At 40.5% G+C, this 121,896-nt stretch overlaps 1 protein-coding gene across 2 annotated transcripts; it reads right to left on the bottom strand.

The window, feature by feature from the left end:
• Nucleotides 1-17,641: 17,641 nt before the first annotated feature.
• Nucleotides 17,642-89,337, bottom strand: znf469 (zinc finger protein 469). 2 transcript variants are annotated; one of them, XM_077569277.1, is made up of 2 exons: nt 89,197-89,337; nt 17,642-30,105 (listed from the first exon to the last, which is right to left on the bottom strand). In XM_077569277.1, exon 2 carries the CDS (start codon nt 29,913-29,915, stop codon nt 18,774-18,776), a length of 11,142 nt encoding a protein of 3,713 aa, XP_077425403.1. In that variant the 5' UTR covers nt 29,916-30,105; nt 89,197-89,337; the 3' UTR covers nt 17,642-18,773. The 2 variants fall into 2 exon arrangements, with proteins under 2 accessions (XP_077425403.1, XP_077425402.1); XM_077569276.1 differs by lacking the exon at nt 89,197-89,337 and adding an exon at nt 63,313-63,548.
• Between the last annotated feature and the right edge of the window lie 32,559 nt (nt 89,338-121,896).

Raw genomic sequence — 121,896 nt, 5'->3', positions numbered from 1 at the left:
TGCTTTAAACGCATCAAGTGTTTTAAGAGGCGTGAAGCAATTTGTTACATGGCAAAGTGTACATTCAAACATTAACAGCATGCTTTTCCACAAACATGAGTACATCTGTACTATCAAATGAAATGGAACTAGAATGGCAATATTAAACTCTAATAAACTCTTCGTACTCATCCGGGCATGAGTATGTTTGATGTAGAAAAAGCTTTATTATTACATTTTTAAATGGTGTCTTTATGAATTGTTTCAATGAAACTGAACTGACAATAATATAACTTAGTTTTCACCTTAATAAAAAAAGTGCATAATTGCTTGAAATTAATTTTACAGCTGCACAATGAATGAGTGGTTCTTTTCTCCCACCCGTGTTTCCTTCCTTCTGATTAGTGTGTTGTATTCATTTTCGTTTAATCATTGACGAAATTGTCAGTCAATTTTAGTTATTGTTGTTGTCTCAATGATTGGCTTCTATTTTCGTTTAACTTTCGTCTGAAAATAATTTTCGTGACAAAAAATTTGACGAAAAATTTTCATCTACGAAATGATCGCTGGTTACCGGTAGTCCAAACTCAATTTTTGTGACAAATATACCTTCAAAGTCACAACCCATGTCGTGCAAGACGTCATTATGTACTTGTGCAATTCGTCTTTGCCTCATGCCTTTGTCATTTAAGTGATATATTACCCAAAAAAAATGCCTGCGCATGTATGAAATGTTTTGTGATGGGGACAGTTTCACCCTGACTAGCTTGCTAACATTGTCAATTACACGTGAGCAGGAATACAATTCTAAAAGCAAAATTGCTAAAACAGCTTTTGCATTTGATCCCATTAAATGACGCTGATGTCGTTGCCCAATGAGCGTCCATTTATCCAATATAAAATTATTCATAGAACATACATTACTCAATATATGATGAAGAAAATGGGACTCTCAGACTCCGACATTTGTCTCCAATGCTTACAAAACACTACAGACACTTATGTTCATGCTTTATGGTTATGTACTCCGGTTATGTATTTCTGGACTAAAGTCTTAGAAAAACTTTCCGCTATTTTGGACTGTAGGATACCTTTATCTCCAAACTTGTGTTTGCTAGGTGACCTAACAACAACTGACTTACCACATAAACAATTTCAATCTACACTTGTAGCCCTTACTATCGCTAAAAAAACAATTCTTGTTAATTGGAAAAATAAACAAACTCTGAATATCGACCAATGGTCTAACCTCCTCATAAATCACATTTTAATGGAAAAAATATCTGCCTCAAATAAAAAACAAATATCAAAATTTATAGAAACATGGTCTACGTATATAGAATTTTTTAACCTAATTCCGGTTACTTACAGTAATTCTGTCTGTTAGCGAGAGCCACTACATCGTGATAACTTACATTGATGATTCTGCATTTGGCAATTTATTATTATATTATATTATTAGTATGGGATTTTTTTTTAATGGGCTTTAGGTGAACTGATAAATACACACACGCTTGCACGCACGCACGCACACACACACACACACGCACATACACATACTCACCCACATACAAATATATATATATATATATATATATATATGTGTGTATGTGTATATATATATGTATATATATTTAAAAAAAAAAAAAAAAAAAAAAAAAAAGGAAAAAAACAAACAAACAAAAAAAAACAATGAGCGTCCATATTGTTCCTTCACGAAGCAATTTCTTCATACTGATGGTGAAAAGAAATGGTGGACGCAACGGTGGCTTATCGAAGACGGTCATGTTGGGCATCCCCAGACGAGTGATTCATAGCGAGCTCATTGCTGGCAACAGACAGGACATCCACACCTTTATTGCTTCCATCCATCACCATCACTTCATCAATCTAAGCTGCTGTGAGCCGCCTTCCCAAACAGTCCCCGAACACCCATCCGGAGATTTACACCCATCCTTTAGCGCACTCGCTTTAATACACGCACACACACACACACACACACCCACACACATTGAGTTACAGTGAAGGCCAGAGAGTTTGGAAAGGCCATTCGGCAACCAAACATAGTTTGATTCCCCCCCCGCCCATAGCCAACCCCTCATCCCCCCACCCCCACCCCGTTGTCTGACAGGCTATGCTGCAATCTGAAAGCCACTTACACTTTCCGTCACATCAGACCACCTGATACCACCTTCTGCAGCCGCCATATTATGATGGATACAGTAACCAGAGGGAGAAATCATTAAAAATGTTACATTGCTTGCGCCAGTGTAAAAGCCAAGCAGTCTGAAAGTCTGAAAATGATGTTTTATACGCTCACTACCAGCACCAAAGTAAAGAATATAATTACTAATAATCCCTCTGATGTCATTTCAAGAGAAGTATGAGAGAAATGTGAAGCTGATGCACAACTAAACATATCACCAAAGTCAAAAATATATAGTAACTATAATCACTATCTAATGCTGCTGAGCGTCAATTATTAATAGCCAGCATGGAAGACAATAGGACATTCAAGGGGCTGTATTATGGAACATTGATAATATATACTGTATACACATATATAGTTCTGCATCACAGTTAAGCAAAATGATTTACAGTTTAGGCCGGGGTGTCCAAGTGCAGTCCTCGAGAGCCCCTATTTAGCCTATTTTCCATGTTTCTGTCCACCAACACACCTGATTCATGATCAGGATCGTTATCAGGCTCCCGCAAAGCTTGCTGATGAGCTGATCATTTTTGATTCAGGTGTGTTGGACAAGGGAAACATGGAACACACGGCTGGACAGGGACTCTCAAGGACCGGACTTGGCCACCTCTGGTTTAGGCTATTTAAAACTTTTAAAAGGGGAAATTGTAATCCAAAAAACACCACTTAAGTGTCCGCATGGCTTTTCAGTGTTACATGATGAAAAAGATTTGTGAACCAAACCAGGCCTCTCTAGCACCATCTGGTTGTTTTTTTCTGGGGTGCGGTGGTAATGGGTTATTCCTTTTGTTCATTTGAATCATGTCTTTTTTTTTTTTTTGAAAATTGCAAACTTTTTAAATTTCATGTTGATGAATCCACTATTGATTATCATTAATTACAAACATGATATAAGCAATGAATTAAGTGGTTATAAGAATCTCTTTGCTCCCTTTCTGCTCCTTTTTATTTATTTGGTTGTTGGGGGGAATTCCTAAGGTAATTTGTGGACAGGGGAAAGCAGCAGAACAGAAAAGCGAACGACGAAGGGGAGCATGGATTGTTGCGATCAACAGATCAAAAGCGCGGCCGTATGAACCTCTACGTGTTTGTTCGGATCGTTTCAGAAAGATGATAAAGACAGGACTTCCATTAAAATGAATGTGTGTGTTATTGGAAAGTGGATCGAGTGATCAGTGCTGTGCTGTAGAATGAAGCCATTTACGTAATCTGAGAACCTCATATTGATAATTGGGAGCAAATTAGGAAGTCAATATGTTACTTTATGTGCCAGTATAATAATTTGTCAGTAAAATTGTATTTAAAAAAAATGATCATTCTTGTGTTGTCATCTAATTAGTGAGGGAATGTGAATTGATTCTTAACCTGCTGGAATTTGAAAACATGTAAAGAATGCAAAAAAAAATTATTTGGTTGACTTCTCTTTGAAAAAGGTTAATGGATTCAATATTGACAAGAAAACCATATTTTGTGCACATTAATGTATTTTGTTTTGATGATGACATGAGAGGACAAATAAGGGAAATATTGACTCAGATTATTTCAGCAGTCGGACCAATTACCATGCATAATGTGTTTTTTAATGGAAGACAAACATGTTTCGCCTTCCCAAGGCTCATCAGTGCAGCTTGGGTTTCCCAATAAATAATAGAGAAAAACCGCAGACACGTTTTGTGTGTGTGTGTTTTCTTTTTTTAAGTCAAAAACAACAAATGTCGACAAAAACTAATCAGTCACTTGGGGGACAAGACATGACTGATATTCAGATTTTGTTTTGTTTTGTATTTCCTCAGAAGTTCCTCTGCAAGCAGTCAGGACAAAACCAGTCTGCCTCAGGTTCAGCTTTCAGGTTCGCACATGACAAGTGAAACCACTCAAACGAATCATCTGGTTATCCAGTTGTTTCTTGAGTGTCTTTGTAGATGTAAAGTCAATGCTATGTAGAGGAACAAAGGAAACCCTTGTCTCTGAGGCAGGTAACGTCCAATATGCGGGTTTCTGAGTTGATGTGACCTCCACATCAAACAAAATAGAAGCTACACGGGAACAGCATTCTCCCAGTCCTGTCTTGCAGTCACAATGGGATCACATTCGCCTTCATTATCTGTAATAATCCAGGGTGTCAAATTTGGATCAGACATCTTTTGGGAATGCATTACTCTTCCCTTGATAAGTGTCCACTTGGTTTATGCCGGTAAACACAAACGTCACACCCATCCACAAACAAACCGGTCATAGTTTTCTAGAATCTTGTAGTTCTGAAAATCCTTCAAAGTGTAAAATGGGCTGTGTTGAAAAAACAGATAATTTACCAAGACCGGGTTTGAAATTGCTGGGAAGACTGACTTACCACATAAACAATTTCAATCTACACTTGTAGCCCTTACTATCGCTAAAAAAACAATTCTTGTTAACTGGAAAAATAAACAAACTCTGAATATCCACCAATGGTCTAACCTCCTCATAAATCACATTTTAATGGAAAAAATATCTGCCTCAAATAAAAACCAAATATCAAAATTTATAGAAACATGGTCTACGTATATAGAATTTTTTAACCTAATTCTGGTTACTTAATTCTGTCTGTTAGCGAGAGCCACTACATCGTGATAACTTACATTGATGTTTCTGCATTTGGCAATTTATTATTATATTATATTATTAGTATGGGATTTTTTTTAATGGGCTTTAGGTGAACTGATGAATACACACACGCTCGCACGCACGCACGCACGCACGCACGCACACACACACACACACACACGCACATACACGTACTCACCCACATACAAAAAAATATATATATAAAATATAAAATAAATAAAATATATATATATATGTGTGTATATGTATATATATATATATATATATATATGTATATATATATATAAATTAAAAAAAAATAAATAAATAAAATAAAAATAAAAAATAAAAACATTTATTAAATTTTTTTAATTTATTTGTTTTTTTTAAAAAAAGGAGAGCAATGATGATGTCAAATCGAATGAACAATACTGAGCTCTCCTGGAAAAAAAAAAAGAAAAAAAAGAAAAAGAAATTGCTGGGAAGGCATCGTGGTCATTACTCCCGTCGTATACTTGACGACGCTCAAACTGTCGATCTGATACGGATCTTGACCCCGATCACAGTGATTTTCTCCTTGTATCGTAAAAAAGCCTCCTTGTCGAGTGAGTTGGAATATTTCTGCATCGTACTAAATTCGATAACGTTATATTTTCCCTGACTATGCGTGGACGCGTACCTCTCGGTAAACACGGCTCTCAAAACCGCACGGGATTGTGGGATATGTTGTGTAACAATAATGGTGTACGTCCAAATAAAGTTTCTCCAAAATGTATTAAACTGGAAATGATTTTTGAAAAATGAATCTCATAGTTATGTTAGTAACAACCAAATAAATAATATAGAGCAAACTGTACAGGCTCATCCTTGCGGTTTTGTTATTTAAGATAAATAAAATGCTGAACCCTAAGCAGTCTGGAAGCATTCATTTTTGTTGCTGGGGCTCAGATGGCTTGGGATTACCTCATTCTTAAAAACGCAGTAATGCACTCTTCTTATCTCCCCTGTCTGTACCCTCTGAGGGGCCAAGCCAGCCCATCGCAGTGCCAGTCCCAAGCCCGGATAAATTGGGAGCGTCTGACTCAGAAAGGGCATCCGTCCGTAAAAGCAATACCAACACTTAAATGGAAAAGAGCCTAAAACAAACGGCGGGCGAAAGCAGTCGGTGCCCTTAGCAGGAATATTTGAAGAAGCTCATCCTAAATGGTGACCCTGAAGAAGAAAAAGATGCAAAGAAGATGATCATCCCTGTTGTAGTGTGTGACTTACCAGCTGCAGGCTTTCCTTTGAAATCAAACGAATATTCTAATGCCGTGGTTCTCAACCGTGGTCCTCGAGTAGCCCTATCCAACCTGTTTTGCATGTCTCCCACAAACAACACAGGTGTTTCAAACGATCAGCTAATCAGCAAGCTCTGCATGAAGCCTGATAACGATCCTCAGCTGTGTTGTCTGGGGAGACATAAATAACAAGCTGGATAGGGGTACTCGAGGACCGGGGCTGAGAACCAGTGTTTCAATGAATGCTCCTTTTTTTTTTTTTTTGGGTTCCTGCTGTTATAAAGAATGTCTGATAGCCACACAACACCCCTCGCTATTCAACACATCCGTGACGCATATGCTGTCATTTTGTGTCAATACAGAGAAAGAATAGAATGCATTTTTGTGAACTAAATCAATAAGAGGTGGAGGGGAACCTTTAACTCTAAGGGCCTTGTCAAAGTCTTGACTGAGGCATCACACTGTGCTCCAAATACTGAATACACTGAGGTATTTTTTTGTGTGTCCGATACCAAGCCATTTTTAACCAGTAGCAGCTGAGTGCCAGTGTTTGTCACCGATGTTTACCGTCTAGGCTTCACACATGCACAGTAAGTGTTGACTAGGGAGAGAGATGCGAGAAGCGGCTTAATGGTGAGCAAGAGCAAGGGGAAGCCACTTTAAGTGTCGGACAGCATGGGGATGCTCGGGTAATGGTGGTTTCTGTGGCGACAAAGCGAACAGCAAATATACTGAGAGAGACAGAGACACAGTATGTGCTTTTGGGGGCACAAGTTGGGAATCTGCTTTCACAAATAGCGCATTGAAAACTATATTAAGACACTCACAGTGTTTGCTTCACAATCTGTTCTCGTGTGAGCATGTTTGTGGTTTTATATGCCACAGGATTTGTGAATTTATATTCACACCCTCACATGCAGATAAAAAGAGGCGAGCCGGAATAATAATGTACCTTGCTGGCAGCTATTCAAATGTACACTCTGTCACAGTCATACCAGCTTAATGTAGAGCACTGGCAGCAAATATTTTTGCTCTTGTGTAAATTCATATTATGAATAGAGATCAGATTAAAGATAATAATAATAATAATAAAAAAAAATCTATTTATCGTTAAACCTACAACTTGCTCAGTTGTAATTCTGATTAATGTATGTCTAAGGGCACATAGAATGTACACTTAACACCTTCAGTCTTTTAACCTACTTCAGGAAAGATGACATGGGATTGCGTTCATGACCGCATAATTTGAGTTATTCACCATATATTCATGATCATTTTTAGAACACTCTTCTTTTGCACTATTGTAAATGATAGAACCGTAACCCAATAGAGCATGCAAAGTGATATTTTCGTCCTATTTGTATTTGTAAAAAAAAAAAAAAAAAGTTTAAAATATCACATACATTTCGTTCCACTTCATGATTGTGTCTCACTTAGCGTCGAGTCTTCACAAAAAAATCCAATTCATTATTGTCATTTTTAAAAAAAAAAAAAATTAAGAGACAAAGTGTAGGATTTAGTGGCATCTAATGGTGAACTAATTCATTTTAAAAACCCACTATTATTTCAATAATATGCAAAATATATATATATATATATATATATATATTTATCGCTAATTATATTAAATAGTTCGCGCCGCGCCTTACACGAGGCTGACATGTTTCGCCACCATTCTGTCTTTCTGCTACAGACACCGAAGGAGAAGAACTTCACAAACGTAGTTAGCCTCTGGTGATGCTTGCAGCTAGAGTTGGACCCAATGAGACGACCGCCTCTTACATTCCATTTGCTCTCGCTGGCGTTTCCTGCTAGCCGCTCCAGCTAGTTCTTCCTACTAGCTCCTGTTAGCTGCTCCAAAAGTTCTTGCTAGGTACTGCTATCCGGGCTGCTGCTCACTCGCTCACTCCAAATAATATTGGTAGGAATTGGTGGTAGGCTTGTGAAGTGCACGTGCTTCCTATTGTGGCATTCTAATAGTTCCCCACTAGATGGCACTATATCCTACCCGACATCCCTTTAACAAAACAAAACAAAAAACACATTTTACGAGTGGGATTCAATTAAATTGGTTCAGTCAGTCACTTAGAAAGGTTAGCAAAAGTAGTGGTTGGGTTTGTTTCCAGGAATTCAATGTAAAGTCAATGTACTGTACTTGACATGAAGGAAAAGAACTGTGTGTGTGCGGCGCACGTGTGTGTGTGTGTGTGTGTGTATGTCAGCATTATCTCTGCCTCATTCAAGTCATGCGACAGGTCAGACACCTCATTGTCACTTGAGGCTTTCATGGGCTGACTTGAGATGGGCTGTCATCCAGTCCAATTATACAGAGAAGAATAGCCATTGTTGCGCACTGGGAATTGATTCAAGACCCAACAGAAAAGCCACGAGGACAGTACAGAATTCGACAGCCTCTGGCTCCGACTCACACACATTTGGAATCACACGGCCGAGCAACTCCAATATATCGGTGATAACTAAAAGCCAGGATGTAGTGGAGCGCTTCCAGTCTGGCTGACTTACTGAGTGATAGATGAGAGTTTGCGGGAGATAACTGGGAGATGGTGAAACAGCCGAACTGCACTGGGTGGGTGACACCAGCTGACATGAACATCCTCATTTGGAAGCCTTCTGCATTCTCCTATAGCTGCCGCCTGAGCTCTTCCAGTGTCAAAAGGTCCTTTTCTCGTAGAACGGATGTCAAGAAGCACCACTTACCTCGAAGCACTCATGGGGAACTGCTTTGATTTATTTAATACTAGCCTGCCACTGCGTTCGCATTGTGTCTTCTGTCATGTTAGTCTCTGTTAGGCTTATACAAACCACAGGAAGGAGCAAGACAAGATATGCAGACAGGCCGGATGAATCAACGCAAGTTCTCTATTTCGGTCTCAGGTGTTAATGAATTACATTATCTAGATGGCGAATGATTAAGAAGACGCAGCAGAAGGCCCCCCTCATCCGTCATTTCATTAAGTTTGTCACCCGTCTCCTTGTTTATCGTCAAGAGTTGTGACAGCTCAAGATGGCGGAAATTTTAGTTGAGATAATCCGATCTCAGACAGGCCTCCAGTGTCCTCGCTGCTCATTCCCACTCACTGATGTGGAACGCGCCTGTCTTAGGTAAGGAGACGGGGTTTGCTCCATGTGTGCTGTTACCGACTGGGGGCGCACGCACACACACACACACACGCGCACACACACACACACACCATCAATCTCCTAATCTCCATCAAGCACGTTGTTTTGAAAGTGACAAGATCAGCCTTTAATCCAACCCTAATTATTAATTATTTAGTATACACTGCATGTTAAGTGTAAGAAGAACACATTGGCGCTTGCGATAATTGCCTTTGCCTTCAAGGTCAGTTTAAATGTTCATTAACACCTGAGAATACTCTTCGTAATTAGTTGTATCCATCCATCCCAGTTGATTTTAGAGCAAAAGGCCAACAAGCTGCAGCCAGTTAAAGAGTCATTTGTGAATGGAGCAGTTGCAGTCAAGTCAGCTATGTGAAGGACTAGCAATGGTGCCCAAAGCAATATAAACATAATTCAATTATAGTGGTAGCTGGCCAATATTTTGCATTTTATGTAAAATCTGTGATCGGCTTTAATGTCTTATATTGCCTGATCAATCAATTACTTCATTGAACGGCTCAGAGAGATTAGACATTACATGTTATAGTCAATGTTTATCAGTGAATTAAAAACAATTTTTTTTTAGGGTTTAATTCCTCCCCTCTCGCCATGCATTTCAATTAGCGTTAATTATGCATGGATTTTCCCTATTCATGGACTGGGTCAGTCCCTATTCCCCGTGAATGGCGGCAGTCAACTGTAGAGTACATATAAAAGTTGTTAAATAGATATATTGCTCCATCTTCTGATTGAATCGGGGATCATTTGTTGTTTTATTTCAAAGTCACTGATCGTTGATCAGACAAAAAATCCTGATCGTGTAAAGCCCATTTAAAAGATTGTTTAAATTATGTTGAATTGATTGGGAAACAAAAGGAAACAACATTGCAATATTCTTATTCATAAAATGATATTATTTATTTATGTACATATACATTATTAGTTAGAAATAAGATCTTTTTTTGTGGTCCCAAGGTTCAAATAAATTTAATTTCATTGTGGAGCTGTATTCTAAATCAATTACTTCATTTGCGCAGCAACGTTCTAATTTTGTGGAGCTTTTTTTTTTTTTTTTTGCAAGGACCTGAAGCAAGGGTTTTATCAAACAATAAAAATATGACAATAAAATGAATGACTTTTTTTTTTTTAATAGAACCAAGTTTTTATTTCTTAAATTCACATTGGGAATAGCAGCAAGCTAAATTTATTTAAAAAAATATCTGCTGTACCGCAATTTTGAGAACATTCATTTTGCAGCCCTCCAAAGTCAAAATCCAAACTTTATTGTGAAAAGAAAAAAAATAAGATTACTGATATAAAAAATATTTACTGTATTAATTAATATACTTTTAACCTTATAGGCCACGCATCCTGGCTGACGTACAGCGTAGCAGGTGCTAATTCATTTCCGTTTCCATTTAGCAAGTATGATTTTCTCTCCAGACACTAATTAATTTGCCTGCTACATGTATTTTGGTGTTTGCCATGCAGACGTATGTGAAAACTGGACTCCAGCACTTCATTCCTGTGTTAAATGCGCTAAACGTGTCAATCTTGGGTTCACTTAGCCACTAGAATGGCTTCTCTACCTTTTCTCATCATCTGTTCATGAGAATGATACTTGTAAGTGTAGTAGCTTATTCACTGTCACAGAAACGATTGCCAGAGGACGAGTCAATGAATTTTGTGTGTTCGTCATTCAGCAATTGTCAACAATCGGGATACCCTTCTGTCATCGACAATCCGTCAATATTTCAAGCTGTACTTCAGTCCCAGGGAAGAAGAAGTACTCTGCAGGTGCGTCCGCGAAACGGGCGTCCGTCATTGACGGGTTGATGGACCATCCGTTATTATCGACGGAATGCTTACCTCTGATGTTTACTGACTTAAAAGCGACCGCAATGTATTCAGGCGCACTAGGGGCCAGCCGACGCTCGTTCAAACACTGCTTAGCCTCTGTAATGCACACGCAATCTCTTTACACACATGAGATAGGAAGAAGAGGGTGGTGGGGGACGGGTGGGGGTGAGTGTCACTATGGGAACAAGGAGGCAAGATTCTAAAAGCGAACTCTTGAGAAGCGAGTTAGGACAACAACACAGCAGTATATTCTGCTTCTTCCCAGAATGTGCATGTTCCCATTTCGATGCATATTACTTTCTGCCGCGTTTTAGTTCGTCTTGATGTGCTGTGTGTGTCACGCAGTGGACATCTGTATCTATGTGTGTGTTTGTGGGTAATATGAATCCCTTGAATAGAGCTAATCTATTTTAATCTCACCTGCCATTGTTACCTTACAATGATTAATGTAATCCTAAATGAGTCAAGACACAGAGAAATGCCTGTGGAGACAGCGGGCGGCAGCGTGTGTGTGTGTGTGTGTGTGTTTGCGTTCACATTTAAGCGTGTGTGCACGTGTTTATCCACGCACGCTTGTGCTGCGGCGTTAACAGGTTTCCCCCTCCTTTTTCTGGAAGGTCACCGATGTCCTTGGTGATGTCTCCTTGTGTGGTAATCAGCACCATGGACAGCAGCGGCCACGAGCACCTCAACAGACCTTCATCTCCATCCAATCACGGGAAGCTCCCGCTGTTTTTCTCCACTTTCATTGCGCTGATCTAAAAGAATCGCAAAGGCTGCCTATTACATTCCCTCATCTTCAACACTGACGGAAAGAAGACACGCGAGCTCGATGCGAGAGAGCTGCAGGCAGCCACGTCTATGAACGAGAAGCCCTCACAGATATAGATTCGCTTGATGATGACAGGTTCACTCAGCCCACTGAGGGCTAAAACACAACAGCGGGAAGCCCTGGAAATTCCCGATTTCAAACTTGTTACTGAGTTGAGCTTCCCCCGTGAGGTTTTAGAGAGCAGTTAGAAGCAAATGGAAGAGAGGACATGAGGGGGGGGAAAAAAGCCGGGCAGAGATGCGAGATAAGAGACTGTTAGAGAGAGAGAGAGAGAGAGAGAGAGCGAGACAGAGAGAGAGAGACAGAGAGTGCAGATAGGGAAAGCCTCCTCTGTGAAAGGATGATGTCAGTCTGCAGCTGAGCCCCGGTCTCCAATTCGATGGGGGTGAGCACAGTCTCCCAAGCAGGCGTGAGGGTGCCAGACGAACCAAGAAGAAAGATGAGGGAGGGTCTGCTGAATTATTGAAGAGCTGCAGGTACCATGTCACCTTATTGTGCTTCTGTGAGTTCATTCATTAGCGCCTTTTATTGTGTGTGCTGCTTGCCACTATCTGCTACTTTTGTTTCTTTTTGGACTGTATGCGTAATGTAGTGTTGATCATTATTTATTTTTTTTTGTGCGTAATGGACACGACAGCAATGCCCTCTGGGATACAGTCAGGTGACCAACCAGTCACAATTTTATTATACTTGCACAATATAATAAAATCCGATTATTAACATTCACTTTTGATTGACAAGTGTTCATGTAAAAATATTTTCATTATTGCCTCATGGCGGCTTGCAGTGGTGTAAAACCGCATCATGCTGGGAGCTAATATTGTCTTAACTCTCATGTAACTATTTGAGGTAACCAAAATATTAGACACAGTACGATGCAGTACAATTCTACACTACTCCTGTTTACTCTATAGATGGTGAGTCATCCTGTACCAGCGTTGAGAATATACAGCAGGTCGTCGTATCTGTCCTGATCTCAAACGGGGAATGTGATGTTCAAAGTCACACAAAGCAAGATAGGAGGGGAGAACCGATTGATGGCAGCGTGTTTGAGGTCACATTCAACAGGCGGAGACATTGACAAAAATGGGAAGTGAGTGATATTGGACTCACTGTGTGTCGTCTTTCCCCTTTGTGTGTCATGGACTTCCGCGCTGCGAACCGCGGACGAGAGCGGGTCACAGACGGGCACCTTGCAGTGGCGATTGTGGGCATGATCAGTTAGTCACTGCGTGGATTCCACCAAATGACAAATTAAATGCAATCTTTTGTCCATCACATTGCAGGCATTTGCATTTGAGTTCTCTGTGATGGGTGCGAGTGAGGGAGAGGCAAAACTGCAGGCCAACAGGTGTCAGGCATGCACAATTTCACTGTGGGAGAATTGATTGCTCTTTGTGATTTCATTGGAGAAAGATGATGTTCAAGTACTGAAATCAGATGGCTACTACCTTACATTTGTCATTATGAAAAGCCAAGCAAGGAAAATAAAGACATCTTAAATAGGATTATGATAAGTCATCAAATGTTTTTATTTTCATGATTGGTGCATGTACACATAGATGCTAGTGAGGTATGTAGAAATGGTCTATTTGCATGGCGACATCGTGGGATGCTCTCATCGATTTTTTTGCAGCACAAACAGAGGCTGTACTGAATTCTTTTGTAGGCATTTTCCCCAAATCTCTGAACAAATAGTTTAAATATGGTAACACTAGTGAGCAGTAAAGAATTGGTGAGCCAGAATAGAAATACTTCTTGAGAGTTTAGATTTAATATGTTTAATAATGTGACGTTCCGAACAGATTTATAGTCAACAATTACGCCAAGGAATCTAATCTTCTCTACTGTCTCTGTATTTACACCTTCAATTAGTACTCTTACTTGATTCTTTGCTTTAACATTTCCAAATACCATTTGTTTTGTCTTATTTAAATTTATTGGTAACTTGTTTTTGACAAACCCTATTTTTATTTTTTTGAATTCTGAGGTAATGATTTCCAAGCTATGCTGCATTTTCAACAACTCTGCATTTTCTCACCAGAAACAAAAACATTTGTATCATCTGCAAACAATTTTCAAGAAGTGGGAAACTTTGCATATATCATTCAAATATAATATAAACTATTTTGGTCCTAGCATTGACCCCTGTGGGACACCACACACAATATCCAAACATTTTAATTGAAACTCCCGTAATTCCTTATTATTATTATTATTATTATTATTATTAGATTAATGTGGTTTGAAGGAACAGCATTGTATCGGGTAGCTTAGGTTATTAGCGATGACCTTTCTTCCCCACTCGGATCTATTTCTCAGTGTCCTTGACAACACCTTGAACATTTGACCACATTCCACCTTATACTTCACAGGCATCTCTTTGTATTTGTGGCTCTATTGTGGCGCTCCCCTCCAAATTGAGCAATTTGCAGTAACACCACTGTGAGGTGCTGGGCCACACTCGCCGGCAGCATTTTCTTTCTTTGCCTGGCCTTGCTGCTGCAGCGCCATTAATTGCAGGAATAATCAAACAGGTAGAGCTTTTGTTCTCTCTGTCTCACTCTTGCACGCAGACTCAAGTGAAGTAACAAATGGTTGAGTCAATGAAAAGTCTTTGAGCTGTGACTTCCTGCTGAGAAGCTCCTAATTAAAGTGTGCTTGACTTTACTTTCATGTTTCTTCTTTCATTTTACACACACGGTATTTTTAGCCTCACATTTGTTCAGCGATTCCTTTTCATGCTCCTTATACCCGACTTTCATAAACTCTCATGTCAGGTGCAATAGTCTGAGATGTCTTTTTATGTTGAAGCGGAGGCAAGGTTGTGATTGTTGTCAGGCTACATTGGTTTGATGTCTTGATTTCTGTCTCATCTTCATTCTCACCAGGGAAATGTGTTTATTTTGAATTATTCATACACAATTCTCACTGTAGAACACAACTTCACATCACATCACCCCAATGGAATTTCATTACAATCCAGCCTACGTGTTCACTCATCCCTTTCCTTCTTTCCATCCATCTCCAGCTCGCCTCACATTCCCAACAGAGGCGACCTGCACGACCCTCGGCCCGAGTGTCATTACCGCTGACCGGCGGCCCGTCTCTTGCGGCCCTCATCCCGCCGCCTCCCCGAGAGGCGGCCAAGAGGTGAGATGAAAATGGAAAGGCAAAAAGAGGGATGGGATTGTCAGAAATGAGGGTAACAGATGGATGAGGAGGGGAAGAGCAGACCAAAGGCAGTTGCTGAGTTGGTAGTAGGAGAAGAAATAGAGGCTGTCAGCAGACGGAGGGGAGAGAGCAGAAGATGAGAAGCGACAGGGAAGGAGCTTCGCAAATGGAGAGAAGAGATGCTATTTCAAGAGCATACTTCCTGATAATGTCGCTCCACTTCAAAGTGCAAAGCGTTCCTGTCATGCTCCTGCACGGCTCGGCCTCTGGAGAATTTCCTCATAGATCACATGATAAAATGAGGCTTGCTAGTCGGGAGTGGGATTCTCTAAGTGTGTGTGTGTCTCCTACTTACTTTATGTGACACAGTGGCTGGAACTTGAACAAAATATACTCCGCTATCACTTTCTTCTAGCACACTGCTGACCGGCGGATGTGGAAGGAGGAGATTCACCATCACTTCAAATTGACAGGTAACACTAATGTAAACTGAATGCATAGCTCAGCACAACACAAGAAGCAGTAACGGAATAAACCCAATTTGCATCTTTGGTTCAGAACCTTCCTGCATGCGTTTTACAGTTGCCGTCTTATGTTGGGCATACTATTAATATTACCTGCATGTAATGCATAATTAATCATCAGTGCTTCAACTATCAGAAACGTTTGTCAATTATTGTACTGTATTTAAAGGGACAGTGAGTATTATTTAGTGCCATCTAATGGTAAACTAATAGAATGCAAGCACACGCACAACGGTGCCTCAGACAGACCACACACTTCGCAAGGCTACCACCAATTACTATTTGGAGTGAGCGAGCGAGCAGCAGGAGTGCCGATCAAAAGTGACTGGCAAGAAAACACTGGAGTGGCTAACAGTAGCGGCTAGCAACAACGATCTGGAGCGGCTAACAAGAGCTAGCGGGGAAGCTAGAAAAAGCTAGCGAGAGCAAAGCAGAGGGAGACAAGCGGCGGGAGCCCAAATCACGGGACTCAGCAACGACCACCTGCAGGCCCCAGCTGTGGAAGATGAGCAGCGGGCGGGGACGCGAGCTGTTAGCTAAGGCTAACTACGTTTGCAAGGTTCTTCTCATTTGGCTTTCCACAGCAGAAAGATGGCGGTGAAACATGTCAACCTCTTGTGAGGCGTGATGTGACCTATGTAATTAGACGTTACTTGACCTACGATTATTTCCTATATACAGTGTTCAGCATATATGAGTACACCCCCTTCGAACAATTGAAATATTTTAATCAATATCTTAATGAGCATAAGAAACATTTTTACTAAATGTTTTTTGTAGAATATGTACTTAACTCACAACATGAAAATAAGGTTGATAATAGTATGCACAGATTACAAAATCATCAGTTTATTCAAATTAACTAATGCAAAAAATGTATACATCCCACACCAAAAACGACTACATCTAGTATTTTCCATCACCTCCATGACTTTGATGGATAGCAACACACGTCTGCTAGGCCTGGAATGAACGAGTTGACTTAAAATACATATGAAATATATATATTTTTTAAATAGTACACACTGTCCCTTTAACATTCAGTTCTTTTGTTTTGCATAATTTTTTTTTTAAACGTTTTTGACAGTTGTATGGTGAAAAGCAGAACAACCTTAACTGTAAAAATAATATTTTAATTAAAATGAAATGAAATAAAATACAACCCCCACTATATCGCGTTGTTATATCACAGATTATTTGTATGTGTTATTACAGTTGTTAGTCTACAATTTTTTTTTAAAAAACACTGTTATTTTTAGAGTTTTGCTTTATCCTTTGCTCTTGCTCTCAATTTATGTGGTTAAATGGGTTTGTGTTATTTTAAAACTGTGCTTAAAGACCTTTAAAAAAAGTTTGTGTGCCATAACTACTTTAAAAACATGCCCAGGGTGTATTTTCTATATTGTGGATTTCATTTATTGCGGGGGCGATCTGGAACGTAACCCTGTAAAGGAGTGGGGGTTACTGTATTGATAATTAATGAGGGATTTTGCCTGGATGGACTGATTGATATTTTGCAATTTGCACATAATGAGACAGATTAATCAGGTATAAAATAGAATTAAACCTCACAGATCAATAAATGAGTTAAGAGCAGCATTTCTCATGTAGGCTTTTTAACAAAATATTCTGTTACTAAACAAACAACATAATGGCAGAGTTTGTCTCCCCCACCCTTTTTTCTTAAAGGTTTCGTCATTTTTCAGCGATCGTCTGACTTCTGTGTCTCCACAAGCAAGCCAGTGTGTAGTATGGCTTTTTATTCCTATGTGATGATGGCAAATACTCATGTAGGAATAGAAGCCACTTTACACGTGGTGTGAGGACAACATGACGCGCGCCTGCCGCAAAACAACACTCGGCTTGATGAACTAAAGACACGCTTGCCAGTCGACCATCCTTCGGAGTTGTGCGCTGTAATATGAAGTGTTTCACTGATGTGTGTGCATCTGTTTTTGCCTCCTGGCACCAGTGCTGCTTTGAGTTTGACGCACGGCGTGACAGCAGATCTGCAGGGACGACAAAGTGATGTGCAACGGAAGAAAAAGAGCCAGAAGGGATCGATACAGATCTTTAATAACAACTATAAAACAGGCACTTGGTGATCCACTTTACAGCTTGCACAAGGCACCGGCTGCACTTATGCACTTCCCTTTCTTGTCGTTCTTTCTGCACATTATTAAAATAAAACTTTGACTGGAAGCATTACACAGACAATGACCTACCTACAATACTATACAAAACAAGATACATACAGTATAAACAAAATAAAGCACCTTTTGTTGTCCAAGTAAATACTCTTTAGTATTAAACAGTTTGGAGTTGCTGACACAGATGATGGCAATTGTGGTGTGTGTATGCGTGTTGGTGAGAGTTTGGTACTATTATCAGTGCATGGGAAGAACTCCGAATACAGGTGGAAGGACGGCGAAGCCCTTGTACGCACCTGAGTTTATACAATGGAATCTTTCCTAATGTAGTGTTGGAGCAGCCTACAGATGGAGCCCTTGGAGAGTTTACACAGTATCTCCAATCAACCACTAAACACACAATGTGATCAATGTGCTGTATAACTGCTACAGGTCTCATGTTCCCTTCTGAGGACATTGGCATTCACATTACAATAAAACACAACGTAGCACCATGGAACGTTTATACAAAAGGCTAATAGAATGCAGTGCAGTAATGTTACAATAATACACAATAATATATTGGAAGCATGTACAAAGACAATAGCCCAGGTCAACAATTACATCATTTGGTCCATTTCCAAGAAAGACGAACACGGGTTCTTAGACCATGTGATGAATGCAAAATGAACATGCATCTCTTAAAAGGATGTATTTGACTGTCTTTTCAAGTATTCTTTTTCTTTTCTTTTTTTAATAAACATCTGAAATATAATCTCTGGAACAGATTATATGTACATTTATATATATATATAATTATAAAAGCAAAAGCAGAAAAGATTTTTCATTTTTAGAAAAAAAAAAAATTCATGTTTGGCATTTGTCCTCACATTTGTGTGTGATACAAGCGCATGTACAAAGAAGACATAAAGTGACTACGTATTAAAGATAGCATTTCACAGAAAAGAGCTGTGCAATCTCATTCACCATAATGAATTAAGTATCAAATCTTACGAACTGTGAAATGGAAAAGTTTTCATTCACAGGTCCCTCAGTGTCCGCTCAGTTAATCGATTCGGACGCGTCCTTCCTTAAAGGAATCTTAAAGCTTGTGAGTTTCTGGCCAAAGAGCTGGCTTAGGAGGTGGTTTTGGGACTCTGCCGTCCTGTAGGAGTGGCTCTCGACTGACCTCACCCCCTGCTTTGGTCTGGACTTGTTCAAGGAATTGTTCATGGGGACAGAAGACACTTTGGAGATGGAAGTGTGCAGGGGCCGCCCCACAGTTCCCTTTTTGCTTTTGTAGTCGCCGTTAAGAGGGACGGCAATGTCAGCTTTCTTTGGTGCGCAGCTATCAAGCAGACTTCGTTTCAACTGCAACCCCAAGGTTGACGTCTTGCACTTGGATATGATTTTGTTGCTCACGACATCGTCTCGCACTGAAGCCAGAACGGGGTAGTCGTTGGGGCCGTCAAATTTTCTTTGCGTGGAGGGATTCAAACACTTGCTGGGGTGGTACTTCTTTTTGGCCTTGGGGTCCACGCCGAAGTTCTCCTGAGTTGCAGGGAAGGAAACTCTCGACAGGCTGTTTGTGGACTTGACTTCCTTCCTCTTCTTCGGAGCTCTCTGGGGTTCTTTCTCCTCATGTGATGCCGACAACGTAGTGGAAGCCTTGGATTGGAGCACTTGCGTTGATTCTGTCGCCTTCATGCTGGGTTTAGCGTTCTCACTTGTTCTGACTTTGTCCTTCTGTTCCGCCCCATTCAATGAACCTTGTTGCTTGCTGGCAGCTTTTTGTGTAGAGTTTTCAGCCATCGCATCAGCTGCTTGTCGTGTCTCGGGTGTCTTTGCGGTGACTTGCGGTTCTCTCAGGCTGACGAAAGAGTCTTTACTCGGTGGAAGGGAATCACTTGATTCCGTGTCGCCGTAAGATGAGATGTCATTCACTTTAGTTGTCTCCTCCCTCTCACTATCTCTCTCTTGCGATGCTGACCACTCAGGGGTCTCCACTCTAATGCACACAGACTCATTCTCCTCTTTCACGTCACACGGTTCGCTTGTCGATTCTCCGTTACCTTCCTGGTCAAGATTAGCTGCGAGTGTTGCATCATTTTGCTCTTCCTTGGGGGCAGCAGTGGAGGAGCCCATAGAAATGCATTTCTCCAGCTCTACCAGGAGATCCGAGTAATCCTGAGCAATGTCCTCAGTCTTCACATTTGTGCTGTTTGTATCATCTGTGGTGGTCTGTGTGGAGTCATCCAACATGGGGACATTCGCTTTCGGAGTCTGCGTTTCGGGGCCTTGATTTAGGTGCAGCGAGCTGACACTGGCAATGCCACTGTCCGTGCTGTTCTCCTGCAGGCTGTCGGAGAGAATCCTTCTCTTTTTGCTCGCAGGGGAATCACATTCATCATCTTTGCACGGAGATGCTTTGACCGGCCTGTGAACGCCTCGGAATTTGAAGATTTTGTTCCCGCCTGACAGGTGCTTTTCCATGTGGCGATCAAACTGCTCCTTCTTGGAGAAGGTGTAGTTGCAGGTGCTGCAGATGAAAGACTTTTTGATCACATGCATGACATCAGCACACAGCTCACATGTGTAGAGGGTGGTGTGTTTGGAGTCTGGCTCGTCCGCTTCCTTGTGCGCCATCTTCAGGTGCTCTTTGAGGTCCTGGGCGTCTTGATACGAGACGGGACATTTGTGACACAGGAAGATCTTCTCCAAATTGTGAACCACCAGATGGCGCTGAAGTTTGAAGGGTTTAGGGAAGCGTTTCCCACAGTGGTGGCAGTCTCTGGAGGGGTCCTTGCAATTGGGGTGCATCTCCACATTTTTAGGTGCTTCCGTTTTGTGAAGGACCTCAAGTGGGGTCAGTGTGTTCTTGTTGCCGCTTCCTCTGGATTTGTGAAGCTTTCGCTCAGCTCCTTCTTGGGTTTTGCCTGCTTCCAAGTTTGCAGCTACTGTTTTTTCTTGTTCTTTAGTGGTTTTGCTGGACTCTCTATTGGCTTTGCTTGGCCGGTGCTGCATGATGGACGTGATGAAGTTCTTCACGGCTGTTTCCTGCATGAAGCAGCCGGGGATAGTCAACATGGAGCCCTGAGTCTGACCCCGGCGAGCAAACTGAGTGGCATGCTCTCGCAAATGCTCGTTGTACATCCACACATCCGAGATCTCCTTCAAACACATGCCGCAGGTCCAAATCCCACTTTTGTTCTTTGCATGCTTCTCCCACAGATGGTCTCGCAACTGCTCCCTGGAGCTGAACTTGCGTTGGACACACATGTAGCAGGTTGGCGGTGGCGATGGATTGTGGGACAACTTGTGGAAGTTGAGCTCGCCAAGAGTGAGGAACCAAGTGAAGCACACCTTGCACTTGTACTGCTTATCTTTCACCTTTATTCCACCCTCTTGTCGCTTTCGGCCTCGCCGCTCCAGTAGCTTTTTGGACTTTTCATCGTCCTTGTTCTCCATGTCGCCAGGTGCAGTGGGAGGAGTCACCGGGACATCTTTGCTGGAATCAAAGAACTGAATTTCAGGCAGTTGAAAGGTGGTGTTGATGTTTTGAATGTCGATGTGGAGTTTTTGAGCACTCTCTGTGACACGCGGGGGCAGAGGGCAAGCTGGGTTCGACGCCTCTGCTTTACTGACGATTGGCTCGGCGGTCGCCGTGGAATCCTGAGAGCTACTCCACTCAACTGAAGGTTGATCAACAGTGCTTTGAAATGGATTCAAAAGGTTGTTTTGTTCTTCTTCTTGATCATTTGGTTTATCTTCAGACACTGTCTTTACATCAGGGACCTTCAGCGCACTGTTATGACACATCTTTAACATGATGGTATCATCAAGTGATATCGTCTCATATTCACAGGGGGTTGTTTGGTTGTCAGTGTGTGTCTTATCTGTTTGGCTGTCCAAGTGAGAGGTCGTGTTTTGCGTTTCTGATGGAGGGGCGCAGTCCTGAGCAACATCAGAATCAGATGAAAGCTTCTGCCTTTTATTTCTTTTTCCATAAACTCGCGGGCACTTTTTCCTCTTTGCCTCTTCGTCTCTTGGAAACAATTGTGAGAATATGGTGTCATCGTCAAGTAAGGCCTTCAGATCAGGACTTATGCCGGGAGGAGTTAGAGGAGGAGGCGGAGTCAAACAAGCGAGCGGATGTAGCTTGTCTGACGAGACGTCGTTTAGCTCACACTTGACCTCTACTGCCACTTTTCCAAGAATCTCTTGGGCTAGTTTCTCATCTGATTGTTCATCCAGACTCTTGCTAGATGCCGGGTGTTTTGTGTTCATATTCTCCTCTACTTGCCCTTTCACCTCCTCGCTCAGATCCGTGCATAAAATCTTGTCTGAATCTGTGACTCGATTGAATGCTCCACTTTCACTGAGAACATTTGTCTCTTCAGTTGGAGATTGTGATGCATTCTCAGAGACAGAGTTTGAAGTCAGACTGCAAAGCGTTTCCTCTGTTCCAGTTCCATGTCTGTCAGGCTGTTCTTGCACATTGCTTTTAAACTCGGGAGTTATAGCCTGAAGGAGGTCTGTTTTTAATATATTCAAAAGCTCATCTGAGAAGGGGTCAAGCTTGGAGTTTTCTTCGCTAGTTTTGTTTTTCCGAGCTTTGCTGTTCTTTTTTGTTTTGGTTGGCAGCAGAGAATTCTGATTGCCCATTTCATCCTTTGCCACTGCACTTGCCTTGACTGCCATTTCTTCTGTGGCCGACGCTTTCAATATCAGGGTGGTACCAGTCTCTGTCATCTCATCTATTTGGGTTGGGGAGGGCTGTGAGTCATCTTTATGTTCCTTCTCCCCAGAATGTGATGCTTCATAAATAAGCGACATCCGCTGATTGCCTGATGTTGTGCTTGGTGGGCCAACAGGCTTTTTACTTCTGGCTGCATGTTTCATGGCCTTATGTCTCTTCAAACCTGGCACAGTCCTGAAACACAGGAAGCAGATTTCACAAAGTACTTTCCCTTGCTGAAGGTTGTTCGGAATCTTTTTTGGTGATGTCTCTTTTTTCAAAGACTGGCCAGGTTCCAATGATGGTTCATTCTCACAGAGGATGAGTGGCTTAGCAGTGAGCAGACAACCTGAAATGTCCTGAATGGGAAGTAGACTGCGCTCTGCTGTTCCTGATGATGATTCAAAATTTCTAAGAGGCAATTTGATAGATTCACAGGGTTCGGGCACATTCTCCACGTTCTCATTTACATTACCAGCTGAGGAATTTGTGCTTTGGATTTCAGCTGAAAGACCCACACACATGTTCTGTGCGGCCAGTGGTTCATTTAATGAACTTGTTTTATTTGCCTCAACTGGGTTCAGTGCCAATGGTGAGTCAGTGGGTGGTTTGTTCACAATCAATTTTGGAGTAAAGCATTGCTCATGTGCATCGCTGTGACCTGATTTAATGTATGGGTTGCCATCCAAATTGCTCGCTGGTGAAATTGGTATGTAGTCATATTGAGTCAGTTGCGGAGGCTCATCTGAGTTGTTTTTGTAATTGAGATGACTGAGCTTGAAGTCGTTACGAGAAGGATCCCTATTGTCGAAGTTTTCTGATTGTTCAACAGTGCTGGGCACAGAAGCTGGGAAATGTATGTTGATGTCAGCATTAGGGAGTTCGAGATGTGGTGGGCTTGTTAAAGAAGAGTCCATATCGACTGTTGTCTTCATGGCTACATCACAGTCCGTGGCCTCGTTTTGGCATTTGGGCTTGGCATCAGGCAATCTTGTTCTTTGAATTGGACTTGGGTCACCAGCATCACTACATTGACTTTGACGTGTGTCTTCTTGTATGTCCATTTCCTTCTGTTGTGCTAAAATTGGGCTGACCGGTGAAGAGGTGTGTAGAAAGTTACATTGATCTCCCTCTGCTCCCTCTCTGCATGGTGAGTTCACGTGACTTGCCATGAAGTCCACAGGTAGACCTTCTCTGATGTCGTGGACATCTAAAAGATCCTCTTTTCTCTGAAGCACATTAAATGACAGATTTGGTTCATTTTTCAAAGAGTCATCAAGCTGAGGAGCCTTGCAGGGATAACTTGTAGCGTCAGCGTTATTGAGGCTTTCCATCTGGCTGAGGACTAACAGACTGCTTTGTCCTAGTGATTGAATGTCTTGAAATGTTAAGCCGTTCTGGGTACATTCTGCGTTGCTTTCCACTAGAATTGGACTGCAGGGCTTATTTGTGGTGATTATGTCCACTAATAAGTCAGGATTTGGGCTAACATTGTGAATGTCAACTAAACAATGTCTATTCTCAATGGTGCTTTCGGCGTGACCACATTTCAATTCATCACCATTGGGCATCCCGTCAACTGGTGACTTGTGAATGTCTACACTGGAATGAAGGAGAGTTGCTGATGAAGGAACGAGTGCATCTGCTTCCTGATAGCTATCTGTCAAATGCGGCGGGACGTCACAATTCTGAAGTAACGGATTCACATTTTTGTCCGCGTTCGTGTCCTCATCTGCATGTGAATCCACCGCACTAGAGTGATGAGAAGATTCAATCAGCGTATTCATCTCAGGTACACGGCCATCTGAAATTAATTCCATCTCGGCCTTGCTAACGCTGTTTTTGGTGGGCTCGCTCGGCTCTGATGAAATTTGCTGATTTGCACAGACGATGTGGTCAGCACTGCGAGGGAGGGCTGACTGTGACTCTTTGAGAAGGAATTCAATGTTGTCCTTCTGCTCCTTGTTATTTGAAGGTGAAAATATATCCTGCTTCTTAGTAATTGCCACCTTTTCACTGTGATCCTCTCCCTGAGCTGAATGACACTCACTTTCTTGTTGTGGACTTGTGAGAGAGGTGGCATTTGGCTCCCTGTGTTCTGATATAATGGGTTCACTTTTGAATAGAGAGTCAGACATGACCTCAATACTTTTCATCAAGTTTTCTGTGTATTGGTTCTGTTCTAAGATGTCCTCTTTTCTTTCAACATCAATGTCTTTTTTGAGATTTCTCTCCTCTGGCTTGTGGTCATTATAGAGTTGTGAGTTTATCATGATTCCATTTGAAGTGTCACCCTCCTTTTTAGCATAATTCTCAAGGGCCACTGTCACACTGTGGGGACTGTGATGCCCACTCACCAGGTCAAAGTGGAATGGGCTGGTCCATGGAAGTTCTGGTTCATGGAAGGGCTCTGAAGCCACTGGAGCATCTATGGTATCATTTTCAGACTCTTCACTCAGCCGTAAAGGTGAGAATTTGCTCATTTGTAGCTGCTTCGGGTGCTCTTGGCTAAGTGGAGTTTCCAGCTTAGTTGTCTGCAGCTGGTTTTCAAGCTCGTTCACAATTCTCTTGATTTCCAATTCATCCTCGGAAACACAGCTGCTAAGATTTGCACTGTAGTCAATTATTTTTTCTGGCAGAGACAAGGCCACATCATTGTAATCTGTTTTCTTTTCATTGGATTTATCAAAATTGCCTTTATAGTGAGAAATCTCATCTGGTAGCTCTGGACTTACTATTAGGTTCCAGTCTCTTTGTTCCAGAAAAGAAGAAAATGGGGGCACAAACTCTTCTTTTTTGTCAACTGTGCTCTCTAATGAATGGAAACCGTCTTTCTGAATCGGCATGTCAGAGTAAAGGCCGCTGTCGAATGCTGCTAGGTCGCCAAACATTGATGAAGTGTCAAATGTAAGAGGGGACTTCATGAGCCCCTGATCCTGATCCAGGGTGTAGGGCATAAGGTGGAGTGTGTCTTTTTGTATCAAGGGGCCCTGGCTTTGGGTTGGTGAGAGGCACACTTCATCAATCAGGGAGGTGCAAAGAGTTGCAGGTTTGTGCATGTCTAGCTCATTTACTAGAGCGATAGCCTTTGCCTCCTTTGGCTGTTTTTCAAACGGCAAAGTGAAGCCGGACTCTTCTGCCTGCGTGGAGCTGGGCCTCGGTTTTCTTTTGCCCTTTTTACTTTTGTCAACATTAGAATCTGTTTCTTTGTTGCTAGTGGCAGAGTGTGAAATAAATGGCAATAGTTTGTTATCTGCAGCACTGCCACACTGGATCTGTTCTTCTTTGGGGCACAGATTATCTGTGCTTTCTAGTGTGTTTGTGCACAAACTGACTGTTGGGATATTTTCCTTGCTGTTAGACATTAGCTCTCTTGATTTGAGATCGCCATTGGTTATTTTTTCAAAAGCTGTGAGCGATGGCATCGGGTCAACAATTTCTGCATGTGGAATTGAGTTGGTTGAATTTTCAGTACTATCTTTTTTGTGAAAGAGATTGGCCTTGTCAGCGTTACACCTCTTCAAAGATTTAGTGAACGTCAGTGCTAGTCTGCTGGCCTCGTTGCATGAGGAACTTTCATTGCTTTTCTGCTCAGGAGATTCTTTTTTTTTAATGTCACAAACCGATTCAATGCGGTCAATGCTTTTAGGGCTGTTTATGCTGTCGCTTGAAACACTCACAGATGTGCTGAGGTCACTGCTAGTGGAGGACCTGCTACCCCTCCTCTTCAGTCTCTGGGGAGAACCATGTTTTTCAGGTGAAAGTGAAATCTCCTCACTTTTCTTTACCTCAAAACACTCTTTTGAGTCATGCCTCCACGCTGCTCGGTCCCTCTCGCTCCGAGCTCGCCATTTACACTCTTTGGTGTATGTGTACTTACACCGGCTACTTTGGTTAAGTCGACCTTGGCTCGCTATCTTTACTGGCTCACATTCATCATCTGAATCTGAAACATAGTCGTACTCTCCGAATGCGGGGTTCTGCACAGTTGGCGTCAATCTTTCCATCACTAAGGAGAACTGGAGGTTTTTGCTGCCTTTAACATTGAGCTTATTTTTTTGCTGAACTATTTTATGGATGAGTTCTTTGCTCCAAGTGCCACCCCCAGTGCTTCTCCTCTTGCTCTCTTTCACCGCAGTCCTCGAGGTTGGAGATGTGGAGGCTTGGATGGGCATTGATGCTCCAAGTGCAGATTTGTCCTGAGAGCTTTTAAAAGCGCAGCGTTCAGAGAACGTGCTAGATAAGAGAAATCTTGGGGTACTTGCGCTTTCATCGTCACTTTTGCACAGCTTTCTCGCCTCCTTCACTTTAATCTCGTGTTCCTTCATCTTCTCCCTCGAGGCAGTTTTAGGATTTTTAGGGGAGGTCTCTTTTTTCGTGTTGTTTTTTTTCTGATTGCACTCAAAATTCAGAGGTGTTTTCGCAAGTTTGTCACTGTATGTTTTATTTCTCTTAGGGTTGTCAACATCTGAGTCGTAAAAGGAATTGTCCTGTCTGGAAGAGCTGCTGTCGAGTGCTGCTTGTTTGTCTTTGTTCTCAACTACGACAGATTCCTTTGTTTTCACACACTGTTTGTTTGATGTTGCTTTGACAGTGTGTAGGTCATCATCGGCAAATGCGTCAATAAAGCTACTGTCTATCTCTGCATTGTCTGACTGATACCCGAGCCCATTCAGAGCTTCTGTAATTAAGCTGTCTAATTTGGCATCCTCCATTTCCAGTTCAGGAAGAGGAACGGGGAGGTTGCCAGACCCAGAGAACAAGTTAAGTTTCATTGGGTCATCCTTGCTGTCAACTTTGGTTTCATTGTCTGATATCAGTTCTCCATTCTTATTCAGGCCCAAAAGAGAAAGATGAAGGTCAGAAGGGCATCGAGGCATGGAAACATTTGGCGGCGATGACACTGCTTTCGGTGGTTCTGTGTGGAACTTCCTGTTGTCTTCTATCTTTGGCATATTGGGCTGTGTGCAGTATTGCTTATGTCCTAGAAAAGAAGCAACATTGCTGAAATTCTGATCACACTGCTTACAAGTCAGGAGTACATCTAACTGGTCAAGATTTGCAGTAGTTAATGAGGTGGCAAATAGCTGATGTGCGGAGTAAGGTGGGGGAGGCTGGTGATGCTCCATCCCATAGCTGTCCATGTAACCTTTGCTCCCATCCATTGTTGTCTTTACGTGTGTGTTACTGTGCAGGTAGCCCATCATGTTGTCTTTGTCTCTGTCTGGTGCATAAGGAATGTTTCTTTGACCTTCGGCATGAAACTGATGGGAATGAGCGTTTAGGTGATCGGATGCTAACTGGATTTTGGACTGAGGCTGGTGATAAAACGGGACGGGGCCACCTGACTTTGACATTTGACTGTCCTCAGATGTGCTGTTGACCGGGCTGGTGGATGCTGGGGAGAGGGACGAGCAGGTGCTACTAGATGCGGGGGTGTGAGCAGGCGAGGGCAAAGGGGATTCGTAAGGCGACACCATCATCAGGCCCATGGGTGCAACTTGTAATGGTGAAAAGTTGTAGTTCCTGGATGATGATACGGGAATAGTTTGGTTGAGCCCGAAATATAAAGCCTTATTTTTAGATTCACATAACTGCGCATGACTCATCTCTACTTTGAAAGCTGAGACCTGTTTGACAGCCTCTTGTCTTTGGTTAGAAAAACTTTCGCTATTTCTGCTGCTTTGAAATGAACTGGGGATTTTCAGCGAGCTATTTTTATGTGATTTATTATCGTCCTGCCATTCAGAAGGAGAAACCATATAGGACATTTTCTGATTACTTATTTTGCTTTGAAAACTCAATTCATCTGCGGGCCGTAGTTGCTGCCACTGCATTCTGTTGTCTTTAGATACATGTAGCCTTTTGTCAGGCGCAGACTGGAACTGAAATTTGTCAGTCACATCACTGTATTGAACTGAGTTTTGCTCCACTGGTAAAAATGTCTTATTAGGCCCTTCCCAGGAGTGCGGTAGCCCATTTAAAACATTATTATTGCCATTTTTATCAAACTGCACTGAGCTTGTGTGAACACGATTGACTGTTGAACTGTTCATTGTTTTGCTAAGAAAGTGCATTTGTGTGTGTGGAATAGTTCTTGTGTGGTGCACACTTGCTTGTGTTCTTTGGTTGACAGTCGTGTCTTTCAGGTGACAGTTCCTCGTGCTCCCAGGGGCTATGGCTGCATCTTTGCTGTCGACTTGTCCGAGACCGTCTGTGCTCTCTGTCAGGGCATTCTTCCCCTGCTCCGGCTGCTGCGAGATGGAAGCAGAACTGTCACTGCTGGTCGAGTCCTCACTCAGATTCCTGGGGTACTGAATAGAGGCTGCAACCCCTTGAATAAACTGCGGCTGCTGGGCGTGAGGGTAAGAAGAGCTTCGCGGCTCTGGCTGCTGTTCATTACTGAATTTAGTGCTGTTCTGAGCAAGGTTTGGCCCGTCTGCAGGCAAAAAGGAAAATGAATTATGAGTCCCATGAACAGAACCAAGGGAGGAGTCTGTAAAGTCTTGGGGTTGTGGGTTCTGTTCACAGGGAAAAGAGTCAGAGGTTGACTCTTCCAAAAAATGATATCCATATTGGAATGAACCAGGCACAAGGGCATTTGTCTTGTCTGTATGAGCAGTAGATTTTTGCGATGACGCATAGTTAGCACCATTAAACGTCTTGTCAGGAGACTGCCACGCGTTCGAGGCACTCAGCTGAAAGTCAGTCAAGATCAGCTGGCCGCCCGACTGTGCGCTGTTGTTCTCCATTGTGGCAGGCTGCTGTTTCTGTGACAGGGGGAGATGTTGGTGGGATGGCGTCCCACTTGAAGATCCCAGTGCCTGTGAGGTAAAGCTTGAAGAGGTAAGGTTCGAGGAGGCCTCTTGGAAACAGCGGTTGTAGTTGAGCTCTTCTTGCTGTATCTCAACCTCTCTCTCTGGTATACTGGGAGTGTATAATCTGTAGCTGCCCGAGACTGGGCCACGGCCGGTGTCCAGTTTTGTTGCTGGTGAAACCTTCTGCTGTGGGTAGGCAATCCCAATGTTGAGGTTGGAGCGAGTGTTGGTAATGCTGAGACTATACAGGTGCTGTGGGTTGCCGCGCTCTGACTTTCCAGACCGCTTACTCTTATCTCTGCCGCGTCCCTTTCCACTTGGTGATTGGGGACTTCCTTTGCCACTGGACCAGGTTCTGTCAACGGCAAACTTGGATCTGTTCTGCAATGATCTGAAGTCAATTTTGCCCGCTTGCTGTGGCCGTATTACAGCCTCACGCTGCTGAGTACCGCTGCGCTCCTTTTTTACTTTGTCAAGCTTAGGGCCTCTGCTGCTGGTTCTGGCGTCAGTATCTGCGCTTGAAAAGTGCTCTGAAGACTCCTTTGTTGTTTTGACGCTCTGCTGTTGCACCGCTGTCCTCTCATCCTGCAGTTTGGACTCAGCGCCCAGCTCTTTGACAGCATGCATTCGCTGAGTCTCTCCTGCCATGGTGCACAATTAGTGCGTTGTAGGTCCGCTTCTCAAATGAGGTGTCTGGGTGACAGAGGCATCGTCTTCTGGAGTGCATGAATCAGCAAACGTCCACTGGCAGGAAGTGCAAGGACAGGGCTGCTTGCTGCAGGCTCATCTCTTTACTTTCATTTTTGAGCTGATGATCTGGCAGCCCGGCAAATCAGACCTGGAGGGACACAGAAGACACGATCAGTAAAAAAGCTTGAGCTATTTTATCAAAATTCTTCTACTAACATATTAAGAACATATAAGAACATATGTTTACTAGTGAAACATTACACATTATTCATATTTTATGAATGTAGTAAAAGACCTAAGTTACTCCATCTTGTAGTAAAAACAACAACCGTGAGTTAACTAGTGCAAGCAACATGAACATTTTGAAATTGATTTTCATGAGTTAAGTGTATTTTTTTCTCCCCATTTCAGCCAGCAGAGCGCACCATTGCATCGTGTTACAACGTTGCTTGCAAGGCCCAACTACAGAATGTCAGCACATTGCCAAATTCTGTCAAGAGTGTAACCCAACCGAAAATGTCCTAATTATGACAACACAAAAATAAACAAAAAATCTATATATAGTACATGTGCTAGTCCTCATAGATCATCGCACACACAGTTTAAAATGATGAAGCAGAAAACGGCACAGGATCATACAAATGCCACACCAGTCCCTAAAAAGCTGACAGTCGGTATAGTATTCACAGACACCTTTAGTACAGTGACACAATGTTACTGTGTTCATGCTTTTGCTGAAGAAGAACTTAGATCATGGAGGAATATCTAGGATTAGTGGGTCAGTCGTTAGACATTTAATATTGGGCACAGTGACGCTTGTTGCCTTTCCTCAGGCATCCCAGACACTGCCTCTCAGGTCCTAGTTTACTTTGGCCACAACTGCTGCTGCTTTTTTTTTCAGGCCAGACCAGATGAAAGCTAGAGTTTAGCACCAAAAAGTCATTCATAGGAACTTAAATCTGACCTACTTTTCTTTTTTTCCGTGGTTATGACATGCAGAAGCCACAGAAGAGACCGTAATCATCATTAGGATTTACACAATAATACATTTGTCCATGCGCATTTTAACCTTCCCACGTCTCCTTCAAGTGAGTAGAAATAACATTCAAATATTATTTAATGAGAATGTGGTGTAAGTAATCAGACCTCCACCCAGGACGGGGTGACGTTTGTAAAAGGGTTTCAGTCAGTGAGTACAATTCTGAAAATATGCTGGGTTTGTTTTATGAAGGTCCTTGTTTTAAAGAAATACTACTGCTTTAAATGTCGAAATAAATCTTTTGGCCCAGCTTCAATATCTAATGGACTCCTTTGGCTTCACTTTAATTTTCATGAAAATCAGACAAGTCTTTTTCTCCCAAACTTTAAGAGGTTAGACAGCTGCACAGCATTCTGTAAAAAAAATAGCTTCTTGAGTTATCTGTGAAATTTTAAGGACGTTCTAATAATGTTGTCTTCTGCACACCCAGTTGAGTCATTTGACCATATTCTCGGTGTCTCTCCACCTCCCTCCCTCATATATATATATATATATATATATATATATATATATGATTTGCCCCCGGGTCTTGATTTTTACGTCTGTGGTCTATTTTGACATACTCATTCACATGTCATCATTTGCATATCCAAATACACATCTTACACAATGAAACACACTCAACATGCAGCGTCCATTCAGCAGTGTATCAGGTCAAAGCTCTTTCACAAATGACTAAAAGACGGGGACAGAAGATTGAGAAGTGGAGCTGAGATAAAATGGCATCTCCTCTTAGGAGGTCGTTCTCTGGCGTATGTTTCCGATATGTCTCAGCCTTTGGTAAACCTTTCCAAGGTATTTAGCACATGAGAAGAGAGGATTGAGGCTGCGACCTGGCTGGGTTTTAGACCTGGTTGTGAAAAATCACATCTTCTCTGCAGCTCCGCACACTCTGAAAGCCAGAGTGTCTGCAGCTGTCTAAGCCGCAGGTTGGGGAAAGTGGCATGAAAGGCCCTGCCAGCATCTCCATCAGTCAGTGCTTGATCCATCTCCTCAGAGTCAACAGTTACCATCATACATCATAGCCTCAATTGTATTTGCCCAGACCGCCCGTTGAGGTTCAGGGCGGTGGATGAATGGCTATGGCAACAAAAAGACCAGTATGAAGGAAGAAAGTAGCACCAATGCCTCAGCTGCCAGTTTACAAAGACGGGCCATTTATTTTTCAATGTATGCTGAGTACACTTTCCTCCAGACGTATGTATTTCAATAGATTCTGCACTTGAACCACACTAATCAGAGGCTTCAGTTACTTCACACACAGGCCTTGCATATCAGTCTCAATATTTTGTGAGACCTCACATTTTGGGCTGGCTTATCTGATTTTATCTTGAAAAGTAGAAATTGACCTTGGACTGTCAAGAGTATTTGGTGGTGCCAAACTGCAAGCATGGAAGGCATATGGTGATATCAAATTTTGCAAACCTGCTCTAAATTTGGTTCCAAAAGAGTGTTTTAGTGGGCTTTCAGGGGTCAATTAAGGTTGGGTGTGCACACTTCCTTTCTGTAAGTCTTCTTTCACATTATAAAGCTTCTCAAGCATCCCATGTGGCGTTCCCAAAACACCAACATTAGGGTAGATTGACATTGCTGAGGACTGGTGAACTGGTATATTTATGGTAAAGGTGTTTTTGTGTCGTGAAATTGGAGATTTGTTCCATTACACATTCATGGCAAGTATTATGTTCGTTGAGGAAGTGAGTAAGGGGTAGTTGAGTGAACACTCAATTTCCTGGACGTCCTTTCCATCATTTTGGTGCAGAATTAAATGTGGTGTCTGCTTGAGTGAAAAAATGCTGGTCACACTGTGAAAATCTTTGTCGACTCATCACTTCACTGTTTTGAGCTATAATTGCTTTCACAATTCCGTGTTTCCTTGCCAATAAGCTGCAGATCTATGAAAATCTGTTAGCTTAAAGGACTACAGACTCAGCATCTCTGGACTTTTTTTTTTGTGTTCTCTGTAACACAAGATCAACTTTATGTGACGATGGTTGGAGATATAATTGCTGCCAAGATTGGTGACCTTAAAGCAACACAAGACTTCGAAAAACTAACCAGCTTTTCTGTGAAATGGTTCATTTCAACACTTCCCTGAAAATGTTTTAATTTATGTTGAGCGATTATGTATTATTAACTATGATGATAGTACTTTTTATGAATATTTTTGCATTAAATACAGTGTCACGTGATCGTGTGCTATAAACAAGCATAGAATGACATGGCAGCCAATGACTACAAAGAGACTCACAAGGAATTATTGCGTCCTCCGGCGGACATCAAAGGTGGAATTACGCCCTATAGCAAAGAGGCACTTCTTCAAAAGCAGTGGTCCTACAGCCACGGGCGACTCGTTAATGATTTTGTGTTCAGGTGAAAGTGAAGTTGAAACTGGTATTCAGCCGGCTCATAGCGAGTCGAAGTTGGGGAGCGTCTGCAAGTTGCGTGTTACAGAGGCTCAAATTACCAGTCAAGTCACCATTGACGTTGGTCACTCTGAAAATGTAATTTGTGGACGGTCCCTAACCTGGATGGTAAACATCCGGCTGATTTTTACTCTGCCAGGCCAGCTACATGTTGCGGTGGCCCCACATTAGGAGGGGCCACCGCCCAAACCCCACACGGAATGACATGAAACCTGATGTGCTGAGGATTTTACTCTGATCAGAATTGGTGCAGTAATTAGAAGACAGCCTTTTTTTTTGCCCATTCCGTCAGCAAACTCCCATTGAAATTCGGCTGCCGTTTACGCACCGGATACGTCACCACGGTCTCGTGACCAGGATAATGGCCTATGGTTAAGTTCTTATTTTGATACTTAATCGGTTTAAAAAAATTCGGGAATGAGTTGCCAGATATATTTGCACTTTTATTCTTTATACACAATGCCTAATCCAATACTGGAAAATAAGTTATTAGTGTTGTGTTCTTTTAAGTGTGTAGCAATTAGAAATATTTAGAACCTTGAGTAAATCATTCATTAAGGCCTCTTTATACACCAATCCGACATCAGCCAAATGTGACGACGCCTACCACCTGTGACCGTCAGCACATCACGCTGGAAACATGCTGTAAATACACACCACAATAAACAGACGCCTACGCCGACTAGTAAGTACCTTCGGCATATGCGTGAGACATAATACTCTTCATACCGCCGGTGGCGGTAGTCACTATTCCTTATTGTTAAAAAAAGACATCCGGAAAGCTCGTTGCTGAGTATCGTGTAATATAAAAGTAAAGGCTACCTAGTATATGCAGTTGCATCACTCTATCAACATACCCTTTAACGGTAATGTAATACAATGACAGTCTCTCTTAAATCAGTGATGAATTCATCATCTTGAGCTTCTGTAATTACGTCCAAATGCGGAGGGTGATAATGTGCAAAATTCCATCACTTGCTGTTTTCTGCATTTGTCACTTCCTGTTTTTGCCCCATGCACTGATTCGCTAGCTAACAGCCAATCAGAGTGATCAAATGTCACAACGATTTGACGCCAATTCAACATGTTGAATCTGCCGAAAACGCCTCCCCAGACACTCCCCAAAAAGACACTCATGTACCAACGTCTGGACACTTGCCGAATTTTGGCGTTGGAGTGGCGTATCGAGACACTGAGCATGAATAGTGCCAAGTGAACACACAAACAATAGCCTTTTCTAAAATGGAAATGAAAACCAAATCATTCGTATGAGCATCAGCTTTACTTTGTCTCAGACACAAGAAATGAGGTCAGCTCAGGAAAAAGGAAACACCGCAAAGAAGGTCATTTACTTTCAGGAAAATCCCACATTGAGGTGAGTGTGATGCTCAGTAGGCTGTTTAATGATGGGGTGGGGTGTCGGCGGGGGGCGGGGGTTAGCCTGGCAGAATAAAAGCCGTCTTGCTGCTCTCATCAGACCGCTGCCGGCATGACTAGTCCAGCGAAGGGAATGTGCAGTCAGAAGGGCTGGCCCGGAGCCCACACTGGGGCACGCTGCCAAAACCTCGGTCAGCGTGCCTGCCTACTCTGTATTTTTGGAAACAGCCATTATGCAAGCAATTTGCCTTTAAGATCTCTGCATTCAGAGACTGGGAGGGAAGAAAATGTCAATGATGTGAGGACAGTGCAGCGTGTTTTCACAGCAATGCGACCTCGGATGTGAATGCAGAAAGTGGAAGTGTGATCATGTGTGATCTGTCAGTATTTCATCACACACCTTACTTCCTTACTTGTGATTTATGGGCTAAATCTTTGCCATAATTCAACTTCCTCCATACTGCTGATAGTTTGACAGGGTTGTTTTGGTTCAAATGACACAGTCCAGTACTGACGAGAGATTGTTCTCGTACTGTAGTGCCTTCCTACCTCCACCAGCTAACTCCACCCTTAACCCAGTGTGGTTAGCTGCGCAGCTGAGAAGACGTAAGCGCGTGTGTGAGTCTGAGTGTCTCGGTGTACTCACGTGTGTGTGTGTTTAAAGGGACTTGAGTGTGTAATTCCAGAGGCTCCCTTTACCACCTCCCTAGATTTTCCCCCCTCTCGCAGATGAGTATTCTTTTATTTATTTATTTTTTCTAACCACTGGATTCTGTTTCCATATTGCTAACCGCAACATTCCACAAACATGATTGAATCTTTGTTTTAGTGGTTAAAGGTAATTTTCTTTCCTCTTTTTGACATCATCGCCGTTGTGTCTGCATGCGTATGGAACATTACTTTTGTGGTCATTCAAAAAAAACAGGTAAATTATATGATTGATCAGAAAAGAAGACTGCAGCGGAAGGTCAAGTGGGAAAACCTTGCCTGATTCTTACTGCTAGGCAAGTCAAGCTTATCTTTAATTGACAAATTCCTTCATTCAGGTTTCATTTCTTCCACCTTCCTTCTTTCAGTGTATCAATATTTGCTTGTCCCTTCTTTAGCCAGGGCAAACGTATTTGGTTCCATCTCAAAATGAGTTTTATTAAAAGAAAGAGATACTTTGAGATTAAATAAGTATAGGATTAGCTTGATTGTCGCAGCTATGTCTGGGGCAAAACTCCTGAATTTTAATAGCTGAAGAATTAACCGGGATACTTTTTAGAATGACAGCACACTGGGGGAATTCGAACAAATATTATAACTGCATAACTCACCAGTGTTTAGGCAACCCAAACAGCAAGAATGGGACCTTGGGGTGGTCCCTACTGGATATGAATGTGGCAGATGGACCCCACAAATCCAAACAAAAAGTGGGGGAGGAAATATAGCAGTACTCAAGGGTCTCAACCACACACGGCAAAGAAGTCATAAATCATCACTTTTAGTTCGCTTTGAATAGAAACACAACCTGATGTAAAAATACAGACAGATGAAAGAAATCTGTGTGTAGTTTTTCATTTTATAAATGTCATTTTAGTATTGTTTTACTTCATTCCATGGTTTCAAACGAGCTAATTTAGGAACATACACACATTCCCTTCCAAAAATACTGGAGTGAGGCCAATTTCGTGTTTCCTGTACACATCTGACATGAAAGGCTGAACATACTGTAACACAAAGATATCAACAGTTTAGCTTTAAGTATTGCTATTTAGACAAGTAGTTCATTTTACTGCTGTCATCATGTACATCATCAACAAAGATTATGCTTCCCCCCTCCCAAAAGAAGTCATACAAGACCAAGACATGGCAATGCCTCCAATTTCACAGGTGTGTTTATACGTTAGGGATCAAGAGAAAGAACGAAAGCTAACCCTTTGTAGCATCAGTCTATAAAACTCTACCCCAGAAATTCTGAGTCGCGGCTCTGTACATTTTGGCAAATTCCAGCTTGGCTTGACTGGATCAGGATAGCTTCATTCGCTTCATTCCTACCCTCTGGAGGTCGCTGCTGATGTCACTAACAGCTCACGCAATATTTCATGAGCTGCTGCTCATTTCCTTCACCTGCCAAACTGATGTCCGTTATTTAGAATATCAATTATTTTCTTTCTTGTCTTGCTCTCTATTTCTCATGTCAGTTATGTCATGTTTACTTTCAGTCTTGTTTACTCCCTGTCATGTTTTCCCCTTGTCTTGTCATTTCCTGTTTTATTGTGAAAAGTCTGACTCCTCTCGTTTCTGGTCACTTGCCCTTCCTCGTGTGGTGTCTGTGTCAACCTTGATTGTGTCCACCTTTCCCCATTACCCTCATGTGTCATCCAATCAGTGCCCTCAGCCAGGTGTGTCTTGTCATGTCATTAGTGTTGGTGTATTTAGTCGGTTGTCTCCCCCCTGTCTGTGTCGGTTCATTTTTTGCTGTTGCCACGTTCGTAAGTCTTTCGCCACGTCACGCTGACCTCTTTGCCTTATCCGGATCCATGTCATGTTGTTAGTCTCGCCTTAGTTGTTTTTTCATGTTTTGCTTCAGGTTTTGTTAGTTCCATTTGTTTTGTACTTTGAAGTTAGCCTTTTTTGATTTGAAATTAAAACCTCTTTTGGACTGCACCTCTGCCTCCTCGCTCTGCCTTCCCGCATCTGGGTCCTAAAGCCCCACCTTACTGACAAGTTACACTTTTTAATGAGTTTACTGCAAACGTAGACTTCACATGCAAAATAAATGAAGAGTGTTTAAATAAGTAAAAGTAAAGTAAAAGTAACAAATGGCCAAAAAGTCCTTTGTGTTTCTTCAGTGTCAATTCATTTCATATAAGAGCTTTTGGGATTGATTAAAAAAATATATATTCCAGTTTTATGACAGCAACAAAACACATCTGCGTCTAATGTTCAGATAATTTTACTTATGAGAACAATGAGTGGATTTACACACACACATATACTATATATATATATATATATATATCACGGCCACTTTCATGGCATCTTGGTTGCCACACAGGAGGCGGAGGAATTTTGGGCTCAGTTCCACACCACCCGCCTCCACTTAGTTCAGCGGCCCTAGTTAACTGCACGTGTCCCCAGGGGGTCGGTCTTAAGAGTAGTCAAAAGGGACCATAACTGATTTAATGAACCTTTTACAATATTGTCTATTGCACTGCGCACCAGAGGTCACAGACGTGCAAGTCACAAGCAAGTCTCAGGTCATAACCTTCAAGTTTCAATTAAGTCCCAAGATACTGTGGGAAAAAATTGAGCAAGTCAAGTCACCACCAAATTCCAAGTCAGTCGTAAGTCAAATCATACATTCTTGCTCACTCATGACATAAAGGCCATTAGAGGGATTTTTGTTTTATCACTGTCATTGATATCTCTAAAAATGGAATCAACACACAAAAAAGTACATGCAGATCTCTAATACTTAAATAAACTTAAGCATACAAAATACATTTAAATATACTTTTTCATGTTTTAGAAGAACACGTTATATTTTGCATGCAAACACATCATCTTTGGATCCGACCTCCGATATACAGTATATATATATATAGATTTTCATATCACATCATTCACACATCTAAGTCAAGTCTTTCTCATGTTTTAATTAAGCAAAAGCAGCGACTCAAGTCCTTTTGACTGTTTGCTGTCTTTGTATCAGCGTGTTTGTTTTATTGATATTAATTACATTGAGCTACTTCAGTGTGGTTTTACACTATAAAAACGAATAAACTTGAAACACGGCTGCACAGGTCCACGTGTACTTATAGTGTAGACCCGCAAGGCTTCAACTTTGAGACACGTGAATGCTACTGGCAGGATAAAACAGTTCGCCTCTGGGCGGGCCAGCATGACAGCGGCGGTCGTGACCGCGTCGCAGCATGTTCCCGTGCAGAGCGGAGCGACTTTGTCCTCGCATGGACGACCTCCCGCCGCAACTCGCAGAGCTTAATTCGCAGTTGGCTTTAGTATTGCCTTCTTTGTTTAAATAGCCACATGGATCCACTTGAACGAAAGGTATTAGTGTCACAGTATCGGAGCATTTTGATACATATAATATCAGCATAGATACAAATATCGATATTGGAGCATACCTGGTGTATAATTGACTGTATATTCTCTACTCTATTTCACAGGAATCATTGATCTGCAAGAAAAGCAAAGGCAGCAGCAAGTCCAAAGATGGGATCGGTCCCGCGGAGGCAGTTACAGTGTGAGTGTCTGATGCCTCAGGCTACTTTTCTTATTGACCTGTCAGGCACCATGAATCAATGAACAAACTCATCTAAGGTAAACGTGCACGGGCAGGATGCAAAGGATCCCCATGTCACTAATTACACCTGCTTGACAGGAGTCCATTCATCCTGTAATATGTGATACACACATGAATGATCCAGCACAACTGGCCAAAATCTCAATGATTTTTCCACGTGTTGCAGTCACAGCTCATATTAGGGGTAATAAATGCTTACATGCAAATTCTCAAGTTCGTTTTTTATGCCACTGATACAATGACATTAGAAAATAATAATTTATATATATATATATATATATATATATATATTATATATATATATATATATATATATATATTATATATTATATATATTATATAATTATATATTATATATTATATATATATATATATAAAATAGATAAATGAAAAATGAAAAATGAAAAATAAAAGTGACTCAAGCTCTGTTCGCAAAAATTGGACTTGAACAAATTTTTAACACATAACGCATACAACCACACATCTGTAGTGGCAGAGTAAATAAATGAGATGTCTTTAACCTCCTCAGAATGTTGCCTTTCGCCGGCTTGCACAAGACTGGAATGGCTATTTGGGAATTTCTTTATTTCCTTTTTTTTTTTTTACGCAGTTTGTATTGCCTATCAAATGTCTGCAGCATTTCTTTAAACCAACACCAAGCCTGGAAACACGTTGAATACAATAAAATACAGTTGGGGTTACGTTATCCAGACCCAGAGCCAATGAATGACACATTTGCATATCAACAACTTCCCAAAATAAAGGCCTAAGTCATATTTTGACAATGTTTTTTTTTGCCTAAACATCTCCTCATGATGTTGGCCACCTCTAAAATCGGCTACGTTCTCCGTCATAAAAAGATGCAGCCTGAAGTGGTAAAACTTAACTGTATTCTTATACAATCTCATATTACGTCTAAAAGTGTACAATGATTGCAATGTGTTGGGTTTTGCGAAACGCACACTGTGCTTCAATTTGGCATTGCGTGAGAAGAACGGAAAGGTGGGTAGCATTGGTGTAGGAGAGGAAACAAAAACATCAGCCCTATACAACACATGGGCAAACTCAAGGAAAGGAATTGACGTTTATGACTGAACTTCTTTCAGCTTGGGTGGGTTGAAAAGAGTGGAAAGGTTAACAGTGGGGAAAAAAACCTTGACTTGATACTTTTCTCTTCCTTTTTAATTCAATTCAATTTGTACCAAAGCTGCCAATGGTAAAGAGGGAATTCCAGGCACAGTGTGCTTGAGTCACAAGCAGAATTTTCCATATTCACTCTGACTGACTCCTTTTAAATAGTCCAGGGAAATGTCCAAATGACCTAATTACAACTCAGGCTTTCCTAAGTAGCCTGTGTCAATGAATGACATGATATTCAAAATGTTCATAGTCACAAAACAGTAGCGGCACTTTTGTGGCAGTGAATCCTTCTTTTCTTCATCTGGGACAGTCGACTCACAATTGTCCAGATGACTTTTTCTCTTGCATCCTACTTTTTTTACAAAAGTTTTCCATGACCTGCTTAGGCCTTCAATGGTTTGCTTCAAGCTCAATTATTTAACCAGACAGGTCACTTCTTCACACACTTATATTCTACAAACCAGCATATGGGTAATGTTTTTCAGTCCAATGTGGAAATCAGCAATAAATGACTGCAATACAAAACAATGGGGACTCTTTTTACTTATTTGACAGTAAAGTTGGTGATGATTGAATTACAATGTATGTTTGCATTAGGATGTCCTGAGCATAGGTGAACTGATGAATACACACACGCACACACGCACGCACGCACATGCACATGCTCACCCACATACAAAAAATAAATAAAATATATATATATATGTGTGTGTATATGTATATATATGTATATATATTTAAAAAAAAACAAAAATAAACATTTTTATTAATTTTTTTTAAATTTATTTGTTTTTTAAAAAAAGGAGAGCAATGATGATGTCAAATCGAATGAACAATACTGAGCTCTCTTGAGAAAAAAAAAAAAAAAAAAAGGATGTCCTGAGCATTTTAACTGTAAAATATGTCATGATAACATAAACCTTCCTCCAATCTGAAACAGTAATATTGCCAAACTATACATCCATCCATTTTCCATACTGCATATCCTGTTCACGGTCGTAAAGAGCTGGAATCTATTCTACATGACTTCAGGTGAAAGGTGGACTTCATCCTGGACTGGTCGCCAGTCAATCACAGGGTAGAGCCACGTTAATACAGTGGAAACTCTTAAATTGGACAGACAGACACTGCTAAGGTCACATAATTCAGAATTTGTACCTAAAAGTGTTGACATGACAACACAAGACGTGCCATTTGAGTTACTGTCATATTTTATTCATTTGAGTGTAGTTTGATTTTTTTGCTGATTAAAACAAACATTTGCATGCTGATTCCAAAATTGCAGTGAGGTTTTTTTTTTCGAGTACAGTACTATCTATAGCTGCAAACAGAAAGCTGGCATAGTAGAAATTAAGAGATAGTAGCCATATCCTTTGTAAGAACATAATAGTGTTAAATAAACATTGCAGTCATACTTGTCTCTTTCCTATTTTATTGTATGCCAGTATTTTAATTAAAAAACGCATATCTGTCAAGTTATTTTTTTTAAGCAAACGGGATCTATAGTTTAAAAACTTGATGTGATAAACTGACATCAGTTTTGGATTTCACACAAGGAGTTAAAAAAAACAACCTAAGACCTAACTCAACAAAAATTGTGTTACCCGGTGTTATTATTAACAGTAAGTGACTTATTATTATTATTATTACACTTGTATGATTGAGTAGATATGTTAAAAAATGCTTAAAACATTGTGTACAGGTAATAAAGTTCTATTTTTTATGGTGACAGGTCAATTGTGAAACAGATTGTTTTTATCTCCATGATTTAATTTTCCAAATTTCCAACACTGAAGAACTGAGGAGCATAAAAGCTTGCCTTGACCCATCAACACTATAACAATGTTCCATTTTAGAACACCAACCCTTTGGCAGCTCATTTAAGTAATGCTTAAAAAACAATTACATTGTATGTGTTCAAACAAAGGTGTCCTTTCATACGTTGACGTTTTTCTATGCTGTCAATTAGAAACATTGAAGTTGGTTTCTAAATGTATCCTTTTATTTTTCTGCATTTGCTTTTAAGTTCGCGTTGAAAGCCACTTTATGGTAATGGTTAGAAAATGGTCAAGACAATGAAAACAAAATAACGTGATGGTAGAGTGTCTCACATCGCTGCTTGGTGTTTTAGCTTAAGTGCTGTGTCATTGGGCCACCTTTGGAGTTATTTGCAGCTGTGAAAACTATCTATAAATACAGAGCAGGGGGTGGTGACCTCTGGCAATTACACCATTCTAAAATTTCACTCATTCACCTACAGCAGTTGTGTTTCTTGAAAAATCTAGTAGCCACGGTGGGGGGAGCTGGGCATTCATGAGACAGGAAAGGGGACAGATCTCAGATCTCCTACAATTCTCAAAATGCATTGCAAAATCTTTCTCTTGAGTGCCATGAGAAATGAGCCTTGACAACTATAGCATTATTCCTCATCTCTGATTCCATTGCTTAAATTGTTTTAGTATCACTGCTTAGCTTCCGATCAACTTCACTGGCAGCAATTTGGGCAGTGGTAACTCATTTTGGCAGAGGATCCACCTGTGGATCAGGAAATAATATTTTCCTTTTTACAAAATACTTGCGAGTGCTTGAAAACCACATATGCACTTTGTCTCGCAGCCATCACAACTCGGCATCATCCACTCGTTTTGTGTCTTTCACGCTCGCGCTTCACTTTTTGTCGCAAGTGGGTGTGGCCACTGTCTGGCTACCTGAAGTGTCCCCGTGCATAATAGGACCAAGAGAACTGCTTTTGAAAAGAGGCTCTGTGCAGCATCTGCAGATCGCCTTACACAACCACTTCCTGCTTCCGAACCACTCCTCACAGGCAGCACTGTGTCAAGTCCGAAAAAAGCGCAAACAGAGAGGTTCAGTCCACTCAAGGGCTGAGCACAGGACTCTATTCATTTTTTACCCGAATGCTCCTCCCTACTTCTCTCCTAAGCACGCCCCCAGGATAGCTTTATTTTAAAATTCACAAATATTGCACTTTCTGAGGCATTGGAGTCAACTCTGCTCAAATTCCCTTTTGACTGGTGCCTGATGGGCTGTGTTGGTGCCACCCTGGCACTTTGAGGTGAAGCAAATTGGTGTCAGGTATCAGATAAAGGCACACCTCTGGCATCCGTATTGTTACATAACAAGGTCATACATTAAGGGAGACTTGTAGCTTGTTCTGCATTTGCATGTAAGACCCCCTACAGTGTGGGAGCGGGGTTAACAGCCAAGTTAACAAAAATGGGGAGGGAAGGCTCAGAATCGTGTTTCTCATCTATGCCTGGAATGCTCACTTTGTCCCACCTATACAAGGCAGTAGTGGGAGGGGCTACCGTGAAGGGATAGTTGGCTCCTACTGAGCTGGTCTATGCATGTCGAGAGCCAATGAGGGCATAGAAGGCAGGGGAATTTAATTCAGATTCCAGGGGAAATGGCAAAGTGGGCAAATAACTCTTTAAATAAACATACCCGGGACATTAATGATGAGTCTGTCACTGGCCTGGATGTTATTGCTTTGCCCTTTGCATACTGCAAGGGGAGGGCCAACAGTTTGTGCTTCAGGCTGTTTTCACTACTGTCCTTGTTGTTTGTACCTTCCACCATTGGACACTGCATGTTTTTTCTACATTAAACACATTAAAACAGCACCTGATACATCCATGCCTACCAGGGGGATAGAAAAACATTCAGGCTGCCGGCTTCTAGGGCTTCCCCGTCGGATGTCAGCCTCAGATGAGAACACGAAGAATGACGCTCTGTACGGCCACTGCAAGAAGTCATTCATGCTGCCCCGGTTTAGCCACAGAGAAAGTGCGAAGCACTGACCAATAGTGGTTAGAACAGAACTAGTACTGATCAAGTCCCTGCTGTCCAACACTAGACAACACTGGTATTGATATAATCCCGAGTGGACAGGATAGCACCTCAGAGACAACATGTCCACTGATTCACCTGGTCCCACCGAGGCAGAAAACACTGACACTGATTCAGCCGACAGCTTCTTCTGACGGTTCCTGTCAACTCATGAAATGGGACAACAAAAGACAACAACTTTCTGCAATAATCAATCACTACACTTTGTTGAAACACTTCTAATATGACTTCAGCTCTGTTCAAGAACTCCCGTATTTGCAGCAGGACTGAATCAATGATTGCAAGACCAATTTCCTTCCAAATCCGAACCTGTCATCGCATACATGAAAATACGCATGTTTTTTCAAATCATCGTAACTCCTGAACCGTTAGCGCTAGCAACGTAATTCTAACGGTTTCTGAAAGCAGAGAAGCGGAGCTTTACGTCAATACCACATACATTACGATAGTTTGCAGAATGTCACGTGTGGAGGATGAGGAAGTTGTGCGTCATAGAGGGGAGTGACTTCAAATCACTGTAACTACGGCAACATAATTCCAACACATTCTGAGAGTGGAGAAGCGGAGCTTTGCATCAATACCAAATACGTTATGGTAGCTATTTCTATACGTTATGACAGATTTTCATGTGTGTAGGATGGGGAAGCAGTGTGTCATAGAGGAGAGTGACGCAGGAGACAGGAGATGACACGTGTTTATTCAAATCTCCGTAACTCCGGAATCATTTGCACTCGTAGCAAAATCTGAAAGCGGAGGAGTGGAGTTTTACGTTGAGAGAAAAAAACAAACAATAAGAACTGCTATGATAATAGGATTTAAAGGGTTTTTATTAAACTCCACCAAGCAAGACCAAATTATCCGTGCCATGCAGAGCAAAAATTTCTCAAAAGGTAGATGCGTCAATGAATTTTCAGCATCCATCTTCATAATTCGTCAACAGTCGGGACAATCTTCCGTCATCATCAATTTTTCAATATTTCAAGCCGAACCAAATTGTCATCGTCAATCCGTCATTCCTCAGCGAAATGGCCGTCCGTCAATGTTTGTGTCTTTCGAAGTGGGCATCCGTCAATGCTTCCGTCATTCATCAGCAAAATAGGGATTCCCTCATTGATTCGTTAGTACTGACTTGGTTATTGATGATTACAATAGAGCACCTCATCCACACAAGTAATCATGTCAAAGCAAGGAACAATGCAGCTTTAAGCTCTCAGTCCGCTTGACATTGTTTATATAATGTCCCCATTTATAGTATGTGTACACTGTCATAACTGTCGTGACTACTGCCGCGCACAGCCAACGGACTCAATACTTCCCCTTTTTAGGACCCTTAGCTGTTCAATAACCTGCCTGACTTAAAATAGTGCACCAAAGAACTCCTTAGCTGTCTAACAATGTGCCTGATGTCAAATAAACAAACTGAGCACTAAATTAAAGCTTGCAAAAACATAGCAGTAATGAGGAATTTGCAACAGGAGGAAAACATTATCATCGTGGTGTGCAGTCACCCGAGCTGTACAACACGGTCCGCTATCAGTACTGGGAAAAAGAGAGAAAGCTTGGAGAATGGTGTGCGAGTAGGTTAGCAAACTTGGTATATTGACTTGTTTACTGAAGGAGATAAAGAGTGGCTCGGCCACTGTCCTGGGAAAAAAGTGGGCATTCCATCATTGACAGAATGCCCAGATCCGTTAGTATTGACCCTGTTTTTGATGATTACAGACGCTCCCCTACTTACGAACATTCGAGTTACGAACAACGGTACATACGAACATGTATGCGCGCATGCGTGCATGTCAAAAAATGTTCGGAAAGAGATGCTGTAAGTTAGATTTTTTATTGCGCACCTTTTTCCGAGTACTGTAGTGCTTCTTTCCGCCGCTAATACCGACGCTTGGCGCTGTGAGAGCTCACCCAGCATTGGAGGCTCAGCAACATGTCGAGGAGGAGGAAGAAGAAGAAACGCCTGTAGCTCATAGATAAAGCCATCGCACTCTTCGATGAGCAAGACCCAAATATTGAACGTTGCACAAAGGTTGCAAATCAATTGAATGATGCCATACAGTGCTACCGGATCATTTATGATGAAAAAAGAAGAAAACTGTGCAATCGTAGTTAAATCGCTTCTTTCGGCCAGTTTCTAGTAAATCCTCCAAGGAAGATACTCATCAACCCTCATCTTCTTCTCCGCGACCCTCAACTTCTTCCTACATTGAAGTTACGGAGGAGGAAGTAACTTTTGAAGCCCATTCCAGTGACGACGAAGAACCTCTCATGATATAAAATCCTCCTCTTCCTCCTCCATCAAATCCTTAAGCATCGAGTACATCTTCCAAAAGTAAGTTAAACTTCATTTTATTTATCTTATTACGTACATGTACATACTGTGTGTGTCTCTCGCTCTCTCTCTCTAACATACGTAGTACAGTACTGTACGTATTCTCTTTAAACATAAATTATAATACAAAATATAGCACTGAAGCAACTTACGAACAAATTCACCTTACGAACGATCGCTCGGAACGTAACTCGTTCGTAAGTTGGGGAGCGTCTGTACATTGATGAACAAAAACCCACTTCAGGCAATGCTTAGTCCGTCCGTCAAGTTTCTCGTAGATCGGTAATCATCAACAAAATGGGCGTCCGTCATTGACAGATTAACGGACCTTCTGTCAAAATTGACAGACTGCTCACCTCTGAAGGTGAAGGAAAAGAACAAAATCCCCGGTAGAGGTCACATTTTTTCCACTGAGACAAGCTCAGGCTCATGAGAGAACCGTGGTGGAGGTCAGTATAGATAAAGTGTCTTCTGTGCATCAAACACGCCCTGCTCCAAATGTGTGAGTATGCGTGTGTGTCTGAGGTGTGCAGCAGGGCCAAGCCAAAGAGTGAACCCCAGAGAACATCGTGTATTTTGGATTATTTATCTAAAAGCACAACTTAGAGAAAATACAACCATTCAAGAGCACTTCGAGAACCACAATTTAATTCAAACTTATATAATTTCCCTCTAGGGATGTTATGCACTCAGACAGCATACAGGATGAATATGTGCAGTGTATATGCAATAAGTAACAGTTTCGTAGTCTTTTCCTAAATCTCATCTCTCGGACACTCCGTAGGAGTTGTAATATCAGACCGAGTGTGGGCCACATCCACTTGGATCCTCTTCAGAATGAAACACAACAATACGCACAAACTGGAGCATTTCCATCCGAAAACACATGAATTATACTTTACTTCCGTCTTCCCTATTTTTACAGCTGCTTGTCAAATAGATCTGCTCAAACACTTTTCTCCTCTGTGGCTGAAAAATAAATCCACAGTGTTCAAGACTTCCTCACTCTCTGCATAAACAATCACTAATCATAACCCCTTGACCTTCAAATGAACAAAAACAATTTCAAAATCTGTATGTGTACATAGTTGGTTGTCTTTAAAAATCCATTTCCAGCCAGTGATAAATACAAACCATTTTTAACTTGATAGAGGACTACTTGACCCATTGGCTAGGCACGTTGCACTGCATGAATGCAGCCATCCCAATGGGCAACACAATGACTGTTATTTACTGTTCATTGCTGACTTCCCAGTCACTGTACAGGCACTAATCCATAAAGTCCAGCACCCCTGAGGGAGTCAAACAATTTTCTTTGGGAAAAATATGCTTATAAAGTCATCATGTATCATATGCGTAAGACCTCTTTAAATCATTTGAGACCTCAGCAAATCTCACAAGACCCTTAATATGTACCATGAGACTGCAGCTAAAGAATTCATTACAAAACGTGTTTTGCTTTTACTTTGGTCTGCAACAACATTGGTGGTGAAGAGCAGAAATATGATGATGACCGTACAACTGGAAAAGAGTTCACTTCAAAATAGTTATTTTTGAAACATATTCTAAATACATTCAAATGGCAGGTCGACCTGTGTCCTAGAACAGATTGTGCGGTACCAATACATATGCATAATCAAGTATAATTTTCACCAGCACCAATAATGGCCCTGAGCAGCACTGATGAAGAAAACATTTGGCTGGGATCGGAAGTCCTGTCACAGTCCATTAAGTCTGAGACAGAGGGACAAACTAAAGACTCTGAAAGTCCATCCATGCTTTTAACCTCTCAGCACAGCATTACAGACAAATACGGGCTTTCAAACAGATTTATAATCAACTGCCATTTGGCCGAAATGCCCTGACTTCAAGTTGTCATGACAGCATCATATGCCTCATTTATAATGGCAAAGCCTCAGCCTACAGGCCTGCGGGAAATGTATTGACCATGTGGGGACAGCAGGTCATTAATACACACACTGAGATTTTAGTCAAATGTGCCAACAATAGTCACACACACAATTATATATATATACTGTATATATTTTATTTTATTTATTAGGTGTCTCATTCAAATGTCCAAATTCATGTCCTGTTCTCTGTTTTGTACACATATTTTCAAAATGCTTCATGAGTATCCAAGCGCATCCCATAAAATGAAATAAAATACAGCATGTGGTGGGGGTGTCATCTTGCATCTCTTAACCTGTGACAAATGTCGACACCAAGATGCCGTACATCAAATTTGTTTCCACAAAAATATAGCTCAACTTCAAGCACTGACAGCTTATGAGGGGGCGTATATGCACGCAACAGTTCTTGGAATAACACATGAACATATTCCCATCTGATTGGTATATTGTCTTCAGAGCGCAGAGCCTCTGTAACCCTCATCTACCTCACTATCGTGCACACAAAGAGGATGTGAAAGCAATTGAAATGATATACAAGCTCATAAAGTTTTGAGAACATTTCAAATGTTAAAAGCTTTATCCGACCAAAGAAAGCAAACCCCCGAAATACAAGAGATAGACAACAGGAATTACAGAACTGCCATCACCTGAGTTTAGAATATCCAGCTGTAGATCTGTATTTGTGAAATAACACAAACTATCAGCTAAAATAAAATATAGTGACAGTATAAGTACTAGTTTTTGTTTGGTGAGTCAAGGGCTCTTTAACCTCGTCAAACTTATGCTCCATTCTCGGGACGATAAGGGGGTTACATGGAGTACATGCTTGTGAAATGTGGACTGGTTAAATGTGAACAAAGTGACCGCGCACAACCTCTTCAACTTACTTTGAACTGTTAATGAGCAATGTTAGGCAACTGTAACGTTGAAATTGTGAACTTTACAGCCAAGTGGTGTTTAAATCAGTGAATATCTGCAGCATATATAATTTTCTGGCAATCACAGACTGAGCATAAGATTGTGGATGCATGTGAATGATGGGTTGGCCTCCCTAAGGCAGTATTTTAGCTGGAAGTTTGAAATGATAGAAAGCTTAGAATCAGCAGCTCTTAACCACAGGTCAAAGGGACGGTCAAGTTGGTTGACCATAACGTTGAACACAGTGTATCCACCTGTTGAGAGTCGTTGCCAGATTTGCTCCAAATTGTTCAGAAAAACCACAAGTGTGCAGTCTAGAGGATTCTCCCAACCTTGAGCACATGGCTGTCTAGGACAAAGACTGTTTTAGTTTCCAGTGGAAATCTAAACGTTTGAGAGACAGCGTGCAGTATTTTTAGAACCTGGAGCCATCTTTATGAAACGTTTCTCATCACGATTCACCAAATCCCAGTCCACTTAAAAACAAACCATCACTGTCCTGTTCCATTTATTTTCCTGGAAGTCAGGGGAAAAGCACACAAAGATGACACATCAGACTGGGTGGCTGTCTGACCAGGTACAGTAGCACGCTGTGACTCAGAATGGAAGCTCACATGCTGGAAGCAAGGAAACATTTAAAGAATGGCTGACGATATAGGCTGTGTGATGCACTATTTACGCGGTGAACCTCTTAAAGGAGCATGCCACCGGGCCCTATAAACGTTCATCTGTTACTCTACATTTCCAAGCTTTAAGAGCTTTTATTGCTCGGAGTAGACCCACAAAATCTCGGGGCCAAATGGGTATGTAATAGTGGTGCACAGAGAACCAACGAGCTGACTGGCATGGGAAGAAGGAACTGTTAAAATCCACTCAGCAGTCTTCTCAAACTCATTCTCACGGTCTTAAAGATTCACCAACTTTCCTTGCATCACTCCCTTTTTTTGCTTTGACACTGGCTCAGCCTTGCCACTTTGAGCTCACTTTTCCATTTTAATCCCTCCTTCTTTTCTTGTCCCTTTTCAACCCTCTTTTTTTCACCCTTTCCAGCACAGACACACTCTTTGAAACAGACTCTTTTAATAAGCCTGGCCCAGTGGGCAGTAGGCAGAGAAGCCAGGCTATTTTTAGATTGCACACGGATATAAAGTGGAAGGTTTTTCTTCATGCTTGTAAGGCGTCTTCTTCCTTCACTCTCTCAAGTCGAGTTCAGCATCTCTGTGGGGGATCACGTTTTAACTCCCCCGCATGCTCTCTTCTCATCTACTCCGCTCGACTAATCTCAGCCTCTACCACCAACAGTCATCTTTTCCAAACACTGACATCATTCAAAAGACCAAACTTCTTCCTCTGCTTGTGGGGGCCGCTCACTTCCGTCTGAACAACAAGAAATGGGTGAGTCTGAGATAGTGAGGGGGGAAAAATGTGAACAAAAAAAAAACACAAGCTGTGAGAAAACACATCTGCTTAATACGCCTATACCTCAATACACAGTGTAGTTCTCCTCACATCCCCATTTCTTTGACATACTGCTATGATGCTAAAATTCCCTCACCTCATTTCCCCCCCGGAACTTTTGAAATGAGAGCAGGAGATTTTACTAGGCCTACTCTCACGGCTACAAGGCCAAGTTGAAAAGGGGACGCAGCTCCTGTTACATTCCCGATATATGGCTCCATCCATTTGTAATTATTTAGTTTTTTATTACCTCCGCCAAGTAAGAAAGCACCAGATAAGAAGTAATGTTTTGATGACCGTTGGTGTGGTTAGTTCAACAACAAAACATATTTCTACAAAACTTATAGAAGAGATCCATTCAGGTGGATATCGATAGATTGCCTATTGTGAATAAGAGTCACTATCACTCAGCTATGCGAATGTGAAAGAGGCAGACTACAACCTGGGTTATCTCCGGTATAAGTGGAAAAGCCTGCAGTCCTTATACAAGGTAAACAAACATTTCCCCTCAAGATTGATCCCTACTAGTAGTTTGAATAAATGTTTTGCTCCCAAGATTGCCTACAGTTGTGAAGTGTAAAATCATAGTGCTGTTATGCTTTGTCACACAACTGGAGGACTTTACCTAGTTTAAGCACTACATTCAAATTGATTCTTCACTCCTCATTTGTGACACCTGCAGTCTCCATGGAACAATTGAGTGAGTAGACATCAGTCTACAAGAGAGTTATAATGATATAATTTCTATAAAAAAAACACAATAGAAGGTAATCTGCATTGCCTTGGCAATGGCAGTCACCTTATTCTATTGCTTCTAAGGCTGACGAGACTGTTGAGACATATTGCTGTCTGGAAGCCCTCGGAATACAGCAGCGATAAATCATAGACTAATGACTAAAATTTGGATGTTCTTTGACAGCTGTGTGTTTGAACCCTGCAGGTCTATGCTTGATGAAAGACTGGGAAAATGTGTGATGTCTTAATGATGTCATCAAAACAAAGGAGGGCCAAAGTATGAGCATTTAAAAAAAAAAAGAGAGAGGGGGGGGGGGTAGTTTTCATTTTGATGACTACAAGTACAGCATATCAGTTGTGTGTTATAAATGCCCAGATTTCATCCTAAGTGGGTAATTTTGTGGGTGAACAGTGAGGAGATGATTATCATTTCAATATTCATACTATTTGAGACATTCTTTCTTTTTCTTTTTGTAAAGTGGGTGCCTTCTCTCAAAGGTTGGAAATACTGTTTTAAGTAAGGGACATGAGCACATTTCCTGAAAAGAGTAGACTATAAAGCACCAAAAAGTCATTCAAATGGACTTTTATTTTAATTTGGATATTAATAATGTCTACACAGACAAACCAAATTAGACCATGACCTCCAATCACAGAAGCCAGTGGTAAAGCACTAGAAAAGACTTCAAAAGGCCTCTTTGTGAGCATTCTTTTTTTTTAGTGACCACATTTAAGCTAGAGTAATTTTCAATCACACATAAATAGCCCGTGTACGTTACTGTAGCTGAAACTTATGCCGCAACAAAGTAGCGGCTGTCCAAATTCTGTACACTAGATGCATCCTGGCTCACACTCTCTCATGTTTTATTCATTTCAATGTCAAGTTAAATGCTAAAAATGAAATGTCAGCAACGATAGTGAAATAACATATTTAGGCCAATCACAATATTTCGTCAACAAAAGGTCCCTGGAAAAGCCCTCAGGCCTCTCTGGCTTAGACCCGGTGGTTGCTTCAGTTGGAGAGAAACCTGAGAAATGCCTCTGCCCTGCCCACCCTGTGTCTCCCTCACTTCTCTTTCATTTTAATGGGGGGTGTGGAACACGTAGCAACTCAGCCAATAAGATTGGTAGTTTGTCTCTTGGGCCATCAGAAACTAAGGCTATGTACTGTATTTATATCTACAGATAAGAGAAGTAGGAAGATGACAGAATAAGAGACGTTCAAAAGACGAAAGATTGAAGATAATGTTAGTCTCAAGTCAGACAGCCTGGGGGATTCCCTCATCCACCTACCAGGTGCACACCTCCGTCTACAAGACAGCTAAGCTCCTTGGATGACTTTAAGCTTCTCAAATAAAATCCAGCAACGAGTAAAGGCCGTTTCTGATCCAGGGGATGATTTGAATATTAGCTTCTCTATTATAAGGAATCCAGAGGCCAAAGGTTTGCCGTCTAACAAATGCAACAGGAAAGACCTCTCATCTTCACGTCTAAAGAGGATTTATCTTATAACAATACATGGAATAGAACTGTGTGATTTACTATAGATAAAAATATGAAAAAAAAACATATATAAAAACATCTACCGTATGTATTTTTAGATGGTAATTTTGTGTGGGGTATTGGGTTAGCTCATTGAGCTAGTTGTGACATGCACGTAGCATCCAAGATGGTAACACAACAACAGTCGCTTTTTTTTGTCCTTGTGCCTCACTGTCGAGACATGACTAATAGATTCATGCTCATTCCAGCTGTTAGACTAATCTAACTGTTAAGCGTGGGTTGATTGGTCATGTTTGGAATTTTGACACAGCAACTGTTACTCTCAAGCTGGTCAGCTAAATTCAATAAATGGTCTCTGTGTGCTCGTTTTTGTGTGACGAGTGACTTTCAGAGGCCTTTCACCTTGGGCCGTATGGTACACTAACATTGTATGAAAAATTGTATGAAAAATTAATGAATGTTAATGTAACTACAGCTATAAACAAAATTGCACATTACACTAGTTTACAATGTGCATAACAACTATGTATATTCCTTGAAATCTGAGAAACGATTTACTCTGTTTCGTATTATTCACCGAGAAAATACAAGAGAAAATTACCATTTTGCCAAATTACCAAAATACTATATCAGGTGTCAGGATATAAAACGCTCAAATTAGTAGTGACGGTAAGAGAAAAGGTAAGATAATAACCATAGAACCGGAAATTTCAGTTCTTGCAATGGAAGTAAGTGGCACACACATCTCTATTGCTAAGTACAAAAAAAAAAAAAACTTATGATTTTAATAGTAAAGAATAGTATCAATAGAATCGTTAAGAATGTTGAATAAAAAGTGATGCATGAAGCTAGGTGCCTTTTGCAAGCCTCCATCTCCTTCCTTTGTGTTTGCTCCAGTGAGTAATTCTATAGTGGTTTAGTCTTGGTTAGTTGGTTAGGGAATTGCTATGCAAAAATGTTGTTGAAAACATTTTCTGTGTAGTTAGCAAGAAATGATTTCAATTGCAATCAATCTCAATGGAGTAAATTGTCTACCACTGAACAAGTTGTCGAATTTAGAGGTTCTACTCTAAGTTTCATGACTGCCACCCATGGCTCTTTGCTGCAAGTATTGCGTCACTGCCCCAGGGTTAGGCTACCATTAAAAACTTCTTCCTAAACTTTAAAGCTATCCTCGTGTAATTTTATTTTCAGGAGCTTGGGGGGGGGGATGCCGAATGTGCTGCCAAAAAAGCTGTCCACTTTACTTACATTATGTGCTATAAATCTATTTAAAAGCACATTTTCTGCATCTTCAACATTAGCAGCTTCACAGCAGCATGTGTGTAAAATGAATTAGGACTAAAATAACCAGGACTAAAATGACAGGTGTTCTTCACATACTTGACAAGACAAAATACTGTAGTCGTAGGATTCCCATGTCACCGCCCTGCTAGTAATGCTGTTGACAGGAGATGACTTGCGCTTGAAGCAACAGCTGACAGAATCGGACCACCAAACTACATGAGTTCTGCCATCCTTCTGAAATACGCATATTTCATGAAGAACTCTTCAATGTTCTATTGTTTGAAGGTGATGGTTTATTTATGGCATTTCTTTTTATACTTCTGTAAGCCAACTAAGTACTTTTCTGGTTTATTTCTCCTTGGCACACTTTCTTCTTGGCTTAGGATACTGTACACCAATTTGGGCAGTTTTTATTTTTATTTTTAGGTTTATTGCCTATTATGTGCAATTTTGCAAATACTGTACTTGAGGAGACTTAAGGAGAACAACTTTCATAACACAACTTAAAGTCTTTATCAAAAAAGACAGTGTTCAAATTTGAGCTGAAGGTGAGACTCAAGGCCATCAGTAATCATTTTATGCCTCAGTTGTTGTGAAGGGACTGATGTCATCCAAACTCAGCGATTGTCAATCTCAAGTCTGACATCAGATAGGAAAGGAACCAGATTGGCAGACGAAGCCCCACTGTTTATGAACCCTCCACTGCCGCCTCCCACCACTAATTCGACCTTATGTGCGTCAGCCGTCACACATGGTTCACATAACAAATCCCTTTCTTCTCAATGGCAGTTTCAGGCTACATCCAAACACGGAAACGAGATATCCACTACTGTGCTGAAGTTGAGACTTGAGGGGTGGGCACCAACTTTGCACTGCTCAGATATAACCAACTGATAGCCATGAAAACAACACAAGAGCCCTTCAAACAAAAACACATGTGGATGTAGGTGAAAACACGCCCCCGCGCACACTTTTACTTGCATTGTAGAGTACAACCATGCAGTCTGACAGCTGCACGAGCACAACACTTCAACTCTTTAGAAGAAGTCCACAAAACTTAGCAGTGAAATCCAACTTCGCTCCAGAGCTATTTTCAATGTTTTAATGTGGCTTTTTTTTCCCCTCTCTTAAAGACATAGATTTCCTGCTGTTGCAATCAGTGAAATATTTATTTTTGGCCTGGCAAGCATTGCCGTCTACTGACATTTGGAAAACTTAAGACGAATAATCCAATTTTGGGGTTTCCTTCCTGATCCATTATGTTGTGCAACTTTCCAAAACAAGGATTGAGGAAACAAAACAAGGACAAAAAGGAAAAAGCAAGCAAAGTTGACAGTGACACTGGCACGCCTCTCAAATTATAATGCTTACACTTCAGTTTGGATAGAAGTTTGTCATTACTCCTCCCTGCCACTCAACTGACCTGCACATCCCATTTTTTACTAGTGCACAACCACCTGTTTAAGCCTGACAAACACACTCTGTGAAGTGAGTGTATAGTGCGCTAACATTTGTACAGAGCTTGCATATTTACAAGATGAAGCCTTCCATTTGTTTTGGAGCAACCTTCAGACATATTTAACGGGATTCATGAATGGAAACGGATGAGTCAAGGTCTTGGCAGATCACACAAGATGATGGCTGTTGGAGAAGAAGATAAAGAGACCGCACAATTCTATTTAAACCTCAGGCAATAACTGATGGATCATCATAACGCACTCGTATGTTGCCAAACGCGCATCAAATCGTTCCGTCAGGGTAAACTTGTTTGTGGAAATAATACTGAGTTTACATTTCCACACAATTGTGCACCAATCATTGCCTATTTGAGATGGAAGACTCTGGAGTGCTTTCCTTTTCCAAAGTGGTGAGAGCGCGTGAAGATCCATTATGTTCTTCATACACACTCTCTCTCTCTCTTTCTCTCTTTCTCTCTGTCTCTCTCTCTGGAGTGCTTCCCTTTTCCAAAGTAATGAGAGCGTGTGAAGATCCATTATGTTCTTCATACTCTCTCTCCCTCTTCCACCCACCCCCCCCCCCTAAAGCAGACTGTATATGTTTGTCTGTGCCAGCTGTGTGTGCTTGAAGCTGAGTGTGGGGTGTATACAAGTGCCTGACAAGACTGCACGGTGTGTAAACACATACTCATAAACAAAATATGGTCCGAAAGCACAGATCCCCTAGGTGTGCTTGACCCCTTTAACCCTGGGCTCAACTTTCGCACTTTTCCTTTGTGTGAGATTCAAAGGACGCCCGTGCCACAACATTTTCTTGATTTAATTTATGACTTTGTACGCAAAAACTAATCTAAATGATCCACAGCTCTGTTTGCATTTCTGTGCGTACGTGCGTCAATATGGACGAGAGTTTGACAAACTGCAGATTAGTGAGAGACCACACATTTCTGCATCCCGGACATCTGCCATTCCAGTGTTTGTAGTAATCTGTGTTGAATTTAAAGCACCACACCTGAGATTACAGTAGAACAACTCTCTGTCATGCCGAAAAGGTGAGGCAAGCAGCACTTTCAAAACAATCAAGACCCAGTTTATACAGACAACTGAAAAAAAACAACAACGCAACAAGTCACTGAAATGCTATGCATCATCAGGCTATTATACTCACTAGGGAGGAGGAGGTCATATGCTGTATACACAGACAGTCTGATTAGTGCATTATCCACAACAGAGCTTTTCCTTTTCTCAGTGCACGAATGCGGAACGGAAATATGACCGTCATCCGCTGGTGCTGTCATTCCAAGTGTCAGCTCACAAAAGGGCCAAGAATCCGATCTGTATTTCTTGAGTAAAGGGAAGAGTTCAGGCTGAAGCTGGAGCAAACATACCCGTTTGAACCGGAAATATTCAGCAGGGTTGGCGCTGAGAGCTGTTTGAAGTGAAGATGCTGGAGAGGACCTGACAAATACACGTGTGTTTGAGGGCCAAACAGAGTTGAAGGCAGAGCTCCCATGGGGAATCTGACAGTAGACCCTGATAGTCTTCTGCTACTGACCATCCACTATACTGACAGTTTCAGTGTTTCACAATAAGTGCAGTCATTGCAGAGAGACCACTCCACCCACAATAAGGTCTTGATTTTATTTGATTTGTTACCGTGAAAAGCTAAATTTCAACTACTTATAAAGTGGTATTGTGTATACATACAATTAGGGATGTTCGATACCACTTTTTTTCCAGACCGATACCGATGTAAGTACTCAGGCACAGACACCGGCAAGTACAAAAACCACTAGTACTTTGATACATACCCCCCCCCCCCCCAAAAAAAAAAGAATAATTGGTTTCCATCCAAATATTTTGAAAATTTTAAGCGAATTTAGTGAAAATGCGCAAAACAAACATGCGACTTGTGCCCATTTTCTTTTTGGGATTATTTTGTGAATATTGAGAGGAGAGGAGACTGCACCATGAGATGATGTCATATAAGTGTGTCTCTCTGCCACAAGACACTCGGCTAAATGTCAACAAAAAGATTAAAGAGGAAGTCAACCCCCCAAAAAATTATTGACAATAATATGTTCTATGCAGCCTCACTAAACAAAATTACAGTATTCTGGGTAATATTGCGTTTGTGTTTTATGAGTTAAGCCGCAACATCCAGCAGTTTTTGTCAATATCAGAAGGTGGCCATTTTGCCACTCGCTGTCTACTGAAAATGACACCACAGTTGCTCATGTCTCAGGTAACAACCAATCACAGCTCAGCTTCAGAAAACAGGTGAGCTGTGATTGGTCGTTGCCTGAGCCCTGAACAACTGTGATGTCATCTTCAGTCAAAAGCAAGTGGCAAAATGGCCACTGCTTCATAACTCATATTCCACAAATGTAATATTAATCAGGATGTCATGTTTAGACTAGTGAGGCCACATCTAACATATTATTGCCAATAAACGTTTAAGGTTGACTTCCCCTTTAATGTTCACTTCTTTAATTCCAGAAATATTTCTTGCCTCCCCCAAACGTACCTTACTTAATTGTGCGCTGTTATTTTTTGTGACTATAATATGCAAGTGTGACCTGCGACGTGGGTCTTGTTATGTTTATTTGCAAAATGTGTTTCCCAGAGGTGGGCATTCCATCAATATTGATGGAAGGTCCATCCATCCGTCAATGACGGATGTCCCATTTTGCTGACGATTGACTTCGAATGACGGAAACATTGATTCATTTTGTTGAGCAATTGACGAATGATGGATTGATGGTTCGGCTTGAAATATTGACGGATTAACGATGACGGAAGGGTCTCCCGATTGTTGGCTCCAAATTCATTGACGCGCCCACCTCTGGTGTTTCCATAGCCAAAATTTGCATTTTCTTTTAACGATATGCTGAAAAATCCACTCCCTCCAAGCGTAAATACGTACTTAAGAACTTTAGAACTTTGTTTAATTTCTCACATTTCCGTTCAGATTAGTCCATCCCTACATACAGTACAGTACAATCGTATACAAAAGGCATTAAAACCTGCCATTTCTTTCAAGTCTCATAAGACAATCTTTCTTTTTTAAATGCCACAGGTATGTTCATTTGCCTATAGTTATCCCCCCAAAATACATTTGTAAATACTTTTTTTTTTTTATCCACTTCGGTGCAAAGTTTCCTTCAATTGACACTTAAAGTATATTACATTTGGATGAAGAAAGCAGGTTGGCTATACTGAACTTTTGACATGTCTGTCAAGCCCTTCAATTAATGTGACCATGCGTCTATGACACAGACAGCTGCTGCCTGCATGACGGTCATCAGGAGCCCTCAACACAAGCTTTCAAGTGGACCTCAGCACACTCCTTTCCAGCCAATTCTCAAGGCTTTCCCTTTAAATAAAGCATGACGTCAGGCTGTGCACAGGTCCACGGGCCCAAAACAAATGTGTCCTAACAATGCCACATCTGGAGTGAAACGGCAGGAGTGAGTGGGGAAGCGTAGGAATGCGGAAGTCTTGAAAAAGGGAAAGCAAGCGTTTAAACTCTTTTAGCTCCAGGAGCCAGGCTCGCCAAGTGTGACCTATAATTTACCGGCGACTCCCCTCGCCCCTCTCTCTCTAAAGGCCTGATCAACTCAGTGTATACATGGAGGCTGCTTCAGTGGCTTGGCAAATCCATTTAGTCTAGTCCACAGGTCCAGCGAGACAATTTAATGCTAAATAAACTCAAAAAAGGGACTGCGTGTGCGCTGGTAATGCTTCACTAACACTGTATCACTCGGCTTGAACATTTCCAAGGAAGTTTTGAGGGGGGGTAAAGAGTTCCATTGTTTTATTTGGCTTTAGTCTGACTTTTCGGTGCGGTTACAGGGGGGAGGTCCTCCTAAAGTCTTTGCGAGCAGCCTGTTCTTGTTGTCACTGTCAGAATCAATCAGAGCTGCTGGGTCTGCAGTCAAGCAGCAGCAGGAGTACAGGAGCAAGGCAAATATTCAGGCCAATTTTCTGCTTTGAGTAAAGCATCTAATGAACACACAGGTTGGAACAGACAGCCAGATTATCGCATAGTGTGACACGCAGACAGTAATTGAATTCATTGTCAAGGATGCAAAGCGGTCAGCAAATAGACACAAGCGTGTATACGGCTTGTACACCTACGCATCCGTTTGCTCCGGTGACGGAATGTGTGTGGAGGTCTCAATAGACCATTTAGATTGAAGGTGTGTGAGTCATATTTGGTAGGATGGAAAATATGCTGAATGTGTTTGAAAGGGTGGACACAGACACAGATAGGGAAGAAGCGGAGGAGTAGGAGGAGGTTGGGTAAAGGGAATGAAATGATGGAAGCTGATAGATTCTCCTCATCTTGAAGTCATGTGTTTTACATCAGCACTAGGATCACAGCGCTCAGCTTTCAAAATATCAATTTCCAATACTATGTGGGCCCAACTCCAGGTGAGGACAAGCAGGTGGCCACCACCAGCAAGAAATGTATAGTAGAAAGTCTGGGGAAAATACATTTCTTGTTATTACATTTTTTAAATATCTTTTTTTTTACTTAAGACAAATATGTACTTTATCGTTACTGTAATCAGTAGAAGTGACAATCTAGTTTTGTGAGATTAACTGAAAATACAGGTCAACGACGGACCAAGATAAAATATTAGAATTATGAATAGGAAGACCAATGCTTTTGTAACTAAAAACAGATGATTTTACTTTGCATATCTACACTCACAATTGGATTCGAGTCAGAACAATCATGATTCCTCCTACCTTTCCGAAATAGAAAGTAGGGATGGGTAAGCGCCAATACTAGGTATGGGTATTGGGTCGATACCAGGCCTTATTTCAAGGTATCAAGTACTTACCAGTATCAGCCGCCCTCCTGTGGACATGTTACTATCAGGAACTACAAATTATTTAAAAAAATTGAGCACTCGTAATGATATCGGTCTGAAAGAAAGTGGTATGAAACACTAATAGAAATATATGCCAACTGTAAAAAAAAAAGCAAGAAAGAAAGAAAGAAAAAAAAGCAATGGAATATATAGATTCACAAAAGCTTAAGGATCTGAGAATCAATTCAGGATGGAAAAAAATCATGTATGGTAGACCAAGTCGGCCAAACTTTTTTACGGACATGACCTGAACACATCACAAGAAAAGCTCGTCTCATGATTTTGAAGAAGTCAGTTCTTTAATTACACTTAAAAAAAAAATTAACATAGCTATACAGCTTAAGGATCAAACCATTGAATGTGTTTATTAATCTTTTCTAATGACCCAGCAGAAGTTCACACATATTTGTACATTTCATGAATGCAGTCTGCTTCTTTTGATGGCAGCTTTGGTCATAGAGCACTGTGCGAAGTGTCTGTAAAATGTTAACGCTAGTGTAGTCGCCGAGGCAATTTTTTGTCGAGTTTAAGTTTAGTCATCCAATAAGAAGCTGAAACCAGCAAATCAAGTCAATATTGGGTGAGAGAAGATAGAAAGTTAGAAGCCTTGACCCTTATTACTTCACATGGGAATTAAGAGAGGAATGCCCTCCATGCTGTTATGTAATGTAAACGACCAGTCTGGACTGTGTCTGCATCTGTATCCAAACTACCAATGAGTCATGCACACACACATACAAAAAAAAGAGAAAAAAAAAAAGAAATCACATTTAGAGTATTATACTTGATACTTCGGTATAGATGAAATGAAAATAGAAAGGAGGATTCATAATAAACAGAATGGCCTCTTGGGGTTGTCTGTCTCTTTTTGACTGCAGTCTTCACACATAGGCCTTCCCATCCCAGAACCCCTGTGGCTATTCCTATCAATCACAGACGACAGGTTTTCTCCAAATCACGCAAGCGTTGATCTCAAAATGTCTGGCAGACTGACCATGGTGGAAGAATGGAGGTGGTGGAGCTGTAAGTGAGTCTAAGGTTACATTAACAGGCAGTGAGACCGCCAGGGGTGGTAGCGGGGTCAGGAGTCACGGCGCACTGGCAAACAACTGAGCCACCCAGCTGGGAAGTCAACAAGAGATGCTTTCCGCTGCGGCCCAGAAAGCCCTGGCAACAGACGATGCTGGCAAACGTGTGTGACAAATGTGCCGTTTGAACCCAATGACGGGGTCTCAATCATCACCAGATGAGGCTGTGACAGAAACTGAGCCGAGAGACTGCAGGGGACGAGCAGAAACAGAAAACGGCGATAATGACGCATGTATTGATTGAGGATTGATTGAAAGCGTCTGGTCTTGTTTATGCAATATTTTATCACCTAAACGATTCTTCTACAAACTCCTTGTTGGTGCCATTGAAACAACCTTTTATGGCTCTAAGGGTGGTCAAATATGATGAGCGCCTGTTGGGAGGAGAATGAGAGAGAAAGTTGCCGTTTATTGGACTGTAATCAAGTAGTTTTTCCTGAGGCTAATGCTGTTGTCCTTTGAGGCTTTATGATCAGGAAACTATTTCATGATGATCTCTTTCTGCCATCCAGTCAAACTTTGACACATTCTGTCTGAGAAGAGGATTAAATAGCAACACACTCAATGAAGTATAGCAAAAATGAATTTTAACTTGTATTTTCCTTCTCTTCAGTCTTGCCTTTATCTCATGCTCTGTACTTTCCTCTCTCTTTCACTCCTGCTTGCCAGTTCTGGAAAGTACATTCACACAGTTCAGCAGTGACACAAGGACCGTCTCCACCATGGCAGACCGTGCTTGTGTTTTTTCAATTAAGCTGGGCTCCTGTACACTATTCATTTGGGAAACCATAATTCTCATGGCCCGGCAGAAACTAATGGAAAGTCACTTAGAGTTCTTTTTTTCCAGGAGAGGTATCGGAAAGACTCGTTCCCTATAAGTTGTTTCAGACTGGCGAGCATGGAGGGTGAAACTGGAATAATGTCAGTGAGGATAGAGGAGGTGTTGATAGGAAGGTCAAGACCTCACTGAGGGCCGTTTGGGGTATAAGCGCACGCAGTGCAAAACGAGCAGGAAGGAGGCAAGTGAAAGGGTACAGATGGATGGATTTCCAGGAAAAAAGTGGACAAAAAGTGGGTTTGTCGCAGACCGGATCTGAATTGGCCCGCTGGGAGGAGGACGTATCCACGGAAATCACATCAAAGCCTGGTGTCATAGAGCTGCAGACAGTACAGACTGTCTTCAGTATACTTTATTTATAGAGATGAGCCTCACACGCCAGGTGCATCTATCTGACTGCCTTAAGACAAACCACTAGAGCACTAATGTAAACATTCAAGCACTTTATGGATCTGACGTACATATACACAAGAATAAAAATAAAGCAGTCATGTCTGGTATTACACACTCCTAGATGGTGCACTTCCTTGCATCAAATATGTGTTACATTAGCATACAAAATGTAGGCGCAGGTAAACACATAGTTAAGACGCATCAGCACTCTCTCATACCAAGTGGAATCATAAACACACGCACATGCGTGCCCATAAAAAAAAAAAAAAGTGGGCGGGACCTGGAGCGGACAGCCCACATGACACTCCAACCCCCACCACAACAATCAACACAGACAGACAGTATGGGAGAGCGGTGCGAGCAGGAGCGGTCGGAACGCTTACCTCAAGAGTTGTGATGTGAAGTGCGTATGAGGAAAAGCCTCATGGCTGGCGGAGCCTCTGCCTCTGCGTGTCTGGCTCAGCTGTGGAGACGGGCGCTGAGACGTGCAGGCAGCGCTGAGCACAGTGTCACTCGGCAGAAAGCAGAGGAGCCGCGCGGATCCCAGGCCCGTCCACTAACACTCTGCCTTCTGAGGATGAAAAGAGAAGACTTCATTACCAGCTGGAGACCACGCCTCCACCCCTCCGCTCTCCCTCCCATCTCTCCCTCCCTGCAACCTCCCCGCTTCCCTTCTCAACTCGCAGCCAGTAGCAAGCGGCCTGTCCCGGGCCAAGGGGGGGAGCAGACTGCCAAAGAAAACCTCTCAGCCTGACACCAGCCAGTACTGTGCCGTGCACACAGAGAGGGGACAGAAAGATGAGGAGGGAGATGGAAAGACAGAAAGATGGCATCCTGCAAGAATCCACAAACTGCTATTTGTTTTCAAAGTTTACATGAGAGAACTGCGTCAGAAGTGTCGCAGCCTCATAGCTCGAAAATGAAGAGCTCGAAAATAAGCATGGATGGCGTGCGTGTGTACGTGCGGTTGAGCTATTAAACGAGCATGAAGAAGAAAAACAGAAGGAGTAGAATTAAAATTGGATCAAGTGAAGATTGCGAGGCAGTGGGGATTCACTTAAGCACGGGTGGGGTGGCCGACAGACACAGACAGACAGGCAGACGGAAAGAAAAGCACAGACACGCTCACTGGGACACATGGAGCAAAATAGTTGATCAGTTTGACAGTCGGAGCCAGCAAAGACGCATTATGGACTTGGGAATGTCAGGACTTCTCCAATTAAGATCACACCAAACGGCGACGACGTCTCTTTCTGTCTGCTAATGTCAATAAGCCCGTCTTGCTCTCACTCAAACTGTTATCGTCATGTCATTAAATTGAAGATGACATCTAGTCTACTGCGTTGAGTGCAAATGCCCTGTTACTCCTAATTCTACCTGCGAAAAAATCTAGGAAAACACCAAATAAAAGAACACTCCGCCCATGTGCACAGTTAAACTTGGTGCCCTTTTGTCCATTTGTGTTTGTCCATCTTCAGATTGAGGAACTGCTCCTCCATCTCATCCCCCCCTGCATTTCTTCAAACCCACGAGAACTTTCTCTCCCTGAAAGACACTACTGCTGTTTACTGTCTATAATTATAAGGGGTTGGGCAACTGCTTCATCCTGCCCCCAGCTACGCCACACACAGACCATTCTCTACCAAGTCTGAGGGTTTAAACCAGGCCATGGTGCCCAAAAAGGGGAGTTAAAGATGAGAGCACGCTGGCTTCTGAAAGAGTACCAAAAAATACACACACACACACAAAAAAAAAAACATATTGATGTGAGTCCGAGAAATGCACAGCAGGCTCTGGACCTCAAACGTCAATTTTTTTTGCTCTAAGTAGAGATTGCCCAAAGAATCTGTGGGAGCTCATTTGCAGTTAAGGTCATGCTCCAGTGCACAACAGAGACTGGACAGGCCTTCATCTTACAGACAATTTGAAAGCAAGACGACCACAGTGAATCGCTAGATCCAATATTCTGCCAGTGTCCCTGCTTGAAGTACTTTTTCTGGAGAATTCCGCCGGCGTTAAAATAACATTCAATGATGTTTTTTTTCGACTGTTCAAATATTGGTAGAAGTAATAATGCTAATAATACACACTTCGTTAAGGTTGCAGTAAGAGTTTAACACAATTCAAAATCCCCTAGAGACGACTTCTAATTTAAGTAAACATTTTGCAGTAGTGGATGAGGCATGGAAGGATTACAGGTCTCTGGCGTTCTCCCACTCTAGCATTAACACCTACACAGACCCTCTCTGTGGCATAATGGTGTCAAATTTACACAGTTCCACAAAGCAGTACTTAAGGTTACGGGCTGCCTTCATTGTAGGTTGTGAAAAGCCCGTTCTGGGGTTGGGGTTTGACACACTTTCATAAATGTGCATGGTATGGATGAGCGAAAAGGGCTGACAAAACCAATTGCCGTTCTCTTTCACAACCAAGATCCAAAAAACAGTCATGATGGGAGTCTTCTGTGGGGTTGTGTGAATTTAATCTGGAGATTTAGTCAGTGATCAGACACAAATCCAACATTTGAAATTGTTGTTTGTTTACAGTCTGCCATGTAAACACAAATGGACTAATATTACTGTGACAATAGTAAATCGATGCAAAGAGTAATGTGAACATATAATGAGACACAATGGAGCAGTAATGAAAGGCTCAGTTACATCTTTAAGCGACATTTTGGATTCAGGTGGGGACGTAATATCACACTCTGCCACTAGGAGCTTGGATGAGCTGTACAGTACACAATACAGTAGGTTTATACAGATGGAGAGGTTTGGCAGCAAACCTTTTACCCAACATCTTGGTGAGACTGTTCTGTTTTGGGGATAATGAATCTTTGTGCTTTTGTTTTCAAAGCTAAGATTACTGTAACTCAGTTCTATTGGAGGAGTGGCAGAGTTTCTTTTTAAAGAGCAAGTCATAATTTATTTTAGGCAGTTCATGGTTTAGAGCTGAACACATACTGTACTGTACTACTGCAACATGTATTCAGGGTGACAGCTTTCATTATTTGTGTTATTTTCCCGCCACTTAAAAAAATCCATAAAAAGTCAACTGAATTCAGTCCAAACAGAGTGAATGTAAAATAAAAAATAAATATACCCTCCATGCATTTTCTATAGCACTTGTTCTTGTTTGAGTCATGGCTGAGCTGGAGCCGATCCCAGTTGACTTTGGGTGAGAGGAGGGAGGTACACCGAGGAATGGCTGCCAGGCAATCAATACAATATAATAATAGTCAAGAAACAAACACGCTGTCACACTGACATGCGCACTTTTGGACAATTCAGCATAACTTAACTTGCATGTTATTTTGAACGCAGGAGGAAGCCTGCACAAGCGTGGGGGAAATATGCAAACGCAACACAGTAAGAGTCTGAACTCGAACCCCGGACCTCAGAACTGTGAAGTATGTAGATGTGCTAACAACTTGCCTACCACGCTATACTTGATCTTGGCTGGGTCTTCATTGTAAATGAGAAATGGTTCACGAATGACCTACCTAGCTAAAGTTTAAGAATAGATTTAGATGCAGTCTTGGTCGATATTATACAAAGCTTGTTTCATCTATGGGGCAAAAACATGCAAACACAACGAGTGAAGATTCAAACCCGTAACCTCTCGGCTGCGAGGAAGACACGCTGACCACTCTTCCACCGTGCTGTCCTGATTAACTCATTCACTGCCATTAATTCATAAAAAAAATAAGAATATTAAAAATTAGGGGCAACAGGCGATTCATTTTTTTTATCGTAATTAATTGCATGACTTCACTAGTTAGCTCATGATTAATCACATATTTTATATCTGTTCTAAATGTACAATAAAAACATTCTAGGTTTTCATACTCTTGTTAAAAAAGTGGAGAAAAAAATGTTAAACTAATAGAAATAGTTCAAATGAATTTTTGACGTCTATAGCCGTCAATGGCAGTGAATGAGTTAAGCAAGCAGAGTTTAATTAGAATCACATATTTTATATCTGTTCTAAATGTACAATGAAAACATTCTAGGTTTTCATACTCTTGTTAAAAAAGTGGAGAAAAAATGTTAAACTAATAGAAATAGTTCAAATGAATTTTTGACGTCTATAGCCGTCAATGGCAGTGAATGAGTTAAGCAAGCAGAGTTTAATTAGAATTGAATGGATAGGTTAAACATTTTGCTGTTTAAATATATTTAATTCTCTTGTTTTTCCATTTGCATAAGTTTCACAATGAACTGGGAGTGAAAAATAGTTTGAAGCAGAAAGTTTTACCTCTTATTATTATTATTTATTTTTTTACTCAAAGTAGTGTTATACAATTGGTTCCTATTTCATGACAAAAGCAATACTTTAAACTAGTGGTTCTTTACCTGGGTTTGATCAAACCCCAGGGGTTTGGTCAGACAGTCTCAGGGGTTTGGCGGAGATAAAGCCCGCTTGGCCATTATTGGCTGCAAGTGATCACGCTATATTGCTTGGCCTATCTGTGCTGCAGAGAATTTGATGCGCTGAGTAGTCGACTTTGGACTGCTGTGATGGTACATCGTGTGACTTTTTGTGACTTTAAATCCATAATAAGATAATATTGGTTCTCAAACCTAAACCAAACGCCATGGACTCAAAACTCTTGCTGTATTTAGTTTAATTTAGCATCCTGAATATGATTCTTGCATGAATTTTACTGTGTTCATTTTGAAGAGCGGTGTGACCAATATGTGCAATATGAATTCACTTGTATAACGGATAGTATGGTGTTGCACAGGGTTCAATTCTGGGGCCACTGTTGTTTTCATTGTATCTGTTGCCCCTGGGCTACGTCTTAAGAAAATTGCTGTGGTTGTTTTAAAGTGCTCTATAAATATTGAGTTGAGTTGAGTGATGGGTGTCGGCGACCTAACTGCATGATTTGCAATGCCAAGTTGAGCAACTTTAGTCCCGTACAAATAGCTATATAGCAAAACTAAAGGAACCCTTCCTTAAGCTGCATGGAGATGGGGAATACAATAACTCAACACTTTCTGAATTCAAGGTGAAGATAGTCAGAGTTGATGAAAAGGCTACTCTCCTTGTTCATTTTGTTCACAGTAAACCCTATACCTATGTCTTGAATTTGAAAAAATAAATAAATAATCATCATATTTTATTTTTCAATAAAGAACGGCTTGATGAATGCACATAGGGAACTGGTATGGTTCATTACCTCCAACAAGGTTTAGAACCATTGCTTTAAATTGTGTGTTTTAGACAGTTAAATGTGTGGGAAGAGTAAGAAAAACTCAATTTAAAAACATTTTTACTTTTCATATGGTCAAATTTTCAACTATTGCAGGTGGAGCTTATCCCCGTATCACAATAAATGGGGGTTCACTAATGTTGTTCTTCTTGGGGAGGAGGGGATGGGGGGGGGGTGAACTGTATTTTGGAAACAGGATCACCTGCTTTGGCTCTGTGCCATGACAGTTGGCGCACTTACAGTTATTCATGTGCGGTGACCTGAGCCGACTCTTTAACGAGACCTCACAGTGCATCTTTGTCTTTCAAGAAGAGATCAAGACAAATGCCTGGTTCTTATGCAGCAATTAGAACAGCCTGACATGCGCGTGCAGTCTCGTGTTTGTCCTGAAAGCTCATCTTCAAATAATACCTGCGAGTTGAGACTGCTGTATGAGAAGCACAGATGGATCAGGGGTCATTTCAGGTCAAGTTGCTGACACACCCAAAGCACCAATGAAATGAAAGGCTTCCCGTTTACTGCAAACACCAAAGCGCCTTTAACTTCCAATTAGGACTAGTGAGAGCAACTACTGTACATACAGTAAAGTGACAACACACTACTACTCATTGGCTGCTAAACCTGAATGATCTCAAATATATTTAATGTTTTAATGTGATTAGGAACAAGCTGTTGTTTTTGCGTTGAACTGCTAAGCCAATCATATTAATCCCTTTACAGTTTGTCCAGTAGTTGCCTGCTCTTGAGTTCTAGGAATTTCACACTCAAATTGACCAGTGATGGGCCAATCACACCGTGGTGTGTCTTTCTGAGCCCAGCAGCCACGAACATATGCTTGCCTCCTTGGGCAAACATGGGGCACCCCAGCCACTGTAGACTTAGCAGCCTGGCGATGTGTACTCGCCCATCCATGTGGACCAGGAGTGAGGATGTTCCCAGGAAGGACCCAGTCTGGCGGTTTTAGGTGAGGAGGGAGTGAGGATTCAGGGTTTTGGCGGAAGAAAAACAAAAGGTTCATATCAAGCGTTTTGTGTTATTTGGAGAGTTTGTCACAAAAATTCAGAATGTGAGGTATTCCTGTCTCTGTCACTGCAATCTCGCACTAGTCAATTTAACCCTGGAGAACCCCTTTCTTCTTTGTAAAATTATGAATTATACATTAAATGACTGCTATAAGTTCACTGAACACCAAAATATATGTTTTTTCAATTTTAACCCTTGTTTTTTGAACTAGCTCAGAGTTGCTAATTTATCAATATATATATATATAACATACTCCTAGGCATTCTGCAACATGATATGAAATAGATTAACAAAAAAAACAAAATTTTACCATCTGATGGTTTGCTGAGAAGATGGTTTTGTGTGGATTGATTTCCAGCTCAACAAAACAGCATGTTGCCAGCCATCTTGTCACCACCACTCTGGCTCATGTAAGTGCAATATTCATCCACTAGATGGCCCCATGCAGGGGTCAGAAGTGGCACTCTGGACTTTTGAAGTAAAATTTGTAAAAAAAAAAAAAAAAGGTCTTTGTTATTTGAGTAGCAGAATTTATAGGGGTCAAATTTGACCCCATGGGTTCTCCAGGGTTAAAAATGATTGCTGTCAAAAATGTCAAACATATTACAAACAAGGTGGGATTAAGGTTCGATAAATGAAACACTGATGCACACTGATGAATTGGGGTGCAATCTAAACTAACACGGTACTAATTAATGGGGGGAAAAAAAGAGAAAAAAAATTACATTCAGTGTTCAAAGTTTCAGTATTATTTATACACTGGACTCCAAACATTTAAAAAAATATATCACGTTTATGCAAGCCGAGAAAAACTGAAAGATCAATTTAGTTAATCCTCAAATAGAATTATAAATACTTTTCTTGATTTGCATATTTGATGTTCAGGCATTTGAAGGAAATAACCACCTATTGTGAAAATCAAATTGTCTGACCGAATGAAATGAATTTGTTCAGTGACAGCATCCTTCTGAGCGAAACCTTACACACTCGCATGCGGTTGCACGATTCAACTTTGACACTAGAATGGCACTCATTAGAGTGCAGACCTCCGTCAAGGCTGACCTAATCTCTCCTAAACATGTCAGTGAAAATGTCCGCCTGACTCAGTTAATTGAATATCCCCCTGGGGACAAATAAAGTTTTCGGAATTCTTTGTAGATGTTGGCCAGGCAACACAGTTCCACTTCAGGCCTGTAGGTGGGGCTAATGCAAAAAACAGGCACGCCACACAGCCCACTCCTGTACGGTCAATGAAATGCAGAGGTATTGAAATCATTTTGTTACTTTGAATTATTAATCACATTTTGTTTTTTGGGCAAATTATGATGTCTCCTTGGCTGGTTGTTGCCATGGATATAATTGAACTTGATAAGACATATCAATTCAAATGACATGACTGATAAATTTGTAGTGATGTTAAAAAAAATTACGGCGATTGTCTTAGCAGATTTCAATTGTATTTTTTTTTTTTGTAACACTGTGATAAAGAAATGATAAAAGGAAAATACCATCCCTCTCCACATTCCATCTTCTTTTGTAATAATCCTGTTTTGCCAAAATGTTATGGAAGAAATAGCTACGCCCGGATAGAGCGTCCATTGAACTGCAGTGGAACCACAGCAAAGCAAACACAGTCATCATCTGCACAAATAGGCCTTTCAAGCCTCCTGACCCCCCCACCCCTTTTGTCCCATCAACACCTCCCTCTTCAGCAAGACCAAAGCCACCAAATCCAACCTTCCTTCTGCCCCTTCCAAATACACAGAGGTGAATGGTGTCTACTGTACCATCTACCTCCCTCTCTGTGGGGTAGCAACAGTTTGACAGGCCTGTATTTATGGTGAGCTGGATTCATGTTGGAATGAATCATGAAAAGCGCCAGAATGATCTCGCTGTATGTTTTATATTGAGCAACTGTGCCAGTCTGCGTGTGTGGCCGTTGTGTATGCAGAGTGATGTTTGTTCGAATAGGCGAACATCCGCATTAGTGACGAGAATTATGATAATCCCTTTAAAGGGTCACAAATTGTGTCTGCTAGAGAGTCCCAAGGGTACGATGTGTACAAAATCCACAGGCATTATTCAAGAAGATTAAGAAGTACATTCTTTTATTTTTTTTTTGTATTATTTTTTTTTTTGTATTTTATTTTTTTTTTTTGTATGCGGGTGAATACGTGTATGTGCGTGCAAGAAGAAGAAGTACATTCTTAAATGTGTAATGTTAGTGCACTCACTGTTGTTTAGGTTACAAAAACAGGGTTTTAAATCACTTGGCCGTTTTTTCAATTTGCATTCTTGTCCGTACTTACGTTGTTGTGATGTCTTGAAACGTCATCAATCGCGGCCCAAGTACTGTTCCAAGTGCAAGTACGCAAAAAGCCATAAGCGTCGAGCAAAGAACGGACGGAATACCCGGATGTTATGCTTCCTGGTTCTGGATACGCTAGCGGGATATGCGTGCTTGGGAAGTATGTTCTTGAGACCGGGCTTACCAAGACCCGACTCGTCTGTGTTCTTGATACTGAGTCTACAAAGTCTACTTTGGCGAGCCAATCTACAGTATTCACATCTGGTACTCACAAAGAAATATACTGATCCATATTTTCTCAGTCAAAATACATGAGCATGTGTGTAATTTAACATCCATCCAGCCATCCATTTTCTATAACCTACTAGGATCGCGGGTGCGTTGCCTGGAACCTATCCAAGCTATTTTGGGCGAGAGGCGGGATACACCTTGGACTGGTGGTCAGCCAATAGGCACTTATAGATGACAAGCTGTCATACTTATTTACACCAACGGACAATTTAGTCTTTATTGAACTTCACATTCATGGGATGTAGGTGTAAACTGTTATTAATTATAACTTTATTATATTTATTTATTTTATTATATATATATATATATATATATATATATATATATATATAAATGTTTATTTATTATTTTATATATTTTATTATTATATTTATTATCATTATTTAATATTATAAATGTTATTATTATTATTACACAGGAAAGCTGAAGCCTTGGATTCAAACGCTTAATCTCAGAACTGTCAGGCAGATGTGCTAACCACAAGCAAAGGTGCAACATAAAGCTACATTGCAGAGTTTAAAATTTTAATGTTGAAGATTTTTCTACATCATGCGTGCTCCACCAATGCCCAAATGAGTACAAAGAGCCATGACTTTTTAATTGTGACTGTGTCTATCAGTTTGTATCTTCCATTAAGTGTGAAGTGCTTGAACACAGTTTCTTGGCGATGGGGAGGGTTGGAATAGTGGAGTGCGACGTCATGCTCGTCGTCCCCGTGGACATGTAGTGTTGTGTTAGGTTGCGTACGACACAATTGGGATGAAAACTGGAAAAAAAACAAGAAGAGCACATCCCAAACTCCAACTTAGACTCCAAGAAAACTGAAAAAAATGAAGTTTATTCAGGCCCTCGTGCTATCACGCGCGCCATGCACAAGCATTTTATCTTCCCTTTATAGTGCAGACCCTCACACGACACAGTTTCTTTGGGGAGGGGAGGAGTGGAGTGGTGGAGGGTGAAGTCATGCCCGTCCCCGCGGAGTAGCGCACACGTGGCGTGCACTTAAGATCGTGCACGTACTCGCACCATAAACGAGCCTGACACAGATGGTGCAGTTACGCTTTGGGCCAGAGGAGGCAGTCGTGAGTAAAAAAGTTCCAAACTCCGTAATGCACCTTTGAAGGATCCTTGTGCAGTTTGTCACCATTTTACTCACGACTGCCACCTTTGGCCCAAAGCGTAACTGCACCATCTGTGTCAGGCTCGTTTATGGTGCGAGTACGTGCACGATCTTAAGTGCACGCCACGTGTGCGCTACTCCGCGGGGACGGGCATGACTTCACCCTCCACCACTCCACTCCTCCCCTCCCCAAAGAAACTGTGGAGTGTGAGGGTCTGCACCATAAAGGGAAGATGAAGAAAAGCTGATAGGTGCAGTCAGAGTAAAACAGTCAGGGCTCTTCGTACTCATCTGGGCATTGGTGGAGCATGCATTATTTAGAAAAAGCTTCAATATTACTTTTTTAAACCGCACAATGCACCTTTAACAGTTTAAGAAATAATGATTACCGTGTTGATATTGAGAGAGATTGTCCTCATAAATCATGGGCGAGTACCGATACTAATTACCGGTTATTCCAACGTATTGGTACTCGGGAATGGCGGCCAATCCTCTTGCAGCTTTTTTATGATCTAGAAATTAGAAATTAGAAGAATAGAAAATTGCCATTAATTTCATGCATTTTTAAGGAGATTTTCTTTCTATAAAATTACCTATCTTTTTTCCAATTGTTATGTATCAAAAGTACTAGTGGTATCGGTATTTGGTATTGGTGACTACTCAAGAGTCGAGTACTCGTACTGGTATCGGTCTGAAAAAAAAAAGTATTAAACATCCTTAATCATCATTGTGGCTGCAGCAGCAAGTCTGTAAGGGCTTGGGGATTTTATATCAGAGGTCCCGGGTTAGACTACAAACAAACGTGTCCAACAATTGAGAGTTTCTAGTGTGCAACACACAAGTACACATCAGAGTGTGAGTTGAATTTCTTTTTGAAATATACCAATAAGTGTAAAAAAAAAAAAGATACATAAAATAAAAAAATTGGGTCGAGTGAGATGGAGCGTATCCAAGCTGACTTTAGGAAGGAAGTGTAGTTCATGTTGTAATGGTCTCCAGTCAATAATAGGGCACATTCACACTCACATTCACACCTGTATGGACAATTTGGAGTCTTAAATTAACCAATCGTGTTTTCCGAGTGTGGGTGGAAGCTGGCAAACCCAAAGAAAACCCGAGCAAGCCCGGGGAGAACATGCACATTCTACACATGAAGGCTGAAACCAGAATTCAAACGCCAAAACTCAGAGCTGTGAGGCAGATGTGCTCACAACTAGGCGACCAGGCTGCCCTTATTAACATTCCATTGGATCTATTTCGATTTTATTTTGCTCTGTAAGCTACAATTTCTATTGATATTTCAAATATGTCCTTTTACTATGCAGATATGACACAGAGCTAGAATCTCAATTTCAATCTATATGTTACAGCGCAGTGTCTCAGCGAGTGCACGGTAACAATAGGAACTGGGGTGAGCCATGGCAGACTTCTCCCTGTCCTTTGCCACATAAACCTTTAATATGAGGCCTCCTCAGCACCAGTCGGCCATTTAAAAAGGACTATACCCTGTAATTGACCTTAAAAATACTTTCCGTGGAGGTCGGCAGCCATGTCATTGGCCCGCGGCCCAAGCAGTGGCCGCTTCTCCCCAGCCTGGAGGAGCCTGGGAAGGCCTCCGAGGGTATATTTAGTGGCCCTGAGTGGAGCAAAAGTTGCAGATAATGCCAGTCTGTGTATAAAACCGCCCTGCCGCCCACGAGTTGGCCTCTAACAGGCACATTTCCCTCTCCCACGGGGATGTATTCCTTGTGGTCAGAGGTCATCCAGATGCAAGCCAGGTAAATATACAAGCACGGGAGATACTGACCACTGTCAATCTCCTTTGTGAAGGTGAGGGATGCCACATTGCAGCGTCATAAATCAGGTGTTGCCAAAAGTATGCATGACAACTAGGAGTGTCCCCTATAGTCATTGCACAAGGTTTGGATAATGTGGTAAACGTCTGTCTGCTGGTGTGCACATTGCATTACAGTGATGTATTGCATTAACATGGTGTCCATGTGCCACCCAGTAGAATTAGAGGAGGAAAAAAAAAGTCATAATTTACCTCACACTATGTCTAATGTCAAATACAGAAACATAGTCAATGCATACATCAGGCTTTGGCTTGAATTCAAGCCGGGTACACACACATGGAAAAAACAGTATTTCTTAGATCAAAGTCAGCAAAGGTGTAATTATCAAATATCTCTAATGAAATCATTCTGAGTGATTATCCTCTGGTAAATGGTGCGTTAGGAATGATTTTTCCGACCTAATCTGCCCAGTCAGGCTGGTAAAACTGTCGAGTGACATCACAAAAACATATGTGTGTATGTGTGTTTAACACCGGTTTACCCGAGAGCCACAGACTTCATCAGTGTGCAACGGAATTATAGTCAATTTAGGGCAATCACACATCCCGGTTATGAGTCTCGCCAACCACACTGTTTGGTCTCACTTATACGCTATACCAGGGGTGCTCAAGTTCGGTCCTCGAGAGCCCCTATCCAGCCTGTCTTCCATGTTTCCCCCCTGAAGCACAGCTGAATCTAACGATCAGCTAATCAGCAAGCTTTGCAGAAGCCTCATAACGATCCTGGTCATGAATCAGGTGTGTTAGTGGAGAGAAACATGGAAAACAGGCTGGATGGCGGCTCTCGAGGACCGAACTTGAGCACCCCCTGCGCTATACGCAGGTTCCATTCGGGTGTCCCATTTTTTTTATTTTGTCCAGTCAGTTAAGACAATTGTTTGGGCCGCGTGTATGCCAATATAGTTGTCATAGAGATTCATACAATAAAATTAATTTAACGGTTCAATTATTTTCTATCTACTTTCACATCCATGTTTGCGTTCTCATCCACTTCTAATCGCGAGCAGGTGTGTTGCAACTAGAACTACTTCCTGCTTCCGTGTCTAAGGATCATGGGAAATGAAGCTCTACTAGCCTAATGCTACGGTCGCTGGTCAGACCAATATATAAGGACAGGTTAAACCCAAACACACTTATCCTCTCTTCAAGATGCCTTTTAGGAATTTCACAGCACTTTTTAAGAGTAATGTTCAGATCAGACCAGTTCAAATCACCTGCAAGTACAGAAGATTGCAGAGGCTCTGAGCTGTATGTGTTTGGTAGTCATCACCGTGACTGAAGTATTGCAGCTACTGAAGCTACTCACGTTTCTAACATTTCTGCTGTTTTTTGTTAAAAGGTTTCCAAAGGGCATCTGTAAAGAAAATTTATGATTTCTTTCATCAAAGGAAAATTATAAATCATCATTCCTGTGTCTTATGGATTTTGTGGTAAAAGTATAGTTTGACCAAATCTTACCTGCATGTGTGCGTACTGTTACACATCTGATCAGGATCTTTTCACAGTGATAAAAAAAAAGAGAGCTCAATAACAGAGTGGGCCCCTTTCCTGAGAGGCAGAACGGGGAACACTGAAAGCAGCAAGATATGCCTGACTTGCTGCCACTGGCCACTGACATTATGCAACGGTCATATGTCTCGTCTCAGGGGCTCCCAGAAGCTGTTTTCATGTCTAACTGGCTCAGTTATGGGTTGGTGAACTTTCTGTCTGCACAGCGATAACTACGGGCTGACATGATGGTTTGAACCCGAACTTGCTAGAATGTAAATTTATTTATACATATATAGCATGATATGATAAACAATTCACCTGACCGGAAGGAGGTGCTTTGTCTCGTTTTGCAGCATGTGGAAGTTGGTTACACTTACACATAACCCCTATAAATAAATTGCTTTTTTTTTTTAGTTTTGCAGAAGCATGCCATTCAAACATTTAAGGTCCTATTTTGGTAGTCAGGTGCCCTGTGCACTCAGCATAGTAAATTTAGTCTACCGTGTTTGTGAATGCAATGCACCTCGCTGGGCGTTATAGAGAACGCCGACTGTCACGCCCCAGGGGCATCATGCAATCTAGATTTTAGACTCGCAAAAAGCAGGTCTAAGTTGTGGTGTAGGTGGTGTAACGTGATTTCAACGTGAACGTTTGTATTTCATTGATAAATATTGCGAGGGACAATCTCTCTGAATCATTGTACAATGTAATTAATTGAATAAATTGTTGCTATTATCATCTAAAAATTATTTTGATAGCACGCCCCTGTACACATTCAGGGGTGCAAGGCGTTTTCCAATTGGCCATGTCACATTGCTGGCCGACTACATCCTCCTCAAGGGAAGCTCTTGCAGTTTACCTGTATAAACGCACTTTGCGCCCACAAATCTCATCTCTCGGCAGCCAGCGAGTCAATTTCTTCTTTTGCAATGTCAAGCGCTAAACGCACTTCTACCACCCTCATTTTAATTGGAATAAGGGGAACCACTTAAATTGGCCAGGAGTCGACTGTGTTCCATGCCATCAGGGCGAGTCAAGCAAAATACCTAAACAAAGACAACTCCACCCAGTTGTGTTTGATTTGCGCTAAGCATGAAAATAGGGCACTTATTATTAATGTTATTGTAAAGTTACAGTTAAGGTACCACTGATTGTCACACCCACTTAATTGACTGCCAGACGTTTTCAGAAAAGGGATGCCGTGGGTGCCAGCCGATTTAAGCATTTTGACTGATCTTTTGACTGATCTTTCAAGGTCCACAGAAAATTATGTGTTTGGACTATGGAAACACACATACTACCAAATGAAAGATTGGACTCTCATCTTTCATCAGAAAAAAAAAGTTGTTTCTACCTTATTCCGTTTTTGAGTAATCAACAATAGAAAATGGTTAGTTTCACCTCTGTTTTGAAACAAACGTCTTTTAACGTCTTTGGCACTCCTCCATAGGATTTTACTAAACGTTATTTAACGTTTTTGGCAGTCAAAGAGTTAAGTGGGGAAAAATTTGTTCTCCGCATTTGGCCCATCCCCTGAGGGAGCGGTGAGCAGCAGGAAACCATTTATGTATGCATATTTGTCCTTGCCCTTATACACATAGTAGATATTATGGAGTAAAACTATAGTGGGGTTTCCATCCAATTGTTTCAATGTTTTAAGCAAATTTACTGACAATGTGCAAGACGGACATATGACTTATGCCCGTTTCCATCTGTTCTTCCTTCGCAAATATTGAGCTCTAGGTGGCGGTATCCATCATAGAAATGTGATCCACCAGTAATTTAAAAGAAGAAGAATGGGAAGCGATTGCGTCGTGCGATGACGTATCAGTTTGCTTTTTGTAATTCTTGATAAACCGTAGCGTTTCTTTGCTGTTTTCCATCTAAAATATCATTAATATTCACCTCTTTACCTAACTCCAAAAAGATTTCTGTTTCATCGTCCCCTCCAAACATACCTTACTTTACAAACAGACGTAATATCCGGTCAAAACGTGAGATGTATATCCAGTCTTGTCAGCGTTAATTCGCAAAACCTGTTTCCATAGCCAAAATTCGGCATTTTCCTTTTTTTCCATACGCTTCAAAATCCACCCCCCTCCAAGCGTAAAAACTTATCTTGCGAATTTTGGGTCCTTTTTTGAATTTCTAGCGTTTCCATTCAGTTTTAGTTTCGCATTTCTTGAAAACTCTAATAAAAATGGGTGGATGGAAACCCATATGTCAACATTTGAAAACAGAGGCCTCCAACGTGCATTGATACATGTGAAAATACTGATTTACATATCTGGTCAATAGCTGTGTGTTTTAATTATGGCACTGTAAAAAAAAGTTCAATATTATGTAACTTACACCTGTTTTCTATTGGGTTGTGTTGAAATCATCTACCGTTAAACTTTGTTTACCCTGTCTTGTTTCTCTTCTTCTTCTGTTAGTCTTAAGCAAAATAGGCCCAACATATTGGAATATCCTTTTGATATACCGGTGCAGCGCATATCTGATTGTCATCAAATGTGTTTCTGTGTGAGTGTTTTCATTAATATGGATGCACAAAACCTCAATTGAAAGAAACATCTAGGTTCCCATCTCAGGTTACTGAGTACAAACTAAGGGTCTATCAATAACAAATGTGTACTTTTTGATGTAATGTAAGAAGAAAGGTGCAAGAAATCTCAACCAAATTCGGCGTGATGTGCTCACAGTGGTAACAGTGACAAACCTAATGACCACTCCTTGCCCATCTGGGATGCTGGTGACGCACTGCCTGCTCTCTCAGGATACTGAGTTCAAACCAAAAATTTCATTCAGATGAAAATGAATGTTTCCAGATTAATACAAGCCATATTCCTTTGGAACTGTCTTCTTCTCTTTTTTTCTTCTTTGTCTTGCATTTTTTCATGCCCAAAACATGTGGCTGAAAATGAAAGGAAGATGTAGAAAAGGAGAGGAAAAGTACAGGAAGAAAGATGCACAGCTTTTATGCTTTGTTAGACGACACGTGATTTTCAGGGAGGCCATGATAAGATAAATCTCTGGGAAAGCAATGATGCTACTTGTAATATCATTTAACCCCCCCCCAAAAAAATGCAAGCATTTGTGCAGATTTGGTTCAAACATACTCAACAAAATCTTGACCACATTTCTTTTTCAGTCATCATACAATGTGTTTATAATTTAAGATGCATCTCATTGGAAAGCGAATGATCCAGTTGTGATTAGTGGGACTTGGCCACAAATACAGAAGATGGGATTGACAGTCACAGCTGTCCCTGTCGTGCAGCTGTGGGCCGAGCATTTGACCGGCTGCAGTTCATCCAGCTGAGGCAAAGCGCTGCGGTGTACGCAGAAGTACACAAGCGGTCATGCAACGAGACTGATGCAGCCACCGGAGCCGTCAGCCCCACGACGCTCACTGGAACATGGCATTTAGATTGTACCAATAGTAGGAGCTGTGTGGTTAAATGTTCACATTGTCTTTCTTTGTGTGATGCAGATGAGACAAGGCAGCAGCTTTTTGGTCGGAGTCATATGAGGGGAGCATGCTAAATTGATGATGGATGTACAGCACAGCAGAGAACTGCAATCGTTTTATGCTTTCCGGGTTCTCAAGTAAAACCATAGAATGTCCCAATGTTCCTGCCACATAAGTCAGAGCCGTGGCTGCACGCTTTTCTCAAGCTGTTTCTGCTGATCAGTGCAGTAAGAATAATTTAACATTACATTAGTGTTCAATCCCATTCTGATGTTTTGCCTGGAAAACATTCACCCCCATCCATCTGCCACACTGCGTGACTGTGATGCATGTGATGTAATGACTGGGCTTTCTCAACAGCCCTGATCTGGTCACCCGCAGCGCCTGAATGTACTCGACATATGAAGCGCAGCTTTGAAAGAGAACTTCAAATTAGTGATGACTCATCCATGACTGCTATGTTATTATATGATTTCTTTACCAGCAATGATTTCAATTGATATATAGTTCCAGTAAAATCATCCCAAAAATATCTGTATATCTATCAGAGACAAAAGTCGCACAATAATCACACATTTTTCTATACAACCCCCAGTTGAAGAATAGCCAACAGCACGCCGTCAACCGCTGTGCGCACTCCCTTCCCCCATCCACGAGTGACAAATAGTAAACTCTAGATGTTTATTGACAAGGTACAACGTTTTTTTACATTTTAATGATTTTGTTTTATCTGTGCAGGCTTTCAAAACAATTACTACATTTCACTATTTGATGAAGTATTGTGAATTTTAATTCTACTCCTGCAATTCAAATTTGAATTGCACTTCTGCTTCCTATTTGCCACCTCGATTCAAATTCAACAATTGAATTGGAATTTAGGGGTCATTCTCAATTAAATTCGGAATTTTGCCCAGTCTTGGCTTCTATGAAGTCATTTGATGGCAAGGCAAATGCCCCACTCATCAAATGGGACACACACCAGCAATGGAGAGCAAACAAATTGACATTCCACATGTGTACCCACGGGCATCCGTTTGTCCCATTTGTCTCCTCCAGATCAAGTTTGACCCGAGTGACCTTAAACAGTGTGTATTTGTTTGTGTCCCTGTTGGTTATTTTCACATCGACTGTTCCTAATGTAGTGGAGAGCCAAAAGACCACACTAGAAGAACAGGACTTGTTGCCTAGCAGCAGTACTTTTCAACATCATTTATTGTCAATAGCTGTGCGCAGTAATTCACAGAGCTCCAGTGAAATAGCAGCGATTATGTAACATTTGCACCAAGTCCTCAAATGCTGACACATTGGTAATACCATTCTTCTATGTCACAATTCCCCACCGTCGAAATGGTCGACACTTCAACCTCACACTTGTCATAAATCAAGCAGTCTTTATGAATCCGATGCGTATAATTTTAGCTCAATTAATTTTTACATGGATTGAATGTGTGGTGTGGGCCCGATGAGGTAGAGACCCAATGGATGTTTTGCCTGGCGGAATGCAGCCTTGCTGAGCTTTCTGAGATTTATGTGACAGCTGTGGGGTGATGCATGTGGCTAACAGATGGTGGCATCCTGCTCGTCTATTCTCTCTTGGCTCATCACTTCTTAGTCAAACACCGCACCCACTCTCGATCCGCTGCACCGTTTTCTCCAAAACTCGACTTCAACCACTTGCCGCTGGTCGTCAATATACATATGGGGCTGCATTTGCTGACTCAGTTATCAACTCCAGACTTATCTCCAGTATACCCCCACCGCTATATAAATTAAAAGCGCTGAGCAAAAATGTTTGATATGCACGTGCCGAGATCCACATTTATTCGAACAATGAGCAATAGATTGCAGACTGTTATTCTTTTTCCATGGTGAACCTAAATTGATACTTCACCCAAAATCCACAGTATGCGAAAAGCATAACTCACCTCCTGCAGACTCCAAAGCAGGCTGCGGTCGCAACTTTGCAATGGAAATAAAGTTTTCTCCAGAAAAAAAAGGAAATAAAGTGGCAAAGCATTCGTTGAAACGTGCCAAAATGCCTCCACGGTCAAAGTGAATATTCTTTTGTATAACTCTGGATGATGAGGAAGTCCCAGACAATTTCAACTATATTCAAAAGCCTAAATGCATGTTAAGCCCGTTCTTGGCATGCTTCATCATATTGCATTATGCAAAGACAGTGCTTTAACTCTTTGACTGCCAGACGTTTTCAGAAAATGGATGCCGTGGGTGCCAGCCGATTTTAAGCATTTTGACTGATCTTTCAAGGTCCATAGAAAATTATGTGTTTGGACTATGGAAACACACATACTACCAAATGAAAGATTGGACTCTCATCTTTCATCAGAAAAAAAAGTTTGTTTCTACCTTATTCCGTTTTTCAGTAATCAACAATAGAAAATAGTTAGTTTCACCTCTGTTTTGAAACAAACGTCTTTTAACGTCTTTGGCACTCCTCCATAGGATTTTACTAAACGTTATTTAACGTTTTTGGCAGTCAAAGAGTTAAAGGGGAAGTCAAACCCATTTTTTTTTTGAACAATAATATGTTTTATGCAGGCCCACTAGTCTAAATGTGACATTCTGGTTGATATCGCAAAAGTGGAATAAGTGTTAAGCAACAAAATCCAGTCGCTTTTATCCATCTCAGGGGGCGGCCATTTTGCCACTTGCTGTGGCTGAAGATTACATCAATGTTGCTCAGGTCTCAGGTAACAACCAATCACAGCGCAGCTTCAGAAAAACAGGTGAGCTCTGGTTGATCAAGCCTGAGCCCTACGCAACATTGATGTCATTTTCAGTAGACAGCAAGTGGCAAAATAGCCACCTCCTGAGATGGACAAAAAACAAAAATGTAATATTAATTACAATGTAATGTTTAGCTAGTGAGGTCACATATAACATATTATTGTCATGAAATGTTTAAGGTTGACTTCCACTTTAAATGTGAATTATTACAAAGTAGCAATTGTGTTTTGGTTTCTGTTGACACCATCTATCAGCTCATTTGCCTCACGTTGATCAACAGCAGGTTGCAGGATGAACAAAAGGAAACCTCTTGGACTTTTCTAACTTCCCTCTTAACTTCCTCTAACCCTCATTCTGTTGCCAGAGCCCAAAGGTCTGTCTAGTGTGTAAAATAGAGGAAATTAAAACAAATACCATTGTGGATTCAAGCCCGTCAATTGGAATGGCATATTGTCATGGCAAATGTGCTGTCTTGAGCCATGTACGACTTGTCTGCCAATCAAAAAAGACATCAAAATTATGCACTGGCTGAAATGGCCATGTGGCACATACAGTCATTTACACAGCCGTAAAATGGTAACCCGTGGGAGCTCACCAGTGAACAATCACACATCTAATAAAAAGCAGCCACAGCTGAAAGAATAACCCCCCCCCCCCCCGCCCCACCTTGCTTTCTCCCACCAAGCTTGTGTGCAAATGCAGATAAACACACAAATACAATCAGACAAACACGGAACCACCTTGGACTGATGCGTCTGTTCCACTTTGCTCATCTCGTCTCACTCTCAGAGTCTGGGAATGTGCCGCTCTGTGGTTTTAGCGACACACTGGGCACACTGCCACAGGGAGTCACCTCAAGGTGTTGTGAGGGAAGTCTGCGTGTGCGCGTGCGCGTGCGCGTGCGCGTGCGCGTGCGCGTGTGCGTGCGCGCGACTTGTGAGTTCATCTAGTCCACGCGACCGCAAAGCAACGACCACTTCTCGTGTCAAAGACTTTCCTGCACGCACTGATACACAGACACACAGACGGAGCTTTGCGACCGCAAATCCAAACATGCAAACACCCACACATTTACACATGCACACGGGAGGAAAACTGCCGTCCCATTAGTCACTGGGGAGGCTAACGTTTGCTCTCACTCACCATTTCATTGAAAATGAGTTGAAATGTGTACTTGTATTATTAATGGCTGTCTTTTTAATCTGTCTGGTAATATATGCGTTAAAAAGGTCCCTGAGCATAAAAACGCAACAGAGATTGCAGTTATCTCCTGCAGCATTGTGGTATAGCGGTTAGCATGCCTGCCTCACACTTCTAAGGTTTGGGGTTGAACTCTCAGCGCCGGCCTATCCTCCCACATTTCAGAGTCATGCATGTTGGCTTCATTGAAGACTCCAAATTGTGAAAAGAAGTGAATGATTGTTTGTGTAGATCTGCCATTGTGATCGGCAGTCAAGGATGTGCCCCGCCTCTCGCTCGAAATCAGCTGGGATAGACTCGAGTTCACCCGCAATCTTAACGATGAAAAGCTCTATTGAAATTGGATGGATGGACTGTTAACTTCCTTTGATTAAATAACATATGCAGGCACAACATATTTTCACCAGATTTGTCAACATGAAACTTAAATTAAGTAACTGGCCACCCTGTCAACAATTTCAAACATGATTTTTGTGATAATATATTAGTTTTAGTTAAGTTCTCGATCGTATTCTCAGCAAAAGACTGTCTCCACTTTGGTGTCTGGTTACGCTGGACCGATCCCAGTCTGGCATGCTGCCCTCCGTCCCAGCTGGGAAGACTTCATGATTTCAAAATGACAGCATCGAAAATCAAGAGAGGTGGTGGATAGGCTGCAGCGCAGCCCATAGACCACACCAAACTGCGTTCACATTGTATATTTGAACAATCAACAATAATAAACACTACAAAGGGGATTGGCTCAAAGCTTCGGGCAGGAATTCTGCCTCATTAACTCAGTTATCGTTCTTACACCAGAGTTCAAAGTCTTGATAATTGTTAGGAACAAATTATCTCAACGCGCCCTCCACCCCTGCTTCTCTCCTCGTGTGCCTGAGAAAATTCTACAGGCTGTTGCTTAAAATCTCAAGTGTCTAAATACACAGCCCTGTCATAACATAGTTATATATTTTCATTTAAGTCTGAATTACACATACACATTACTAGTATAGCTTAAATGTGTATATATTCTCCTGACAGCGTGCACCGTGTTCACCTGGACATTAGGCACTTAATTTGTTGACTTATAGCAGCTGTAATGATTGTATATAATGATTAACTGAAGATCAAACTTGGTGTATTTGGGAAAATTTCACCTGTAAACTACAGGGGGGAAAAAAAAGCTGTTTTGCTAAAAAAAAAAAAAAAACGGGCCGTAAAATGTACGCATAACACAAACAATAGTCTAAAGCAAAAAAACACACAGAGCTTTGTAGTATAATAATAAAATAGAGAAGAAGAATGTCAAAAAGTGGTTAAAGACTGATCATCTCAAACATTTATCAGCTGGTGAGCTGCGGTTTGGATGCGAATCTGCTGTTTACAGACAATTTGGCAACACTCCAGCTGTGTTATTGGGCGATGAGCTCAACTGCCAAATGTTTTCAACTTGCACTGCTTGCGGTCCACTAAACTTGACAATCTGATAGGAAAGTGGGGAGGAAGCGCAATCTGAGCGTGAGATGCCAAAAGTCAACCTGCAAACTGCCACCTAGCATCAGCAAACTTCCTTCGGATGATATGATGAAGAAAATGGGACTCTCAGACTCCGACATTTGTTTCCAATGCTTACAAAACACTACCGACACTTATGTTCATGCTTTATGGTTATGTACTCCGGTTATGTATTTCTGGACTAAAGTCTTAGAAAAACTTTCCGCTATTTTGGACTGTAGGATACCTTTATCTCCAAACTTGTGTTTGCTAGGTGACCTAACAACAACTGACTTACCACATAAACAATTTCAATCTACACTTGTAGCCCTTACTATCGCTAAAAAAACAATTCTTGTTAACTGGAAAAATAAACAAACTCTGAATATCGACCAATGGTCTAACCTCCTCATAAATCACATTTTAATGGAAAAAATATCTGCCTCAAATAAAAACCAAATATCAAAATTTATAGAAACATGGTCTACGTATATAGAATTTTTTAACCTAATTCCGGTTACTTAATTCTGTCTGTTAGCGAGAGCCACTACATCGTGATAACTTGCATTGATGTTTCTGCATTTGGCAATTTATTATTATATTTTATTATTAGTATGGGATTTTTTTTAATGGGCTTTAGGTGAACTGATGAATACACACACGCTCGCACGCACACACACACACACGCACATACACATACTTACCCACATACAAAAAAAAAAAATATATATATATATATATATATATATATGTGTGTATATGTATATATATATATGTATATATATTTAAAAAAAAAAACAAAAAAAAAACATTTATTAAATTTTTTTTAATTGATTTGTTTGTTTGTTTTTTAAAAAAAAGGAGAGCAATGATGATGTCAAATCGAATGAACAATACTGAGCTCTCCTGAAAGAAAAAAAAAAAAAAGAAAAGAAAAAAAAAAAAGAAAACTTCCTTCGGCTGCTTTGACAAAAGTGGGACTCAGCTGGTCTTGCAAGTTGTTACTTTTGCACACCCATAAACAGTGTGTAAAACAAAAACAATATTTAATTGCTTATACTTCCTAATATTCTGCAAGGATGTTATTAATATGCACTGCAGCCTACATGCACTACTTTGACTTGAATTGTTCATATGGGACTCACAGTTGGACACAGGAACTGAACAGCGGTCTCCCATGGCAAAGTCTGCTGTTTATCTGACCTCTGCACCCCTGACGTCCTCCTCACTGAGACTTCCTCACTACAGTCAGTGCAACATTTGCAAAAGTCCGCTTTGTGCTGATCCAAAATTAAATTGGAAAGATCAAATTTTTCCGGACTCTGACTTTCAGCAAATGTTCTAATTAGAATGTTGTAAATAAGTGAACTCTAAATATTGCGAGTGAATATCAATACAGTATATATGAATGAAAGGAATTTTAAATGAGTGTTGAAATGAAAGTAGTTTAAAAAAAAATCTTTATATTATTCCACCTGTCATTTCAGCATCCACACAAAAGGTTTTTTCAACAGAAGAGGTCGTAAATGACAAATGAAACTGGACGACAGTGTCCAAAAAGGAGGGAGGAGCAGGAAGAGGAGTGTTTAACATGAAGTAAAAAGTTGTCATTCCAGCAGCATTTCCCGAGTAGACAGACGTCATCCGCTCCCTCGTACCGCTCTTCAACGTATTTTCTGTCACACCCTCGTCTTTCCATCTGCTCAAACCATTTTACCTATAGCCAGACATTTTACTTCCTTGGCTTTCCACGGCAATACTTTCTGATTTTTCCAGCATTTTCAGCAAACAATAATTTCTGTCTAATGTCACCAGCCAATTGTATTGTTGTACAGTAAGGGTCTCAAACCAGTGGTCCAGGGGCCATTTAAGGCCCGTAGGATGATATTTTGTGGCCCGGTACTTGACATAAAAATTTTTGTTCGTGCGGTCCCCCACCTTTGTTGTTGTTGTCATTGCTGTTTTTATTTTATTTTATTTTTTAATCTCTTATGGATTCCCATATTTCTGACTCATGACACTTTTCTGCAAAACATAATTCTTAACTTATTCACTCCCAGCCGTTTTCACTGAAACATGGAACCTACCAAAAGAAAGATTCGAGTCTCTCTCTCTTTCAACAGGATGAAACCCCATCTGTTTCCGTTTTGCAGCAAATATCATTAGAATATAGCTAAGTTTCATCATTATTCACAAATCTATTCGTGGGTAAATTAGCTTTTTTTCATCAAGGCCCTGGTTGATCTTTTTTTGCTCTGCTGACACCTGCTGGCCGTTTGTGTAATAAATACCATTTTTTTCAACCGTTCTCTGTAGTTGAGAGCCTGCATCAAAGCCATAAAAAACAAACATAAAAACATGTATAAATACATCTTTGGGACACTTAAAACATTTAAAATAGAACATATTTATACGTTTTTGTCAGCAAATGAGTAAAGATATCCTGCCACCCAATCTTAAGTTGGCAATGAAAACAGGTCATTTCAAGCAAAACAGGCGACAGGACGATTTTTGTTGAGCACAGGTGCTCCCCGACATGAATTCACAGAGGTGTGGTGCTCAAAAAGTCAGATGTCATTACTTAACAAGACAAGCTGAGGGAGATGAGAAAGAGGACCGGGTCACCAGTCTTGTTCAGTTCACGTTGTGAAAAACTATTACTGCTCTGTACTGTTATTAATAAAGTGGACCAACTGAATTCTTTTGAATACTTGAACCCTTTTTTTTTGTGGTTCACTTGATGTGGCCCAGACACACCCAGACTTTTATCTCCAGATGCAACCACATAAGTAGAGTTTGTGACCCCTGTTGTACAGCGTTTGTCACTTGCATCTTTGTTGTACTGCTGGCCTCACTGTGGACAGGTCTCGTAAATCAATAAATTCACCAAATAAACATTTGAAACGAGATCCTTGCTTGTAACGAGTGTAAAGTTTGAGTGCTGACTGAATTGCTGTCAAATTGAGTAAAATGTTATTCTTCACTTTTCAAGTTAATGGCTGTTTGCACCACTCTAAAAGTTGAGAAACTATCTGGTCAACTCAGACACGTACACACGGCATCCAGCTGTGTGTGTGTGTGTGTATAATGTTACAAATAACAACGTTACACTCACATGGGGAATGCCACCCCTGGCAAAGCTGAGGAATATTTTCCACCTTTTAAAACAAGTGTGGTGGCTAGGCAGGCACATGGAGGCAGACTGGCATGACTGATCCGGTTTCACCCGACATCAGGTGTGTTGGACTGTCTGCTCTACACCTTCGCCACACCCTGACAACCCACAACAGCACCCTGCAAGCTCTGAAAGGGCTGCGACCAAAGGTGAGTAACCACATGCACATGGAAATCTTCCTCGCAGTGCAATTGGATGGCAGATTTATCTTAACAGAATAGGGGCACCGTTTTATCGCACACCTCCGCCAGGTACGAGTTGATGCATTTTTCCCTTTAAGCAACTGACTCCATCTGTTTACTGCTTCTCATCACGTTTACAGCATCTGAAGTCTGCTGCAAACATAAATCTGGGACTAAAAGAATCCAACATTTTAACGTGACAGCAAAATGTGCAGGCAGTCCATATTGCGGCCAGATGAGGTCTTGATTCTCCGAGGTCTGCCCCTCATTTGGTGTCCACTGCAGACCACAGCTGAAACAAAACCTTGTTTTCTACAAATATCGCAGACGCTGAATCAAAGCATGAATCACTGAGACTCAACATGCACATGCAGATAAATATTGGTGCACGGTGTCTGCAGTCTCCAACAATGAGTCTTATTCTCCACTTCACAGGGTGATTCACACCCACGCCGCACGTGTGACATTGAAAAGGTAAACTTTCACACGTGCGGCAAAGTCCGATCACTGACATGAAGATGGTGTTACACACATGACTTCGCTGGGGGTACGAGGGGTGCGCTGCTTGGACTGCATTTGCTTGTCAATGCAGCATGAGGGACATCATCTTTGCTGGACTTTCAGCAAAAGATGTGTTTGCATACAAACACACAAATGCACAGTGTCATGCACAAGGAAAGCTGATAAAGTGCGAAGATATTCACCCCTCACCTCAACTCTGTGGGCTGCATGCACACTGACTCCAATTTCCAACATGTGAGGTGCCTGCGAGTCTCTTCTGTCCTTATCTCTGCCTCTTTTTCCCTCACTCACTTCTCAACCTGAAGTCAACGCGTGGCTCCAGTTACTGCACAGAAATGAGGCAGGGAAAGGGGAGGGGGTGGGGGGGCAAATAGGTCCTGCCCAGACTGATGAGAAAGGCATCCAAAAACACCCTCAGGAGAAAAAAAGAGTGTGTACTACCACTACAAAAATTCACCTTCACATTTCTTTTGAAGAGGCACTTACCTTGTTGGTTACCTTCACTCTGATTCCAACATTTCCTAGAAACAAAAAAACGAGCTCTTCAATTTTTGTTTTTAATTTGCGTTCTCTTTTCTTGGCTCTCTGCTGTTTAAAAAATATTTTCCTGCTTAGCACCCTGCTGCTGTTTTATGTAAACGTACACACACACACTAACATATAGCATTCTTGCAGTATGAGCCTCTCTCTGTATGCTTTGATCTGCCCGAGAAGGAGGTTATAGATGAGGTTGACTGACCACACTATATCCATCCCTAAATGTGTAGACGAGGACTCGGTACTGCATAATGGACAATCCAGAAACAGGCAAAGGTCTGCTCTTTGGTTTCAAAGCACTTCAATACATGTATTGTACAGTGACACTATAATGTGGTTCTCTCAGGTACAACTTTCTCTCACACACAACACACACCTTTAAGGTTGAAAACAACCTGACACTTTCGGTCCAGAATTTGAGGAATGCACTGTGTTAACTTGGCGGAATTAGCGTCCATTTAAAAGCCAAGCCACGGGAATTCTCCATCAGGTTGTGATATATTTGTATTATGTGTTTGTGGTTATTATGTTTAAGTAGTTACTATGTCTTTTATGATGATACTGATCATGATGATGTTGTTTAAGCCACTCTTAGTTTGTCTCGTAATATGCAGTTATTATATATTATTTTCATTAAGGTGATAAAGTGGTCATTTGCTATGCAATGGCAATGTGCCAACAGTATATTAGTAACACATATTTTGTCTGGTCACTCTTACTTTTTAGTCGCTATACAGTTGCTATGCCCCTCTTTTTTTTTCAGATCATATATGCTTTCATTCTGTCATATAGAATAATGCATTGCTCTAGCAAGAGTTACTGAACGACACTTTTGTCAGTACGTCGAGGTTCCTTAACTCTTTGACTGCCAAAAACGTTAAATAACGTTTAGTAAGATCCTACGGAGGAGTGCCAAAGACGTTAAAAGACGTTTATTTCAAAACAGAGGTGAAACTAACCATTTTCTATTGTTGATTACTCAAAAACGGAATAAGGTAGAAACAAACTTTTTTTTCTGATGAAAGATGAGAGTCCAATCTTTCATTTGGTAGTATGTGTGTTTCCATAGTCCAAACACATAATTTTCTATGGACCTTGAAAGATCAGTCAAAATGCTTAAAATCGGCTGGCACTGGGGACAACCTGTTTCTGAAAACGTCTGGCAGTCAAAGAGTTAATTGAGATTTCTCTCAGCACATCAAGGTTATTAGTCAGTGTTTTCGTCTAGGCCAGTGGTGTCAAAAATTGGTTTATATACTGTAGCATTTTTCTAGATATGTAAAAGCACAAATATATTATTTGTACAATTTGTAAAAATATTTAGGACTAAACACAATGTCTCTTCATAACATATGTAGCCCTTGCATCGTCCTGATTTTCTGTATGTGGCCCTCAAATGAAAAAGCTTGGACACCCCTGTTCAGCCCTGCTTTCTGTTATTACTTTGTATTTTTGCATTTAAAAAAATCTCTATTTTCCAACACCTGTGTCTTGTCTGCATTTGGGTCCTAATTCCTCACCCCACATGACAACTTTAAGAGGAGATATCACCTCAGTTTGCTACATGGGTATTTGTAGTTGTTTAAAAATATAAATATACTTTTATCATTTAATGTTTTTTAGGACCAGCCAAAGGTAATCTTACCCGCTACTGGTTGTAGCCTTAACAAGGTTCAGTATACAATCTGTTACATGCATTATAGACTTTCTGAAGTTTACTTGGTAGCTTAAGGCATATTTTAGTGGGCAAGCATTCTTGTTTTACATTGCGACCATGAGCATGTGAATTTTTTTTTTCAGCTTTGGGTTTGGACAAACAGGTATTATTATTATTATTATTATTATTATTATTGGATAACTGTATATTAAAAAAAACATTTACATTAAACTTAAAAATATGTCTAATTACAAAAACAAACAAAAACAGGAGTATATAGAGAAAAACTAATGAGATATTTGAATTCTGCAAAATGCCCTAAAATGTTGTTGGCTACTTTTATGCAAACCAGTGTTATGTGCTAATTATGATATCATTTTCCTTAAGGCTGAGCTATTGCATTTCAATAGTTGCAAGGCACTTGAGGAGCGAAAGATGACGAGATAGGTCAAAAGGAAGTGACTAAATCCAGTTCATGTACTGTATGTGGTCATAGTATGACTTTGACACCCCCACTCATTTCCAACTGTGACCCTGACCATTAGCCCAAATTCATGCTGAAAAACCAAATTACAATCATAAATTAAGGAAAGGGCTGCAGCTTTATCAACACCAGTGGAATTATGCAGAAATGAAAAGTTACATCCTCAAAAAATCTTGGACTCTGATGAAATAATCCTGCGGTATTATTTCTGCCCCCATTTTCTCCATTACCCACTTGAATCAAAATAATTAAGATTTGGTTGGATAAGCGGGTCTTTTTAAACAACATACATGTATGTTTTGGACTAAAAGCCGTGTGAACAATGCTGTTTACAAGTATGGAGCCTTGAACTCTGAGTCATGATGTAGTCTTTGGGAATCTGGCACAGCTTCCTTTTGCAACAGGGCGGTCATGCCTCACTCCCCCAGAATCTTCCCAAATCCTTTTTGTGTAGTCTGAAACACCCTGGGTCCAGTTGTGTCATGGACAGTACTAATGTGCTCAAGATGATAAGATTAATTCCAGTTTAGGTCGCACATGTCTGTCTCAAGGGTGTTTTATGTCCGCTTGTGTTTGCTGCATATTTGCAAACCCACAACAAAATCCCAATTGCAAGTGCATAGGGTAAGATGATGCAGAAGACTGGAAGTACGGGAAAATGTTGCAATGCATTCCCCCACTGGAAAGTGTTCATCCCAATTCCAGTCAAGGGCAGGGATTACCATCATCTACAGGGGGTAGGGCGGATGCTGGGGGCGGCTGGAAAATCAACACAATTGCGGGTTTCATTACCCATTTGAGGATTGGAAACTCTCACAATCGTATTCATCATCAGTGAATTGTATAAACTAGATTGCGATATGCAGTAATAACTGGAAACTGAATTAGCAAAAACATGAAATGGTATCTGCTTCACATCTCAGATAGGGACTGTTTAGTGTTTTCCCTCAGAAAGACCCTCACAAGCTCACAAAATATACGTGCAGATCCTTATAAACCCATCACAATAAAAGCGACAGCTGATCAATCCCATGACATAAAATTACACATGCATTACGCTGTAGCTACATGACAGAGGCATCATTTTATACAACCAAACTGAAGATTATTATCTTTGTATTGGTTGATGAATTGATGACACAGCTTTTGCTTTGGATCACAACACAATGTGCAAGTGAGCTTTACGCTGTAGTCGTTTAGTGTATGTGAGGCTGTCTATAGTGTGCTGTACCGTAAGGCGCGGCAAATGTCGACCTGCCAGAAAAATTCTCTGCCAAATGTTGAACAGCTCCGCGTATCATTCCTCACACAGCTCACTGGCAGGTGTTCTCATTACAAAATAATTGTGATTGTGTAATTGTTGTAGAAACATGGTCTACGTATATAGAATTTTTTAACCTAATTCTGGTTACTTAATTCTGTCTGTTAGCGAGAGCCACCACATCGTGATAACTTACATTGATGTTTCTGCATTTGGCAATTTATTATTATATTATATTATTAGTATGGGATTTTTTTTTAATGGGCTTTAGGTGAACTGATGAATACACACACGCACACACGCACGCACATGCACATGCTCACCCACATACAAAAAAAAAATCTATATATATATGTGTGTATATGTATATATATGTATATATATTTAAAAAAAAAAACAAAGAAAAAAAAACATTTTTATTAATTTTTTTTAAATTTATTTGTTTTTTTAAAAAAGGAGAGCAATGATGATGTCAAATCGAATGAACAATACTGAGCTCTCCTGAGAGAAAAAAAAGAAAAAAAAAGAAAAAACTAACAAAAAAATAAAATAAATAAATAAATAAATAATTTTGAATGTATAGTACGTACCTCCAAACAGAAGACACATCATTGTTTTAATGAATGCGCAATGTCTTTTTTTTTTTTAATTCAAAAACTTCAATGTATTGCATGTCATGCGCCTCTTAAGGTACAGTCAATAATTAAAACTTAAAGGATAAAACATGCATGTGTATTGCATGGGTGATTTCATCAGATAATGATTGGAATCCACACCCAGCAGCGACAGATTCTTTACTGCTTCACTAAATTGAAAAGAAAATTGAAGGTGAAGGAGGGTTTATGTCGAAGTGAATATGCGAGCGTGAAGGAGGGAAGACGGAACGGAAAGAAAGAAAGTAGAGAAGAGAACTCAAGTGATCCCAACGGTCTCACATTTGCACCAACACCTGCTCGTACTTCCATTTGCCGCAGGTGCCAAGCATACAAGTTGATGCAGGCAATGATAACACACTATGTCATAAGAATGTATAGATCTTATAGACAAGGAACGGTCTGTCATAAACATTCATCTTGCTGATTGCAAAGACAAATGAGTCAAAAAGAAAAGCAATTTACATATTGCAATTTTCCAAAAACAACCATGGCAAACATTCAAAGAATAACTATCTAAAGCATGTTACACACGTACTCAATATTGGGCCATATTTGAGCATTTTTCTTCCTTTCTATTCAAAGTTGTGAGCAATTATCTAGCGGTGCGCTGTGTGAGCTGTGTGAAAAGGGTTTTTTCCTCAAAATCTACTGGGAAAACAGTTGAGCTTAAAATCAAATGAAATGTTAAAACGGTTCAATCTTTCAAACTTTCACTTAACATTATAACGCCAAACGTATCATATTCAATACAAGACATTTTGGGTCCTTTATTTCATGAGTATAATATCCCCTCCACACCAACACCCACCCATTAAATTGTTTATGTGGTAAGTCAGTTGTTGTTAGGTCACCTAGCAAACACAAGTTTGGAGATAAAGGTATCCTACAGTCCAAAATAGCGGAAAGTTTTTCTAAGACTTTAGTCCAGAAATACATAACCGGAGTACATAACCATAAAGCATGAACATAAGTGTCTGTAGTGTTTTGTAAGCATTGGAGACAAATGTCGGAGTCTGAGAGTCCCATTTTCTTCATCATATATTGAGTAATGTATGTTCTGTGAATAATTTTATATTGGATAAGTTGTAAATTTGTGTGTTTTGTCATTTTAAATGCGTTTTCACAAACTTGAATCCAAAAGTCAGGTTCCGGTGCTATAGACAAGTCTGTCTCCCATTTCGAGATGGGTAAACACATTTTATCAGTATATGAAAGTAACTTATATATTTTTGAAAGTTTTTTTGTTGTTGTCGGAGAAAGCTTGTTAATATCTTTAGCTAAAACAGGCGGTTGGAGCGTACCCCGAAGTGTTGGAATTTTTTTCTTTATCATATTTTTAACTTGTAGATAATGTAAAAAATTTCCGTTTTTTATATTGTATTTTTGGAGCAAGGATGTATATGATATAAACATATTATCTGAGAAGAGATGGTGGAGATGTGTAATTCCTTTCTGCTCCCACACAGCTAAATGAAACGGTTGGTTGTTAAATTGAAAGTCGGGGTTATGCCATAGGGGAGAAAGTCCACAGGGCTCCACTTGGGCTTTTGTCAATTCTAGTGCCTTCCACCAGGCAGTCACGGTGGCGGAAATCATTGGGTTTTTAAAACAATTATGACGCTTAATCGATGTGCCCATTTTTGAATGACACATAATCCTACGGGGATTTCCCCCCCAATTTTTTTTAGGTGATTTATGACCAAAAGCAGAGCGAGCACAGCTGTGTGAATATCACTGTATTCCAATACACGATATACAATATACAATGCATATTACTCTTTTTTTTGTCCATATTATGTGAGACATTGTGCTAACAAATGAATCTTAAAATGGGAAACCCACAGTTGTCCATGTAAATTTACAGGTGATTTCAACTGCTGATTTCAGTAATTCTGAATTAAATATGCCGTTATGAACATTTTTCATAGAACATCCCTGTTTTGATTGTAATCTGTCTTTTGCAGGAGGGACACTTCAATGTAATAAATGATGCACAATAAACCATTTACAATGAGACCAAGGCTAAGGCAACATATACTGTACCTGTAGCTTTGAGTTAGTTCATGATTCAATCATAAAAAGATGACTGCATTTGTTTTTCTTTTTAAGAATGTAGCATATTCTTAGTCTTAGAAAAACTTTCCGCTATTTTGGACTGTAAGATACCTTTATCTCCAAACTTGTGTTTGCTAGGTGACCTAACAACAACTGACTTACCACATAAACAATTTCAATCTACACTTGTAGCCCTTACTATCGCTAAAAAAACAATTCTTGTTAACTGGAAAAATAAACAAACTCTGAATATCGACCAATGGTCTAACCTCCTCATAAATCACATTTTAATGGAAAAAATATCTGCCTCAAATAAAAACCAAATATCAAAATTTATAGAAACATGGTCTACGTATACAGAATTTTTTAACCTAATTCTGGTTACTTAATTCTGTCTGTTAGCGAGAGCCACTACATCGTGATAACTTACATTGATGTTTCTGCATTTGGCAATTTATTATTATATTATATTATTAGTATGGGATTTTTTTTAATGGGCTTTAGGTGAACTGATGAATACACACACACTCGCACGCATGCACGCACACACACACGCACATACACATACTCACCCACATACAAAAAAAAATAAAAAAATATATATATATGTGTGTATATGTATATATATGTACAGTATATATATTTAAAAAAATAATAATTAAAAAAAAAACATTTATTAAATTTTTTAAATGTATTTGTTTTTTAAAAAAAGGAGAGCAATGATGATGTCAAATCGAATGAACAATACTGAGCTCTCCTGGAAAAAAAAAAAAAGAAAAAAAAAAAAAGAATGTAGCATATTAATACAATATATACATACAATTCCAATACAAGTGGCACTAGTACTTACCACTCAAACTGCTTAATTTGATGATCACGAGACCATTGCAACATGTTGCCATACATGCATGACATGTTTGTTCCTTTTTTCTATGATTTAATATACTTTTTTTATTTTTATTATATTGTTTACCTTACTATAAGTGCATTTGTTATTTAAAAATAATATTACATTTTACAGTATTTTGCTGTGTGATGGTGCATTCTCAAATGTTGCAATTTCTTTAAAAAATTGTTATTCTGGAAATATTCACCCAAATTTCACAGATCAGTTTAAAATTGATATCACACGTTTAGGAGGTGAGAATTGAACAGTTCTCTCATTTCCCCCCGATCTAAGGACCGACTTTGTTTAGAATACTGTTGGCTACATAAATTCTTTAAAACTCATTCTACTCAATCGATCAATGTTTTTCCTTAAAAATGCAACTAAGGCCTTGCCCATTGTCTCAAGGAAGCTAGCTGACCCACTGTCTGCCACCATCAACACTGTGTGTGTGTGTTTTTTTTTAGACAGCATGAAGATGAGCCAGCTTCTGATGAGGAGGACATACAAACTAAATACGGCTTTTGCAGCCGAGGCCACGGGGAGACAGAGAAAGGCACCACAGTCCTCGGCAGTATACAATTATCCAAAACAAGAGAGTCGGCCAAGCTCCTCACTGAAAGTCACAACAACTAACAACTAAATATGTTTCTATTCTTTCTTTCTACATGGATCACAGTCAGATATCTGAGAAAATCTTAACACAAGTATATACAGAAGAAGCGTCATGGCGCTCAAAGAAGGAACCAGCAAAGTAAAAACAGCCCCAACATAAGTTGCTACAGTACTGAGATAAAGTATTGAGCAATCCTCTTGTGATGACCTTTGACACAGCAGCAATTTGATATTCAAAAACAAAAAATAAAAAATAAAATAAACAAAACAAAAAAAATACTGCGAAACTTTGTCAAGGGCCAAAGGAAAACCCATGATAAGAATCTGGATAAAGGTGTGGATATAAATGACATCATGTCATGATTTCATGGCTGTTCACTTTCTATTAAAGGGGAACGTATTATGAAAAGCATACTTTTAATAATACTTTTGTACTTTTAAATGTTGATATAGAAATACTTTGGTTGAACTTTTGGAATATGGGTACAAAAGATATGTTTGGCATAACAAAACACTGCTCATCACCAAAAGAATGACTAATTCTGAGCGCAAAACCCAGTTAGAGAATGTTGAGTTGTACAGGTTATGCTATAGGTCACATGAAAACTATAAAATGTTGGAAATAATGGAAAGAATCTTGGTTTCATTTTATATGCCGATTTTAAGTAGGCGCCACGGTGGCTGACTGGTTAGCACGTCCGCTTCCCAGTGCAGAGGTTGTGAGATCGAGTCCAGGCTTCGGCCTTCCTGGGTGGAGTTTGCATGTTCTCCCCGTGCTTGCATGGGTTTTCTCCGGGTATTCTGTTTTCCTCCCAAATTTCCAAAGACATGCGTGGTAGGTTAATTGTACACTCCAAATTGTCCATAGGTGTGATTGTGAGTGTGGATGGTTTGTTCGTCTCTGTGTGCCCTGCGATCATCTGGCAACCAATTCAGGGAGTACCCCGCCTACTGCCCAAAGCCAGCTGGGATAGGCTCCAGCGCCCCCCCCCCCCGCGAGCGACCCTTGTGAGGACAAGCGGTTAAGAAAATTGATGGATAGATGGATATTTTAAGTAGATTTGGAAGAAAGAATACAGGATGCTGATAGTGATGTGCAGTCAGGGCAGGCAAGGTAGGCACTGCCTGCCCAAGGCTGAAATGAATTTGAAACCATTTGGCTTCTTCTATTTATTTTACAGATTTTTTTTCATATCAGAAAGGTGATTTTCATAGCTCAATTCAAAATGACTCATTACCTCGTCTGGCCTGCAGGCAAAAAAGCTGCAAAGTTATCCTCAAGAAGGCACACCGACGCTGTGATTTCAACAGCCCTGTCCGCGTAGCGATGTGTGTTCGCGCATACGTAGTCAGTATACCAGTAGAAAAGTCATTTACGCAAATAGGCAGATCACTACGCAGCCTTTTTATGTCACTGTATAAAGCCTATGCGATTGTACGTCCGCACAGTGCATTCGGGAATTCAAAATACACTTTCGTGCACAGTACGGCCGTAAGAAGACGCCACTCTCGAGAATATGAAACTATTTTTAAGTCTTTCTTTTGAGGTAAAACGTCAGCTTTTGAAGGATGGGAGACCAACGCCTTAGCTACCGAATCTTCAGCAAAGTTAGCCACGGAGAATTATTCCTGCTTTTCACAAAGAATTGTACAAAATGAAAGACTGGCTTTGCGGATGTGCTTCGTACTGGCTGTTTCACTTTACATGGTGTTTGGCATTGCTATTGCTAGCTTGATTTTGCGAGGAATTAGGCTGTTTTACAGGGAGATATCCACTTCATTAGATTCTTTACCGGGCAGATTTTATTAACTGAAATTGTTTGTCTTTTCTCTCTCCCTTAGAGATAGGGTGAGAAGCTCGGTCATCCGAGAGGGACTCAGCATCGAGTCGCTGCTCCTCCACGTTGAGAGGAACCAGTTGAGGTGGCTCGGGCATCTGGTTCGGATGCCTCCTGGACGCCTCCCTGGGGAGGTGTTCCGGGCATGTCCTACCGGCAGGAGGCCCTGGGGACGACCCAGGACACGCTGGAGAGACTATGTCTCTCGGCTGTCCTGGGAACGCCTTGGGGTCCCGTCGGATGAGCTGGCTGAAGTGGCTGGGGAGAGGGAAGTCTGGGCTTCCCTACTAAAGCTGCTGCCCCCGCGACCCGACCCCGGATAAGTGGAAGAAGACGGACAGACGGACGGACGGACGGAAATTGTTTGTCTTTTGTTCTGCGGCAAATGGGAGGCGGTGCGCACTGCAACGTTTACCGTGACTGGCAGACGGTGGCCCAAAACTTTAGCTGAGTGACATATGTTGAGCTGCCACACCAGAGGCAATGGGTACAAACCCCGCTCAAAGTTACATACAGAGGAGGCATATGTTCAAATAGCTTGAATGTATGGCATCTTGGAGTAAGCTTGAGGTCGGGCCGAGGGTCCTCTTTCGGAAATGAAAATATGGTCACCCTAGGATACGTTGTACTCGCCTGCCGACACACAAATTTGTAATTGGTGTGCGCATCTCAATTTCTGACTGACTGCCTACCCAAACCTAGAGCTCACTGCACGTTACTGGTATACGGTACCTTAGTCTGAAAATATTCAACGTCTTGGACCTGTGGGACAGCAACATGTGTCATTAAGAAATCTGTCGGGCCAGCGCACACTGACCGATACAACCGAACCGACTAAATTTTCTCACACAGTTTGTGGGGTTCTGCAAATACTTTTCATGAGTGGCCAAGACTCTGGCCACTAGTTTTACAGCTATTCAAAATTTGAATTGACTGTGGCAACATCGCAAATTACAGCCAAACAAGATTTCACACATGTTAAAAACACATTTCCAGATTTTAAACGAGCGAGACAAAATGGATACTGAGTGGGCAAGATTAACCGATAAATAATGCTATTTATGAGAGATGTTTAAGATTTATTTTGTATGCAAATAAGATTGTGTGGGTGTTTTTTTTTTTGGAGAGCTCAACATTATTCATACTTTGAATAATACCTTCCTGAGTCAATGTCATCATCGCTTTTTTTTTTTTTTTGCGTGCGCATGTGTGTGTGCATGCGTTGAGTTTGCGCTCTTTAACTCACCTGAAACCTGTCAGAAATCTCAAAACCTTCACCTTAACCAGATTCAGACTAGAGTCTCGCCAGGGTCGTGAAGTTGTCTGGAGACCAGAGGAACGATCAAAGGAAAGAAAAATAAAACAAAGGGAAATTCAGCATGAACCTGACACCACCTAACACCCACAGAGTTACAAAACCAGAATCTTTCACCAACCCCGGAAACATCTAAATTCCAACAGATTAGGGAGACCTAAATAGACCAGAGGAAAGATTAAAGAACGGGAAGAAGGGTAGATGAAGCAGCGTGAGAGCCACAAACACAAGCCTCCACTGATTCAGCGACCAGTGGGAAAAGCAAATCCTGTTTGAATTTCAGTAGATGCTGGTGTGGCGGATCTGACATGCATAAGAACCTCCACCAAAGAGGGGAGCCGTCGACCTCGGCCCGACAAGACAAGTACAGCCCTCCAGGGCCCCCCAGGCCGCGGCAGCACCAGGGCACAACCCCCCGGGGCCCCACTGGCCAGAGAGCCAACCCGGAAGCTCGGAGCGCCCGCCCCGACACAGCCCACGTCCAAAGCCCAACGGGAGATTGTGTTTAAGTGTGGGGTTATATTCTGTTTATGGTAAATATTTCCAAACAATCAATTCCATATGTGAGGCAAGTTCATGTTGTGCACATTAACCGACAAAACTAAATGCATATCATAAATTAACCACAATATAGGCCTCCTTCAGTTAAACAGTCAAATATCTGGAGAAATACTGCGCTAAAACATCTGAATGTACACTTTCCACCGTGGCTGGGACATTGCATGAAAAAAAAAAGCCCTATCTGTAGCGTGAATTACTAGCAGACAAGGAAAAGGTAGACTTCAACCTGTGGTATTCTTCAGTTTAGGGTGTTGACAGATGGAAAAATCGCCTGAAGGAGCAGCAGGCTAGGCAATATTTCACCCTTGGGGTAATAATACAGTGCACAGTTTGTATATTGGCATAGAAGAATTACTGTTTCATCACTTATCAAAAATGCAGCAGATGCAGCGAGATTCACTGACGTTGGTTGAGTTGCATTTTTTTTTTTGTCTTGAGGTGTCTGAAAGGGAAAGAGATCAAAGTCCAGGGCTTGGCATTATACACTGGAGAGTTTGGGTGTGTGAGTGGATGTGCGTACGTGCGTGCTGGCAGGACCAATGAACATGTTAAAGATAAGCACGGGTTCCAGAAAACCATCTGAGTTTGATCCATAATTCAAAACCACATTCTCACCTACCAACAAAACAAATTTAGATTTCAAAATGCAGTGAGTTTTAATAGCAAAAAGCCTAGGAAGTGTTTGGCTTTTAAAGTGACAATCATGAACCACAATACTTGGCAGAAATTCATGCATGCATTTTCTGTTCTCCTGTCCTTGATCGGGGCCATAGGGAAGCTGGAGCCTATGCCAGCTGACTCCGGGTGGTATACCCCGGATTGATCGCCGGTCAATCACAGACCGGCATATCAAGGCAGACCATTCAAGTCTACAGTATGAGCAAATTTGAGTCTTTATTGAACCTGGAGAGAGCCTTGGCAAGCATTGCAAGAACAATAAAAAGTGGATTACATTCGGATGCCAACTCCTGGAACTAATCAACCAACCACTATGCTGCTTTTGCAGAAATATTCAGTTCAACAAACCCGGTGATGCTATGACTTTCCTTCTTGTGATCAGCATCACATCAAGTATTTGAGTTTGAATGTGTTCAGTAGAGGAGGTCACAGTGGTGCGTTTCCGCATTCATTTACCATATTCCTTCTGGGTTTGTCATCTCAGTGCTTTTGGATAGCCTGAAAAAAAGACTTTAGTGAGGGTGAGACAAGTGATGGCTTTGTTTAATATCCATGTGCTTTTTGCAGAGATACCTCAACAAGTCCGAGCTTGGTGTTGATGACATTAAGTAGCGCCATAGTAACTGACATAGTTACAGGGGGTGGAAACAATGTTTATGTAAAAATAAAGTCAGCAACTCATCCAACTTACCCCTCGCAAATTTCAAAAGGGGACAAAGGTAAACCCATGATATTTTTAAACCTGAAATTGCTTTGTAACCAACATGTCAAAGTACAACATATTTTAAGTAAGTTGGGGGGAGAGAGGCGCTGAATAAGTGCAAATAGTCTGCCAATATTCATCAGGTTTGACACAGTTTAGACAATTAGACTAGCAAACAAGTGGGTGAAGGAAGGAAGAAATCAACATTGAGTTAGACTGTACCCCAGTAACAATCAGGGGCTGAGAATCACTCACTAGCACCTCCATTGACTGATCCAGAGCCACCAGTAAAAGTCAGATCTCCTTCCCGATACTGAGTAAAATTCAAATAAACCCAAAAAGTCACCAAAATCAAAAAAATAAAGAAATAAATATAGAAATAAATGAAATGCGTGTCTTTCAAATGACAGATTCACAAAGAATACAAGAGTTATTTGTTCTAAACTCAGAAGTATAATGAGTTAGCGATCAGAAACGTGCATTTTTATAGTACCGGGTGACTCAAATTGAAATTGTCAGTAAACATTTTATCATTCTCTGCACTGCCTTCACAAGGCTCCCTTATATTCTATACTGGTTTACCTATGTGAGATTATCTCAGGGATGCTCATAGTATTATTCCAAACTGAGCCCATGCAGCTATTTGTGGAAGCATGTTTTTTATTTTGTTACTTCTTCCATAACCATAATTTATTAATTTGATCAACTCCAGCAGCAACAGTACTTGTCGCCGCTTGAAGCTTCACATTTTTCGCCATTTGGACCTGGACAGTGATTACCTGCAGCACCGAAAGAACGACGCCGTGCTCTCCTTTTCTTTCCGTTAATTTTTTTTTGCACATATGCACAAACAACATGGAGATATATTATAGTTAAATATGTAATTAAATCCAAATTGAAATGTATAATCTAAATTTAAATGTTAAATGTTAAATCTAATGTTGTATCTGAATATTTCAAACTAAATATTTAACTAATATGCAAATTCAAAAGGCTGTGAACCAAAATAAAAGCTTGAGGACGCAAGTGATCATGTGGCTGACTGTTGTGGTTGTGTGCGCTGTTGTGGTTGCCGTGGTGGTCATAAATCTCACAGCATAGAATTAACACTAAAACCTCAAAGAAATGTTTGTTATTTCAAATAGTTATTATTGTTGTAATCTAGAGTCTACTTGCATGGATAAGATGGTTTACGATTTAGAATTAGCATCTAGATTTAACGTTGAACATTTACAAGTGATAGTTAATTTTGTAATTAAACTATTTACTATATCATTAAGTGGAAAAATATTGTTAAAAAATGACTCACTTGAGGGCTCTTATATTCAGCTGCATAAGTGTTCATACTGATGATGTGCCAAAATGTGGCATTTATGTTAAAAATGGTAACTTCAAAAGATCTTCGACAATTTTCGTGTCATTGCAAGCAAGTATGCGGTTATTTACTTTCTCGTAAAATTAGTGAGCCATAACTTTACAACTATTGTCATCGTTTTTTTTGTGTGGCCTTTTCAAACAAGGAGGCCTTACCATGGGGTTGTGCCCATCCTAATGGAGTTGACTGCTTGTATAAGATAGAAGTATTTCATTGGCAATGGCAGGAAAATAGTGTCGTGAGCCACAGATTTGGTATTTTCAGCCTATGATGAGATGAACCCAACCTGAGGCATGCAACAATAATGGATGTTACTAAGACAAATAGCATACCTACTCACCCACATACAAAAAAAAAAAAAAAATATATATATATATATATATATATATATATATATATATATATATATATATATATATATATATATATGTGTGTGTATATGTATATATATGTATATATATTTAAAAAAAAAAATAATAATAAAAAAAGCATTTATTAATTTTTTTTAATTTATTTGTTTTTTAAAAAAAGGAAAGCAATGATGATGTCAAATCGAATAAACAATACTGAGCTCTAGAAAAAAAAAAAAAAAAGACAAATAGCAAAGCTTGATGCCAAAATTGTGTGTGTTTGTTTTAAGCATTGATGTATGACACAAAAAAAAAAAGAAAAAAAGAAGGCTTAATCTTAACTGCCTTATATATGTTTATTCTCCAAAGATGCCTAAGGAACTTTATGTTTCAACCTTCTAAACCATGACACTAAATATAGTGCTCTCAGACCAAATGAATGACAGATGTCCTCTTGCTCTTTTTTTTAATTTTTTTTTACTAAAAATTAGCCTTGTTATTAGGGTACTTTTGATTTATTCACCAAGCAGTCCTGGCCTTAAAAGGATTATAAACCATCTGGCAGGAGGGTGTTAGAAATAAATAAGAAGGAGTCAGACTATTTTCCGCACTGTTTTGCAATATATTTCATATTATTAAGCCATTATCCAACTATTCAAATTTTATGCTTCTATAATTTACAGTCACAAATGGCAGAATTACATCTGCCCTCTCGGTTAACATGGGCAACTCATTTTCTATCCAGGAGGGACAAGCATATTGTCCAACGTTGGAGCAATGGATGACTGACTGTCTTGGGTTTTAAAACAACTATTAGGTCATTACGATTGACGGATGTCTTCAGTTGCATGCTTATTTAGCTTGGGCTGGATATCAGCCGCAGATCAAGACTGCCCACCAAGGGGAGGGTATTCATCATTTGGGTGGGATATAAGCATTACATCATAGAATATGGATGTTCTACACAATAACATGAAATTATTTTTGGTGGTATTTTGTGCAAGGACAGGACTGATTATACAACAAAGCAAAATTATTATTTTGAAATTGTTTGCAGTGTCAACTGTCATTTTTGTTGCAGGACTGTGGTATAATTTATCAGGCAGGCCTCACAAGTGTTTGAGGACACTTGCAGGAAAAGGTCATAGAAGTACTGGAAACATTTTGTCAGCTTTCAAAATACAATCATTCATGTTGTGATGAGAGACAAACAGAAAACCAAAGTTAAAACCTTTTCTATTAATTGAGGATTTACGACATGGAGTGTTGCATTACTCATCAGTGTGAGCATGAGCACTTTCTCAATTTGGTTATGAGGTTCGAAGTGGCACAGAATGATCCAGTTTGTGCAGCAGTGTAAGAGTATGTCGTAACACGGAAAAAAAAAAAAAAAAAAAAAAAACATGCTCAGTTTAAATGTCTCAATTTACCACCTTTCATTTGATTGTTAGCAAAGGTAAGTGAGACTATGGCGAGCTACAATTTACATATAAATTCAGGTGACCTCACAGGAACGGAAGTCAATTGTAAAACGAGGATCCCCAGTCCAGGGTGTACCTCACCTCTTGCCAGGATGAAACCAGCTTCAGCTAACTCGCAACCCAAATGAGGAAAAAAAGAAGAAAACAGATGGATGAATGATAATCTTTTTTTTTCTTTTTTGTTCATCTATCTATTTCAGCAAAGTATATAGTGAAAGACAGAATGCATTTCAAATTTGTGTCCACTTGTTGCCATTCATACAACAGAATAAGTCATGGTTCCCTGCCAGTATATCAACTTTGTGTTAATCTAAACAAGCAATATTTCACACTAAGAAAGTACATTTGTGAGTAAATTCAGATCAGATTATTTCAAGTATTCATATTTTGGCGACGTTTTTGTTCGGTGGTGTGTCGTGATGTTTTTTTTTCCTGAATAAACATATAGAAACACTGGTTTGGATGACCACTGATTATTCAGCTGCAAATCAGCGCAAGGGACATCAAAGTGGTACCTTGAGTCTAAGTTCTCTTTTCCATTTCTAGAACCTGCGTCACTGCAAAACAATCCATAATCAGTAGCTTTTCTGCTCATCGTCTTTCACTTTATTGCTTCCAGGGAGCTGCAAGAGGACTGCAATTTTGTTGCCATATATTGTAATTTACCTGGGTTTTAGCTAGGCTAACCCTTGGCCGACAAGCTGTGTCTGGCTTAAAGTGGCTGTTCATGGTAATGCAATGGAAGTGTTTTGAACATTGCTGTGGCCATAGTGCGCTTGGGGGGGTTCACCGAGTTCAAGAGGGTCACCAAAACCAAAATACTGTATTGTACACGAAAAACAACGTATATATTTATAGACTCTGTACTTTATGGTGAAAGTTATATATATGTTGAAAAAACAACAACACGCAAAATACAGTACAGCTTTCAGCAGACAGTCCCATGTCCTGGATGAATGTCATAAGATTCCAGGAGGGAACCAAAGGGTCAAAGTAAAGATATACGGTGTAGATAACAGATTCCTTTCAACTAAAATGTTGCTCTAGTGACAATTGTTGTCAGATGCAGATGGAATAGCTTGCAGGCTGAGAGCAATGGAAGCCTCATTTAATGCTAGATTTATCATCCCTGACAGCCACACACACTTATAATACAAGTTTTGGAAGAACAGTGTTTAAGCTAATTTATTTCCATTCCTTGCTGTATGTGAAGTTTTTCATGCTGTCCATGATGTGATCCAGGTTAGAAAGCCACACCCTCCTTACGCTAATAAACCACTTGTCTGTCACTAGAAAACCGGAGTCTAGTGTCAGCCTGCATGCTGGGTCATGAAACGGGTTCCAACCCCTCAGGTCTGCACGCCCTGTGACCCCCAGAATCACTCCTGCCTGTCAATCATCCACTAAGCTCTCGAGAAAGGGAGGGTTAGTGTGTAGGAAGAACAAACAGCTCCAAACGCAAACTAATCCTTCTTTGAGGTGTTACCCTCCATTCCACATGGCATGTTAAGCACATGCCACTCCAATGATTCTCCTCAACAAAACAAACCCGAGAACTACAGATCACGCTTGAACCGCATTACGTATGTCGAAAAAAAGGACAGTTAAGGATAACAGTGGCCATGTTTACATGGAGGCTTTTTTGTCATTCCGATTGAAATCATTCCAATTGAAGATCTGTGGTTTACATGTGACGTGATCCATGACATGTTCCACTCCGTTGTTCAGCAGCTGTGAAACATGCTGACACCGATCATGATATACCAAAATGAGTTCATTTTTTTTTATTCAGGACAGTTGTGATAATTTTAACACTTTTATTGAAGCAGACAAACTCTTTGTTGAGATGCCGCCATTGACGCATTTACTTCAAGATATGTATATTTGAATAATTGTCATATTTAATAATCGAATTGCTGAAAATTTGCAAAATTGTGAAATTTTATTTTGTCTTCTGGATTATTAAAAGCTGTTGTTCTTATGTTTTGTTACATCCAGACGTTGTTGTAAATTGTAATTTTGCACTTGATCGGGTCAGAAGTGTGAGCAAATGAGGTTATAATGGCGGCATGCTGTAGCTATTTTGCTTTCATTTAGCCTAAGTGAGCGCCAATATGTGCTTACTGTTTATTCATCTGTAAAAAAAAAAATAAAAAATCTCTCTTTTAATTAAAATCTTGCATTTTCTCAGATTAAATATATTACTCATGTTAATAATAAGACATACAGTAGATAAAAAGAATACACATCCCTGTTAAAATGCCTGGCGAAATTAGGGGGGCACTGGGGCAAGCCCCCCCCGAAACACTTTTAGGCCTGTCTTTGATGTGAACATTTACGTCTTTTATCACAAATATTTTTGCACCTCTTATTTTTTGCACTGAGTGTTATCTATAGTTGCTTATCAGTAGCAACCTATCAAAGTCATGTGTACAGACGCTCCCCTACTTACGAACATTCGAGTTACGAACAACGGTACATACGAACATGTCTGCGCGTACAGTATGTCGAAAAAAGGTTCGGAAAGAGATGCTGTAAGTTAGATTTTGTATTGCGCGTAGTGCTTCTTTCCGCCGCTAATGCCGATGCTTGGCGCTGTGAGAGCTCATTGGAGGCTCAGCAACGTGTCGAGGAGGAGGAGGAAGAAACGCTGGTCCCCATGAAGCAGGAAATAACTTTTGAAGCCGATTCCAGTGACGACGAAGAATCTCTCATGATATAAAATCCTCCTCTTCCTCCTCCTCCATCATCTCCTTAAGCATCGAGTATATCTTCCAAAAGTAAGTTAAACTTCATTTTATTTATCTTATTACGTACATGTACATACTGTGTGTGTCTCTCGCTCTCTCTCTCTAACATACGTAGTACAGTACAGTACTGTACGTATTCTCTCCATTTTATTAAAAGTTTTTTTCAGTACAAACCAATGCAGGTTACTTGTACAAGCCTTAAACATACTTATATAAACATTCAATATACTTATATAGGCTTTAAACATAAATTATAATACAAAATATAGCACTGAAGCAACTTACGAACAAATTCACCTTACGAACGATCGTCCGGAACGAAACTCGTTCGTAAGGTGGGGAGCGTCTGTACTTCATTTTTTAGCATGGTTTTCCTCTTTGTTTGAAGTGTCCCCTGATCACTTTGCTGCCCCGCACTCCACAAGTCATTCTGTCAACACTGAAATAAATTAATAAAATCAAACCAAGGTAAATCATTTGAAAACTTTCAGATTTTTTTGTTGTTGTTGTTGATTAGGGACAGACAAAATAAGTTTTACTTCTTTCTGTCCCCTTTCATTCTTTTGCTTTACTTTGAATTTGAATATTGCTTTTTATTGTCTTTTTTCTTTTAAAAATGAATGAAATAAAAATGATTGATTGATTGAAAAAAAGAGAGGAAGTAAAAACAAACAAACTGAAATCATGTGATCGCACAAGTGTGTATGTGCGCTCTGTAAAACAGGGATGTTGCTGTCAAAGTTATGCTAAATGGGAGTCGGCATACACTCTATAGATCATCCTGTGGTGCTGGGTGAATAAGTGATCATTTCTACTCTGCCAACATGTGGAACTGTTAAACTTTCAATATTTCCACTCATGAATCCTTACACGTGTGGTCAACACCGAGGTCAGCCAAGCCACATACTCCGTGATAGTGACATATGAACATAATGAAAGCCAATTACGAAGCTCATGCGCGACTTCACAAATAGAAAAGCAACCGGTTGTGTTGAGTGTATAATGTGTCTCACAAGTCATTCAATAAAAAAATACAAGGAGAACAGTTTGCCACTGCAGTGAAGCTACAGAAAAGTTAACAGTAAGCCTGGCGTTTTGTACTTCTTCTTCTGCTACACTTGTGTTTTTCCCCCCAGCGGTTTGTTTGTCCTGCTGCCTTCTCGCAGGTCAGTCTTGGTACTGCGACAAACATCCGGTTTCTTGGAGAATAATTGATTTTTGGTGGTTATAGTTGTGTATGTGGCGAGCTGTATCAGTCATTTTGAGTGCAGCACATACTGTACTATAAAAGCAACAACAACAAATGCTGATATTTTTCCTCTAACATAAAAAAAAAAAAAAATCGGTTATAATGTTGAATTTGTGTAGGGATTTGGTGAACATTTGTTTGTAGTCACGGACGTTGTAAGGTGAGAAAAAATGACGAAGACTCCAGGCGCTTTTGAAATTCAGGGCCCTACAAAATAATATTTTCAATTTGTAGCAAAGCGATATTTTTTCATGGGGCCCCAAATTCCTGGGGGCTCCACTCCCTCTAGGATTAAAGCTCCCTCCGTAAAAGCAGTGACTTTCCTGCCTTGACACAAAATAGTGGAGTTGAACGCTGGCACAATACGAAATAATGACAGACTATATGGACAAAAGAATTGGAAAATTGTGGCCTTCATTGCTCACATTCCATCTACAGTATCTACCTGATATCCTCAAATCAGCACCGGCAATTTCAGCATGATATACAGTATAGGCCATGTTAATGTCTTGGAGGCTTGTGTTTGATCTACCTTGCCTTTGAAGTGACTATTTTTCCAGGTCTGAGGCACAGATGGATTCTTACTAATGTAGACATACAGTATTTGTACAACATAGTCTCTACCAGAGCACACTGTTCAACGATATTTTCCTATAGTCTTCTTCACAGCATGCATACTCATGTGCATTAATCCTATGTTTAATAGAGGCCATGATATAAAACATTTGAATACAAAAATAACACATAACTTTAACTGCCTTTCTTGACCAAACCCGAAATGTTAAAGATTTACAAGTATATAGCAATGCTACCCTGCTGTGCCTCATTTAGAAATGCTTGAGCTCATTGTTTGTGTTGCTGGACCCGCAGTAGGTATTACATAAATATTTGTCAATAAAACACAGTCTTGCACTGATCTTTCATATTGCGTTTTGTTTTCGTAATCACTTGCACATGTGTGCAGTGCACTACATTACCATCAGTACACCAAGCAGGCACTAGGTGCTTCTTGCTATTGGGCAAATAGGTCATTTAAGTGGGAGGAAAATGGCCAATTATCCAAAATACAGTACTTATGCGACTAATCACTGACAGGGCTTTGATTTAGCTGATTGACTGTTGACTAATGTCGGGTTTGAGAGGCACCAGCCTGTGACTCTGCAGGTTAAGTTTCGACAATGGGATGGTCTTAAAGATCGGAGGGTTGAATGTTTGGGAAATGGTGTCCTTGAGCCAAGCAAATACAGAGAATTCCCCTTCCTTTGGCCCTTCATTCTGACGTTACTCCAGTGTTACATGTTTGCAGATTGCTTTCTCGTTTAAACATTTCTATTCATTGGATGGCATGTCCACATGCTGTTAAATGAAGCCGCTGTATCAATACTCAAAACTGCACCTTTCAGAGTGGCCTTTTATTGTGGGCAGTCTGGGCACTAATCATGGTGTCCAATCAGCATCTTGATTTGGCACACCTGTGAGGTGGGAGGGATTATCTCGGCAAAGGAGAAGTGCTCACTATCACAGATTCAGGCCCAATCTCAATACTCGCACTTGCACCCATCAACGCACAATTGAGGGGCACAAAGGTGGAACAAGGGTGGAAGTGTGAGTATTGAGACTGGGCCTGACTGGTTTATGAACAATATTTGAGGGAAATTGTGATATTGTGTATTTGGAATAAGTTTTAGATCTTGAGTAAAAAAAATGAGCAACATGAACCGGTGCAGACCGATCACAAAATTTGAATTGGTGTAGATGTAGACCAAGGGCATCTTGATTTTCTTTTACACAACCGGCGCACCTGATAATTTGTTGTCTAAAATGTAGACTAAAGTTTACGCCTGCTGCAAGCAGGTCTAAGTTGTGGCACGGTCAGTGTAACGTGATTTTTCTGAATTTAACAAGCTGCAGGCAGAGAGAGATTTTGAATTCTGCCAGATGTGTTGTGGATGTCATATTTCATTCATAAATATGACAACAACATAAATAAAATCCTCTGAATCTTTGTGGAAATCAATTCATTGAACACATTATTAATAATATTGTCTTTATTATATTTCCCACCTGGCCGCAGCACAAAGAAGTAAAGGTTTTTTTTACTATAAAGATAAAAAATCTTAAATATATAGTACAGACGCTCCCCTACTTACGAACATTCGAGTTACGAACAACGGTACATACGAACATGTCTGCGCGTACAGTATGTCGAAAAATGTTCGGGAAGAGATGCTGTAAGTTAGATTTTGTATTGCGCGTAGTGCTTCTTTCCGCCGCTAATACCGACGCTTGGCGCTGTGAGAGCTCATTGGAGGCTCAGCAACGTGTCGAGGAGGAGGAGGAAGAAACGCCGGTCCCCATGAAGGAGGAAATAACTTTTGAAGCCGATTCCAGCGACGACGAAGAATCTCTCATGATATAAAATCCTCCTCTCCCTCCTCCTCCATCATCTCCTTAAGCATCGAGTACATCTTCCAAAAGTAAGTTAAACTTCATTTTATTTATCTTATTACGTACATGTACATACTGTGTGTGTCTCTCGCTCTCTCTCTCTAACATACGTAGTACAGTACAGTACTGTACGTATTCTCTCCATTTTATTAAAAGTTTTTATTAAAATTTTTTTTCAGTACAAACCAACGCAGGTTACTTGTACAAGCCTTAAACATACTTATATAAACCTTCAATATACTTATATAGGCTTTAAACATAAATTATAATACAAAATATAGCACTGAAGCAACTTACGAACAAATTCACCTTACGAACGATCGTCCAGAACGTAACTCGTTCGTAAGGTGGGGAGCGTCTGTATACAGAAAGCGAAATTAACTAAATATTCAGGCACATAACCTCATTATTCATGTAAATATAATAATATAATCTGTTGGTTTCCCTGTACTTCCAAGTGTAAGGTCGTCCACGCTTCTCGTGTGTCATTATCCAATCTATTCCACTTAATCATGTCGAGAACGTCCTTATTAGTAGTAATCCAATCCATGTTTTCACTGCGTCGTCGACTGCGACTATGCTTGCAGTTGAACGTGCCTCTGTCAGCCCAGTGTCCCTAACATGCCAACTACAAGCAGCATTGAGGAAAAAAGGTGACGGATGGACTGTAATTAATTACTTATATGATCAGAAATCAAGTGATTTCCTTCACTTCAATAGTACTGTAGATAGCGAGAGTCCTTGTCATGTTTTGTTATCCAATTCTAATCCATTCCACTTGAACTTCCTTCTTACTGATAATCCATTCCATGTTTTCCTGCTTGTTTGCTTGCTCCTAACCTGCCGGTATAAATGTCCATTGTCTATCACGGCCGAGAAAGGGAGTCATGATGGATATAAGGAAGGAAGTTTGTGAAGAAGAAAGTAAGTCTTCATCACTGTCTGCTGGTAGTAACAATTAGTTAGCCGTAGCCACGGCCCAGCTAAGAGCAGAAAGTCCCATGCTATATTGTCTCATAATTACTCTACAATGCATGTGAAGTTCCTGGCTGATATACAGATGAAGCGGGTTTTTAGAGGGAACTTTATGCTTGAATTCACACTAAAGTAAAAAGATCATTCACGCATGGTTGTCGTCAGTGGATGATGATAATAAAATAATTGACAATACTAATCATCCACCCATGTTGAATTGGAGGAAACAGCACCATGAGTAGAGAAAGCAAGTGTGGAGCGATACTTCCTAGAGACGTGAGTGTAGACATGAGAGTCTAAAAATCATATAAAACTCAATATGGATTTAATATTATGAATATGAAACATGTCAGTCAAGGTGCATCATTTAATTTAACCTGAAAGTAATGAACAGAAAGAAGATATTTAAAAAATAATAATAATTATGGCAGGCAGCTATAGCACATCATACACAACGAAACTCGGTCTGCTTTACATAATTAAAAGTACAATAATTTAAAGCAAAAAAAAACCAACCTCAAAAGAACATTTACATTACATTTTAGGGATTACTTAAACTAATAAATAAAACTTTAAAATAATTTGGAGTTAAAAACTTTGAAAGATCTCAATCACATGCATGATGAAAAAACACTTTAATATGAATTTCATATTTTATTTTGAAGTCATTGAGTAATATTTTCCTTCAAGTCACATATTCACCGAAATGTAAAATGTGACTTCAGAAGTATTTGGGATCAAGCAGTTACTGTGCTTTGAGCCACATTCACGTCATTTGCCTCTCTGTTGATCAGTTAACAATTAATTATATGTATGTTAATTGATAATGATAGACTCACTTTATGACAACACAGCTACCTTTTTTTGCATAAAGTTTTTCGTACACTGTAGACAATGTGTACATACATATATTTTGGGTTAATTTTATAAAAATGCTTCATGTGTTTGTGTACCATATTAAAATACTGATGAAAATAACACCTTAAGTCCAATGATGACTTTAACTTTTACACAGTATTGCATTCCTTTTATATCTGTCCTTCTGTGCATCTCCCAGGGCAGGGACGGGCAAACTCGGTCCTCGAGGGCCGAAGTCCTGCAGGTTTTGGAGGTTTCCCTCTTCCAACACATGCTGATTCCAATCAACAGGATCGTTATCAGGCTTATGCAGTGCTTGCTGATGAGCTGACCATAAATCAGCTGTGTTGGAGAAGGGAAACATCCCAAACCTGCAGGACTCCAGCGCTCGAGGACCGACTTTGCCCGCCCCGCCTCAATGAAACCAATTGACGCCCCTGCCCCATCTGAAATATGTTTCTTAGCTGTTTGTTAACGCTCAGCAACAGTTCCACAACAGCATTTGTATGATTTACTTTTCTCGTGGTCCTCGTGCGCAATCTGAACTAACCTCAAAATGGTATTTGATTTATGGCTTTTATCTCACAGATACTTGTTTATCTATGCTTCTTCCATTTATCCGGGGTCAGGTCATGGATACACTAGATCAACAAGTAAATCTTTCTTCTTCACATAGCAGACAGATGCAGAGTCTGAATTACTGCACTGATCTGCCGATCCATCTCCTGCTTCATTCCTCTCTTACTCATGGACAAGACTTGGGATAGGATTTTGTCCCAATCCCCGAGAAGGCACTCCACCCTTTTCTGAAGAACATGGACTGAGATTTGGAGGTGGTGATTTTACATCACAACTGCTTCATACTCTGTTGTGAAACAATCTAGAGAGAGTTTGTAGGTCACGGTTTGATGAAACCAACAGAATCACATGACCTGCATGATCAAAAAGCAGACACGTAATATTGAAGCCACCAAACTGGACCCACTCAATGCATCAGCAGTGCCTTGTGATTTTGTCCATATTGATGATTTTGAACAGAAGTAGTGACAATGGTCTGCCTGTCCAACCCTCACGGGGGTGGACAAAAAAACTCTGACACCAGTTGTAAAAGGACTGAGCTGCATTAATATGGCAAACTGGATTGGATGAGATAAAATGATACCTTAGATGATAAAATGACTAGGCACAAGTTACAATTCATGGCAATGAGGTAATGGGAAGTGTCTGGAACAAACAGAGAATGCAGAGAAGCCGTCAAAGTTTGGCAAACTCAGAGGAAGATTCATGAGACCCAGCTGAATGAAATAGGGGAAATTTCCCAGCTAAGAACTTCACCAACTCATTTAACCTCCTACAGAAATTAGCATTTGAAAAAACCCAACATTGTAACTTGGCTGTGCTTAAAGCAGTTAAAAACCAACACTCACATTTTATTGGGGAGACCAGAAGGCTTTAGTGGAATAATAAAATTGATGGATTTAGTGATTGAAGAGAAGGATCCCCCATTAGTGGAAGAGCTTGGTGAGGCATACGACAGAGCACAGAACTGGGCTTAAAAGTCGCCTTATTGCCTGTGACGTTCTCCAACCTCTTTTGTGGTTTCTAAACCTCATATCTTTGGCCTCCAGTCACTCTCTATTTATGCAAGAAAATAAAGAAGAGAACAGCGCCCCTCCTAAATCTGTAAACTGCAATTAAGCTAAATTCCAAGTTTATTTCCAAATTCTGTCCTTTCTCCAGACCATGTGATAGACTTCAGTCTAAAATTATCACACTTTTGGTCAGGAGACCAAGTGGAAGCCAGCACTTGGACTGTCTTCTCTCAGGCCACAGGATCACAGAGATGCAGCGGCTGAAACTATTGTAATAGTCATCTTCATGGCCAAATGTGACTAACGTGTCATTTGACAATTTGGAAATGTGACAAAGCTTACCGTGGGATCATAATATTTCACAGATTTCCTCCACTTATGTTCTGACTACTGCATTTAAACGGAAAAACAAAAGTGATCAATCCAATTAGCCTCTTAAGGACAAAAGCACGTGTGTCATGAGACAGCGTAAACGATGGCATGATGTCATTTTTGCCGTTTTATGTTGACCATACTAACCAGCGACCCCGACGTCTGGTGGCAAACGCAAGCCCACACACTCCTGACTTCAAGTCATTTTCCTTGTCCATCTCTCCATCATGTGTTTACATGTGAGTGGAGTTAGTGACAGGGCTGTAATTGGAAGCCGACAACCGTGTTATTTGGAAGACTGTTGTCTTTTCTTGGGAGTGTGGTGGTCAGCAGAGAAAAACTAAATTTACAAAGGGAGGGGCAGAGCATCAACCATGCATTATCCCCCATTGGCTGTGGTCAGGGGCTGTCTGGCATTTATGGGTTAAAGAGGTTGACAAAAAAGATGCATGGGGGCAGTTTTGTTTCTATGGGAGACCATTTGTGTCAAACATGCAAACATTTCAAGGCCAGAAAAGAAGCATAAGAATGTGCACCTGCTTCAAAAGGATGAATGTCTCAAGTTTTCCCATTCGGGAGCATCACTTGTCATGTATAGTTAATCCCAAAACTATTCATTGTACTGATTTTTTTTTTATTCATTTGTATTTGCTGAATAGATTTGTAAAGGACAGAAGAATACTTACAACTAATGTCATATTTGTCTATCTGTTCTAAATTTATATTGAATAGAATGCTGTAAAATGAGATCAATCTCAAAATCATTTTTCTATTAAATAAAAAAAAATTATAATAATTCCATCAATATGTGTTTTATCTATTGTCATTTTAGAATATTTTGCCACTTTCTTGCGTTATTACCAACCAAAAGATGTCCGTTTAACAAACAGAAATAAAACACTTCATAAAATGTGAATCATTTTGGTCTTAACTACATTGAGGTTGCGATTAGGTGAATTTTGTACTTACCGAGTATGTCGTCACATGTAAGCCTTTAATCCTAGAAAGAAAATAGAAGACAAATTAAAAATAATTAGGGGAAGTCAACCCCAAAATTGTCTTTACAATATTATGTTCTATACAACACCAGTAGTCTTAACACGGCATTCTGATCAGTGTTACGTTTGTGAGTTAAGCAGCAAAATCCACCCATTTTTATCCATCTCAGGGCGCGGCCATTTTGCAGGTCATTTATTCAAAGTGTACTGTGTAACCCATACGTCCATATTTCATATACGTTAGTCAGAGTTTGTTGCTCTGTTGAAGGCAATTCAAAGATCTCATCCCAACTGACTGTCAGTACTAGTATATGGTGCCAAACAACATTCAAAAATATGAACAGAAAGACGTTGAGCTATATTTGTTTTCAGATTGGAATTAAGTATCAAAATGGACAAAAAAATGTGCTTTAAAGTCAAGAAAGCTGTAAAAAACAATTAGGGTTCTAAATTAGCTTTTTTTTTTTTAATCATCAACCAATGTGGCTGGAGATGCTTTGAAGTTACCAGCAAATCGTCATTTCTACCCGCCTTTAAATTTTTTATTTTTTATTTTTACTTGTTGCTGTTTTAATCTACCTCCCTCACACTTTCTCACACTGGTTGCACTCTGGAATGTAGTGTGAAATCTTAGCATTCGCGCAGCCAATTGGTGTACTAAACGTACGCAGTTATTGCTGTTCGACAAGTTAATTACCGGCTTTATGTTTAAACTGTGCTAGATGACTTGTTTTGTGGTAAAATGTTAGTCTGTATGTTTCAGAAGGGTCAAATTACAGTGAAATGGAATGAGCATATTCTAAAATTTATGGAATGAGTCGGACTTGACTTTGATTGGATTGACCGACCAACTGCAGGATTCAAAATATGTAAATCACATTGAATAGAACATCAGTGCAAATCCCCCAAAATACAAAGAAAAAACCTTTAGGGTGGGATAAACAGTGTGTGTTGACAGTGACTTTACATATTACAAACGTAATTTTTGATACAGAATTTGGCAAACATCACATCTAGTGCTGTCTGCCATTAACCAAGTAAATATCTAAGCTTATCTACTAAACAAAAACTGAAAATGTAATTGCATCAGCACAAATCACTCAAATGTATAAGAAGAGAAAATGGTGTTTTAGTTGGATTCAAGCAGCCAGACATGCTTAATCTAACACAGACTTGAAGCCCCACCAGAGCACAAGTGGCCTCAATGTGACCAGAGTTAAAGAGAATTAAAAACTAGTCAGTAGAGGAGATGACGATGAGTAATCTAAAGATGTGTGTTGAGTCTGCAAACATCCAAGACTGCTTATTTTTACCAGCCGCGTGTGGCTCCATGTGTTTGTGATGATAATATAAGTGCTGAGCAGATGTAGGTGAAATAAGGCTTGCATCACCGCCTTGCTGATTCTAGCGACACACATCCCCCCTGTGAGAATAACAATGGCTCATCCACTAACAGTTACCTTATTAAATCGTTGATGAAAAAAACCTGGCTTCAAAGTAAAGCAGTAAACATCAATTCCAAACACTGACTCATCATGAAGGTGGACCAAAGCACTCGTCTCAAACACAAAAGGAGGGGAAAATTCTGAACATATTTTGTATAAGGGGATGTCAACGGCCATTTATCTTTTATTTTTGGACAATAATATGTTCTATGCAGCCCCACTAGTCTAAATATAGTATTCTGGTTGTTATTGTGTTAGTGGAATATGAGTTAAGCAGCAAAATCTAGCCATTTTTATCCATCTCAGGGGGCGGCCATTCTGCCACTTTCTGTAGACTGAACATGACAGCACAGTTGCTCAGGGCCTAGGAAACATCCAATCACAGTTCAGCTTCAGAAAATAGGACATCAAGATGACATGAAGATGATATACATTTCCCTCAGGTCTCAGGTAACAACCAATCACAGCTCAGCTTCAGAAAACAGGTAAGTTGTGATTGGTCGTTGCCTGAGCTCTGAGCAACTGTTATGTCATCTTCAGTCGACAGCAAGTGGCAAAATGGCTGCCCCCTGAGATGAATAAAAATGTCTGGATTTTGCTTCATAACGCTTATTCCACAAATGTAATATTAATCAGGATGTCATGTTTAGACTAGTGAGGTCACATATAACAATATACAGGGATGTGATTTGATCAAAGTGAAATTATCTGAAAATTTAGCCCGGGGTCTGGGGGCCGCTGGCACCCAGCTAGGTCCAGGGAGCTCATGGGTTTTCCGTGTTTTTAAGTACTTTCAATGCACTCACATGACAAAGAAATAGACAAAACAACAGCATAAATTTTCAATGTATATTGAACTATCCCATATAAAATGGCAGTTTTAGTCAACTCAAAATCAGTCACATTCAAAAACATTGGACTGCCTTTGCTTTTAAAAACTATCACTGAGAATATCATCATATCTAACTAATGTGATTACTAAGTTAACACATAAATAATGTTGAAGAGTTCAAATTTCATGAACAAATAATTGTATCATGACCAAATGAAAAGTAACTCATATTAGAGCATACCACAAATGTCTTTGTTATAGCAGAAGATGTTATCTGTCGGAGTCATGTGCATACACAATGAACTACTATAAAAAAAAAAAAATTAAAAAAAAAATCGGAATTTTTTTTTTGGGGGGGGGGGAGATAAAAAAAGCGGAATTCCGCGAATTAGCGGAAAAATCACATCCCTGAATATATTATTGTCAAGAAATGTTTAAGGTTGACTTCCACTTTAAAGGAATGGAAGGGTGTATCCCAGTCATCTGGGATAGGATTCATCACACCGCCGACCCCAATGAGGTACAGAAGATGGATGGATTGAAAGCCCAAATAGTGTTGGCGCCATAAAAAAACATAAAGCAGTTTAAGGAAAAGTCAATCTTCTGCTGTTTAATATCACTATTACAGCTCCATTTCATTTAATCTAACCTATGGCAAGGAAACAGTTGCACACCAACAGCCTGAGCAAAATGTCAAATGCAGCTGCAGTATGTAACCTTGTTTTTCCCCATGAGCACAATGTACTGGATATGAATGTCAAGTCATACTTGTTTTGAGTTTACATGTGAGCGGGCGCGCAGCTGAGCTCTTGCATCGTATGCCCATTAACCTCTTGCTCCGAGACCACCCCGGCATGAGTGTGAGGATAAACATTTCTTAATGGATTCGGCAGGGAAAAGCCCTGCTGAAGTGCGGCCGCATTGTGAAGGCCAAATAGTGCTTCGCTCAATCAGTCACTGCGAGGGCCCGGGGACTGAAAGAGGTCAGGTTCAACACAGCAGAGATACAAGTAAGAAGAAGAAACGTCTGTTTGCTACACATGCTTGTGTTTTCCACTCATCGTAGAATGCTAAGATTTGGACACTCTGCCAGACAACGCAGTCTTTGGCTTGAAATGGATAGCAGAAATAAGAAATCTATATTTCATGTTTCACACGTTAATGATTCCAACATGACGCCTTTCCACCGCAACCAGACAGGACAATTTTTCAATAAATATTTGCTGCCATTGCATGTAACACAGGCAGCATACTTTATTAAAAATGACTGCGTCGCACTTGGAGACGATATGGATGAACATGAATGCTCAAAAACATGCATTAACCTGTAGATCAGGCCTTAAAGAGACACATTGTGCATTAAAAAAACAACAACAATATCTTAATGAAATGCTTTCAGTAAATATCCCATGGATCAAGAACTAAAGACTTCAGCTTGAACTGAGGGGACTCACCCCGCCCTCTTTGACTGCCAAAAACGTTAAATAACGTTTAGTAAAATCCTATGGAGGAGTGCCAAAGACGTTAAAAGACGTTTGTTTCAAAACAGAGGTGAAACTAACCATTTTCTATTGTTGATTACTGAAAAACGGAATAAGGTAGAAACAAAGTTTTTTTTTTCTGATGAAAGATGAGAGTCCAATCTTTCATTTGGTAGTATGTGTGTTTCCATAGTCCAAACACATAATTTTCTGTGGACCTTGAAAGATCAGTCAAAAATGCTTAAATCGGCTGGCACCCACGGCATCCCTTTTCTCGAAACGTCTGGCAGTCAAAGAGATAAATGCCGAGCCATGCCAAGTGAAGCCTTTGTCACCATGGCAACCGGAAGCGGAGGTAGCGAGCTTTACTTGTGGAAATGTGACCCCGTAATGTGAAGAAAAAAGAGAGTGCCCACTAAAAAAACAAAACAAAAAACACACGCAGTAGAACCATTGATTGTTTTTCACCTGGAGGCGCGCAGGACTTTATCAACAATCGGCCATATTACATTACATTTGTCGATCAAAGCAGTGGATCTGTGAATGTGGCACATGTAGCACACATTGAAAAACTACAAATATATTTGGTCTAAGTGGGGTATTTTGTTAATTAGCCAAACATTTACATCAAAATTCCAAACAGCTTTCAAATTTGTTATTTTGGCAGTTTTTGGGGGTATTTTTTTTAAATAATAATTGGGGATTTTAAGAGAAGGTGCTACTCCAAACCTGTAAGCTTTTATCATGGTTTTATGTATCTGGACCTGTTCAATGGGAGAGGCCCATTTTAGGTGCATTTGTCCTTATATTTTGCTGCAAAGAGACATATTGCATACATTCTCTACACGTTTTCAGCTGAAAGCCAAGTTAAATCTACATCAGCAACACAACACAAATGGTTTGATTCACAGCCTGACCACAACTGACCCTTTAGGACATTTTAACTAAACTTTTCACCGTTCTGATCGAAGAGAGAAAAAACAACAACAATAACCACACAACAGGTGGTGATTGCACCTCAATCAACTTTGATGTAAAGTATTGGACTACAAAATACCATCCTGCAGGCCGCAAATGGCCCGCAGGCCGTAGGTTCGAGATCCTGTTCTAAAGTAATATTTTTCACACGTTTAATGCCAAATGCAATTTCATGATATGCAACATGCTAATTACATATCTGGATATAAATTATGGGGTTTCCCCCCTATTGGTTAATATGCCTTTTTCATGAAAACAAACACAGATGCATCTTTAATATATCAAGAGTTTCCTTTCACAAAAGGTCCTCAAGTTGTCTTTACCGTTAATGGTATTGGAGGGAGCCCCATTATGTTGTTCCAATGCACAGCCTCTGAATTTCAGGATGTGGCATCCATTTTGCATTCACAAAAAAGCAAACAGCAAAAAGGTGTTGTTTTTTCTTTTTTTTTAAATAAA

Source organism: Vanacampus margaritifer, chromosome 6 (assembly GCF_051991255.1).
Source record: "Vanacampus margaritifer isolate UIUO_Vmar chromosome 6, RoL_Vmar_1.0, whole genome shotgun sequence".
In the NCBI taxonomy this organism is placed as follows: Eukaryota; Metazoa; Chordata; class Actinopteri; order Syngnathiformes; family Syngnathidae; genus Vanacampus; species Vanacampus margaritifer.
The sequence above is the reverse complement of the archived record's forward strand: the minus strand, read 5'-3'. Positions and strand labels throughout refer to the sequence as shown.

Coding starts and splice junctions, on each gene's coding strand:
- znf469 (XM_077569277.1), bottom strand. CDS start 29,915: ATGGCAGGAGAGACTCAGCGAATGCATGCTGTCAAAGAGCTGGGCGCT.